This window comes from Euleptes europaea, chromosome 7, assembly GCF_029931775.1.
Source record: "Euleptes europaea isolate rEulEur1 chromosome 7, rEulEur1.hap1, whole genome shotgun sequence".
Lineage (NCBI taxonomy): Eukaryota > Metazoa > Chordata > Lepidosauria > Squamata > Sphaerodactylidae > Euleptes > Euleptes europaea.
Window position 1 is genome coordinate 26,349,738 of NC_079318.1, and position 109,315 is coordinate 26,459,052.

General features: G+C 42.7%; 3 protein-coding genes across 4 annotated transcripts; 1 reads left to right on the forward strand and 2 right to left on the reverse strand.

Moving 5' to 3' along the window:
- Positions 1 to 641: 641 nt before the first annotated feature.
- TBCE (tubulin folding cofactor E) lies at positions 642 to 33,409 on the forward strand. Its single transcript, XM_056852363.1, has 16 exons — positions 642 to 772; positions 7,989 to 8,073; positions 11,740 to 11,931; positions 12,671 to 12,759; positions 13,906 to 14,005; positions 14,787 to 14,889; positions 16,673 to 16,749; positions 19,206 to 19,301; positions 22,241 to 22,305; positions 22,384 to 22,448; positions 24,818 to 24,970; positions 27,143 to 27,296; positions 29,674 to 29,742; positions 30,545 to 30,604; positions 32,966 to 33,057; positions 33,317 to 33,409. The coding sequence occupies exons 1-16, from the start codon at positions 673 to 675 to the stop codon at positions 33,407 to 33,409; spliced, it is 1,593 nt and encodes a 530-aa protein (XP_056708341.1). The 5' UTR covers positions 642 to 672.
- A 2,074-nt stretch (positions 33,410 to 35,483) lies between these two features.
- B3GALNT2 (beta-1,3-N-acetylgalactosaminyltransferase 2) lies at positions 35,484 to 73,360 on the reverse strand. Of its 2 annotated transcripts, none has more exons than XM_056852671.1 (12): positions 73,210 to 73,360; positions 64,850 to 64,997; positions 63,628 to 63,728; positions 63,024 to 63,217; positions 61,735 to 61,830; positions 53,934 to 54,044; positions 49,757 to 49,835; positions 48,121 to 48,301; positions 45,478 to 45,603; positions 40,254 to 40,413; positions 38,613 to 38,669; positions 35,484 to 35,721 (listed from the first exon to the last, which is right to left on the reverse strand). In XM_056852671.1, exons 1-12 carry the CDS (start codon positions 73,319 to 73,321, stop codon positions 35,587 to 35,589), a joined length of 1,500 nt encoding a protein of 499 aa, XP_056708649.1. In that variant the 5' UTR covers positions 73,322 to 73,360; the 3' UTR covers positions 35,484 to 35,586. The 2 variants fall into 2 exon arrangements, with proteins under 2 accessions (XP_056708649.1, XP_056708648.1); XM_056852670.1 differs by having other exon boundaries at positions 48,121 to 48,304.
- Positions 73,361 to 92,163: 18,803 nt separating this feature from the next.
- Positions 92,164 to 96,800, reverse strand: GNG4 (G protein subunit gamma 4). Its single transcript, XM_056853057.1, has 2 exons — positions 96,693 to 96,800; positions 92,164 to 92,412 (listed from the first exon to the last, which is right to left on the reverse strand). Exons 1-2 carry the CDS (start codon positions 96,789 to 96,791, stop codon positions 92,284 to 92,286), a joined length of 228 nt encoding a protein of 75 aa, XP_056709035.1. The 5' UTR covers positions 96,792 to 96,800; the 3' UTR covers positions 92,164 to 92,283.
- Positions 96,801 to 109,315: the final 12,515 nt, after the last annotated feature.

A 109,315-nucleotide genomic window follows, 5' to 3' on the forward strand; every position in this document is an offset into this window, starting at 1 on the left:
CTGGAGTGACTTGAGAATTCCTTGAATTACCCCTCATCTCACAAACAAGGTTGTGTGTTAGTTCAAGGCATATTTCCATCTGTTCCTTCAAAACAGTGACCAGATATTTTTCAAAATACATGATATGGTTTAGAGGGCTAATTAAAACCCACTCTACTGTAAGAGTAAACTGCTTAACTTTCTAAGTGTATTCATTATTTTAAATACATCCCTTTTGGCTGAATGCATCATGTGTTTGGGGGAAATGCTGATTTTCTATTTAATTAAAAAACATATTGGATAATTTACCCTTTCAGTATTTATTCCTTGTTTGCTTTCCTTTGTTCTAAGTAATTGACTACTTCTGGGTGAAAAGTATTGAGAAAGCAAATTGTTTGAGGGTGAGGCTTATATAGTTTACCCACAGAATACTGCCTTCAGTTCTAAATATTAATGTTTGGCACAATTCCTTGTACTTTGAGTACTAGAGTAACAACAAATTTAAGCATGCAGTGTGTGTTGTATGTCTTTTAAAATACCAAAGTATAATGGAATTTCCTGCTTATCAGTTTGTTCAGGGTATTTAAGAAGCTTGGTTTTGTCTATAACTCTCACACATTTTCATAGTAATGTAAAACTGTTGCTTTTTACTCCTTAGGTCCTTGAAGTGCTTTGAACTCCTGTTTTCTCACAATGACCGGCAGCATTCCTCCTGATGCAGTGGGTCGGAGAATCCTCTGTAATGGAGAATATGGAACAGTTCTCTATGTTGGCAATGTTCCTCCTACAGCAGGTACAAAAAGGCATTCTTTTTCATTGCATACCATTGGTGGCTAGAGGTGGAAGTGATAGCTTAAGCTTAAGCTGTGAACTTGAACCTCTCTTTCTAGCCGTCTCCCTTGTCAAGGTTTTGCTGTCAAAGGGTCAGTTCTCACTTTACATTTTGGACTTGGGTATGGATACTGACCGCAAAAGTGAGCTTCAAAGAGGCTGTCTGCATTCTGATGCACTTTTGAAAAGTAGCTCTGAATGTATGGCTTTTCTTCTTGGTAGAGATATATTTTCAGTGGTCCACATGAATAATCTCTAAAGCAGACAAAGCTATGCTGCATCTCATCAGTAGATAGTTAACTTCTTGGTGGGGGGAGATAGGTATCATCTTTGAGAATCTAGTATATGAATTAAGACAAGCAGTTGCTCCCACATCTTAGTAGAAGTACATTGAGAAGGAAAACTTAAAATAGTTGTTGAAGTCTGGCTTATTATGAGTGAGCTGATTAATTTCTGTTTTTGCAATTGTTCAGCCCTTGGTTTGCATAGGAAGCTATTGTGGTGGTCTTTGTTTCAAGCTGCTTTATTTTTTTTAATTATTATTATTTTGCCATCAAGTCACAGCTGATTTATGGAGACCCCCCTAGGGTTTTAAATGCAAGAGATGTTCTGAGGTGGTTTGCCTGCATCTGTGTCGCTGCCCTGGACTTCCTTGGTGGTTTCCCATCCAAATACTAACTAGGGTCAACCCTGCTTAGCTTCTGAGATCTGATGAAATCAGGCTAGCCTGCGCTGTCCAGCTCAGGGAAAACTGCTTATGCATTTTGTAAAATCCTATTTCCCTGCTAATTGTGGGATAACACTCCATCTCCGGACCTAGAAACTAGAGACTTAAATTTCACACCCTACAAACTTCTTTTGTTTTTTGTTTTTCCCTCTAGACTTTCATTTTTATAATTGAGGCCTTTGGGACCACATAGTGCTCAATGAGGGCAATGCTTGGACTCAGGGGTGCCACCCAGCATTCACTTGGCCTATAATGAGGGGATTATAGGCTTGAAGGAACCACACAGTAGGCTTGATGAAAACAACTAGGAAAGAGGTTTATTTCAGTGGTGTGTGTAGCTCGGGTGTTTCTTTGTCTTCCTTTTTTCTTAGTCTTCTCAGTATTACAGTAACAAAGTTACCTGAGAGCTAGAGCCTGAGAAAGTGTAACAGTTACAAAGCAAGTTTTTTTCTCTGACTGATTCAGATTTATCAGATGGATCAGAAAGGCTTCTGACTTTTTTGACAGGAGCAGCATCCAAACCCTATCTTCAAAATGTTTGAAGCCCCTAATGGACTCCCTGCCTAACCAGCTGATCTCCTTTCTTTCACCAATATCTAACAACCCTCAACGGTCAGATGGCCAGCAGTTAAACTACAAAACTACTCCTTTTTCTTTTTCTTTTCAGCATTCCTATCAATCATTTGAAATTGATTGGCCAAGGCTTCTGGAGGGCGGGATTTGAAACTGACCATCACAAATAGTGCTTTACATTTATATAAACAAACATTTGAGAACAGGATTACTGCTGAAATTGCTTTAGCTTTTAGTTATATGCTGTAGGACATCTTGTTATTTTTTTATTTCTGATGGGTTGTCATATCTTGAATTTGGATAAATATCCCTTCCTCAGTATGCTCGGGGCTCAGAGATTTCTGCCCATTAGGGCCTCTGAGTCAGCAGCTGCAAATAAACTGTTTTCTTGAAATATCGATCTCAGGTCTCTCTAGGTTCATGGGGGGAGAGAGACCTGAGATCGATATTTAAAGAAAACAGTTTATTTGCAGCTGCTGACTCAGAGGCCCTAATGGGCAGAAATCTCTGAGCCCCGATCATACTGAGGAAGGGATATTTATCCAAATTCAAGATATGACAGCCCATCAACATTCAGGGTAGCGTTGATAACACTCCAGACATAGAGGCGGCGCAGTACAGTTCAGTTCTATCCAGTTCTTGTTATGGTTTACTGTAACCCTCCGTGACTCTTGCCCCAGTTACTAGCTCACAGACACACAGGGAGATTCTGCCCAGCAACAAGCTATTTCCTGGCTGTCCTAATACATTTCAATACATTTGCAGAAAGGGAAAGAAATTATTACAAATTGCTAAATCAGTGGATCTTCCATAGTCAGGGGAAGTCTACCTGCTGTCACATTTCCAAGTAGAAAACATGGTCAGCGGTGTTTGTGTATGTGTTAAGTGCCGTCAAGTCGCTTCCGATTCATGGTGACCCTATGAATCAATGTCTTTCAAAATGTCAGCCTTGCTCAGATCTTGCAAATTGAGGGCTGTGGCTTCCTTTATTGAGTCCATCCATCTCTTGTTGGGTCTTCGTCTTTTCCTGCTGCCCTCAACTTTTCCTAGCATGACTGTCTTTTTCAGTGACTCTTGTCTTCTCATAATGTGACCAAAATACGATAGCTTCAGTTTAGTCAGCAGTAGGGATAAATAAATGTCATTGTAGATGGATTCTTTGTTTTCTTCAGTACCATTTTACATTCAGTCTTGGAATTACAACATATTGGTGCCCACTTGAAAGCACAAACTTGTTGGGTCTGAATCCCTTGGAGAGCAGCAGGTGCCTGATGAAGCAGAAATTGCAAGCGAAAGTAATCTGTATACTAATCTTCAACAGCCAATTCTAGTGCTGAATCTGCAGCTGTAGTGCTTACTCTGGGCTGAGATAGTTTACTCAGTGCTTGACAAATGTTCAAACCCGAGAGATCTGCAGTAGGGGGATTTTTCTTCCATGATGTGTGGGGAGGCACTAAAATGTGCATTTGCCAATGTCACATTTAATTTAGGAACCTGCCCAGCAACTTTGACCATTAAAAAAAAGTTGGAGCAAGAAAGGGTAAGGTAAATTTTGACCACTGAAGAAACAGAGAGGCTACTTTAACTCAACAAACTTCCTATTTAAGTTTGGATTCAGTTAAATTTATTCAGGGTTGCAGGGTAGGTTTTGGGGAGATTTAAATAAGGTCTGTTTGTTGTTAGTTTCTTTACATAATCCTGCTGAGACTGTTAAAGGATGAATAGGAATTGGTCACAAAGATCTAGAAACCCATCAAGCATGTACCTTTCAGGCAGCTTTCTATGTCCCCATACGTGCCCTTCCAATCACTGGAAAGTAGATGCAGAAGATCAACCAGATTTAAGAGCTGAGCATTCAGTTGTGTAATATGTGTGAGACTAAAATCAAGAGGCATGTGTGACTGAAGTAGTAGTGTTGGAGTTGTGTACATGTGAGACATGGGGTGTAGCTCCATGTGTGAAGTGCCAAGTATATATGATATTGCGGTGCACCACTGGATGGAAGGGTATAGGAACTGAAGAGTGAAAAACAGTGAGTACCTTTGGCTCTGAACACAGTGGACTGGGAGCTCAGTATCTGAGCTTTGGGTGGCCGTTGTAAAGACCTCTTTATAAAGGGAGTTTGGGATGCGTTGGGATTATTGGGAGAATTATAGATCAGGCTTAAGAGAAATATTAGTGTTTTAATGTGAAGAGGTAAATACCTGGGGTGGGGGGAATGGGGGAGGTCCCCCGGGTGGGATAAAAACAGGTTTGTTCTGAATTTTCCCAATAGCAAAAATTGGGAAATTTCTGAAAAAATTATTTTGGTGTGACTATCCTGCTTTTAAAGACATTTTTAAATTTAAGACACCATAAGCATTAGATAATCCTTCTCATGCCATACTGGAGACACATATAACATGTTTTCAAAGTTATATATGTTGTTAAAATGCAAATAACTTTGGTAACACTTTATTTACAACATTTGTGTGCCACCTTTCTACCTAATTCAAGGTCCCCAAGGCAGCAAACATTGCAAGAAAGCATTAAAAAGCACTTAAAATACAAATATATTAAAAGAGTTGATATGTTGAAATCAGTGCTTTCGGTAGTAAAACACTTAACTAGAAAGCTAAATATGTTGGTAGTCCTATTGTGACTATATGAGAGTGTTCCTGTCCGAATAGTACACTTGGTTTTTTTTAACCACAGAACATGTTGTCTAATTTCAACTTCTGTTTTTTTCTACCTTGCAAATGCCAAAAATTAAGATGTAGGTGCTAAAGTAGCCTAGGGGCCAGTAGCTTGGAGCAGTTTCCCAAGTATTGGATATAGTCATAATTTTGGAAATCTTGTGGAAAGCTAAGGCATTTATACTTCTAAATTCCATACATATGCCAAATAGTACAATTTCATATGCTAAGTTACATATTATTCATTTCATATTGTTCAAGCAGTAAAATAAATTTAGGTTTGATAGGGAAGTACTGCCTATATTTCAGTTTTTCTCCCAAATTTTATTTTGATTGTGAAAAATGTTTTCAGTCTTTAAATTTTACATCTCTGTACTTCATGGATAAAATGTGGGCAGGAAACGAGAAAGAAAGAGATGAAGGAGGTTCATGTTTTTCTAGATTTTTCTTCTGAAGTTTAAAGTCGAGAAGTTTGCCTCAGCTGAAGCAGAGCATGTACCCAAGCCAGAGCCACTATTTTCAGGAAGGGAGTGTGAAGAACTGAGTCAGACAGAGGTGATGAGAGATTATGTTTTAGACCGCTTGAGGAAATTAAAAACTAAGAAGTCTCTGAATCCTGATAGCGTACACCCAAGTGCTCTTAGAGGAACTCAGATGTAAGATTGTTGGTCCGCTAACCAGTATATGTAACTTGTCACTAAAAGCAGCCACTGTATTAAAAGACTGGAGAGTACCAAATGTTACACCAATTTTAAAAAAGGGGTTCAAAGGGGAACCAGGAAATTACAGGCCAGTTAGCCTGGTGTCAGTCCCAGGCAAATTAGTAGAAACTGTAATCAAAGATAGAATTATTAGGCACATAGTGGAAGAAAGCCTGCTGAGGGAAAATCAGCATGGCTTCTGCAAAGGGAAGTCCTGCCTCAGTTTGAGAGCATAAACATGTAGATAATGGTGACATGCTAGACAAGGGTGGGTCCTTCTGTGGATTAAAAATTGGTCAAACGATAGTAAGCAGAGAGTAGGAATAAATAGACAGTTCTTTCAGTGTAAGGGAATAACCAGTGGGGTCTCATAAGGATCAGTATTAAGGTAGTGTTGTTTAAGCTGCCCAGAAATTAATTGGAACTGGGGGTGAACGCTATAGTGGCCAAGTTTGCAGATGATACAATATTATTCAGGAGGGTGAAAACCAAGGCCAACTATGAATAGCTCCAGGAGGATCTGCACAAATTTGTTAATTGGCAACAATGTGGCAAATGAAGTTTAGTATTGATAAATGTAAGGGTATGCACATTGGAACAAAAAATCCCAACTTCAAGTATAGGCTGATGGGGTCTGAACTTGTTGAGACTGAGAGGGAAAGAGACCTTGGGGTTGTAGTAGATAGCTCAATGAAAGTGTCAGCCCAGTGTGTCATCGCATTGAAAAAGTCAAACTCTATGTTAGGGATTATTAGGAAAAAGATTGAAAACAGAACGACTGATATTATAATGCTCCTGAATAAATCTATGGTGCAGCCTCATTTGGAATACTTTGTGCAGTTCTGGTCACCATATTTCAACAGGACACCACAATGCTGGGAAAAGTACAAAAGAGGGCAACCAAGATGATTGAGGTGTTGGTGAACCTTCCCTATGAGGAAAGGCTGAAGAATCTGGGACTTCTCAGTTTAGAAAAGAGACAACTAAGGGGAAATATGATGGAGGTCTGTTAACCTATGTACAGGGTAGAGAGAGTTGACAGAAAACTTTTTCTCACTCTTCCCAAATACTAGAACTTGGGAGCATCCAATGACGTTGATGGGCAGTAGATTCAGGACAGACAAAAGGAAATACTTCTTAATGCGATGAGTGACTAAAATGTGGAATTCACTGCCAGTGAATGTAGTCGTGGCCACAGGCATAGACAGCTTTAAAAGGGGATTAGACAGATTCATGGAGGGATAGATCTATCTGCAGCTACTAGATACGGTGACTAAAGGAACCTCCACATTCAGAGGCAGTCAACCTCTGAATAGCAGTGCCAGGAGGCAACATCAGGGGAAGGCCTCAGGCTCTGTGCCCTGTTGTTGGACTTTCAGAGTAACTGTTTGGCCGCTGTGTAAGTCAGGATCCTGGACTAAATGGTCTGATCCAGCAGGGCACTACTTATATTCTTTTTATGCTTGAAGTATCAAAGTTCTGCAAACTCTGATTAGACAGTTTGAAGCTAGAAATTAATATTGAGTCACTGGCCTCAGATTGTCCACCGCTTATGATGCCAGGTCTTTTAGGCCACAATATACAAAGCACTTTTTGCTGATGTCAATGGCTTCTTCACTTATGCAAGTGATCTATGAATTGCTTCATTTAAACAACTAAAATAGTTTCTTCTTTAAATATTTGGTTATAGTTATTTTTTAAATACATTTCTCCATTTAGTGGTTAACTTGCAAACTGGGTATGTTTGAGAATTGTTCCTTTTGTTTATTCTAACTTTGGTCAGAAACTTTGATATCCTACAGCAGCATTTCAGTTGTTGTTTTTAAAAAACTTCCAACAATCATTCACAAAATAAGTTGGTATTTGTCTCACCAAACAAAAGTTTAAAAATCTCATTAAAACTCAAACAAATACTTGAACCACGCATGAAGATAACAACTCCAGATGCTGCAGGGTGCATGCCCAGCTCCTCTACATTGTGCAGTATTGAGAGTAACTCGGTGCGCTGGAGATGTGTTTGGAAGAACTACTTATATGATTTATGTTTAATACAGATGGTTATGAAGACTTCCCGCTTCATTCTTCTCAGCCATCCCCTTCATTGCATACATCAGTCAACACTACAATTGCATGGCTTGAAATTAATTGCAGGCTTTAGTTGAGGTTGGGGAGGGGCTGTGGCTCAGTTAGTAGAGTATCTGCTTGGCATGCAGGAGGTCCCAGGTTCAATCCCCGGCATCTCCAGTTAAAGGGACTAGGCAAGTAGGTGATATGAAAAACCTCTGCCTGAGACCCTGGAGAGCCGCTGCCAGTCTAAGTAGACAATACTGACTTTGATGGACCGATGGTCTGATTCAGTATAAGGCAGCTTCATGTGTTCAAGACATCTCATGAAAGTTGTAACTTTTCGTATAGTGTTCGTATAGAGTTCAAAATCTGTGAAACAGTAAACCTTTTACTCCGAATCTTGTATTCCTAAGTCAATTTTTATACTTCTAATAGGAATTTGGCTTGGCATAGAATGGGACAACCATCAAAGAGGAAAACATAATGGTACCCATGAAGGAGTACAGTATTTCAAATGCAGGTGAGTTAATATTGAAACATTTAGTATCATTTGAGCATATTAATGAAAGGAGTGGGCATAGGGAGAGAAAGATGAATGGTTTAGCACAATTTTTATTGGATTATGTCTTGTACTGCATGCAAAGTTTCTAAATTTAATTATGAACAAACTAAATTTTAATTTGCCTTTCTGCCCATTGTATTTAGGGCTTTTTTATAGCAAACTCAGAATTTCAGACATTTTATTGTTTAATATTGACATTGTTGCAGCCCTCCTCTGAAACTCTCTGAGGTTTTTGCTTGAGTACCCTAAACTGTAGTGTTGAGGATCAGTGATGTTTGTTTAAGCGTAATCACACATGTGTGTCCGATTCCTCCCCTGGAAAATATATTTGATGCTCTCACTTGAACATGAAGCATGCAGTTGATCTCAGTCATCATATTGTCACAGAAATAATAACTCTCCCAACAGAAAATATTATAAAATGCTGAAGTGCTTGAAGAAGAGAGGAAAGACTTCTAGCTGCAGCCTTTGACATAATGTCAAGGGCTTTGTCATTTTCATGATGTTCACAGTGCTGATTATTGGGTAGGTTTGGAAAACAAGGTTCCTTGATTCTTGCCGATAAACCACTTACCCTGTTAGGCGAATGGTTGATCCAAATGTTCACTTTCTCATTGTCCCTGAACAGTTCTGTGCTGTAACAATGCTGCGCATTTCTGGAAAAGAGAGCGGAGACTCCTCCCATCCTGTGGAATCTGATAGAATGACAGCTAACTTCCCCTTTGCCTCCTCCCCACCATGAAGGTGGCACATACTTGCTCCCATACTACTGAGAAACAACAGGATAAGACCCCTTGCTTCTTTGAAGTAGATCATCAGGTGCTTAGTTCAAATCCTGAAGAGGAAGACCACGCTGCTGATGTATATTGGAATTATGGCTCCTGGATGGGGAAAGCTGGGTTGTTTTTTTACTGTTTGTTGTTGTTTTGTAGCAAGTCATCGCAAGTAATTTCTGGAGAAGGGAAACATTCATTTTCTAAATAAATAAGTACTTGCCCTCTATAGTCTCACCAACCCATTCTGTTTTCTCTTGAAAGTCCACTCCATTTTACAGTTTTTGTGGTCGTCCATTTGTTCTGATTTCCTGAAACGTATTATGTGGTCACAATATTAGTTATTTTTAACTAGGGCAGATGTTTAGAAAGTCTCTTGCTTTTAAAATGGTTTAGAAGGGAAACTAAATTGCGAATATTGCCCAGTTTGATTAAGTATCTTGTAAAAAGTATTACTTGTACATTAGTAGTAAGATGCTCGCTCATTGGTAAGATGCTCGCTCATTGGTAGGAGTGTGTATAGAAACATTGGCTCTGTTCCCATGTTACAGTGCGTGCACATACAATCTGTGTACAGGGTACACTTGATTGTTCTCTATACATGCATGCATTTAAAGCTGAATGTGTGGTTTAAACCTGGCCACATTTATTGATCCCTAGTTTCATTTGTAAAATGAACAGTCATTGGTTTTTTCTTACATATACACATGTATGTGCAGGCGGTATATGTGTACACATGTGAATAGAGCTAGTATTTCAGCAGCCTCTGTGGGGGACAGTATCATGAAATGACCTCAGTTCTATAGTTACTCCCAGGTATTGAGCGAGTATCCAGTAGGATGTTGTTTTCATTTGATCTTTCTCACATGTATCGTGAAAGCCTCCTATTTCTGTTGCTCTCCTCTGCGTGAGTGCCATTGCCTACAGTTGGTGAGCGCTTTGCCTAAAAAGTGTTACTTTTGGAGTGTACCTCAGCTTCTGAATGGGAATACCAGTTGAATCCATTACTGCTGTAGTATTTGCTAATGGCCCCAGTAGCTACAAGTGAGCCCATCAGTGATCAGGCAGCCTTCATAGAATGTACAGGGGCTGTATACCAGTTGGAGCTAGGAGGTGTAATTATGAAAATAAGTGTGTATAGAGGGAGAGGGTTTGATCTACTGTCTGATGAGGTCGTAAAATATACGCACTTGTCATCTTGTGGCTTTTCACGCAGCAATTTTTGGGGGAGAGGGTCACCTGAAGAGCTTTCTCCACATGCAAGTTCACAGGTTTCCTGAATGCAACCTGTCGCCTTTCCCTGCTTCCCAGCTTTGCAATGGTATCTCTCCTGCTTGGTCCAGAGAATATTTCAAGAAGAGGAGACAGTCTTGCAGATAAGAAAAAACACGCTGCTTTGCTTTAAAGAAAACAATCCTGGGTTGTGCCAGATTATTTTAGGCGTTATTTTTCTAATTCATCCTTCACTGGCCAAATGCCATTATGCCTACACATTACGCATCAAACCTCCTAGTAATGAATTCTGACTGAAAGCCTAGAGATTTCATTATCTGAAGATGAGCTCATAAAACCATACTTTCAGAGTGCAAAGCAAGAAGGGGAAAATATGGCTCAAGAGATCATCTTCAGCTCCTTTTGTAGTAATGAAAGTAATATCACAGCTAGATTGAAGGAGAATTTTGTTCTATCTTAGTGTAAAGAAAAAAATAATGTATATATACTGGAGCACCAGTTGAAACGCTTCATTTCGGTATCCGAGGTTGGACTTTCAGGAATATACACTGAGACAGATCACTGGTCTCTCTAGCCCAGTGTTGAGCTATCATCCTTGCTGTGACACAAGTTTATAACTTAAAGTTTCAAAGTAGGGATAGCCATAGTGTTTCTTTTCTTTTTTTTTAATCTGTTGCTGTTTCAATTTTTTTTTAAAGACCAAAAGAAAATGTGGGAGGGAATATGAGGAAGGCTAATGAGGATCAGCTTGGAAGCTTGCTTTTGTCCGTAGTTTTTCTAGACACATTCCTTGGAGAGCTCTCATATTCCAATCTCTCTATATTCAATTGGGGAGGGGCCATGGCTCAGTGGTAGAGCATCTGCTTGGCATGCAGAAGGTCCCAGGTTCAATCCCCAGCATCTCCAGTTAAAGGGACTAGGCAAGTAGGTGATGTGAAAGACCTCTACCTGAGACCCTGGAAAGCCACTGCCGGTCTGAGTAGACAATACTGCTGGACCCAGGGTCTGATTCTGTATAAGGCAGCTTCATGTGTTCATGTGTTCAATCGATAATGTTCCTTGGTGTGGCTAACCTCTCATGAGATGATGGCAATCAGTCTAACCAAAAGATTAATGTGTAGGAAGGGCGCTCTCATTAAAAAAAACATGGCTGTTAAAGGAAACACAGAATGCTGTGGTAGCATCACATTTCTGAAGTGGGGTGATGAGCTGTGCGGGGTCTTTGCGCAGTATTGCAGGACAGGTAACCAGAGATATTCCCATCTAAGCCCACTAGAATGAGTGTACTGGAGTAACACTGCATAGGGTTGCATCGGGTGTTTGTGAGGGTTGCTGAAAACAGATCTATTGTGGCAGGCGTTAGAGGTACTATTGGTTATTACTTGTCCTAAGAGGAAGACAAAGGTGTGGTGGTCTCAGGTCAATAGGTACTCAAAGGGAAGGGGTAGGAAGGTTTACTGGACATCTAACCTAAGGAGCAGGGCACTGAGAAAATGCCCTGGCCTACCACTTAAGAGGCTTTCTTTTCAAAAAGAACACGGAATTAAGGCCTTTGTAAAATTGCTTTAAAACTGGAAACATTTTGCAAGTTCTTTTTGTTTGTTTTGAAATCTTTCAGGCACCCTACGGGGGGATCCTTCATCCGCCCAAATAAGGCAAATTTTGGTGTAGATTTTCTTTTTGCTGTAAAGAAGCAGTATGGATTGGATGATGATGAACAAGGTACTGAAAATGAGACTAAAGCATTGTTGGTAATAGGAAGGAAGACAGTGGAATGTGTTGGATTTGACTCTATTAAAGAGAAGCAAAAGTAAGTATATATGTTTGTAGTGCATTGATATTTGAGTTTACATCAGTGTATGTGTGACTGTGGAGCTGACCTCTGTATTTTACTATATAGGAATACACTTTATTTAAACACTTTTTTTGTAAAAAAAAAACAAAAAACCAGTAGCTTCTTACAATAAAATTTAAATGACAACATACAGTCAAATCAAAATTACAACCATTAAAGCCAGATGACATATTAGTGAGCAAGACCAAACTACTGCATCAGCAAAAAAAAAAAAAAAAAACACCTCAAAATCCAGTGTTGATTTGAGCCCCAGCTGACTCAAACCACAACCCTGCTGAAACAAGATAATCTTCACTAGTCTTTTGAAAGCTAAAAATGTATAATCCCAGCGTTGCTCCCTGTTGCAGGCAGTTCCCAGGGCCTTAGTGTGGCCTTCAATAAGGTCCTATTGTACTTAGCCACCTTCCAAAGCTCCGGAGGTGGTGGAACATGGAGCAGGACCTTTTCTGATTATCAAAGTAGCCAATCTCCAAGTGGGTCCTGGAGTTCTCCCAGAATTACAACTGTTCTTCAGACTACAGTACTATTTGTTTCACTATTAAAAAATTGTATACTTTTAGTCCTGCAAAAGCCCTTTTAAGTAAGGGCCTCCCAAAGTATGGATGATTATATTGATTAGTTTTCAGTGCTTTCACATTTTTGTCTCCTTTTCGCTATTACTTTCCTTATCATGATGAGATCCCTCTTTCTGCAGGCAGTTGAATACACTGAATGACATCTCAGTAGATGGATGTGCAGTGAGTCTTGCTGGTCCAGAAGAGGAAATCAGAAAAACATGCCCTAGTATCTTTTTGTAAAAAGATTGCTAGTGTACTTCACACTTACAAGTAGGTTTTTGCTTAGAGTTCTGCTATAAGAATGAAGCATATTTTTACAGTGTTGATTGCAAGCATTGCTTGAAGCTGTTTCATCAGTTGGACATAACTTCGCCTTGTGTTATGTAGTCAGCCCCTTTCTGCATAGAGACAGCTGCCTTAATAATCCCAGGTTTAGCAGCTGTAAAATATCTGCATCTCAGTTCTAGTTAGAAAAATAACAAGGCTTGGGAATGCATTGAAAGATGCTTCCAAATGATATAGAATGCCACCGTTTGGAAGTGGATTTCAGCAGCCTCCGTGGGGGACAGTATCATGTAATGACCTTAGTCAGTTCTACAGTTACTCCCAGTCATTGAGCAAAGTATCCAGTAGGATGGTGTGCTTCTGCAGAAGTGAGTCAAAAGGCCAGGAAAGTTGCTCTTTGTCTGGTGCTCAGAATTTTAACAAAATCCTCAGTCTGTCCTTACTGCTTTGGTCAGAAAGGGTTTGGGACAGAGTGCCGAAATTTAGAAAATTTAAATTCCACCACTCTACTGCAAGCAGTATCCCAAGTGGCACACAGCATCACTTTTTTAGTTTGACTTGCAGCAGAGGTTCAAAAAACTAAACTGAATAAATCAGGTTAGATGACATCTCAGAGAGCAGGTAGAAAATTATGGGGTAGAAACAGGTTGCCAATCTCCAAGTGGGTCCTGGAGTTCTCCCAGAATTACAACTGATCTTCAGACTACAGAGATCCATTCCCCTGGAGGAAATGGCAACTTCAGAGGGTAAACTGTATGGCATCACATTCCCAGTGAGATTCTCTCCCCAGGACCCACCCCCAAATCCACAGGAGTTTCATAACCCTAGGCAGAAAGCACACTAGAATGGTGGAAGCTCTATCTGGGAATGATAGAATGAGTGCACAGAATCTAATCTTTGGACTAGCCTTTACTAACAAGGACTTTGGAGAAAGATCCACGCTTTAAGTTATATCACTTTTCAGGGTGTGGAGAATTGTACGTATGTTTTAATGCTGCTTATTAAAGTTGCAAAATATAAATTTCTAGTCATTCTTTGAGATAAATGTTTCTAGATTCTTGTATTTTCTCTCAATACACACACCCAGACATCAGAGTAATAAATCTATCAAAAAATCTCTTGTCATCATGGATTGAAGTGATAGCTATTGCACGCCAAGCTGAAAATCTAGAAACTGCAAATCTCAGGTATGTGTGACTGTTTCGTAGTATATGTCTTTCCTTTTGCTGCCTCCTCCTGCATGGTGCTAAAAAAAAATATTAAGGTTTTAAAGGAAGTGAGAACTTTTGAAACAACAGGAGTCTGAGCATCTCTTTAATGGGGATGGAGGAGGAGGCTGGGCTGTGGCCCGAAAAGTGGTATTTCCATGCTCTCTGGAAACTCTTGTGCTCTTCCTTTTCTGTCTCAGCTGGAGATACATCCTCCGTTAGCTCTTGGATCATGTGGCCTTTTATTTTTAAAATAGGCTGCACAATGGGTAGCTCCCAAATCTCAACATGCACTAGCCGTATGTGCTGGGCTCACCAGTGTTCAGTGAAGTCTTGGATTTCAGACATGAAGGTTCAGCTTTTAACAGTAGAAGTCAGGTGGTCTACACTGGCTTTACTAGGCCAAAAGCTGAACAAACCTGTCTCAGATGATACGCATTTTAAAAAAGACTTTGAAAAGGGTCCAGTTTTCCAATAACAAAAATCTTGAAGGTTGGAGGGGAAAGTACATGCTGATTTCCCCCGTGTTCAGATTTGAGGTTTGAACACATGGGTGAAAATCACAAAACTAAATGGTTTCAGCTAAGATCACAAAACTAAGATCACTGGTGTGACTGATTGGTTTGCCTTATTACTTTGTGAATGTGCAAATTGTGGGTTTGATCCAAAGTTGTATCAGTGTAGCGGTTTGAGACCACTGAAATGAACCTGTTCTAGTCACTGAAAATTCTGAACTCCTTTTTTTCTATTCTTATCACAGTCAAAACAAAATGAAATTTCCAGCTACTTCACCACCTGCTTCAGGAGCATTTTGTAAACTGAGAGTTCTAGCCCTTAATCAAACAGGTGTAACGTGGGCTGAGGTAATGCACTTTCAAATTCATTAAAAGGGTTTGGTTTTACTGAAACAAAACATTAAAAGATGTATAGAAGACCACACATCCTTGCAAAATAAAGTGTGATGTGATTTATAAGTAACAGTTGCCTACTTCTGTAACACTGTTGTTCCGTGGGCATTTACTTGCATGTAAGTCCTTTCAGAGGCATTGGGTTTTCCTTAGCAACAAATATGTTCAAGGTTGAGCTACATGTTCAACTAAATCACAGAAAAATGTGAAAGCAGATGCACTTGAAATAGTTCAAGGTAGTTAAGAACATAAGAAAAACCATGCTGTATCAGACCAAGGCCCATCAAGTCCAGCGGTTTGTTCACACAGTGGCCAACCAGGTGCCTCTAGGAAGCCCCCAAACAAGACGACTGCAGCAGCACCATCCTGCCTGTGTTCCACAGCACCTAGGATAATAGGCATGCTCCTCTGATCCTGGAGAGAATAGGTTTGCATCATGACTAGTATCCATTTTAACTAGTAGCCATGAATACTCCTCTCCTCCATGAACATGTCCACTCCCGTCTTAAAGACTTCCAAGTTGGCAGCCATCACCATATCCTGGGGCAGGGAGTTCCACAATTTAACTATGTGTTGTTGTTAAACTTCTTTCCATCTGAGGAAAACTCTCTGAAGAATGAGTCCTCTGCATCTGCAACAAATGTTTTAAAATGCTTTCTTTTAATTCAGCAGCTATAAGCTTTAATGTTTTTATATAAAGTGCAAAAAATGTGGATTTCTGAATATATATTAAGCTCTGAAAGAAGTAATAAAACTGGTTCAGGAGTCAACCTATTGGAGGGGATTCTTCCTCTCCACTGAGAAAAGTAAGGACCCCTCCTCCAACTTAAATTCCTTTTCCTCCAGTGGAAAATCTGCTTAAGTCAGGAGGAAGTCTCTTTGGAGAAAAGTTGGATCCACACCATTGCTCAGCATGTACTAGGCTGTCAGCACAGAGGAAGTCCTGATCTTGCCCCCATGGATTATCTGGATTCAGCATAAGTCTTAACCTCCAACCAACTACAAGGAAATAGTTTTATACCAAAGTGCTTGGTAAAATGAGCTCTGCTGTGATTACTGAATCTCCTGACATCATATGGGCCTACAAGACGGAGCTATTCCGCCAGGCTTAGGGTTGAGACCAGCAACAGTTCTCCCTTGAAAATACTGGGTCTCCCTCTTTCTCCCCTCCCCCGCTTCTGAGCCCTTTCCCCATTCTGGGAGGAGGTTAGATCCAACCATCGAGCTGCAGACAGCTATTTCTGTGATTTTAGTGCCATGGGGGGAAGTATTATTCCCCCTGTTTATTGAACTGATTGGGTTGTTTTTAAATGTATTTAAATTATATTTTAATGTTTTATTGGTTTTATTATTCTGGATTTTGTAAGCCACCCTGAGCCTGGCCTTTGGGCTGGGGAGGGCAGGGTAAAAAGTAATAAATAATAGCAACAACAATAATAGTAATAACAACAACAACTCCTTACCCCTTTTTATGGGGACATCATTTTCTTGCTGAAGGTTAAACACAATATTGGCTAGACTACAGTGCTGGGGCAGCGGTAGCCCAGGAGCAAGTGATTTGCTATAAAACTACAGCAAGACCTTTGGCCCTGAGGTAAAGCTACCCTAATCCATGGGGTGGCAATATCCAAGGTAGCTCTGAGTATTCATGAAGTAAGTAAACCTGCTGCTGTTTTGTTGGGTGTGCCTGTCCAAGATACACGAAGTACAGATGTACTAAATGATGTTTTCCCATTAGGTTCTTTTATGTGCTACAGGGTGGCCGGCTCTTGAAGAACTTCACCTGGCATCCAATGAAATCTCAGTTTTACAAAGGTAGGAAGGGGGACTGTAAAAGCTACAGTTAGTCTTTTTAGATTGTATTTAATAAATATCTTAAACAGCAGTATCAAGCATCACTTGAGTATAATTACTTTATATAGAATGCAAATATTTTTCCATCGTTCATAATGATTAGTGTAAACATTAGTTTTACAGGTGCAGTCCTTATTTGTGTGTGTGTGTTTGTAAATAAAGCAGCCTGCAAATAAGAAAGCTACTCCACTTTTTTAGAATATTGCCGCAGCTGCTTAATTCTTCCACAGGACTTCCCCCTCCACACACACACATACACTAATAACACTTATGTTTGATCAAAGATGATGCACAAGTTTTATTGTTTTAGTTCAGGGCAGGCACAGGCGTTGGGCGCAGAGAGTACCAGCTTCAGGTGAAAGAATCTTGGGTAGATGGCGACAGGAGGAACTTCTGGAGAGCCTCTACTGTATGACTGAAGGTAAGCTGTAGCAGCCCTTTAATGGCTGGCTCTGCTTCCAACAGCAGCAATTGTGTGGCAGCCATTTTGTGACTGTGGCCACCATGCTGTGTCAGAATTTCAAAAGTACCTGCAGGTTCCATAAGGTTGGGGACCTGTGCAATCCCTACACACACACACACAAGTAAATAGTCACTTCTGGGTGTTTAGCAAACTATTGTCTGCCCCTACATCTGGACCAGCAAACAATGCTGTGCTTGAACAGCAAACCAGGATTCCAAACCCTGTTTTTTCCCCAGTCCTGATTTGCAAGTGTACCCCAAACCATAGTTTGCAGCTTGGCTGTAATGGCAATTTATAATCTGCTGAAAATCCAGAAATGACCAGTAAGTCCAGGGTCCCCATCCTTATGGAGCCTGCAGGCACTTTTGAAATTCTGACACAGCGTGGTGGGCACAGTCACAAAATGGCTGCCACACAATTGTTGCTGCTGGAGGCGGAGCCAACCATTAAAGGGCTGCTACAGCTTACCTTCAGTCATACAGTGAAGATCCTTGTTCTGTGATGGTACCAAAACAATGTTTGCAGGGCAAAAGCCCTGCCCACTTTATAGAACAATTGGCGGGTGCCATGGCACCCATGGGCACCACATAGGGCACCCCTGCTGTAAGCTCTTAACACATGAGGAGGACTAGCATTACATCTCATCTTTGCCGCAGCTCAGTGGTAGAGCATCTGCTTGGCATGCAGAAGGTCTCAGGTTCAATCCCCGGCATCTCCAGTTAAAGGAGCTAGGCAGGTAGGTGATGTGAAAAACCCCTGCCTGAGACCCTGGAGAGCCTCTGCTGATCTGAGTAGACAATACTGACTTTGACGGACCAAGGGATTCAGTATAAGGCAGCTTCATGTGTTCATATGGCAGTTTTGTATGTTCCTGTCCCCTAGTATCTTTGGAGAAGTACTTCTTGGGGGCAAGTGAGTGTGTTACATTTCATTATTTCACCAAACACAAATTGATGAAGATGGTCCTGGGCACATTGTGATCTGTATTCCCTGCTCTTTGTTACGTTAGACTAAATTACCTACATTACGAGATCCAAATAATACAGGATATAGAAACAGCCATATCAGAAAAGAACCTTGAACCTGGCCTAGGCCAGGAAAGGATGGGATATAAATCTAATTAAAAATAAAATAAATTGCAGGAAATAGCTTGTTTGAAATTCTCGTGTAGTACAGTGTGGCCAAGAGTCAAGAAGACACAAACTAACCTGCTTATAGTCTTCACATTTTATGGTCAATTACGCATGGCTGTTTTTGCATTTGTTTGTCTCTGCCCTATCTCATGCCTTCGAACACATGGGTCAGGGGACAGGAACAAACAAATGAAGGTGCAGTAGCAGCCCCCCCGAAACGCTCCTCTTTCTCCCCCTCTCCCCCCACTCCCGCACCCTTTTCCGCCTCTCCCCTGCACCAGTTGGCGTTGCAGCCCACCTCGCAGCCTGCTGCCCGGAGCCTCACTGTCTGAGAGTTGAAGCAGCGAGGTGGTGCCAACGCCACGCACTTCCAGCCGCCGCTTCGCCGCTTCAACTCTGTGGGGCTGCAGGCTGTGAGGTGGGCTGAAATGCCTGCTGGTGCTGGGGAGAGGTGGAGGAGGGCGCAGGAATGGGGGGAGAGAGAGGCATGGGTGGGGGGGGGGAAGGAGCTGCCGTTGCTGTTCTCGGGGCTGGGCAGTCTCCTGGTGGGGAGTCGACCCGAAAACGCACCAGTGAACTCCCAGTTTCATGCACTCCCCATTAAAAATCTCAATAAGCCAGGACCTGGATAACCCAGAAATGTAGCGATAGGAGATGGGTTGAGCGCGCACATGGGAGAAGGACATGCATTTCAACTTCACGGATTCGCTACATTCCTGGGAGAATAGAGAGACAAAACAGGCATGCGTAATCGACCTATTATAAAGGACTTCATTTTCAGTTAAAACCATATTAAATGAAATCCCTTTTATTCTTCTCAGACCCATTGATGTTCTGCAAACCTTGAAATGGTTAGTCCTTTCAGACAACCAGTTAACTGATGGAAACCAACTTCACCTAATAGCAGATCTCCCCAGGTAGTAACCCAGCACTATTGTAACTTGAAATTGCATTCATTTTTTGCATTCTTTTTTTGCCGGTTCACTAATTAATAGACATTGAATTTGTTTAAGTACAATATTGTTAGGAATATTGAAACTTATATAAGCCCGAAGATGTAGGCGTTTTCGAGATTATGCATAGTTTGTCCTATAAGAATTATCTTTGTGTGGAAAATGTGTGCAAAATGTGTAGGTTGGGGTCTGCAACCTGTGGCTTAGTACAGAACCAAATATTTATTTTTAAAAATATTTCTCTGCTGCCTTTCCCTGCAGTTAGGGTCCCCAAAGCAACAAACATTAAAGCATTTCAACATTAAAACATTTAAGATATTAAAATAGCATTTAAAATGTTTAAATATTTTATATATACCTCAACTCATTAAAAACATAAACACACATAATACGTCCAGGGAGGAGGGACAATAAGTTATTGGGAGTATGCCAGACAAAACAAATCTTCCCCTGCTGGCAAATGACAACAGCGGAGGGAGATTGAAACTCTCTCCTTAAGTTTAAGCTTGGTGCCATGACTGAGAATACCCTTTCTTGGGTTGCCACCTGTCTAGCCTCAGCTGCACCTGAGTTAGGGCCTCCAAAGATGACCTATATGGGAGAAGGAAGTCCATATAGGGCTTTGAAGATCAATGCCAGCACCTTGAATTGAGCCCAGAAGCAAATTTGGAGCCAGTGTAGATGGAAGAAGACTAGAGTGATATGGTCCCTACGATCCACTTCAGTCAGTATTCATGCCACAGCATTCTCTACCAACTGTGGTTTCCGGATAGTTTTCAAGGGCAGCCCAACACACAGCACATTGCAGTAATCTAATATAGATCTTACCAGGACATGCACCACAGTGGGAAGATCTTTTTTTGACCAGGAAGGGCTGCAGCTGGCCCTACTGTCACGTGTTCATCCAACAGGAGCACCCTCAACCTATGAACCTGCTCCTTTAGGGGCAGTGTAACTCCATCCAGAATAGGAGATATCCCAAATCCAGGATCAAACCTTCCCCCCACTAGTAGTACCTCCTTGTTTCAGTTTGTTAGACCTTATCCATCCTAAAACTTCCTCCAGGCACCTCTTCACGGTTGCCACAGCCTCCTTGGGATCCGCTGGAAGCACAAGATAGAGCTGAGTGTCGTCCACATATTGGTGGCAGCTTAGCCCAGATGTCCAGATTGTGAGGACCCCGCCCCCTCCAGCTGAGACCCCTTAGATAGTAGGGCGCCCCTCTTATTTTGCACAGGCTGCAAAAGGGGGTGCCTATTAAAACAACTAAGTGCCAAGAGGATCTGAAGCTTGGGGTACTCTCATAAGGCACCTGGGTTGAGCCATAATATTGGAAATTCCCAGGAATGAAAAGGAAGAGTGTTTCTGCAAGGAAAGAAGAACAGGTGCGATCTCCCCCAGTTCAGTGGTGTAACCATTCTCAATAACAAAAGACTTTTCAACCCTGGAGACATCACCCAAGATCCTGACGTACCCCAGAGGTGTCCACCCAGCTCAAGGACGTTGCTGTTTCATTAACAAACTCCTGGTTCCTCTTCCTCCTCCTTTTAACTCAATCAAGAAGGGCACTCAATTCATAAACTTGCCCTCCACTCTGTTTCAGGACATATGTCGCCCAGACTTTTGTGTCCATGCAGATCTAGCTCTCTTCAACGTAATTAAAGTATGTCAGTCATGTTGCCTCACCCAGGCTCTTTGTGCCCAAGCAGGTTTGGTTCACAGTAGCCTAATCAAGGTATTTCCCCAACCCAAAAAATCTTTGACAGCAGTTAACTTTAAACCAGCCAGTGAGCTTTAAACATTTTACCCTGACACAACCCAAAGTCGGAATGGTCAAACCTCCACCTACCCTGGGGTCATTCTGTCCATAAATGAAGGACCCCCTGACCCAGCAAATGGCTCCTCAGATCTCCAGTCAGGATTTCTGCCGGTCAGAACTCTAGTTTCCTGCTGAGGAACCCCTGCTGCACTCTGGAGGCTTTTCCTCCTTCATTTGCCAGCTCCTTGCTCTGTTTCTTGGACCTCAGCTGCGTCTGCCCCTGGACCTCTCCAGACGTCAAGCCCGGCATTTAAGGTCATATGCCCCTTCCCTAAAACTTCCCAATTTCCTGCCTTCTACCTTTTATAAGTGTGCCCTCTTGTTGGTGTGTGCGCGCATGCAACAATCAGTGTTCAGGCTGCAGAAGCTTTATGGATTATTAATCAACATGCATGATAAACTGTATATTTTAAGTTATGCAAATGTGCTTTCTTATGCTGGTTCTTTGTTGATCTCTTGCTCTGAATTTTGACAGAGTTGGGCTCTTAATGATAAAAGGTTGACCCCTGGTCTAGGTCATCATCTGAATGTGTCTTTTTGCCTCAGGTACATACGTTGGGAAACCTCATTGTTCATAAAATAGCACACTCGCATTATTCATGTCTTATTCCTGCCTTTCTCCAAGGAACATAAGGCAGTAAAAATTACCACCCTTAATCCCACACACAACCCTGTGAGGTAGGTTAGCCCGGGAACGGTAAGGCTGCTCTCATATACACTGTACACCTCTTATGCCAATCAAAATGAATTTGCATCTGTGTCTTGAATGTAAGAGGGGAGAGAACTTGCAGCAGGAAAATTCCTGATACCCCTTTTCTAATAATGCATTTGTGCTCTTCAGTTTTCTTAAATGATCTGAACTTTCCTTGGCTTCCTCATTCAAAGCATATTGAAGAATAGTTCCTTCAAACAGCCCAATTACTGAAAATATTATATTGTATTTTTCTGTTGTACAGTTTTACTTTCCAGAAATGTATTCACAACATTATAATGTTTATTCTTTAATGACGCTGCTGGTTATAGCATATGAAGTGTACATTATTAGTTCATATTTTAACAGCCATATTCTACTTATAAATTTCAGCTTAGAACGACTAATACTTTCAAACAATGGGATTTCCTCCATAAGCTTTCCTGATGTAGGATTTGGTATGTAAATTGAGCACTGTTATATTTTTCTGTATTTTCTTCTTCCCTACGATCTCATCAGTTTCTTCTTTATTGCAGGTAGGAAGACTGCAATGTTTCCTTCTTTAACACATCTTGTAGTAAATGGCAATAGAATAGCAGAAGTGAGTAAAATTTCACAGTTCTCAAATTCATTTCTTGTTTACCGTATATACCCATGTATAAGCCGACCCGCGTATAAGCCGAGGTGCCTAATTTCTCCCCCAAAATGGGGAAAAATTAGGCACCCGCGTATAAGCTGAGGGTCGGCTTATAACCCCTCCCCCCCCAGCAGGCTTACCTGACAGGGCTCTCCAGCGGTGAGGGTCCGGCGGCGGCGCAGCCTGGGGGGGCCTGGGCAGCCTTCCTGCGGCTGCAGGAGGCTGCCCCAGGCCGCTCCCGGCGGGAGGAAGCGGCGACGAGGCCCAGGGGGACCCGGAGAAGCCTTCCTGCGGCTGCAGGAGGCTTCCCATGGCCCCTCCCGGCGGGGGAAAATGGCGGCGCGGCCCGGAGGGACCCAGGGCAGCCTTCCTGCGGCTGCAGGAAGGCTGCCCAAGGCCCTTCCCGGCCGGGAAAAATGGCGGCGGGGGCCTGGGGGACCCAGGGCAGCCTTCCTGCGGCTGCAGGAGGCTGCCCCAGGCCGCTCCCGGTGGCAGGAAGCGGCACGGGCCCGGCGGCGACGGCAGTAAGTTTCCCCCCTCCCTCCCCCCTCCTCCCTCCCTCCGTATTGACCCGCGTATAAGCCGAGGCCGGCTTTTTCAGCCCATTTTTGGGGCTGAAAAACTCGGCTTATACGCGAGTATATACGGTATGCTAAGAATTTGCTTAGTGTTTTTTTTGAGTGTGTAGTCCTGGTGTATTTAGACCAATCTGTCAGGGCAGCAAAGGGTGGTCATTCCCCAAACCAGGCTTGGATCTAGTTGAAATGGATCCAGATAGTCCCATTTTCCAAGGTTCCCCAGAGGTGAACAGCCAGGTGAATCGGCTAGGTTGTCTCAGGTAAAATAAATGCCATTTATGACTAAAAATTTCCTTATCGCCGAATGTGTCCTCTGTATAACCTGATCCAGTTCTGTTTATAGTATCTATAATTTAACATCAGTGACCAAAGACATGAGGGAAAGGACATTCTGGTCTTTGCCACTGGCCAGAGACCTTGGGTCCTTAGGAGGTTGCACCCTCTCTCCCCCTCCCAGGGAAGATCCACTTGGCCCCAACTAGCTATGTCTGTTTGTTTGGATATTTATACCCTGTTTTTGCCCCCCAATGAGGACCCAAAGTGGCTTATAACATCACTCTCTCATCCTCCATTTTATCCTTACAACAGCAATCCTATGAGATAGTAAAGCTGAGAGATGGTGACTGGGAGTAAAAATATCAGGGGACTCTATTTGATTTCTCTGCCATTTTTTCTCCCCAAAGGGACCCAGAACAACTTACAGAAGGGGCAGCCTGCTAGGACGTTTGATCATTGCATGCTGTTGGTTTGGGTTACTGTTTCCAAAACCTGAGAAGCTTCATGCTTTAATCCACATTGCCTGGAGTCGAGAAATAGAAAGAATTCAAATGTCTCCAGAATATATGGCATTCCATAGGTTTTGCATGCATGTGTGAGACCAGGCAAGATTTGACTACTTAGCTTTAATCATAGAGTTGGAAGGGACCACCAGGATCACCTATTCCAACCCCCTGCACAATGCAGGAAATTCACAACTGCCCTCCCCACACACACCCAGAAGATGACCAAGATGCGTTCCCTCTCATCATCTGCTTAAGGTCATAGAACCAGCGTTGCTGACAGATGGCAATCTAGCCTCTGCTTAAAAACTTCCAGGGAAAGAGAGCTTACCACCTCCCAAGGAAGCCTGTTCCACTGAGGAACCCCTCTAACTGTTAGAAAATTCTTCCTAATGTCTAGACGGAAACTCTTTTGATTTAATTTCAACCCTTTGTTTCTGGTCCGACTTTCTCGGGCAACAGAAAACAACTTGGCACCCTCTATGTGACAGCCCTTCAAGTACTTGAAAATGGTTATCATATCCCCTCTCAGGCTTCTCCTCTTCAGGCTAAACATACCCAGCTCCTTCAACCTTTCCTCATATGATTTGGTCTCCAGACCCCTCCCCATCTTTGTTGCCCTCCTCTGGAAACGTTCCAGCTTGTCTACATCTTTCTTAAATTGTGGTGCCCAAAACTGAACACAGTACTCTAGGTGAGGTCTAACCAGAGCAGAGTAAAGCGATACCAGCATTTGCCTTTTTAGCTGCCACATCACACTGTTGACTCATGTGTAATAGAAGGTTTGATTACCATGTCAAAGTATTAAGTAGATTGTTAAATGAATAAAAAATATTACATCTAATTCAGTGTGATAAACTGTAGGCACACTGGTAGGCATTGAGCTGGACTTGTATTCATATGCCATAGAGGGAAATGTTTCTTTTAGCTTAGATGCTGGCTGTTCATCTTTGTCATTTTCCTTTTGTTCTTTCAGTGGTCAGTTATCAATGAACTTGATAAACTACAAAGTCTTCAGTCGCTTCACTGCCGGAATAACCCTTTAATGGATACAGACAAAAACACAGAGACTGTGAAACAACTTATTACTGCCAAAATAGGCCAGTTAAAGTTTTTGAATAAGTCTCAGGTATGTCACTTTGTTTTCCAGTTAACAGCGCTAGGAATGCACAAGGGGCAGTATTTATGAGCATGTCAGACCCAAACACCTGGTGAGCAGTTTTGAGACTTCTGTGGCTTAAATCATTTTTATAAACAACCAAAAGTGTGAGTGAGTTAAAGAGCAAACATTAAAAATAAGATTCTGGCTTTGCGCACAAAAAAATGAGCATTTGCATTGATGAGTTACTTTTGTAGGATGAATTTGCTATATTTGCTTTGCTACTGACATATCTTTTGGCTCAAAATGTTATTTCAGTACTGAAGTTGCATGCCGCCTTCATACAACTGAAAAAAAAATGGAACTCCCTCCTCAGGGATATTTATCTGTCCCCTTCTATCGCTGTTTTCCACCAGCAAGTAAAGACATTCTTTGTTTTGTCTGGCATTCCTTCAATGATACCTCCTTTTGCATTATGTTTCAATTGCTGTGCTTGAGTGTTAAAGATGTACAATTGGGGGCCTGCAAGGACTTGTGGGGAGCATTCCATTTCCCCCTCTCCCATTATTTCCTCTTTCCCTTCCCCAAGAACTTCTGTTCTAGTGCTTCTATTGTTTTGGGGACTTTTAACCTCCCAGTGTTGTTTTTCTACAAACCTGGGTTGTTTTCACATTTGTAGAAACATCTGTCATGCCTGTTCATGGCTCCAGTCTCTGGATTTAAGTATCCAGAAATTTGGCTATGTTGAGAATTTGATTTTAGCTTTGGTTTTAACTAGATGTATTTTATAATTGTTTTTAATTGTTAACCACCTTAGTGGCCTTGATGGGGATGAAAGGCAGGATTTAAAGCTAGTTTGTTTTATTTTATGGATTGGATATGTATGTACTAAAATGCCTTTAAAATGCCACACAGTTTTGTGGTTTTCAGTAGTAGTCTGACCATACTTTTCCTTTGTATATTTCAGACTCTTGTAACTCTACATTTCACTATTATGCCATTACGTCTTAGACGTAATAGCATCAGTCAGTTCTGGCAATGAAATTGTTCTTTGTCAGCAGTTGTTATAACCAGTCCTGGCCACTTTTTTCCTGTTGTACTTAAAATGTTGTAACTTATTTTAAGATAATGGTGCTAAACCATGACAGATAGTTACACTGTCATGTTTCTTTGAGAAGCCAGGCTGTGCAATCAGCATTAGGGTCCAAAGATTATGTGAGCTGTGCCCAAGGGCTTGAACATGTACAGTGGAATCTTTGTCCTTGAGCAGCAGACTCCCACCCCTTTGGAAGTTTCCTCAGACTTGGAAGCAGCTGGCCAGATGCTATGAGAGGCTACAGTTTGGGGAGACGCATTTGGATGTGCTAAACTAGAAGCATGGTTCTCTGGACCACAGCACGTGACACCCTGCACCATCTTTGCAGCAGTGTTACACTGAAGTTTCAGTCAGGCTACTGCTAATGTTTAGAAGAAGGAGTTGGTTTTTATATGCCAACTTTCTCTACCACCCAAGGGAGAATCAAACCGGCTTACAATCACCTTCCCCTCCCCGCAACAGACACCCTGTGAGGTAGGTGGGGCTGAGAGAGTGTGGCTAGCCCAAGGTCACCCAGCTGGCTTCATGTGTTAGGAGTGGGGAAACAAATCCAGTTCACCAGATTAGCCCCCGCCGCTCATGTGGGGGAGTGGGGAATCAAACCCGGTTCTCCAGATCAGAGTCCACCACCTCATACCACCACTCTTAACCGCTACACCATGCTGGTTTAGGATTGTGGAATGGAATAACATAGGGTGTTCTGGCATCTGGAAAGTTAAATCTGGAAGTATTTTGAAGAGGAAGCCAGGCTGAGAAAGGTGTGGAAGGAGACGGGATCTGTATGCCTGTGGTTAGAGCTAGGAGGAGGTCTGTCCCTAAACTTAAGAAGCCAGGACTGTGAATTAAATGTGCTGTCAGACTTTAAGTACGGATTGAACTGTTTGGGAGTTTCTGGTTGTCAGTTGTACCCTGGCTTGCTGGGCTCTTCTATTAAGTAACCGGGAACAGTTCGATCCATCATTACAAAAGATTTCAAATTGGCAGAAGTGTATTACCTCAAAAAGTGGCGTTAGGATGAAAAGCATTTCTGCTTTTATATAACTGGTTCAACTATTCTGATAATGCAGTACAGAAGTAATATATGTTTTGTCCTTGTTTCACTGTAGATCTTTCCTGAAGAAAGGAAGGGAGCAGAACTTGACTACAGGAAAAAGTTTGGAATCGATTGGCTAAAGGCTGGTGGTCATCAGGACCCAAACAAAAACAGACCAAGTGAGGAATTTCTTGCTGCCCACCCCAGGTTCCAGTTACTCTGTGATAGTAAGTATAGTGATGATAGAAGTTCAAGGGGGGAGTTCGTTTGATGCAATGACTGTTTCATTAATGCACAAGCTTTTGTGGGCTAGAGTCCCTGTTCATCTCCTCACAAAGGCTTCTGCTGCCACAAGACTCTTTGTGCTTGCCAATGGAAAGAAAACTTTTCTTTAACATTTTATCTGGAGGTTTCCTGCTACCTGCATGTCTGAGCAGTGTGTTTCTTTTAGACTTTTGAGGCCCCTTTCTTATACTTGCCTTGCAGTTAGTTTCTGTGTGCGTGTAAAGTGCCTTCAAGTCGCAGCCGACTTATGGCGACCCCTTTTGGGGTTTTCATGGCAAGAGACTAACAGAGGTGGTTTGCCAGTGCCTTCCTCTGCACAGCAACCCTGGTTGTCCTTGGTGGGCTCCCTTCCAAATACTAACCAGGGCTGACCCTGCTTAGCTTCTGAGATCTGACAAGATCAGGCTAGCCTGGGCCATCCAGGTCAGGACAGTTAGTTTCTAGGGATGTGAAATTTGGAAATATTCAGAGGCGTTGAATAATGCTGTATTTGAAATCTGTAGTTCTGGATATTTGGAATAATTCCTAATATTCAGAGTTCTGTTGACTGCTATAAGCAGGCTAGGGTGCTTGCAAGAGGAGGAAAGTGAAACCTACTCCTCAGAAAGCTTGGCTTGGCTTCTTGAGAAAGGGGACTGAAACGTTTCACAGGGTTGTGGGGATAGAGAGCTGTGTCTTGACTGGTGTTGCCATTGTCTTGCCAAGGGAGAGGGGGATTGGGATGTCTGTCTGCGCTTATGAAATCCTGAAGCAAGCACTGACACCAGAAGGTACTTTCACATTGGTCCTTTTCAGCTGCAAGTCAGGCATAGCCGCTTACATAATTCCCCTGCAGTCCCCTGACCATTTGCTCTGCATGATGAAACAGTCCTCTCTGTGTCACTTACTAAGCACCACGTTAGATTCAATTTCTACCCTTTAGTGTGTATTAGAAATTAAATAATTAACAGCACTGTAGATTAATGGGGACTTTTTAAAATTAAGTTTAGGCCTCTTTCAGGGTATATCAGACATAAGGATAAGGTTTGTTAGCTAGATGTAGATAATAGATTTTGTTATGTGTGTGAGATTTTTATTTATTTTGTGGCCTGTGTTCTGCTGTAGCAGAATCAGATAACTGTTTTGAGGGGGGAAGAGTACCAGCAGAATAAAATGTGGATATGGTAGAGGAAATTGACACATGGGGAAGGCTGCAGGAATACTGCTGGCTTCCCTTGGGTGCTCTTTGAGAAAGAGAGAACGGCACCCTCAAGTCCACCTGCTTCAGTCCGCTGCCCCTTCCAGCTGCCCGTTCCCTTCTTCCAGTCGCTACTCCAGGACTGTGCCCGGTGCTGTTGAGGTAGTTCCAACCTGTCCGCCTCTGTCTGTCTGCTGCTCCAGTCTACCTGCCAGCGCCGCCCAAAGTATTTGGCCACTCCCCAGCATTGGCCCTATTTTGCTGCACCGTTCTGTGCCCAGTGCAGCCCTGGTAGCATTTGCACTGTGCAGCATTCATGGGCGGGTTGCAGTCATTTCATAATGCCTGGCACTGCTGCCTAACAATAGCAGCTGTTGCTGTGTGCACTTGCCACATCTTCTCAACTCTTTGAAGCTGGCATAGGCACTGGGAAAGGGTCAGAGTGCTAATGGAAGCCTTGTGAAAAGTGGCATGCCTTTTTGTGTTTTTCTTTAAGTGGGAAATGGCCCGCCTGGGGTAATTTGGGTGAGCCAAGGGGGAGGGGAGGCACTGCATGCCGTTTTGAGAGTGAGAGAATGGGGGGAAGCATTGGTGTGCCCTTTTGAGAGAGAGTGGGGAGCGTTGGCGCACCCATTTAAGAGAGAGAGTGTGGCAGGCCATTTTGAGAGAAAGAGAAGTATCGGGACCCATTGAGAGAGAAATGGGGGGAGGGGAGGGGGGGAGCCTCAGGGTGCCATTGAGGGGGAGGGAGGGCTCAGGGTGCCCACCCATCTCTGTACGTTTTTGCAGGTCTCCACTTGTATTTATCTAATGTTCCTGTAACCTGCAAGTCACCTTCCTGATTCCCTATCGTTCTATACAGCAGACACTGGAAAATGGATGCTGCAAATGTGCTGTATCTGTTGTTTCCCTGTGACACAAAACTCATTTTTCCCCATTTTAGTTTTGCATCCATTTATGGGTATTGTGCCTGCACCAACTAGAATTCTTGGGGAAGCTTAAAGTTCTACAAGAGGCAAATCCCCTTCCTTTTAGCGAACTCACACCTTGGATTGTTACCGTGTTTTGTGTAAAACTAATCTATCTTTTGCTGATTTTTTTTGTGTAAAACTAATCTATTTTTTGCTGATTTTTTCCTTAAGAGTATGGTGCCCCTGAAGACGGAGAGCTGAAAAAAGAACAGCCCTTTTCCCTGAAACAACAACTGCTGTGTAAGACATGACATTGTACTAGCTGTTTAAGTACATGTGAATTTTATAGACTAATGAAATACTATATAAGGAGCGGACTTCAGGGCAGGTTAAATCTCTTTCATGGTCTGCATCAGACCATACAATAGGTGGTTCATTTTGTTGCTGTATGTCTTCTGCAGACCTCAGGATCTGCAAGGGTTGGGAGATTCATATTCTTGTAATTCTGTATGAAAAGTGATACAGCCATTAGGAGTCTATGTTGCATCTATAACTCAGTAAACCTGAAGGGCTGTAGATTCAGGACGGACAAAAGGAAGTACTTTACACAGTGAGTGATTAAAATGTGGAATTCGGTGCCAGAGGATGTAGGGATGACCACAGGCATAGATCATTTTATAAGGGAGCTCCAGAGGAACTGGTTGGCCAATATAAGACAGGATGCTGGGCTGGATGGACCACTGGTTTGATCCAGCAGGGCTCTTCTTATGTTCTTAATCATCTTTCTCAAAACAAGAAAAATTTTTGAACTGTTGAGTTGACTGTGCTAACTTGGGCAAGCAAGTTGGCAGACAGTCTCTTCTGTTTGGTAACGTACTTCACATCGTGACTCCTGCTTTCTGCCTTAAGGCAGAGGGGTATGACTTGGTTGTGTCGGCAACATGTGCATCACTGTTCTTCAAGTAGTTTTCAGGGCTGCTAATACTCAGAACGCATACCATGTAAACCAGGTTTGTGTCGAAACACCCCTGTAAAGAACTGAGAGGGGAAATTGTTAAATGTGAAAAATTTAGGTAAATCAAACGTTACTTTTTTTCTTCAGCTTTGACTATTAAGTGTCCTGACAAACCTGACCAGAAGCCCATAGACAAGAAACTACCAGGTAAGCATGGGAATCTGTATTGTAGTTCCAAGATTGTAAAGATATTTTGTGATCTAAGGATTCACTGAATCTCCTTCACATGAGTAGTAGCAAAGGTGAAGCTGTAGAGGCCAGACAGCCTTCATCTAATAAAACAGTTCTTGTTGCCTTGTGCTTGTTGAAAATCACTCTTTCTGGAGTCTGAGCAGCCAGCCTTGTGTGCTAAAATTCTGATGTTTTCCTGTCTGTTCGAAGGCATTGTAATTATCCTGTGCCTTCAGATTGTAATGCAAGAAGCATCTCTGAAAGATTGTTGGTTTGAACCACAGAACTAGAACATACTTTTCAGACATTAAAATCCTATTGCAGAAGCACTTCAAATAGACTGTTTCTGCATTACCTGGGATGTGCCTAGCAGTCAGCCAAAGGTGTTATACTAAAGTAGCATATGCTTCACAGTGCTTAAACTAAAGCTAAGGCCCTTTACTAGTAAGGTACAATCAATGGTTGTGTGTGTGTGTAAAGTGCCATCAAGTCGCAGCTGACTTATGGCAACCCCTTTTGGGGTTTTCATGGCAAGAGACTAACAGAGGTGGTTTGCCAGTGCCTTCCTCTGCATAGCAACCCTGCTATTCCTTGGTGGTCCCCCATCCAAATACTAACTAGGGCTGACCCTGCTTAGCTTCTGAGATCTGACGAGATCGGGCTGTACCACGCTGCCTTCCCTCCTACAATCAACGATTAGGTGCTTGCATATATGTATAAAACATGTTTTCCATATTTCTAAGTATATGTGGTGAACCTACCCCATATAGGTGCACACATGATGGGATCACTTCCATCTACTTTCAGTCACAGGCAGAAGATGACTGCATGATGAAAACAAAACATATAAACATGATTTGCATAGCAATCATCAGCCCCATGGTGAAGATTTTTTTTAAAAAGGTAAAAGTCCCCTGTGCAAGCACCAGGTCATTCCTGACCCATGGGCTGACGTCACATCCCGACGTTTACTAGGCAGACTTTGTTTACGGGGTGGTTTGCCAGTGCCTTCCCCAGTCATCTTCCCTTTACCCCCCAGCAAGCTGGGTACTCATTTTACCGACCTCAGAAGGATGGAAGGCTGAGTCAACCTTGAGCCGGCTACCTGAAACCAACTTCCGCCGGGATCGAACTCAGGCCGTGAGCAGAGCTTGGACTGCAGTACTGCAGCTTACTACTTTGCGCCACGGGGCTCCTATGGTGATGATTAGTCTATGAAATATACATTTAAGCTCTTGTAAAACACCTAATTTTTATTGTAGTTGTTAAGCCTTGTTCTGGGCTGTATCACTTCAAGCTGAGGCTCACATGATAGATAGTATTCTCCTCCATACGAGTAGATTCCTTCTGCAAAAATGTTAGCTAGTTAGAAACCTTCTCACTGAAATGCTAGTTCTGTGAAAATTGGGCCTCTGCCAAATGATGTTGGCAAGGTGGTATGAAGTGTCTGTGAATGTAATTTTGCTGTTAATGCACTGGTTTTAAAATAGACTAATATTTGTAAGATGCTTACAACATTTTGCTAGTAAGGCCTTTTAAGTGTTTATAGTTTAATCTTGTGAGGAAAGATGCCAGCATGAAGACAAAACATTAGCGTACCCTGTGTTAATGCAACAATACATGTACCTTTCAATAAGGCAGACGTTTGAATACGGTATTTTAAAAAGTATTTATTCTAAAATAAAAATCACATTTATCACAAGTTGCATAAAATGATACAGCTTTTCCAAAAAGTTTATAGAAAAATATTTACTTAAGTACATTTTGTGACCATAGAGGAATAACTCACTATTGGCTGTGCCATCAGATAAAGCTTTAAAAGAAATGGGGGAAATTAGCCAAAACAGCCAATATTTTGCATTGTTAGAATCTGATTTTGTTTAAAGTAATTTGTTCATTCAAGTCTTACTATAAAAATACCTTCCTGTTCATATGTATTGGTTCAGAATACATTAAGTGCATTAAGCTATGGCAAATCTGTTGGGAACTAATTAGCATCCACAACTTGGTGATCAAGACGTGAAGTCCCAGAATGACACATTTTCGGTAGAGGGAAGGGCCTTTACTCCTACTGTCAAAGTACAAAAGAGCAAATGCCACAAATCAAATCCTGAAGGTCACTTAGGTCAGTATGTATATATGAACTGGAAATCCTCCAATTTGGCTTATAAAGGCTTAAAATTTTGTCAAGGTAGTTAACAATGTCAAACTGAGATGATGCTAGTCGTTGCTTCCTCAGAGTTGCAAATCTACTGTCACTGTTGTCTGCTAGAACTTAAGTTGCCGCGGTGTAAATGCATCAAATGGATAATTTTAATTAATTGTTTTCCTGTACAGATTCTATGACTATTCAGAGGGTCAAAGGGTTGCTGTATCGTCTACTGAGAATTCCAGGTTCGGAACTGAAACTATCCTATGAAAGTTCTAAAGTAAGCTTAAGTTCAGTAATGCAACAATACATGAAATCAGACTTAATTCAGAATAATACAACTTGTCACACTGCTAAAATTCAACACTGAACTCTAACACACTATTGAATGAAATTTCTTTCGAATGGAGAGCAGTCATACTATAATTCTGGGACCCGTTCAGCTCTGAGTAGAGGTGGCTTGGCCCCAAATACTTAATCTTTTATAAAGGTATGCCGGATTGAAACACATGAACCTAATGACACTTTTCTTATCCTAGATGAAGGGCAAGGAATTTGAACTGGACAACGACCTCAAGCCCTTGCAGTTTTACTCTATTGAAAATGAAGACTGCATTTTAGTACGCTGGTAGCAGTTTTTGAAGAGTAGTTTTTGAAGAGTAACCACAGGCCGCTTGCAAAACCTCTACAATTAAATGTGCATATGTTGAGTTTTAACTGTATATATTTGGAAGAACCTTGATTCTTTTTTTAAAACGATGGAAAGCAGCTTGCTAAATAAACTACTGGTTCCTCTACTTTGTGGTGTTGAATGTCTTTTGAGAATACTTCCATACTATATTGTTGGAAATAGGAAATGCTTTAAGCAGTCTATAGTGAAAAACAAGTAATCCACGTCTGTGCTCTTTTCCTAATTAACATATTAGAGTCTATCAGTAGGAATGTGATGTACTGGTGTTTTTTAAGTCTATTGTCTTGTGTTAAAGGACAAGCTTTGCTCCTTACTTCAGTAAAAGGGAGGTACAGTGTTCAACCCACAGAAAATTAGACGAGGTATTCTCATTCCCCATCCATATTTGTTACAAGCATGGAATGCCTGCTGAGTGTAAGAATATTCATGGATTGCTCCTATGCCCAGCATTGGATGGGAATGTTTAGTTCCTTAGCTCCATTATGGTACTTCGAGACAGGAAGAGGCAGAATCACTGCAGGATACAAACCTTCCCTCACTGCCAACTACATGAAGGGGTCTATAGCTGGAAGTTCAGAGACCCTGCCTCTTTCCTGTCCCCTAACTCTAACCCACAGGATTAAAAACATCTCTCGGTATCGCTTTAACAAGCCACCCCTTTGAGTAATCTTTCATCTCTGCTCTATAAAGAAGCACCTGGGCATGGAACTTCAGGCCTAATCACAAGGTTCTTACACTACTAGAACACCCGTGTTCCTGAATTTAGCTTCAAGTTCTTTTTAGCTTCCTTGTTCTTTTTACACCCTACTTTGTAAGAGTTCGAGTTGATCTACATTTGTACCCACTATTGCCAATTGATTTCTCAATAAAGGAAATTGCTTTAGTTATGCATTTGGCTTTAAGTCTACTGTAGCAGCAGTTCTCAAACACTAGCAATCTGAGAGCACCCCTTCCCCCCAATTCATCAGCACACACCAGACAATTCCTTTTCGAAACATGTGCCGTAAGCCACTTACAATCCTTAGCAAAATACAGTGAGCCCCTCACCGGCTGCACTTTAAAAGCAAGGTTAAGAAAAAAATCTTTTTTGTCTAGCTGTGGTCTACAAGGTCAGCTCTTAGAGGGCAGCTGATTCTCTATGGCCACAACTCAAAAAGCCCCGACCCAAGTTCTAATCAATCTAACCCATGGGTTGGAAGAGACTTAGAGACACCAAGTAACTTCTTTACTGGCTAATTTCTAGATACTGACTGACTGAGCAGGGGTGGGGTGGGGAACTTGGAAACGCTTTCAAGAGTTGTTCGTAGAAACAGAGAAGCATCACGTACAATCTGTACACCCAGTAATCAATTCAAAACCACCATTGACTTATCTAGGGATGCAAAATGACATTTCTATCTTTCTAATGAAATCCTTAGTAACAGAATATAAAATGAAATCCATTTTAATTTTATTTCAGCATTAATTGATGATGACTGCAATGAGGTTTTTTTTCCTCCTTGGCACACAGTCATCCAATTACATTTCATAAGGATGAACTGTTAGTTCCCAGCATATTTTCTAGTTGGTGCTTCAAGACAAAGTAGAAGCCAGGAGACTCTGTCAGTTCCCTCCCTTCAAAACAGGGGAAGCCTTTATGTCCTTCCCACAAATCCCTAGAAAACAGACAGAACTCTATTTTCACACTAGCTGGATGGCCTGAGAAATGCTCATCCTTTTTCCTTACAATGGACTTGTAGCTCCCCAGGGGGTTTCTGGGCCCCAGTTTGAGAAACACTGTACTGTAATTGACAATAGAGAAATACCCCTTTAAAAAAAACTAAAGGGATGCGCAAACGTTGCAATAAGGGCCAGTTTACATGAGAAATTAACTATCTGAAGGATAAATATGAGTAGTTTGCCACTTGCAATGAATGCACACATCTCAACACCAATAACCATATGGAGGAATAACTGATACTGACAGACACTTCTGCGTTCATCACAAGTGTCAATCTACAAGTGTATGGAGATTTCTCTGTGAGAAGCGGCCTTATGAGATTTCCCCTATCGCATAACTGAAAACTTCTGTACTGTTAGACACTGTTCAGATGAAGCTGTTGCTGTTTTGTCAAGTCTTCAACTGTCTTCACATTTACAGGGATCTCCACAAAGTTCTTTTATTCTCCATAGATCTGTAAGTTCCTGGGGAGAATACTGAGGAGATGATAGCATACCACTCTCACATGTCTTCTCACATAACCACAAATTGTCCTGTTTAAGAGAGAGTAATTTCAGTGTTTCCTTAATAGGAAAGAGAATGTCTGCCCCAAAGATAAACCTTAGCAAGTATCTTTTTGTCAAGTCACTGTTACTAATACCAATACCCTGAGGACACTGACTTGTTTCTGTTTGTTCTCTTTACCAGACAGTATAATTTCCATTCCATGTATAGTTGATAGCATCAGAAATAAATTCTTGGGATTTTAGGGGCCAGGAAAAACTAGTTTAGAACAGAATACTGCAAACTTTGAGAAAAGGGGAAACAGCAGCAAGTGATAGATGTATGTTTTAGGGGCTGGTGGGTCTCTCTACTAATTACTATAATCCTTACCTATAAAATTAATAAATATGGAACTAATTTAGAGTACATGTAATGTTAAGTACTGGTTTAAGATATGTAGTGAGTTATGAAAAAAATCTACTTAATATCATGAAAGCCAAAGAAAATGTAATGGCTTGTTTAAGAAATGATTATGCAGTTTAAAAATGTCAGATTGTCACATTAATTTCTTATGGTTTGGATAAAATATTAAGAGCTCTTTAATGTAAAGAACAAATTAGCCAGTAGGCCATACATCAGTCACCACCTGACCAGAGAAAACCTTTTGGCCAAGATCTTTTGTGATTACTAATTGCATCAGTTGCCCTCAAACCACTGAGATTATTGAGGAGCAGTGTCTAATGTGACAATGAATTACTCAGGGCAATTTAACAGGAAAAAATAAGATAAACCATCACAGTCAAGCACAGTAAAATAAAAAGTAGCACAAAAACCAAAAAAATAACTAAAAGCACCATATCGTTCATGAGGGAAGTCATAACTAAATGTTAAATAAGTTCCCCTTGCTGAGAGCACCCTCTTTAATAAATAGGTCTTAACCTCATTTGAGAACTGGACAAGAGAAGGGTGAGAGCAAATTTCTTTAGGGAAAGTATTCCCTATGGGAGATGCCACCATTGATTCTGATCAGAAAACATGGATTGGATTCGTTAGAATTAGGAGATTTTATAACAGTAACCCCACTGGCTTCTAGGAAACGTACTTCTGTAAGTGAATCCTAGGAACATAACTATCATCTTAGAAAGACATGGCGTCACTCCTGAATGATAGGGCAAAGAGGGTGGGAAATTAGAAGGCAATATTAACTGAGCTATTCTACTTTTGAAACAAAGATACCCTGTCCATTGTTTTGGGAGATAAATCTCTGTTTTTAGTGCAGGAATGAAGTGTATTCTCTGTTTTAATACAGGAGGAAAAAACCAAATCTGTAACTGGTTTAGACTAATGATGTCTAGTGTCTTATAAGATAGCAACAATCCAATTATAGGTGAACTCCACAACAAAATTAAGCAAATGACTCAGCGACACAATTAGCTAAGTTTTCATCATATATTTATAGAAGAAAGAATTAACCCCCCACTCAGTTGGGTAAGTAGTTTGCATTGATTAATCACACTTTCTCAATTTGTTTATGCTGGGAGTTTTTCAGTTTATCTATGCATATTTTATTTCACAGTCACATTTTGCAGAGTTCTACAATTACTAAAACACATTTGTTTATTAATCTCTGAACAAGCAAGGCCTGTCAAAAATCTCTAGAAGAATAGGAGGCTATTTTCCTGCTAAAATTGATGTCGGCTGTTTCTAGCACATTTTCCCCCTTTCACAAGTGCTTCACAAATTTTCAGTAACGCTAAACAACCACCTTATAAACTGGACCCATAATTATAAGGAGCTGAGGCTTGAAGATAGCGACTAACCTTAGGCCCTGTAAACTGAATTTTCCAGCACATAATCTTAACCTCTATGCTTGTTATGGTCTCTAGGAATCATGTGTCACTTTGAAAAATGCTTTTGAAACCTGTTTATGGCAACGAAGGGAATGTCACTGGGCAGTTTTTTCAGTAAAGCTTGCTCCTGATCAGTAGAGATAAGGCAGCTTGGCTTGCTTCAAACTCTTCAGAGAGTAGATACTTCAAAATGAGATGTTTTCAGATATTTGCCATCTTTTGGAGCAGTGGACTTTTGATCTGGAGAACCGAGTTTGATTCCCCACTCCTCCACATGAGAGGCGGATGCTAATCTAGTGAATCGGGTTGGTTTCCCCACTCTTATACATGAAGCCAGCTAGGTGACCTTGGGCCAGTCACAGCTCTCTTAGAACTCTCTCAGCCCTGCCTACCTCACAGGGTCTCTGTTCTGGAGAGGGGAAAGGAAGGTGATTGTAAGCTGGTTTGATTCTCCCTTAAGTGGTAGAGAAAGTCGGCATATAAAAACCAACTCTTCTTCTAGGGTTAAGTGGTCTTTATTTTTCTGAACAAAAATGTAATAAATATACCGTCTCCTCTTCCTCTAATACCATCAATTTTCTTAGCGTAAACAAGTATTTTTGTCAAAACAAGTCTACTTCAAAGATAAACTTTTAACCAGGCACAAACTTTAATTGATAGCTCAAGCAAATTATTCCAGGAGCCAGAAGCTAGCTAGTCTCCTATAAGGGGCTGATGCACTAGCAGAGTAGAATTTAAAAAATAAAGTTCCCATTTTCATAGCACACACTTGGTCTGAATCTTCAGTTTCAAAAATAGCTTGCCACAAAGCATGGGGGACTGCTGTTTCAGGAAAGGCCAAAGCTCCACATGAGCTTATGAGACTAGTTTCACGGTTCTTTGGATACTAGACTTAAATATTAAAATAGCCTTCCTTCTAACAGTGTAGTAAATTGCAAGTTTTCCCATACTTCCCTGAAGAGCTCTGGAAAGGATATGTATTGCTATTTTGGCATCGCATACACTTGTTTAAATGTAATTATTCAATCTGTGCAGGGATATATCAATCATAAAAATTATTTAGTTAGTTGATATCCCTACTAAAAACATACCTGATATCGTTTCGGCCCAATTGCTGCCATCCAAATACCCATACTCACATCTTCCCCCTATGTGTTACAAAAAAAATGTTTAGAACATCTCAAGGCTGAAAACCAAAACTAAAATTTGCTGCCTAATGCAGATGCTTTGACTAATTTTTGTGCACTCTTATTTACAGCGTTTCTGTAAAGTCTAGCTGCCCTAACATCTGTATTTTAGGGAATGGAACGGGTATCATTCTGTTTAGACATCATGTGATGGCTTATTTTAGCTGTGGTTTGCGAAACCAGGATTTGGCGATCCTGCCTTGCTGTGACAAGTCCTGCTTTCAGAGTCTTCTCACTCTTCTGCTCCTCTTGTAAACAACGAGGCTTCTATCCCAGCCTGCTCAAAAGAAAGTTTTCCCAGGTACCCAACTGACTTTCTACGCGCATCAGTTATGGCATAACTATAGATCTTTACCCCGCTCCAGGTTGAGTGGACATTAGTCCTCTCTCACCCCAAATCAGAAAACATCCCAATTAAACTGAACCACACACCCAAGAGTCCAACAGAGCATTCCTCCCGCTTCAGTTTCATCTCACAAGTGACAGCCTAATTCAACTTACTTTGCCACAGATGCTTCCATTGCCATGCCAGTGTTAGCGAAGCAGGCCCTGAGGTGGGGTGATCCCCAGACACTCTCAGCAGTGGCATGGGTGAAGAGGCACCCATTCCACTCAAGGTGCACCTGAAGCCTTGAATTCCAGTGGCAGTGGTACACGTGATGGTAGGGAGGCACATGCCACTCTGCCCTACCATAGGCTGGTGGAACCAGCCTTGCACCCCGGGGTCTACAAATCAGCTGGGTGAGAGGAAGTGTGTGTGATCCACCTCCCCACTAGACAAGCCCCACTAGCCACCATTTGAGGGCAATAAGGAAAGGAAAGCTTCCTTTGATTACAACATATACGGATGGAGTATGCCACTGTTCTACACCTGTAAGACAGCAATCTTAAGCAGGTCTAATTAGAAGCATACTCAGTTTGGTTCAATGGGGATTACTCCCAGGAAAGTTAAGATTGCACTGTAAGGGAGGGAGTGAAGGACATGGACAAAGGAGAGAGCTTTATGCAGATCAGGTAGTTTGAAAAGCAGAAAACCCAGGATTCCCTGTTCATAGTCACATTTAACAGCCATAGTTAAGTGTGGCTAATAAGCCAGATCCTCGCTTTAGAGAACTAAATTAACTATGGTTACTGAGACAGCAGAGTTTACATAATCTACTAGCTATAGTTAGCATAATTAAAGCATGGCTTCATGTGATATATGTACAAAGCCTACAAGAAACTTTAAAGCCAGGAAAGGCTACACTGTAATGCTGTGAATATTACCACGTGCAGTCCAGTTGAATCAAGAGCGTTCCTTCAACAGCTACAAGCATTTTCGCATTTACTTCAAGTAAAGCAGTCAACATTTAGGCAAACTGAAATCTGGGAACTTTGGGGTGACCTGTCTCCAAAAAAGTAACACACTTTGGGGTGACCTGTCTCCAAAAAAGTAACACCTGGCCCCAGTTCTAGCATGCTGGCTTTCTATATATGCAACCCTAATTTTTTCTTTAATCAGACATCCCATTTCCCTCCATTCTCTTATCAACATACTTACAGTACCTGATATATCTTTAGTCTCTCTGAATTGCTTGCAAGCCATTCTACAATGTCTTTGGAGATAACATAACCAGACCCACAAGCAAAGGCTGGGTATGCAGGGCTTGGATACTCCAGTTCTTGCCACTTCCCTGTCCGATCAACTGCCCAATTTAACCTGAAACTTAAGACCAAAATCATCAAATGGAAGTTCTCTGGAGTTAGGATATTAGTAAATAATTCTCTATTTGTGCAACTTAAGGCTCTTTCAAACATATTCTCTTTCTGTCAGTGGCTTGACTGATGGGATCAAATTAAGAGTGGTAGACCGGAATTTGTACCAGGTTGTGCATTTCCAAGGCAGAAAGGGCGCGCCCTCATTCAACAGTTTTCCTACCCTTCTGATAATGCAGAGAAATAGACTGATAATTCAGACAGTGCCTTTTAAATTTTTTGGCCTAATTCTTCTCCCTGTTCCTTTTCCCCCCGCCTACAAATAACAGAAGAGCAAATAGGAAAGAGGTGATCTATTTCCTCCTCCACTTCTTGCCATTTGTTTTTAGGGTCTTCCCAACAGAGAGGTGCTTCTCCCCACTCTGATATTTTTGTAGCCGTGTGAAAGGGCTCGCCTGAACTGGCTGCCGAGAGCCACCAGCAAAAGCAATTCTAGAAACAGTAGAATGACTAAATCCAGATATACTGTATCTCTATGGAGGCTCTGGGCGAACTTTCCCACCATTTAAAGCCCGGCTTCTCCATTGAGATACATTGCGAAGATCACACTAAAGCATCTGAACACAGCCACTTTGCCAGTGCTTTTCAATGGAGGAGGATAGGGGCAACCCCTTCCAGACCCCATAACTCCGGACCCCCTGTCCCAATCTTTACTAAACTTGGGGGTTCTTGCATGGAGATTCCCTTCTAGCTACCCTGAAAATTTGGGACCTCTATCTGCTAAAATGCCCCCCAGGAGCTGCGGAAAGACGTTCCCAAAAAAGCCAAATTTTTATCCGGCTTTTTCAGGAATGGCAAATTTGGTTTTGCCAACCTCCCGGATTTTGTGGACTCAGTAAACCCAAACCCAAATTTTACCAAGTTTGCATTTATTAAAACTTTATTCAATTTATTATTGCATTTGGTTTTTACCGAATCAACAGCCCTACATTAAAGTAAATATGTTTTTCTTTTTGCCTCCTCGACCCAACCTACAAGTGAGTGAGTCAGACTACAACCAATTTAGGGGCAGGGAAAAATCTATACTTAAAACATCCTCCATTAGGAGTGCCGAGGATCCAACGAGATTATCAACATAAATCTCAAGGGGCATATCTAATGTAACTGGCTACAGATACATGCTTTCAAAAGCCAAAACAAAGTTATTTATTCAAGTTGCTTTCCCATTCTATCCCAAGAGCAGTTTGTTCTCATTTAAGCAAAGAGAAGGCAGCTTGCCCAAGGCCACCTAAAGCTAAGCAAGTGGGTCTTTCTCACTCCATTCTATTCAGTTTCCTACACTGTTTATATCACAGAATGCCATGCTCCTATTTCTATCATAAGCTTTCGCATTTGGTTGACCAAGCAAAAAAATAAAGCCAATAAAGCAAAATGCAAAGCATGAATCCTATACTTTTGCTCCACTGGCACCAACACATTCCTTTGGCACAAAGCACTTTGATGGTGCAGAAGAGTCTTGTGCTTGGAGAAAGTGTTTTGTCTTGCAGGACCACACCAGTGGAGCAAAAGAATAGGATCCAATCCATGGAATAAAACATTCAAAAGCAATCCTCTGAACAATGGTGGAAAGAGACACATACCCTGGAAAGTGTGCTGTAAAAATACTTATTTCGTAATTAAGCGGAGTTATTCACTGGCTTTTATACTGCCAATATATATACTGCTTTTATATCCACACTGTTGGAGGAGGCAGAAGTTTCAGGTATATAATTAAAAGCTGCTGGAAAAGTTCTGAGGGAAGCTGGACGTTTCTACTAAAGCTATACCACCTTTCTGATTTTTTTTAATTAAAAAGTAACCACCCAGTTTCTCTTTCAATTTTCCTTACTCCAAAATCTCTCTCAGGGGTATTCTTCACGGACATTTGCTGCTGTTTCGATGCTGATTTGCATCGGAGTCAAATTTTGGTTATTCACTGCAGATCCGTGGTTTCCCCCCCTTAGCCAAATAAGCAGGGTTAAAAGTGAGGCAATCCAAACCACTTTTGAAACGATCTTTCCTGTGAACACGTGTTTTCTTGCGCGGATGCCCATGAAAAAATGTTTGCTTCGCTCCCCAGGACGTCTCCTTTCTCCTCCCCCAAGAACGGTGATTGGCTGGGGGAGTTTTGCGCTCGGACAAGAATACCGCCCCTTTGGCTGCCTGCCTGCCTGCCTAGAATCCTGGCACTTCTCTCCCTCCGTCCCCGCACGCCTTCCCCGCCCCTCGCCCGGGATGGGTCTTGGAGCTGGGCCCACACCTCCAAGCCCAGGGGGACGTTGGACGGATGGCTCCAGGGGGAGGCTGGCAGGGCCATGCCATGTGCTCCTCGCGCGCTGGGGGTGGTGGTGGTGGCAGCTCAGTCTAGGGCAGTGGGGGGGATCTTCAAGAGAAGGGGCTGTTGGCCCTTCTGCCCCAAAGGGGAGGGGGATTTTTGAGAAATCGGATGGGGAAAATGTGCATCCTGAGAGTGGAAAACCCAAGTCAAAACTCCCATCACTTTTCTGAAGAGGGGCGGCCAGCCTCCTCTTATCTCCCTCCTCTCTCTCGATGCACTGTGGCCGGATCATGGTCAGCGCGCAATCCAGGGGCCTTCTTTCCTCTCCCCCCCTCGCCATGCACACTGGCTGGATCAGGGCTGGCAAGCAAGCTAGGAGCCCTCCTGTCTCTCACGATGCAATGTGGCCGGATCATGGCCAGCGCGCAATCCAGGGGCCTTTCCTCCCCCCCCCCTCGCCATGCACACTGGCTGGATCGGGGCTGGCATGCAAGCTAGGAGCCCTCCTGTCTCTCACGATGCAATGTGGCCGGATCATGGCCAGCGCGCAATCCAGGGGCTTTCTTTCCTCTCCCCCCACTCGCCATGCACCCTGGCTGGATCGGGGCTGGCATGCAAGCTAGGAGCCCTCCTGTCTCTCACGATGCAATGTGGCCGGATCATGGCCAGCGCGCAATCCAGGGGCCTTCTTTCCTCTTCCCCCCCTCGCCATGCACACTGGCTGGATCGGGGCTGGCATGCAAGCTAGGAGACCTCCTGTCTCTCACGATGCAATGTGGCCGGATCATGGTCAGCGCGCAATCCAGGGGCCTTCTTTCCTCTCCCCCCCCCTCACCATGCACACTGGCTGGATCGGGGCTGGCATGCAAGCTAGGAGCCCTCCTGTCTCTAACGATGCACTGTGGCCGGATCATGGTCAGCGCGCAATCCAAGGGCCTTCTTTCCTCTCCCCCCCTCGCCATGCACACTGGCTGGATCAGGGCTGGCAAGCAAGCTAGGAGCCCTCCTGTCTCTCACGATGCAATGTGGCCGGATCATGGCCAGCGCGCAATCCAGGGGCCTTTCCTCCCCCCCCCTCGCCATGCACACTGGCTGGATCGGGGCTGGCATGCAAGCTAGGAGCCCTCCTGTCTCTCACGATGTAATGTGGCCGGATCATGGCCAGCGCGCAATCCAGGGGCTTTCTTTCCTCTCCCCCCACTCGCCATGCACCCTGGCTGGATCGGGGCTGGCATGCAAGCTAGGAGCCCTCCTGTCTCTCACGATGCAATGTGGCCGGATCATGGCCAGCGCGCAATCCAGGGGCCTTCTTTCCTCTTCCCCCCCTCGCCATGCACACTGGCTGGATCGGGGCTGGCATGCAAGCTAGGAGCCCTCCTGTCTCTCACGATGCAATGTGGCCGGATCATGGCCAGCGCGCAATCCAGGGTCCTTCTTTCCTCTCCCCCCCCCCTCACCATGCACACTGGCTGGATCGGGGCTGGCATGCAAGCTAGGAGCCCTCCTGTCTCTCACGATGCAATGTGGCCGGATCATGGCCAGCGCGCAATCCAGGGGCCTTCCTCCCCCCCTCGCCATGCACACTGGCTGGATCGGGGCTGGCACGCAAGCTAGGAGCCCTCCTGTCTTTCACGATGCAATGTGGCTGGATCATGGCCAGCGCGCAATCCAGGGGCCTTCCTTCCTCTCCCCCCACCCCCCATTCCCACTTTCAGCTAAACACTTCTCTGGGCACATGGATTCCCTGCCCCCCCCCCAATCCTGTCTATCATTAAAGGGCAATGGGTTCCACACCTATAGAAAATAGAGGGAAGCTTTGAGGAAAGCGCTGCCTCCCCCCCCCCCCCACAATTTGGAATCTGACTGTTCCCAAAGCAGAACAGAGCGAGGGTGGAAGAAAAATGGAGCAGACCAGAGGGACTGGTGCTTGTTTTTTGCGCTGGGGCTGGTGAACCGCACGAGGTATTCTGCTGGGCGGAGTTGGGGCAGAGCTGGGGGCAGGCATAAACAATGAGCCTGTTAGAAGGGGAGGGCTCCTGCAAAAGGGACAGACCAAACCGTTGTCAAATACAGCGTGCTTTGTTCCCATGAAAAACCAAAACTACAGATAATTGATAGGGATAAATCGCGGCCATGAAAAAAACATTTAAATCGTGTGTTTTTTTAGTCCGTGGCAAAACAGAAGCAAAATCTACCGTGAAGAATGCCCCTCACACACAGAGCACTTCCCCATACAAGATCACAATTTCTACCAGCCATAATTGAGAAGGCCTGGTGGGGAAATGCAATAAGTCACAAGGCAGACCTCCTAAGATAGTCAAGGAAGAGGGTAATGGAGAAAGACACTAGCACATGTTGTTTTGTGTGTGTGTGTTAAATTTTGTTCCTCCTCTTCAAATATTAAATTTCTGTGCAGCATGAACCCAGCAGTTAACTCCTAATTCATGCCGTGTAAGAGCTTGTCTTTAGCTCTGCTATTAGGTCCTTACAGTGCAAATCAAAAGAGTTACCTGAAATTGTTTTCAGCAATCACATTGCTACAGAAGTCCCTAAGATACTGCTTCTGTGACTGTAAAGTTCAAGCTACCAAACACAGAACACTGATATATATATATTTTGGCAAGAAGTGTTTGTATGTTAAAAATGTCCCTTTCCCCCACAGTCTATTTTATTGTAAGCTCCTGGGGCACAGGGACCAATCTGGTTTTGCTTGTGAAATTAAGGATAAATAACAATAATACCAAAAATAGCTCTTACTTTCCCCACCAAGTATTTGGTCTGCCCAAGTTTTTAAGCTTTATTCTGTTGAACACAGCCTCTAAATCTATGTAGCAGTCATCATCTGTTTTCAGCAACACGTTGAAGCTTGCTGATTCTACTGTCCTGCAGCCAAACCAAAAAAGAAAAAGAAAAGTGGAAGAACAATGAAATCCCTTTTAACTGACCCTGACACAGTTACACATGTAATTTACATATTAAATTACTGCACTATAATCTATGCGGAGCTGGCCTGGAAGACAGTTTGGAACCTTCAAGCTATTACAAAACTCAACAGCAAGATCATTAACTGACCCTTGCTGTAATGAATGCATCATGCTAGTGGTATAAAAGCTACACTGACTACTGATTTGTTTCTGGGCTCTGCTTAAGGTGCTGGTTTTGCCCTTCCAGTTGCTTAAACACTTGGGCCCAAAGTGCCTCCATCCACATCAAAAGGCTGAGCTCCAGAGAGGAGCCTTCCTGTAAGAACCAATCTTATCTGAAGTAAAGTTAGTCGGGACCTGTAGGGAGGCCTTTTCAATTGCTACCTCCAAAGCATCAGAACTATCCCCATAAGCTTTCCAGACTAAGTTAAAGACATTTTTTCTGTCTTGGAAGGCCTTAGATAGAGAGTGTGGGATAGCGTCCGTTGTTTTAGCTTACGCAACGTTTTTACTTGTAAATATTTTAAACTAATGTTAAAAATAAAAAGTTATTATTCAATTTTTTGGGGTTTTATTGTTAGCTGCCGTGGAATCCTTTTTTGGCCAAAAGATGGCACCCAGAAGCACTAATCAATCAGACAGACAAAGTGACAGGCATTTATAATTCCTTGAACAGATGGAAGAATGTTGGCAGATGCAAGTTTTTAGTTCCCTGTAGCATCTCTGTGTAAGCCACACTGGCTGAAAGTACAAGACCACACACAGCCTAACAGGAAGGTCAACATTCTTTGTATTTCTTTTCTGGTACATAACAGAATTCTATTTTTAAAAGGCACTAGGGGGCAGCTACTCAACCTAATCACAACCTTCCCCCTCCTCCAAGTACAGTTTCAGACAGTTGCCATTAATAATGTTCTCAGGCTTAGTTCAGACACCACATGAGACCACGGCTTAATCAAGCTCTCTATGGTTAATGTACTCTTGTCTGCATGTGGGACTATTGTACATTGGGGTCCGTCAAACCTGGATCTTAACTTAGTTCATTAGCCACGGCCAGTCTTAACCATGATGTCACATGATGTGTGAGCAACGACATCCTGGCTAAATTCTTGTTTACCATGGGACAGAGTAGTCAGGAAATAAGGCAAGATTACAGATTAGCAGTTGTTGAGGCTAACCAGGATTTGAGTGGCCGTCTATGAGCCCAATCCTGGTTTTACAGACTAACCATAAAATAAACTATGTTTTGTGTGATGTCATAACTAAGCCTCCATGTGTCTTAGTGTTAAAAGGATTAAAACATTGGGGAAGGACCGTGGCTCAGAGGTAGAGTATCTGCTTGGCATGCAGAAGGTCCCAGGTTCAATCCCCGGCTACTCCACTTAAAGGGACTAGGCAAGCAGGTGATGTGAAAGACCTCTGCCTGAGACCCTGGAAAGCTGCTGCCAGTCTGACTAGACAATACAGACTTTGATGGACTGAGGGTCTGATTCAGTATAAGGCAGCTTCATGTGTTCATGTATGTGTTCAACATGGGTGGCCAGCTTGCATCGCTGACACCACAAGTAGCAAGGAAACAACAGTTTGACAAGAGCTAGGGCCAAAGCAAGAGGGAATCAAGCTATGACACAAATGAGACATGTATTCCTCCACTGCACTGTCTTACTCTCCAATTCAGTAGATCAGAGATGCATACGTACTGTAGTTGTACACGAAACTAGCTAATATTTGAATGTGGCTTGTGACACGTGTCAGAAAGTTGACCATCACTGCACTGAAATCACTATGGTGATTTTCAGTAACTGGCTAAAACATTATTATTACAAATATAGAAACCAGGCTGGGTGTGTCATGAGTCCTGTCCTGGTCCCCCTGATGTTCATCTCTAGGCAGTCAAAGCTCCAGAGAAAGATGGATAGGGTATTGCCTCCAAAAGGAATCAGCTGATTGGCTTGGCACCAGCCAGAGTAGGAGCAGATGCTGAAAAGTTTAAATGGGACTGAATGTGTACCCCAGCACTTGAGATGCACAGGGCATAGCACAGAGCTACCAAGAGCACAAAAAAAAGGTTAAAGAAAAAACAAACATAAAACATTTTTTAAAAGTTCCCAGAACAATACAACCCTGAGACTGCACGTGCACTGCACATGCTACTCTTTATTAATGATATTACAAATTAATACCCTACCGGTATTACCTTAACACCCAGTTACATTTCACGTGACACTCAAGACAGCAAGGGAGGGACTAATCTGAGGGAATAACTGTATTTTCTCCAAGGTATAAAATGTGCATCCATTTCTGGGAAATGTGACGGGGCCAACACAAAGAAGTGCCACCAGGCAGGAAGACATACAAACTGGGCACACAAAAGTAACAAAGAATGCACATTAATTGAGCTAAAGCCCATCACTGTAGAGAGGCCCGCAGTCATTTCAAGCCACAGGCAAAGTCTCAACAATCTTTCCCAACCTACCATCGATAGAAGTTTAATAATTTAGCTGGAACATTTCTGTATGTGTCAACAACGTCAACGAAAACAATATCATCGTACGCGCTGCTTTCGTCCTTCAATAAGGCATCTTCCTCTTCAAGCTTATTTACATGATGCACAATCCTTTCAGGGCGACTCTGCAAGCTTTGTAGAAGGGCCTCCCCTTCTGAAAGGGAGGCAGAAGATGCTAAGAAATTTTTATCGCAGGTATGTACAGCATCCACATGTAAATTATAGACAGGCCACATTTTCTAATATTTCCCCACACACCAGCAAGAATGCAACTAGAGTGTTCTTGAGGAAATCCAGGTATAGTTTTCAAAGGCGGGCATATAGGAAAGCATCAATGTAACTAAGACAACATCCAAGCATTGAATCAGAGCCAAAGATCCTTTTCCACTGATGGAAGGCGTTTCCACCAGTGGAAGGGGAGATGATTTTCATCTATTTCCTTCCTCCCATTGGAGACCCACACGTTGTCCCTCAGAAGAAGAATTTTAGGAAGTGAAGAAGGGAGAAGGGAAAGTTCTGTTCCATCAGCAGAGCTCTAAGAATGGTATTTTGGAACAAAGCCCTTATCTCTGCTCGAGGTGTTTTTTTTTCTTTTTTAAAAAGCTCATTGCTAGGGCTAGTGTCACAGATGGACAGTTCAGGCACACAGCAAATCCCAGTATCTCAAGAGGTGCCTGCCACCAACTCCTGAACCACCATCTCTGAATAGAAGCACCCACCGCCACCACATTCTCCTTCTCTCTAGGCAGCTGTGAGGATTACCCCGCATGGACCACTCCCCCATCCTCAGCATGCACCTGTGGCGGCTGGTTTTCTATGCCGAGACAGTAATTGCTCAGCCACATGAGTGGGTAGCATCAGCAGCCACTGGCCCTCTCCCTCTGCACAGCAGTGGGGTTTAGGCTGAGAGAAAGCAGCATATCTCTCCACCCCTCTCCCAGAGGAAGAGCACAAATACCAGCAGTTGTGTGTTCCTCTTTTTGGCTAACTATCACAGGCAATATGGTGGCAAGAAGATGCAGCAGCAACCACCACTAAGCCTCCTGTTATGTGAAATTGGTCAGGAGAAGGTGGAAGAACTGCCGCCGCCACCTATGAGGCAGAATTTTGCCTGTCCTGCACATTACTTTGCAACGCTGATCATCTATTCTTAAGTAAAAGGAATAAAACAGGGCTCTGCAAATTTGATATGTGAAATTGTCAAGGATACCACCTTACTTTGCTACAGAGAGCAATAATTTCTTCCATATATTAGAATATAACCCCCCCCCCAAAGCCTGTATTGATGCTTCCTCAGATGCTAAGTTCTGACAAACCTCAAAGCACCCCTGAGAGCTGGGGCTCCGATTGACCTCCCAGAGCAGGTTGCAACTTGTCAGCGACGTTAAAACAATTCCTAGGCAGATGTTAAAATCCCATAATACATAAACTTGTACCAATAGAGTATTCCAAACAGAATGGAATGTGCACGCCCACTTGGCTACAGAATACTACATATAATCTGATAACTGCTTGGGCTCAGCTATCTGTGCTCAATGGAGGGAAGAAGCATCAGCCAAAATAATTTTTAATGGATTACATCTTTACAGAATATTTGAATACTCACCTTGAATTGTGTAAATAAAACCACCTGTGATCCCCTCCACACCTTGTGTAAATTCATGTGGCAATGATCCTTCCCCTGCCTGTTTCACAGAGTGATTAATAATATGAGAATTAGTTCAATTTTTCCTATTCACATTGCTATAAAACAGTACTAAACCAGTTTGGAACTGTTTTAACTGTCAAGAACACTGAAATGTTTAAGGCTGCAAGTTCCCCAAGAATTCCTTTTTTGGCCATCCCTAATCCCTTCACAGAACTAGAATTCCCAGCACTCCTTGGTAGAAAACAATAATGTTCAATAGTCATGAATAGATTAACCTGGTCACTTCTTTAACATACAAAGATGCAGTTCAGTATTTCTTTAAAAAACCAAATTCCTTATTAAAACTAAACAATTTAGATTCTTCATGGATGCTTCAAGGGATTTCTCTGGCCAACTCATTAAAATTAGCAATGACCAAGCAACACAAACCCCTTAGGAGGTTTTGTGTTCCATTCCAATATTCCTCATGAGACTAAATAAACAGACTTGAAAACAAAACCAGGATAGTGATGACGGCAGAAAATGGGTTTAAGCTCCAAAACCATAACATTCAAAGGCTTCGATATAAACGTCACTCATGAAACAGCACTTATTTATTCGAATTAGTTCTTCGGTATTTAACAGTAAAATCACTTAAGCTACCGTCAGAAAATAAAGGTGGGGACAGGCCACAGGCTTAGCAGAATGAATCAGTAAGAGCATGTTGGTAACATCAGCTCACCACCGATACTGCAAGGTGATGTTTCACAGGGCTTTTCACCACCGATACTGCAAGGTGATGTTTCACAGGGCTTTTGAACAGTACAGAACTGGGCGGTGGGACATCACTGAAGCAACCATGAAGCCAAAGCACTGCTGCAAACTTACACCAATAGTATTTGATTCAGAATAAAATTGCAATTGACATGCAACGTAAGAGTATGTATTCCCCAGATCTGCACTGCATTAGTATACCTCAATAACCCTTTTTGGTGGGAGGAAAAGTGAGATGTGACTATTTTAGTAAGTGACAATTGCCACTACTGAGATATACCTTTTACACCCAGGAACTCTGCTACACTGCTACTACCACCCTCTTTGCATGAGTTCTCTCATTAATTTGAACGTGAGTATGATGAAGGTAAAGACAGATGTCCCCTACCCAAGGGACTGCAAAGGTCCCATCTGAGGGGTTCTGAATGCCATTTGAAATCCACACATGGAGCAAATAAACCAGGGTGCTTTTCAGTTTTCATGCTAGTCCACTTGTGTAAGGGTTTGTAGAATCCATCTTAGGTTCTTTGCCTTCAGGTGGTGATCCATCTGACCAAGACGCAATGACTCACAGTAGTTTGTGAACCATTAAACTGATGCCTTAAAAAGACAATTACGTCATGGCTGCAATCTGTCCATTTCCCAGAAGTAAATTTAATCCATGACCTTTGCAACTCACAAAGGGTGCGGAGACCTTTATTCACAGCAAGAGAAGATGAACCATTTTGTGTTGTCAATGGAATACTTCCCTTTTCATGTAGCATTCAAAGTCAAGATTCCTAAGGTGAGTTCAAGCTTATCGTGAACTAAGTGGACTTGAGTTCAAGCTTATCATGAACTAAGTGGACTTGCAGCATAAAAGATAAAAACCCTATTCACTTCTTCAAAAGTGCGAAAGCTCAATGGGTTAGATTCAGTGATGCATAAATGGAAAAAGAAATCTACTTAGCATAGTTCCGCTTGCTGATATCTTGTGCAACATCCCCCGCTCCCATCCTAGTTTGCTCATATACACAATGACATGCACACACAAGATCTTGCACAACAATCTCCTCCGTCTCCCATATTGCAGCCATTTTGAGAAGCAAGAACCTGCTAGGTTCACTTCATGAAATCCCAGGATTGATTGCACAAGGGGAAATGCAAGTGGGGACACCATAAGTTTGACTAAATGCAAGTGCATACCACAGTCTTTTTCTTGTGTTTCCCTGTGTGCAAAAAGCTCTAGTGCAAGTGAAAATTTGGCACTGGATCCAATCCCCCCAACCTCCACACATTTTCTTGTTTTGTAACCAGAGTACTCTCCAAAAGGCAGGGCTCCTGACTTTAAACATCAGGCTAATGTCCTTCACCTGAACATGGAGGGAATAGTAGATGCACTGTTGCCCCCCTTATGCATTGAGCCTTTTTGACGATATGAGCAGGATAAATAAAAATAATGTGAAATTAAGGACTTGGAACACTGTGACATCATGACACTGGTAAATTCTACTGGACTTTACGGTGGGAGATTAAAGAAGCTACATTTGCTGCTGACATTTTGGCATCAGCCTAATGTTTAACATAATGTCTAATTTGGCTCCAAGTTAGCAACCCACAGCAATCAATACTTATATCGCTGTTTGTGGATCCCAAAGGGAATCATGTCCTGCACTGAGGGTGGAAATCCAGCTACTATACAACTGAAATGAAAGGTTATAAATAAAACTGTGTAACAGCTTTCCTAGGGAGATGTGAAAAACCAATTGCGAGAGATTATCCTCTTACTCTTTTCCCTCCAACAGAGTTTTAAAGGAACAGTCAAGCATGGAGAATCTTTTGGAACATTAACTTGATATACTGACAGGAAAAGCACTGGTCCATCCATACAACATACTATTCAGTCACCAGAAGTAATAACAGGAAGTGAATGAGGAAGAACAAAATGACATGACACCCACTACATGAATTTCACACATGGCTGCATTTCTGTCGTTCTGAAATTTACCTTTTAATATTCAACCATGCAACAAAATCTAACATATTTTGTTCAGGGAATAATTTACAATATACAAAAAAGCAAACATTTGTTCCTTTTTTATATTTTATTAAATGTTATATATCTATATTAGTTTCCTCTTTACCACTCCTCAGTAATAATTTTGTATGTTATGAATTTATGAAGCGGCTTTATACCACATCAGACCATTAACCCCCTTAGACCAGCATGGATCACTCTGACCAGCAGAGACATGGCCCCTACCTTTAGTGATAATCTTGTTAATCTATACATTTTTTAGAATTCAGTAACGGACACGGTACTCAAGGTATAAACACACGTAGGAACATTTTTCCCTAGCACGTTTGAATTTTGTTGTAATAATTCAAAACAATTTGTTCTAGGTAAACCTGTGACCTAGAGTCTTACGCTAGGAACACAACACAATTTAAAAATAACCTCAGAAGCTTGACTAGTAAGATGTCACTCAACGTTAGGAACATTAGCATTTCATCTCTGGAGACTATTTTTAAAATTGTGGATTGATATAATTTTACAGCACTGGAAACATTTAAAATTCTCAGGGAGACGGGAGATGGTCCAAAGGAAACATTCTGGTTTGCTATCATGTGACAGTAATAATATTTATGGAACTCTTAATAACTGTGTGCCATACAAAAACAAAATACTGATGATGATGAATCAGTTCCATGGGCTTAAAATCTAAAAAAGATAATGCAGGGAGGTAAAGGGGGAAAGCACAGAAAAGGAAAGCAAGAGAAGAAGATGCAGAAGCCAAAAGTCAAAAGTTTAAGAAGACAGGCACATTTCAACATATTTTTTAAAAGTTGTAAGGAAAAAAAGAGGTGGAACACTGGGACAGTGTTATTGTAATATAGCTGATACTGTGGAACACTGAGCTCCACAGAAAAGGTACAAAAAAAGAAAAAAGACAAGACTTGAAAAGAAGAAAAATATCTGAGGCACAGCCTAAGGGAAAGCAGAGTGGAGACAATAAAGGAGCAAATAAGGGGAAGAGAGAGGAGGCCAAAATGTAAAGATATTTAGAAGTGTAAAGCAGAAGCTTATACCAAATATAATAGGAAACTAGAAAGTGAGAATAACAAAGGAAAAATGTGAACAAATTGAGACACAGAAAAGCAAACGAGTAGCCAAGTTAAGAAGGGCAAAGAGACTGAACCAAGAAGGAAACTGAAGTACTCAAGCTAGGAAAGGAAAAGAGAATAGAGAAAAGAGAGTGGATTTTTAAAAAATTCGTAGCCATAAGTTTTGGAAATAACTTGAATACAATACAAAAATATTTGATAAGAATTTAAGAACCATTTAAAAGGTTTACCAAAATGCTGTCATTATAAAAAGCAGATATGGTAATAAAGGACCAACCGTAGTGATTCTGAAAACACCTCCGCCATCATTCACCATCACTTTATGAAGATTTCTAGACACGAGGCCTTGAAGATCCTGGCTTTCCCACACAATAGTGCCTTCAAAACTCTGCCAAAACAATCCACCACTTAGTGTTAACAACATATCAATATATGCACATACACACCAACACACTAACTATACAAATGGATTTTTCGAGTCTGTTAAGGCTCTCTGGAGGACTGAATAAAACACAAGCATTACAGTCTCGTTCTAATGTACAAAGCCGTACCTAAGCCAACGGCTTCTTGAACCATAAATACTGTATTTTATGTACAGGGAAATCAGTTAGGGATAACCAGACACTTACAGTACATTCCTGAGGTGGGGGGCTGAAAGTGCTCTGGAGGTGGCATGACCTCGCCTGCCAGAGTAAGTGGCCTCTTACCATGGAATAAGGCTCTTATGCTGGTGGCAGGGGCAGTTCCGTCGGTGCCTGGGCACCACGGAGCTGCATGCCGCTCCAACAAAGCAGTCTCTGTGGGACCTAAATCCCGGAAGAGAAATGCGGCACTGGCATATGGGGGGGGGGGCATTCCCAGGGGTGGAACTGACGGTAGTCAGCATCCAAAGCCCCTCAAGCCTGGGAAAGCCCCCCTCCGCAACAGCAGTGCTGAACCAGCATTTTACACTGTTAAAAAAGACATTTTGAAGCCTTGCGGGAGCTGGGAAACCTCTTCAGAAGCACTGCGGCAGCGCCTTGGTTATGCCATCCCCGGCCGCCACAAGGCTCAGGAATGAGCTGTTAGTAACAGATCATTCCAATGAAATCCCCGAAATAGTTTTTTACCTGCCAGGACAATGGAATAAAGCATCTGTGAGTCATGTAATATGTGCTATCAGTATCAAAGCTCAACAGAAACCTCAAAAAACCAGTCCCTCATTGTCGTTACCATCTTTTTTTTCTGCTAGTTTATGTTTGAAGCCTCATTCATTGTTGGTCAATTTTACATTTGCAACCTGTTGCAGTGTACATTTTTACACGTATGTGGCATAAACGGAACCAGGGAACCTTTTTGTTTTATAAAACATTATTTAAAAGTAATTACCTTTGATAAGCTTTAAAAAGAAGCCACTTATGATCATATCACATGGACCACAGCACTAGTTACGTGTTTAAGGGTGAAAACTAATATTACGAAGGAATAAAGAGGTTCCCAAGACCATGTTTTCCTCAGAATATTAATGCAAAAACAGGGGCGGCAATTGCAGGAGATCGTATGAGCAGAAAAGGACATTTAAGCCTTCCCCTACCACGCCCCCCCAGCAGATTGTAGAGATTGTTTTTCGCTCTCAGAGGAGTTGTATACCAGAAATGAAAAATGACCACAGGCAGAAAGTAGCGGGTGCAGGAGGAGTTAAGCACTGTATCTGCCAAATCTTTCCTCGAAGTGCCCTTCTGGACCCGCATTCTCCCTTATCACCACAAACAGTGGACTGGAACCTCATGTCTGCCAAAACAATATATAGCTCCACCTTCAGAAAGTACAGTGAAACAAATGAGAATTAAAATGGTTCAGTAACATGTAGTAGAAAGGAAGTCAAATTACTGGACTGCAATAGTCTCTTCCAGAAAGCCCTGGTCAGACTGTTTGAGCACACTTTGCTTTAATTCCCACCCCCCCGGCGCGCATTTTATAGCTCCTTGCAAGTTTAGGCAGCTCACACGATTTTTTAGCTTTCTAATGTACTTTTGCTGACGCTCCTCTCATTTATCACTTACTCCCCCTCATTGATACTGGGAGAAAAATAACGAACAGTAGACTCAAGCCTCAGTTTCTTCTCCAGTCTTTACCTGGGAGAAGACCTTTCAAAGGTCTCAAGAGCCTGCTGGGTAGAGGAGGGGGGGGGGGGAAGGATGTAGGAAAGATCCGTAACTGAAAGTGCCCATCACTTGTGCTTTGTAGGCTCTAACCATACTTTGTTCCTAGGACTCTAGCCCAGTGGTTCCCAAACTTTTCGGGCCACTGCCCCCTTGGTTCCACAAACTCAACCCCAGCCAACCCTATCCAACAACACAGTTGAAGGGGCCCACCTCTAGCACCCCCTTGCTGCCCCCTTGCCTCTTAGTGCCCCCCTAGGTAATCCCACCACCCTCCAGGGGGTGGTACTGCCCACTTTGGGAACCACTGCTCTAGCCCAAAGAACAAATGGCATCTTGTATCAGCAGAAGGAAAGTTCTTGAAGGATAAATATACACATATAACTTTCAGAAATACACAAACTGAGTACTGAACTTTTGGCGTAAAAACAGGAGCATCATCTCTTATCTGCCTTTTCATCTATGAAATTCTAGAGAGTATATTATTAATATGTTGCACAGTTATTTAGACAATTTGATTTCACGCTGGGTTTTTCCATCTGTTAAGGAACAGAAAGGGGGAAAGGCACTGGGGAAACTTCAAATGTTTTGGAGCAGCTTCATTAATTTATATTTCTTTCCTTTCCTTTTATCCCTTAGAAGCTCCTTGATCAATTGATCTTGAGCAGCATATATCTAGTGTTGGAGGGATATAAGGACAGAAACAAATCTTGCCACTGACAATGTAGCCTTGGGGTCCCTATCACTTAGTAAAAAAGGCATTACGTCAGTCACAGAGGCATTGGATTTGTATATTAAAAGGGGGGAAATATAGTGCGATCGAATTTATATTTCTAGCATGCATTGAAATGCAGAATCCTTTTTTTGCCTACAGAAATATGTAAGCAAGTTAACAATGACATTGGCTTTCAGCTAATATATTTTTTTGTAAGCTGTGCCGATGAAAATCTCAGGGCTAAAACTACAGAAAGGCAAACGTTTGCAGCACATCTGAGACAACATCATCTGGTTTCTCCATATTTAAATGCCACCCTCATAGCCTTTGCACTGATGAACACGACTGAGCAGGTGTATTGACAAAAGCAGCTTTCTTTAAAATGTCAAACGGTACTGTGCCTATTGTTATTCTGACTCTCTCATTAATACACAAACAATAGACATGGTTGAGTCAGGGACAAATAAATATTGTTTTAAAACTTGCCTCCATTTCTTTGACTGTTTATTTTGGCTGCAGTTTCTCTTATCCTTAATCAGTTTGAAGCTTTCTAAAGCAGTATTAATTTGGCCTGACAACTGGTTGTTATGAAGTTATTTCTTTTCCTCCGTCGCTCTCCTTAAGAATATCAAAAGGACAGGTGCACTTCAATCAAGAAGACAGATGACATCTACCCACTCACTCCATTTATACAGTATGTTATTTTCCCCCTATTTAATACAGAGTTCCAGGCAGTCTCTAGGCACAGAGAAGCAATCCCCAAGGTTTATAGCTAATAATATGAAGCCTTAATTGCAACAGGAACTGAACAGGCTAAATATGATCTTCCCCCTCCCACAGCTGCAGGAGGCCGGCTGCCACATTCTACAGATTCCTAGCATTCCTATTAAGACCTCACTGAAGTTGCCTGGGCACAGTTAGTGATTGTCAGATCACTAACTTAAAAAAAAAAGTCGTATTATTTCTCAGATTAACTCTAGCAAACATAAGGCCACCTCACCCATTACACAGAGGCAAATGTATGTCACCACATGAAAGGAAGCCCATAAGAGAGCCACAGCCAATCTAGGGGCGAAAACGCATGGTCGCTTTAGCCTCCTTTATTCCCTGTTTCAGCCAGGATTCAGCCAGGATCGAACGCATGCATTTTCGCCAAACGTGCGTTCGATCCTGGCTAAATCCTGGCTGAAACAGGGAATAAAGGAGGCTAAAGCGACCGTGCGTTTTCGCCCTAGGTTTGTACACCAAATACGCCTATAAGATAAATTCAATTGCCACGTGGATATATTAAAGTTTAAAGCTATATATAAGATGGTATATGTGTAGCTATAAAAATGCCACGTGTCAAAGATTAAAATCCTCCAAGTAATTCTAAAAACTTATGAACAACTTTCTACAAAAGTACTTGCACCATGCCAGTGTCTGACCCTGGTGGATAAATTCCACACACCCCAGAGATGACTCTATGATAATAGACAGAATGTGCACTGATCCATTAATCCATCCTAGTTGTTTTGCTATAAGTGGGGAAGGATTCAGTCTTTCTGTTTCCTATTCATGTGTGAAGCTGCTGGCCCTAGGCACTTTCCTATGAGAGTGGTAAAGGTAAAGGTCCCCTGTGCAAGCACCGGGTCATTCCTGACCCATGGGGTGACGTCACATCCCGACGTTTTCTAGGCAGACTTTGTTTGCGGGGTGGTTTGCCAGTGCCTTCCCCAGTCATCTTCCCTTTACCCCCCAGCACGCTGGGTACTCATTTTACCGACCTCGGAAGGATGGAAGGCTGAGTCAACCTTGAGCCGGCTACCTGAAACTGACTTCCGTCGGGATCGTGAGCAGAGCTTGGACTGCAGTACTGCACCTTACCACTCTGCGCCATGGGGAGGGCAAATTGTAGACACTCAGTCTGTTTCTCTCTCATCCGTCTGCCACTCTCTTGTCTCTGTTTCCCTTCCCCAGATCTTTCTGTGCCCCAGGCCTCCTCTCTTTACTCTTTCCTTAGCCCCACAGAGATAATTACCTCCTGGACTGCAAAACACTGAAGGGTATGGAATCTCCGGTGTCTTAGTAGGGGTATGCATTTCCATATGCCAAACCGGAAAAAAACCCTGAAAAATACCTTTTGGACATTTTTTTTTGGGGGGGGGGGAAGGGATCTACCGAAAAAATGGCAGCATTTAAAGGGAGCGGAAAAGCAGATCCCTGAATAATGCCAAATGTATTCAGCAATATTTGGGGCCACTTTGGCCCCGCAACCATTTTTTAAACCCCCTCCCTCTCCCATTCCCTCCCTCACTTATCTGATGCTGGCTAGCATCGCCGCAGGTTCTGAAGTACTAGACTTTGGAGTGGGGGGCAACGCTAAACTGTGCCATTTTTTTGTGTAGCGTTGCCACCCGCTCTGAAGTCCAGGACTTCGGAACCTACTGCAATACTAAACTGAAGGCTGTGCTGGCTCCCGGTTGGGAGGCAACGCAATCTTCAGTTCCTCCCCGAAAAAAAGGACAGGAGGCAGCATGATCTTCAGCCCCTCCACGCAAGCCAAGCTCCATGTGGTGCTTGACTGGGGTGGTGAGGAAAAACTGAAGATCACACTGCCTCCCAACTAGGAGACAGCACAATCTTCAGGTTTTCCTCGCCGCCCCAGCCAAGCTCCGCATGGAGCAAGGCTGGCAAGGCTGGACTGAAGATCACGCGGAGTCCTGGCCAGGAGACAACACAATCATCAGTTTTCGTCCCCACCGCAGCCAAATTCTACATGCAGAACAGAGGGCTGGGGTTGCTCTGAGCCCAGACTTTAGCTCTGCACCCTGTATTTTTCAGGTTCGGGTTTATTAACCCAAGAACTTTCAATTTTTCAAGGAAAGTTGAATTTAGTATTCGGCTTTTCCCAGATTTTTCAAAAATGCCCAGTCTAATAAACAGAAACCTGAAAAATACCAGGAAAAAATTGGTCTCTAGTTCGTACCACACTTGAGGGAGAGATAAGTAATATTTTTAAAGTAGCGTGTGAAACTCTCCTGGAAGAATGAGGAAGAAAATAAATGACCGAGTCATTTCCCTAACTCACTGTCTTGTGCCTGGTTTTGCCCAATGAACTATCATTTTATGCCTGGTTCCGGTTTAGCAGATCTTGGGGTTCTATTTGAGAACAAAACAGATCTCAGAAGTCTGAAGTCTGTATACCACCAGCGTACACCTAAACTGCTGCTTTAAACAAAATCAGAATAATTATTTTCCTTTTATTAACACAGTTAGTATATGTGCCAATTAACCCAGAAATTATCTTATTGTTATGTGTAATATTGTGCTGGGATGCTACGTTAAAGCTGGTGAGTAGAAAATAACAGTTGGCTAAGCAGCCCAGCCACAATCTGTGAATCCCTGCTTTTAAAATACCTTTTCAATAGAAGCTCAAGGCAGTAACCACAAACCCAAACAATTAAATCATTCTTAAAACCAGTGTTCTCAGCTCCCCTGTTCCACTCTGGAAAATCTGCTACATAGACAAGCTATTTCACTATATTTCTTCCAGAGTCTTAAAACAGCAGTTGTCCAGAAACAGAAGAATACATAGATAGGGTTCTGTAAAACCAAGACTCAGATTACTGGTATAAACATTTATTTAGCACTCAACATGAAACTGGACTAACAACTCAAAAATATTCCTTAACTCTAGAATGTTGCCATCTGCTGCCTTCTCCCTGCCTCCCATCCAAAGAAGTCCAAACAGTTGTTAAACCACTATAGCACAGCAGGCCTCCTTTCTCAGACTGATCAGAAAACCTTTAAATCACCCATTTACAACAATGTTTTTAGGTCAATACTTAACGGTAATCTGTAAAGCAGTTTGTCCTCAACACAAAGAATTAACAGGTAAATGAAGAGTAGGTTTTTACACTCCGCTTTTCTCTACCTTAAGGGGTCTCAAAGCAGCTTGCAACCACATTCCCTTTCTCTCCCCACAACAGGCACCTTGTCTGGTAGGTGGGGGCTGAGAGAGTTCTGAGAGAACTGTGACTGGCCCAAGGAAAAGCCAGCAGGTTTCATGTTGAGGAGTGGGGAATCCAACCAGGTTCTCCAGATTAGAGTTTGCCGCTCTTACCACTACACTGGCTCTCCTGTAATCTGCTTTTCCCAAAAACCACGACACACATTTAAAATAACTTTTGTTTTAATGAACACCTTTTCTATATTATTTGCCTTCCTCCTTACACAATGTAGGAATACACTAGTGCGGTTCTCTTAGCTAAGTTACACACATCCCTTATTGTCCCATTAGTGATAAAATAATTCGCAATCTGGACATCCAATTGTTAACTCATTGCTAAATTCCTATATGACACTAACAAGTGGGAATCAACATGAAATACATGTGTGCAATAAGGCTTGATGCTAGTTTCTTCTACAAAGCAACCTTTACACACTGGGAAGCTAAGAGCAATCAGCACAGCATACAAGAAACCCATACAGAGTTTACATTCATTATTACTTAGAAGCGGTTAATGTGCGATGTGTACCTAATACTCTAAAATTTTCTATAAATTTCAGAATTTGGCTTTCATTACACTTTGCTTGTACACATCTCTATTCAATGAACAATTACTTCCATGAAATTATTCCAGGAGATATAATGGCATTTTCTTGTTTCATTTGTTACCATGCTAGCCATGACAGAGGCTAATGTTCAAATTTTATAGACAGAAAAAATGGTCTAAGAAATTGTCTTTGGCTGATCTGGGATTTGAATCCAGATTTCAGCCCAAGACTCTATCTGCTCCCCACTGTTTGAACCATGAAACAGACTTTAACCCAGAACATTCTGGAATATAGTGAGTCACTAATTCCTCCTGTTTACATCCTTTGAGCAAAAGCTGCCTTACCAATATAAAACTGATCTCTCCACATGAAGACTTAGGAGATAGTTCTCATGAATGCTAGTTCTCATGAATGCTATTTCCCCCTGTCATTAAATCATTATGATTGTAAGGAGATTTCATTTACTTACAGGAGAACAAATTAAATCACAGATCTTAATGCTGCAAAAATAAATGGATACTAATGCCTGGTATGTGTGACATCGCAAAACATGTTTGAAGCCAACCATGATTCAATAACTTTTGAAAAAGACTGAACAAACTTGAACACATTGGGGGGGGGGCCTCAAAACCCATTGATAAGTATCTGCCTTGTCTGTGCCCCAGGTTAGACACTACACATACCTCAGGCAGAATGAACTGTTCTACAGGCTTGTACCAAAGTCTGTTCACTTGTACTCCACAACTAGGAGGACTAAAACGAGCACTGAAGAGTGCCTCCTACAAAACAAAAAAACAAATTAGTAAGGCACGTTTATTATTAATACTATATATCCTTACTGTAGTTTACAACAGAAAAAGAGAGAAAATCCAAGACTTGGAAGCAGGGAAACATTTCTGAGCTTCCCTGACCAAGCGCCTCAACTCAATTAAGTCAGAGTATAGATAAAGATCCTTTATCTGGAAGCCCTTAGTATGAGTCATGAGGGCTAGGGGAGGGCTTACATACCACTGACTCGACCTATGCTGTAGTTCAGTGGGACAGAGCTTCACCAAGTTTGGTCAAGTTTGGTCAGACAGCCTAAGGAATTCTTAACTCCCTTGATCTCAAAGCTGAAGAGTTTCCCTGAGCTGTGCCCTCCGAGACTACAAAATCCCCTATACCGTAAAAAAAAAAAAAAAAAAGAGAGAGAGAGAGAGAGAGAGAGAGAGAGAGAGAGAGAGAGAGAGAGAGAGAGAGAGAGAGAGAGAGAGTGTGTGTGTGTGTGTGTGTGTGTGTGTGTGTGTGTGTCTGAGTTTTGTTCATATTTTAATATTCAGAGTTTGAATAAAAGACAAAAATTCCAAGGGGAGAGTTGAAAGCACCCTAAAAAATGAGGACACTGTTCAAGGATTTAAAAACAAAGCCGTTCCAGCTAAACTATACTGAAAACCCAAGAGTTGGTTTGGCACGTTTATATCTTTTTGGGTGGCCTAGTAAGAAAAGAACGTGTTCCTTTTTCCTGTGCCATGAGCTGCTGCTTGTTTTTGTTTTTTTGGCAGAAGAGATCATGATTGAATCATCTCCCTCAACGTACTGCAACATTTAAAAAGGTAAAAGTCCCCTGTGCAAGCACCGGGTCATTCCTGACCCATGGGGTTGACGTCACATCCCAACATTTCCTAGGCAGACTTTGTTTACGGGTGGTTTGCCAGTGTCTTCCCCAGTCATCTCCCCTTTACCCCCAGCAATTAGGAGCCTCTGAAATGATCATACTGCATACAGATTTCCACACATCACAACAAAACTACCGGATTATATCTAATTGCCTTTAAGAAAACTAAACTGCTAAAAGATTGAACATTACAAAACCCATAATGCATGTTCACTCTTCAAAGAGACCTTCTGTCTCCCCCCCCCACCAATTAACTTCGTCTGGTTTAAGGCGGCTATGGATTTGGTTCATTCTGTTACAATAACTGTAGCATCATACCTCCTGTTCTGCCTGGTACAGTTTCACTGTGATGTTTCTCTGGAATCCTATATCCTTAGCATCGTAGAAAACCCCAAGACTTGTGATAACTATCGGGTAAAGGACTTTGAAATGAACACTGACAATTTTGTCTTCCGAAAGCACCGAAGTATCATCCTCTGGCAAAGTGAATGCTTCAATTTCTTGATTCAAGACTATTAAAAAAAGAGCACAACACAAGCCCATCTAAAGTGGGAAGAAAGGGATCAAGATCCAGTCACACTGGAATACTCTTTATTACACAAGGCATAGAAAGTCTCCATATTAATTACCATCACTGACAAGTTCAGGAGATAATACAATAAGAAGCAGTTTAAATTTTAATCCTTAATAAATTTACCTGAAAGTAAGAGGGTTTGGTAAAACTGCAGACTATTTCCTGGCTCAGTATAACACAAAGAAATAGTCCGTCACATGCCTTTCAATTTTTTTTTTTATCATAATAGCCTCTAAGTGGGCAGAAAATTGTGATAGTTACAAGTTTTCAAGGCTTACTGTATGGAATATACTTATGACAAATCACCAGTTATCCAATACAATTTTTTTTAAACCCTGACATTCATACCTGGGTTGGTGATATTCAGAAGTTTGCATGAATAAGGATCTTCTCGATCTTCCACTGGCACATCACATCCACGTGAACCAATTATGAACTTCACAAGGACACTAAAATGTCATCATTAAGAAGACTTACTGATTTCCATATCACCATCTTCAGAATACTAATTATGAGGGCAAATATCTTGTTTCCCCACATACTAGGATGTATTCATAAGATCCCACAATATACCTAAGATCACTGATATAATACACTTCAGTTTTGTCCTTTAGAAAAGGCTTTTCTCCGCATAATAAAAAATTAACAATTATACGTTAAACTGAGATGGATTGATCCAATAAAGGAAGCCATGGCCCATGGTTTGCAAGACCTGAGCAAGGCTGTTAACGATAGGATGTTTTTGGAGGTCATTAATTCACAGGGTCAGAAGCGACTTGACAGCACTTAACATACACATATAATTTAAACGGTCAATAAAAATAGCAGACAAACTTATTTTACACACTAGTCTCATTTTAGTATCAATTTTCTTCTTTAAGATTAATGCACATTTTAATATGCAATAGAAAGAAAGAAAGAAAGAAAGAAAGAAAGAAAGAAAGAAAGAAAGAAAGAAAGAAAGAAAGAAAGAAAGAAAGAAAGAAAGAAAGAAAGAAAGAAAGAAAGAAAGAAAGAAAGAAAGAAAGAACCATCAATCAGATGAATAATTTTGGTTAGGATATTTCATGTTCAAAGACTGAGAAGTAGGCATCAGAACTTTCTATAACTTATCAATTTACTTATCAGTATATCCAATAGCAAACTATTACTGTCTGAATGATGAAAGCAGTTAAACCAAATCGCCCACAGACAAGGCAGAGGTCTCTGAATACTCCCTACGTATGCAGGAAAAAATGGGGGGAAACCCTTTAAAAATGGGGGGAAACCCCTCAGTAATCCTGAGAAGTGAAAATGATCTAGAAGGGACCACATATTTAGAGCATCTGAAGGGGGGAGGGGGGATTTGCATGTTCAAGTCCCAGGAAGTTTACAAAATTCTGGAAGGCAAGACTTGATGGGTGGATTTTCAACGTGCACCCCCATCCTGGAATTCCTCAATTTGTTTGTAAGGATTGTAAGATATTTTTAACTAATACCAACTAAATCAGGCAATCATCTCATATGTGTAAGCAGTGGTATTAGGCTTGGGGCTTCATGAGAGAGGGAGCAAGTAAGTACTGGGTATTACCGTTGATTTAATCCTGGATGTTGCTTCAAATGCCTGAACCAAGTGCTTCTTATAACGTTACGCAACTCTTCATTGTGTCTTGCAGACAGTACCCCTACAACGACATCATAATGCTTCGGTTTCCAGTGAGGAAAGAAAGCCAGTAGACCTGGGAAGTATATAATGGATAATGCCTTACCAGAAAAGCATCCAAACATATGCTGCTACAAATCTAAAGGCCAGACTTTACAAATACACAAGCAGTAAAGAAAAAAGGTTTAAAAAAACAGCATTGGGTCAGGGTTTTTTTAAAGATAGAAACTGCTTTTGTAGGATTGACTCCTATGGAAAGCTCCCTGACCCAAGGAAAAGTCCCTCTATTAGGGGAACAGATTCACAGACTTTGATCCATTATTATTTTTTCCAATGTTGTGTCACTTTAAAGAAGAACAAATTTATTGTCACCTTAAGGTGGAACTAATTTATTGAACCGTAAGTTTTTGGGAGCAGATGAATCAGATTAAGTGGGCTGTAGCCTAAAAAAAGCTTACGCTTCAAGAAATCTGTTCTCTTTAAGGCAATTCAAAACTCCTTTTTCCTTCTCTGCAACAGGCGAACATAGGGCCAAGCTAGATGTGACAGCATCTTTGTGTCCACCGTGGGGATGCCATCACCATTTTGAAATGATTTAAAAGTGTCACATGGGTCCAATCCTAATCAGGCCCATAGCGCCCCATACCTTTTCAAGTGTCGAAAAAGGCAGCTCCCTCACAAGGGGAAGAAGAGCACCTCAACCCACCACACTGTAGACCCAACCCCTTATGGCATTTTGAAGTCATTTTAAAATGGTGGAGGCATCCTCACGGTAGACCCGAGGCTGCCGTTTGGCCCATAGTTATCAGACTGGAATTTGCATACATATGTAGGCTCTTTAGTCAGATGGGCACGCCAAATGACTTCTTATAAGGTAAACAATCCCAGTCTATTTCAAAAGAAAAACAAAATTTTAAAAGGAGAGTATTCTCTAGATTTGGAGTCAATAAGGCAATAAGGACTTCAGATAAGTAATTTTGCATATTTGCAAACTGAAAGATTTGACATGCAAGCAGCTGGAGTTCCACGAACAGGAAAAATCCCATGCATCTCCCTGTTTGCTGTATTGCCATACATATTGACAATTTCCCCCTGTTATTTATTAATTTACAATATTAGCACTTCTTGTTACAACAAAAAGTTTTCAAAGCCGTTTACATAGTTAAATTAGACAACAATTAAATCATCCTAAAACACTGATGGGTATAGTTTACATATGATTCAAAGAATATCATACTGAGAAGGAAGTCTATAAAATGAGGAGCCCAAACATTCATTTAATCTACTGACAAGCTTCTGCCCTCTTAAAGTTTCAAGAGCTGGTAAACCACAGTTTTTCCCGGATTTTTGCTATTTATGTGGGTTTTCAACTATAATGGCAAAAAGCTTCACTAAAAATAAATGTACAATAAGTTATTAAAGTCCCATTTTTAAAATTAGGATGCTCTTTAAAAGTGAAACCTGATAAATGTGGCAAGAATCCCAAAGCCAATAAGGGAAAGCAGATAGTATGTATTCCTGACCTATTTCCAATCAGTTATTCTATAATGGAAAGACTTAAGACTTATATTTAGCATTGGCATGGGATCAGTTTCATCTCACTCTGCTTAATTTGAGAATCAATCCAAAAAAATTAAGACGGCAAATCAACTAATTGCTAAGACAATTTGGAACAACTACTGCACGTAAAACAGAAGAGGTAGTTTCAGAAATCTAATTTTATAATGTCCCAAAAGATCTACAAATTTACAATTCATGTGCCAGATATAATGTCTTAGGCTATGTTCCGTAGTGCCATTTTCCTGTCTGTGAACAAAGAAGGAAACAAATATGTTACTATGATTTCATGTTTACCTTCTGGCTGACTTGAATGTGAAACAAAACTATATCCATATTCTACTAATATATTTATTTGCATGAGATGCATGCAAGACATTGTTGTGACATATAGCTTCAAGCACTAATTCCAACATTCACAATATTATCATACATGCTTTCATTAATTATGAAAATATATCTGTGAGACCTATCTCCTTAGAGTTAGCTAAAATTATAATACATCAGAAGATTGATACTGGAATTGCAAAACTTCTAAAGCAACCTTTTTCCATACAGGGTGGACATACGAGTGGGCTAAAAGATTCTATCTAGAAAATGGCAGTAGCTTTTCGAGAGCAAGAAATGGGAATTTAAATTCCGTTTACTCCAGAGATTATGCTTCCGAATTTTGTTCCAGTGATCTCTAACAGACTGCAGGTTAGCACCTTAAATTTTATTAACAGAGGTATGACAGTTATTTTCCAAGTTATGAAAGCAAGATACTCTTCCAAAGAAACAAGAATGGTTAAATAGAAGGTGTATATCCTAATCAGACTTACTGCACTACAAAAAGATGTAGACAGATTAAACATATTATGGTATTCAGTTATTCATGGGGTGCATTAAGTTAGGGTAGAGGCATGAATGTGAATGCTGTCTGCTAAGGTGTTCTGAGAACATTAAGGTCCACATGGTTAAGATATTTTGAAAAAGCATCATGTTGAGTGATAAACATGTCTTCTAGTAAATAATTTTGGCTCTATATTTTCTTCTTCTTTTATATATGTAAGTTGTTTAACCCAAACAAAATGTATTTCAAAAGTATTACCATACGTGTTTTTAGAAAAGCTTTTTAAATAATGAGTTCTTCTTCCCAAGGAAGACAATCCTATCTCCAAAGCACACACAGTAAAACATAATGTTCTTAATTAGAAAGGTACAAATATCACAAGCATGGTTGAGATAAGGGTTGGAAAAAGTTCTTATTCAAGAACCAAGGAAAATTTCTCTTGGAGTTGGCTAGGTAGACGGAAGCTCCTTTAATATTCCAGGCCTGGTTGCTACAGATGCATATAATAAAAAGGTTTTCTCAAAATCTAGTTGGTTTGCAAAATCACTTCCTCTCTTACTTTTTTTTTAAGCTTTGTTATAATAAAACATGATCTTAATATTTCTTTTCATGGTATAAATATTACTGAAAACTCTGTATTAACCATTATAAGTAGTCTGTAAGGGCTACCAGTTCTCACTGAGAAACCAAGTAAACGTAATGGTAGTCCCCTGTGCAAGCACCGGGTCATTATTGACCCATGGGGTGATGTCACATCCCGATGTTTACTAGGCAGACTACGTTTACGGGGTGGTTTGCAATTGCCTTCCCCAGTAGTCTACGCTTTACCCCCAGCAAGCTGGGTACTCATTTTACCGACCTCGGAAGAACGAAGGCTGAGTCAACCTTGAGCCGGCTACCTGAAACCAACTTCCGTCGGAATTGAACTCAGGTTGTGAGCAGAACTTTTGACTGCAATATTGCAGCTTACCACTCTGCACAATGGGGTGCATTATTTCATTAAAAAGTAAATAAGTTTAAATTATCTCCTGAACTATTTTTAATATTACCTGTGCTACTCAGCAGCACTGTCTGACTTTGCTACCTTATTTTATTGTTTTAAATCACATTTGCCTCAAGTGTTACTACTCAAAGACCCAGGTATACATCAGACTGATTTCTGAGGGCAGCTCCATACACTGTGTCTTGAAAACACGCAATTTTGTATGCAGAAAAGGCATAAGGAGGTCCTTGTGGGACATACTTACCTCACAAACAGTTTAAAACAGGTGTTAAGTAATACAAAGTTTGTTCCAATGTACACGGTACTAAATATGTACGTGCTTAAATCACAGCATATACAGCAGTCAAGAAAGATATACACATTTCCCTTTCAAAGTAGAACTAACTACTGTTGAATCCACCTCCCACTAATGTCTACATGAAGTCATAAAAGTGGACCAAACTTAAGAGATGTCAGGCCAGCTACTGGCATTCCCAGGAGCATTAAGGGCAGGGGTAGAAATGACATTGTGTGGTGTCATGTTCCACCAAAACCCAAGATGTGAAAACAATCTTTTCTCCCATTGGTCTAGAGAGCAAGAGTGGGAAGGCAGGCCCACCAGCGGGAGCATTCCAGCCATAGGCAGGCATACAGCAACCCTAGCAAACTAGATGCAACATTAGAACAGACACACTCACCACATTATTGCTCTAATCTAAATTGGGGACCTTCCACAATATGGCCTCAAAATAAGTGAGAGATCCATTGACAGATCAAGAAATCATATCCCAATTACTCTCTAACTCTCTTGATAGAAATCTTATCTTACACTTTTATTTTAGCGTTTAGATCCATTAAGACCTTGCTCCCAATTATTGGTCTGGGTTTGATTATCTGAGTATACGAAAGCCAGAAGTACACAAAGCATAACCCTTTTCAGAGTCCAGTTCTCATACAATATTACCAGACAATGTCTCAAGGTTAATGTGGGTTAGCAGCGTCTTGGCTGGAGAGTGTTTGCCTGTATATTTTAGGGGGCTCTCATGGGAAATCTGGGTTACTGGTTCAATTATATCACATGGTTTTCTAATGAAAGTAGAATTGGTTCAAGATAAATAGATCTGATGACTTTTCCTTCTATCAAAATGCAGCTACATACTCTTAATCAGTTAAACCTTCCCCTGTTCAACATTAATTAAAGCTCTGCCATACACAGTTCTACTAAAACATAGCAAGCTATCTAACTATTAATTTTTTCATAATATACTCCAGGGTACCACTGGCCTAAGTAGTTAACTGGGACCTAGAGTAGCTGCAGCTGATGCAGGCAAGTAATATCTGAAGACTAGCTTGTCAGACATTAAGATAAATTCCAAAAGGCACTCAGAACAACTGAAAAGCAGTGTGGTTCACATCTCTTACAACTTCCCAGCAGAAATGGAAGATGTAAGCATACCATTGTCCTATCCTATCTATTCTGACTGGCAGCGGCTCTCCAAGGCCTCAGAACAAGTTAGACTTATCATGACTGCAGAATGACAACAATATGACAGATTTCATACAGAAAAATGTAATCAAAAGTTAATAGAGAAAAGGGGGATATCCTTGAACTAGTGACCATTAAAATTACTGCGCAATGGAAAAATAACAATAGAGCATAACTGCATTCCTGTTTCCATAAATCTAAAAAAAAACCTTACCCAAAATTTTGGAAAATATGAGACAGGCAAATAGACTTAGGTTACCAGAACTTTCCCCATGGCTAGAAGGCAGACCTCCTCCTGTAGCCACATTTCCCCAATATACCTGCATAGTCTGTCCCTTGATGATAACTCCCCAAGGTTATATCCATGTTAGTCCGCTGCAGCACAAACAGTAGAGACATCCTGAAAGCAAGATTTTTTTTCCTCCCAGCATAAGCTTTCATTTCTACCTTCCATTTTCCTCAAGGAGACCCTTCTCAGGTTTCTGCCCACTGCTGGTTGAAATCATACCTGTACAAACTGTTTTCATAGCCTTTGTCCTACCTGAAGGACAAGTTTAGACGAGCCTTAAAGCATCAACAGAGTATAAATTAAACATTTTTTCACCCCAGCTCTTGCCTGTATGAGATCACTTGCAGTAGACACCTTAAAATCAAACACGTCAATGTTCAAGAATCCTACCAACATTCTGAGAATTATTTGCAAGTGTTTCCCCCCCTATCCTAATTGACTATGCTTAAAAAGACGATACTTTCAAATGTAACCAATGTCTCAGCTGCTCAACAGAAAATGTGTTTGTTAGTGCTTTTCTTATTATTTGGATAGCTTTGTTATCACCAGTAGCCACAGGGAAACCCCCACCCACCCACCCCAAGCATTCTGGCCTACAATGCTACAAGGATTGAAAACAAATTCTAGGGAAAGAAAGCCCTGATTATATCACAAATCTTATCAGCTTTAGCTGCTTTGTACTTATGTTGCTTGGAACGTAAGGACTGTGGTTCTTATAAAGGCTGTTATTAACCGGCCACTTCTTCCTCCCCAGTCCAGACAAAGGTCAAACAAGGCACACATAACAACATATGAACATGTTATGCTGTCAGGCCATTGGTCTACCAAGGTCAGTACTGCCTACTGTGTCTTCTGACTACTCTACTCTGACTGTCATCAGCCCTGTTCATAAACAACAGTGAATGCACTGCACATACAATCTGAGCACACTTAATTTTTCTTTACAGTGCACTGAGTAATTCTCATGCTACAATCAACACAACGCACAACTGAACATGTGATTTAAACCCCATGTTTATCCAGGCACAGGTCCCCAGCTTCATTTGTAAAGTAAGCACACTTTGGCTCTTCCATATGAACAGAGGTATATGCAGTCACTGACTTGTGAACAGAACAATGGCTCTCCTGGATCTTTCACTTCACCTACTACCTGGTCACTTTAACTGGACATACCAAGGGTCGCCATGAGTCGGAAGCGACTTGACGGCACTTAACACACACACACACCAAGGAATGAGCCTGCACACAAAACAGACGCTCTAATGCTGAGCCAACCACCCTCCCGCAAAAAATCCCAACAGCTTTAAGGTTGCAAGCCCACTTACTTGAAAAGATCTCTTGTTGAGCTCAGGCCTTGCCTCTCAATATGTTTTGATCCCATTCCCTCAATATGTTTTAATCCCATTCCCTTTTCCTACTAGCCAGGTAGAAGTAATCTGTTTCCCTTCCTCCCATACTGCTCTTGGCTGCTGCTCCATACCTTATTTTGCAGCCCTCTCGCTCTCCCCCTCCCCCCAACTTCCCTTCATGTCCTTGGGGGAAAGATGCCAATCAATCTCCTAAACCAGGGGTTCTCAACAAGGGGGGAATTCCCCCGGGGGTTAAGGTTGTGGGGGGATTTGGACCACTATTCAGCAAAGTGTAATGGTCTAGATTATGTGCACTCTGTAAAATTTTAGTGTTTTTTTTTAGTTAGACTATCTTGGGAAGGGGGGAATTATATTCTGAACAATGGGGAAAGGGGGAAATGGAGTAAAAAAGGTTGAGAACCACTGCCCTAAATCCTTCCCCCCCCCCTTGAGCCTCAATCACCTGCGCTGAGCTTCTGACTGAACCCCCCACCCCAGCTTCTCCACAATGAGAGGGAGTAACCATGCTGGGGGTTAGTTGTGACCGTCCCATGCACGCTTGTTTTCTTTTGGGTGACTGCATGTGTGCGTGGGGGGGGGATATTCAGACATCCCCTTCTCCCTCACTCACTATGCAGCAGCGCTGCCAGCTCAGCCTCTTGGTTCTCCCCACTCCAGCAGCGTTTACCCCCACCCAAAAAAGCATAAAGGAGAAAGAAGTAACCCAGCCTCCTCTACTCCTTTGCTCTTTTTCGGTCACATCCCAGCCCCAGTGCGAATTGCTACGGGTGGCATCTCCTCTCCCCGAGGTGCCTGCCGCTCACCCCACATACCTGCTTCTTGCCTCCACACATGAACACATGAAGCTGCCTTATCCTGAATCAAACCCTGGGTCCATCGAAGTCAGTATTGTCTACTCAGACCGGCAGCGGCTCTCCAGGGCCTCAGGTGGAGGTCTTTCCCATCCCCTACTCGCCTAGTCCCTTTAACTGGAGGTGCCGGGGACTGAACCTGGGACCTTCTGCGTGCCAAGCAGGTACTCTACCACTGAGCCATGGCCCCTCTTCATGGCTCTCCAGGGTCTCGGGCAGAGGTCTTTCCCATCCCCTACTCCCTTTAACTGGCGGTGCCGGGGATTGAACCTGGGACCTTGCGTGCCAAGCAGGTACTCTACCACTCTTCATGGCTCTCCAGGGTCTTGGGCAGAGGTCTTTCCCATCCCCTAGTCCCTTTAACTGGAGGTGCCGGGACAGAACCTGGGACCTTCTGCGTGCCAAGCAGAGGCTCTACCACTGAGCCACGGCCCCTCTCCATGGCCCTCCAGGGTCTCGGGCAGAGGTCTTTCCCATCCCTTACTCGCCTAGTCCCTTTAACTGGAGGTGCCGGGGACTGAACCTGGGACCTTCTGAGTGCCAAGCAGGTACTCTACCACTGAGCCATGGCCCCTCTTCATGGTTATCCAGGGTCTCGGGCAGAGGTCTTTCCCATCCCCTACTCCCTTTAACTGGCGGTGCCGGGGATTGAACCTGGGACCTTGCGTGCCAAGCAGGTACTCTACCACTCTTCATGGCTCTCCAGGGTCTCGGGCAGAGGTCTTTCCCATCCCCTAGTCCCTTTAACTGGAGGTGCCGGGACAGAACCTGGGACCTTCTGCGTGCCAAGCAGGTACTCTACCCCTGAGCCACGGCCCCTCCATCGCCAAACGCGCGGCGGGGAGGACCAGGGTGCCATGCCCTCCCTCCTCCCCCCCCCTCCGCCAGATGCGCCCCCCTCCCCTCCGCCTCCTTCCCTACCTGCCGGGTGCTGCTTCCCGGGGCCGCCGGCCGGGCAGCTGAGCAGCAGCAGCCAGAGGTGCAGCACGACCCCGACCGCACACGGGCACAGAAGCACCAGCCAATTGCGCATTGGCCGCCGGCGGCCCCTTCCCAGCCGTGGCGGCCTCTCCTCCTCCTCCTCCCCAGGGACGGAGCGGCCAGGAGGGACAACGACGGCTCCCCCGGTTCGCGGCAGCGTCTCTTCCCCAGCCGCCCCCTACTCCACTCCCCTTCCCTTCCGACGGGCGGGTGAGCCAGCGCCGGAGTCCCGCCCCGGGCACGGGAAGCGTGCGCGCAAAGCCCAGCGCCTGCCTACAAGCCCCACAATGCCTGCCTGGGAAAGGGAGCCGCCTCCCCAGCTGCCCGGAGAGACTCTTTCTTGGGCGTGCTTCAACCTTACGGAGCCTGCTGGGGAGAGGACCGGGGGGGGGGGGCCTTCCCCTTAGTTTGCTGCACGGGAGTGGGGGGGGGGGGCACGCGCCCTTCCCAGGAAAGGAAGGACAGTTTGGCGAAGGCCTTGTGCTCCATGAGCAACAAAAAAGCCGACGCTCTTTTCATCGGGAATTTTTCTTCTTCTAACAGTTAAGCCGCCATGCAGAGTTTTGAGGAATCAGATGGGGAAAATGTGCATCTATAGAGCGACAAATCCAATGCCAAACCTTCCATGAATAAATGGCCATTTATTCATGGAAGGTTTGGCATTGGATTTGTCGCTCTATAGATGCACATTTTCCCCATCTGATTCCTCAAAACTCTGCATGGCGGCTTATCGTTGAGTTTTGAGAATATGGATGGGGGGGGGGGAAAGTGCATCTGAAGAGTGGCAAATCCAATGCAAAACCTTCCATGAATAAATGCTGTTAGAGCGGTTCCTCAGTGGAACAGGCTTCCTCGGGAGGTGGTGGGAGCTCTCCTTCCCTGGAGGTTTTTAAGAAGAGGTTCGATGGCCATCTGTCAGCCACGCTGGTTCCGTGACCTTAGGCAGATGATGAGATGGTGGCCGTCTTCTGGTCACTAGGGGTGTGGGGGCGGGGGAGGTAGTTGTGCATTTCCTGCATTGGGCAGGGGGGTTGGACTTGATGGCCCTGGTGGTCCCTTCCAACCCTATGATCCTATCTCTCACCCCTACCCTCGCTGCAGAATTTATAATAGTATGGCTGGTCACCTGTTTAGCCGTTTATGCCTGGGGGGTTCCGCCTTGGGTTTGCCGCTCTCTAGATGCCCATTTTCCCCATCCACATTCTCAAAACTCAACGATAAGCCCCCTGTGCAGAGTTTGGAGAATTGGGATGGGGAAAATGGGCATCTAGAGAGCGGCAAACCCAAGGCGGAACCTCCCAGGCATAAATGGGCAGTATTAGCAATAGAAACCCGAGACCATTGTTTCAAGAAACAGTTATTTATTTGGAGCAGCTGCGACCCAGAGGCCCTACTGGGCAGAAATCTCTGGGTCCCGATCATACAGAGGAAGGGATATTGATCCAAATTCAAGAGATGACAGCCCATCAACATTTAGGGCATATCTGATTGTATTACAGAGAGGCGGCAGTGTAGGAACCGTTTCACCCAGTTCTTGTCATGGTTCACTGTCACCCTCCGTGACTCTTGCCCCAATTGCTAGCACACAGACACACAGAGATATTCTGCCCAGCAACAAGCTATGCCCTTGCTGTCCTAATACATCTCAGTACGTTTACAGAAAGGAAAAAAAGATTATTACAAATGGCTAAATTAGTGGATCTCCCATAGTCAGGGGAAGTCTACCTTGCGGTCTCAAAACATCGTTTTTGCAGGGGACATATGAGTGCAGCCCCCCCCCCCACCTGTTGTCGCTTGCCATTGCTGAGGTAAATCCCTGGCCACTTGTGCACGGGAGGTTTTGCCTGGGGTTTGCCGCTCTCCAGGTGCACATTTTCCCCATCCGAATGCTCCAAACTTAAAAATAAGTTTTGAGAATTGGGAAGGGGGAAATGCAGAGTTTTGGGAAGGGGGAAATGCAGAGTTTTGAGAATTGGGAAGGGGGAAATGCGCGTCTGGAGAGCGGCAACCCCCAGGCAAAACCTCCCGTGCGCCAAGGGCCCCGGAGGCTCCCCTGCTCCGGGTTGTAGTACTTCCCAGGCTCGCGGACGTGTGGAACGAGCAGCGCGTGGGTGGGCGAGACGGTGGGTGGGCGAGACGGTGGGTGGGCCCCTCCCGGGCAGCGCTCTGGAGAGGCAGGCGCCGCCAGTCGGGGGTCGCTTGGTGAAGTGGCGATGGGTGCCCACGTAGTCACAACGCTTACCAGCGGGACGGGGGTGGGCGGGCGAGGAAGGGAACGCGCGGCGTCTTCAGACGGTCAGCCCGGTTGGTAAAGACGCGCGAGCGTCGCCACGAGTGGCTGTCGGGACTGTTGCGGCAGAACTCAGGAGCTGGGTTCTGTTATGTATGTATGTTGACAGTAGGCAGGAGAAACTCCGCCGAGCTTGGGGTTCTCCGAGGCTCCTAAAACTGTATGCGCCATTGGTCACTAGGGGTCGTTTCCACCCTCCAATCACGGACCGGGGGGAGTGGCCGCAGGTAGCCAGAGGGGCATATAAGCGGGGGTCAATCCACTGTATTGCAGTTCGGTTCTTGTTCTCAATAAAGTGGTTGTTGTTGGAACTCTGTCTCTGACCTCGTGTGTCCTCCCCCCACGTGGACTTAACAAGTTCCCCTGGAGAAAATCACAGTTTCGGAGGGCAGACTGTATGGTATACCATACAGAAAATCACAGTTTTGGAGGGGAAATGAAAGTCCCTTCCAGACACTACCCCCAAACCTGCAGGAATTTCCCAAGCCAGACTTGGGAAACCCTGCTGTATTGCAAGGTAGATTCCTGGATGATCCTAGGAGGTGGATTATGTTGTGTAAAGCCTCAATCATGGCCTGAACTTTCATGAGCCCTCTGGAAGCCAAAGAATACAACTGTTGACATGGGAGTGGCCAGGACCCAGAAGAACCTCACTACTTTCTCATGAGCTTAATGCTTTGATTGACCATAGAATTATCTTAATTTCTCAGCATTGATATCAAACATGGAGTCTCAGACAGCATATGGCCTGCGAAGTCATGGAGGTGACCCAAAAATATGTTCCCTAACCCAGAGCTACCAGTGGGGTTACACAACTTTCATTTTAAAAGTCCCCTTTCGTTGCAGAGATATAAGGGGAAAGCAGATTTCTGCAACGAATTGAGCTAGAGAATTACTTTTTAAATGAAAACTGGGAATGGAGAGAGCCTGCTATACCTATTGTTATAAAGTAATATTGATATGATATTCAGTTGCTGAATTAAAATAACTGAAAAAGCTTGAGGGAGCGCAACCAGGGGACCAGGACCAGGGCAAGAAACCTGCCCTGGGAAAGCCCTATTTCTGTTGTGATGTATCAGCTGAGGTGGCAGTAGCAATGGGGAAACCACATGCCTGTGTGCGTGTGGAAAACACCCTTGTCAATGTGATCATTAACTTTTAAAAAGCTGTTTACATTTCAATTTTGGGAGAGCGAGTTAATTGGCTGTTATTGGTATTTTTAGGGTGTCTTGTAGGGCCAATGTAAGCCTTTTGCTGCCTCAGGCTAAAATTAATTTTACCAGCCTCTTTCTAGTTATGTTGAACATGATGGCAGTGGGAAACTGGTGGTCCAGAGTTACGCCCCTCTAAGCTAATTGAATGTAGTGGTTTTGGATGGATGTAATATTGTTTAGCATTAGTTTCCTCCTTAACAATAAACAAGAGTCTTATAGCACCTGGTTATTTTTGCTGGAACAGACTATCCCAGCTACTCCCCACCCCCACCCCCAGAATTATTAGCATAGGAAACCCTCCTCAACAATTTTCTTCCTCGCAGTCCCTTTTCCCTATTCCAAAGGAAAGAAATATAATTTTCCTTTCTTTGCTATAATTTTCCTTTGATATAATTTTCCTTTCTTTGCAAATAGTGCAGGTCGCTACTTGTCTCCACGCAGCTGCCTCTATCTGGATCTCGCTCTTCGGAAGGTAAATATAATTCCCCCTGGGTACCTTCAAGTCCTTGTGACCAGCCCTTCAAACCTTTACTTTCTGAGTTCTGTGTGTATTGGGAATTTTGTGTGTATGTGCAAACTAATTAGACGATTTTAATAAAACCCTTAAAATTCACAAAATGCTTCTTTATTGGGAACCTTTCCCACTGGTGTGTTCATCTGGCGTAGAAATTGGTTTGAAGATCCCCACACCAACCTCTTGCAAAGTGAAAGCTTTACCGGTCTCCAGCTAATTTCCCCCAATAAAAGGAGACCCCTCTGCTTGGCGTAACATCTTGTGAGAATAAAGTGGAGGAGAGGCAAACAATACAAGCTGGTTTGGGTTCCCAGTGTGGAGAAAGTCAGGAGTGAATGAATTAATAGGGATGGGCAGCCCGTTCCTGAAGGTGGGGTAGTTAGTCGACCGCCAGGAGGGGGGCAGCTGCGCCGCCTCCTCAGAGGCTTCCCAGCTGAAGAAAAAAGTTTAAAAGGCATTTAAAAACCCTGTGAATCTCCTCCAAGGAGTCTGTGCCACTTATCATGGCGCAAAGTGGCACGGACGCCAGCATGGGTCACACCAACTCCTATGGCGCTTCGCTCCCCCCCTCTTCAGGATTGCATGGTTAATTCATTTATCTGGATATAAGATGGCATCCTTAGCCTTTAAAAGAAAAAACAAGGGGCAAGTGTCCACAAGGTGACGTCCCAATCATTGCAACAAGCCCTTCCAATTCAAGCCACCATATTAGGCTCAGTTGCTTGGGAATAAGACCCCGAAACTCAGCGAGACTTTGCTTCTCAGATTAGCATAAACTGAGCTGTATTAATTGCTTCTCTGTCTTTCCCATCCTCCTCTGTTCTTACCTAGGCCTGCACTTTAGCAATAACGTGTGCCTCCTCCACCTGTTAAACAAAAGGAGGCAAACATGTTTCGCTCTCCAAGCAGATGTCTACTCCTTTTAGGCCACCATGAGCACACAAGATCGTCACTGTTATTATTTGATTTATTTATATTTTTTAAAAATATTATTTTTAGTGAAACATAAACAACTTCACATTTATTTATCATGTTTATAAATCGTTTGCTCTTCAAAAATAGCGAGTGAGCAACACAATATGTAAACCGAAATGCAATATAGTACAATAAAAACAAAGGAACAAAAATACCGTTCGAAAAACGAATGCTTCTTTCTTGCACTGAAATCCAGAGTGCTTGCTTCTTTAAGATTGTTTAAACTTATTTTAATTTAAAACATGTGAATTAACTATGAACCACTTTAAGTTAATTTGGCAAATCAAAAAATGGGCCAAAACATAACTGAAAATGAATGAATTTTCATATTATTATTTTCTGTGCCTCTGATTTCTGAAGAAGAATAGCTGGACAGATTACATCCACTTGTGAACACCATTAAGGTACCGAATTATAGTACCGGTAATATGGAACTTGCTTCCCCTGGGAGAAGACAGTGAAGACAGAATGGCATGATACCATTTGTCTAGAAATGCAAGACTAGTCTTGGACATTTTGACATTGATTGTAAATATTAAAATGCTATTACCACTATTATATGCTGATATTCAAATCAGCTTTGCTGATCAAGTGGGTGTCAATACAACAATCCCAACCACCGCAGGCTCTTCAGAGGCCACTGTTTGTTTGGGCCTTACTTTCTGAGGAATCCCAGCAATAGTTTTACCGAACTCTTTTCTGGGCAAAGTGATAGAGTGATGTTTCATCCATGGGCTGATCCCATCCAGCTTTATTCCCCCCCCCCTTAAATATCAGATCCAGCCATCTTGGGGTCTCTCCCAATGCCTGTCAACTGTGACATGGAGGACAAGAGCAAATCCACTGAACTAAATCTAGACCGGATAGGCTAAATATCCTAACTCTCCTAAAGTCACCAGATGTGGACAGTCATCTTATTATTGATGCTCCATTAGCTAGTCACGCAGCCAGTCCGGATATGCAATTGGACCTAGACTGTTCTTGAATGTACAAATAACAGCAGTAACCAAGGCTGCATTTTACTGCTTCCATCTGATTCAGTAACTGCAGCTTTATCTTCAGAGACAGTGGCTGTTACCGCACTAGGTATTCCCAGTGATGTATTAAGAGTTTAAAACGTTATAAAAAATACTGTTCACACTTCCTATGTATTCCCACCGATGTATTAAGAGTCTGAAACTGTTATAAAAAATACTGTTTGCACTTTGTTTGGCCCCTTTAGCTGTGAAGATGTTTTCCAACCATTTTTTAGCCGTAGTATCCAAAAACCCTTTTAAAGCGATGTTTTTTATAACATTTCCAAACTCTTGATACATCGCTGGGAATACCTAGTGCGGTAACAGCCAGTATTTGTCAACGCCAGGTTTTGGTTGTTGTTTTTTTACTGCATTCTGGGGCTACACTTACACAGCGTTCAGAAAGTGCAGTTGGGTGTGAAATATATTAGCCGGTGAAGTAGGGTTGCCAACATCCAAGTAATATTAGGAATTGCTTCCTCAGTAGGGTTGCCAACCACCAGGTACTAGCTGGAGATCTCCCACTATTACAACTGATCTCCAGGCAACAGAGAGCAGTTCCCCTGGAGAAAATGGCTGCTTTGGCAATTGGACACTATGGCAATGAAGTCCTATCCAAACCCCCACCTTCCTCAGGCTCCACCCCTAAAATCTCCAGGTAGTTTCCATCCTGGAGCTGGCAACCCTACAGTGAAGGAAGGATGCCATGCAAATATAATTCCTTTTTTTTTCGTGGATTATACCGGCTCCCAGTTACCTTCTGGGCACAAAGCAATGTACCGGTTTTACTTTTAAGGCCCTAAATAACACTAGTTTAAAAGAGGTAACAAGTGGGACTTCATCTTTTAAGCTGCATCCATGTTCTCCAGTTCCCTGTCATTGTCACTGTGAACGCAGCAGCAGTTGCGCTGGCAATCGAGGGTCCACGTGGGAGTTTTGTGCACACTTTCCTCTGTCAGCCACCATTTCCCCTGCAATCGCCTCCTCTACCCAAGGGCTTTTTGGAGCTTACTTTTAGTTGGTAGTTGATATTGCGCTATAGCACAATAATAACAGTTTATTGCCATATGGCAATCAATTGTTATAATACAATTGCTGATTATTATTTTTAAACCCACCCTCCAGTGGTATAGGTGTGAGTGTATGGAATGGCAGCTGCAGGGGCTGAGACAAGGAAAACAGCACCATGGGACCTTCTAAACGACACACCGTCCTGTCCAGATAGGGTTGCCAGGTCCCTCTTCACCATCGGTGGGGGGTTTTGGGGCAGAGCCTGAGGAGGGTGGGTTTTGGGGAGGGGAGGGACTTCAATGCCATAGAGTCCAATTGCCAAAGCAGCCATTTTCTCCAGGTGAACTGGTCTTGTCCAGATGGCTTGCTAATGCACTTGGATGGCATTCTTTCCACAGAAAGATCATACCAAAACAAGCCTATGAAAGAACATGCAAGAGCCAGGGAATGCCTGAAAAGTGGACAATTAGAGGATGATGCTCTAAAAAAAAAGACTCCTTAGGCTGGAGGAAGGCTCCTTGGAGGATGGATGAATCTAACCTTATAATACGATGAGACGTGTACTAGTGATTTGTGTTTATTGTAAGCTGCTTTTAATATGATAAGAAATGACATAACATAATCTTAGCAATTTGTAATCTGGAAATCAAATGTGAGGGAAACTGCTGGCTTTAAGGCACTGGGAAGAGTGGACAATGCCTTGGAGGCAACTTTAGGGAAAGGTCAATAGGGGGGCAGATGGAGCTTCAGGCCCGAGCTTTGATGACAGAGAGGTGTCAGTAATAGGGAAAAGGTGGAAGGCTTAGATTTAAGAAATGAATATGGAAAGGATGCTTGTGTAACCTAGAGGTTGCATGCATGCATATGAATAATGAAATTAGGGTAAAAAGTCTGTGATGTTTGGGATGAGCAAACTTTGGCATTTGCTTGAGTAGGATCTATTGGGAGAGAAAATAATAAAAGCCCACTTTGCCATTTTGTGATGCACCATCCAACCCAAGCAGTGTAGTTTTTTAATTAAAAAATGTCTCAATTGACAGATTGACTAGTTTGCAATGTCAAATCCTTCCATGTAATGGAGTGCACACTTAGATGATCCTATGGAGAAAGGCTAGCATGAGCCAAGCTTTACACATGATAAACTGGCAGCCATCTCTTTGATCACAACGACGCTAGCCCACAGTATCATAGCAAAAAATATTGTATTATTATTTGCTTTATTGAATCATGTTACAGCTACATGTCTTTAATATTGTTTGTTTTATATTAGGCACATCTTTGGTATGTTTAAGAATTGTGCACCCGTAATAGGTGTGGGGAGCCTGCATGGTATAGTGGTTAAGAGCAGCGGGTTTGATTCCCCGCTCCTCCACATGAAGCCTGCTGGATGATCTTGGGCCAGTCACAGTTCTCACAAAACTCTCTCAGCCCATGCAGAGGCAGGCAATGGCAAACCACCTCTGAACATCTGTTGCCTTGAAAACCCTACGGGATCACCATAAGTCAGCTGTGATTTGATGGCGCGCACACACGCACACACACACACACACACACACATACACAATAAGTATGGACCCCAGGAAAGAAAGTTGTGGAAGAGGGTTTTGCACGTGCCTACTGGCCTTTTTGTACATCCCAACCACACAGTGCAATGTGAAATTGGATTGAACTTGTTACAGTCTTACATCTTACAGCACATGATCTATGATATTGAGTTGTACATATGCAGAATTATTCACTATAAAACTAAAACTACACATACAAACAACTAAACTACTATATAACAAAAGGTTTAGTTACTTTTAAGAAGAAAAGAAAGCCTGGAAATATTAAACCAAAGGCTTATGTTTCTGAAAACTACTGATAAATGGGTCAGAGGCTCCTCCACCCTTTTAGTGGAGGAGAGCAGAGCCCTTTTCATATATTTTTAACTATAGAAGGTCTTCCTACGCTTCCAATGACATCATAAATGGAGATGCTCTCCATCCTCCCCACTACAAGGTTATTCAATGCTAACTAATGCAATATAAGCAATGTAATTGTGTTTTTTTATTTAAACATGTAACCATGATACTATCGATTCATAAATGAATGTAATGAATGCATATTGTGCTGGAGATGAGAATGGTGTTAAAATTGAGTATATAAAGTTATCACAGAGCTCAAAAACTGATTGTTTATAGTTTAGTAAAGTAGACTAAAAGGAAAGGAAGCCCATATTAGACAATGGAGAAGGACTCCTCAGTCCAATGGAGGAGGACTCCTCAGCCCAATTTTTGGTCTGAATCAGCATTATCGAGGGGTTTGAAACAGTATAAATACAGGCACAAAAAGGCTAGAATTTCAGACCTCATTCAGAGTGACTCAGAAGAAAGGTGTGTTGGTATGTATGGCTTTGAATTATTATTGTAGAATGTGAATTAGATACTTTATACTAAATCAGACATTTGACTGTTTTAATTTTAAGTTGGATTTTAAAACTGAATAGTATGTAAGACTTGCTTGCTTTATTGCATACATTGTAACATGCATTGTCACTGCATACATTGTAACTGAATGTAAAGACTTTGAAACTTGCATTTACACATATATACACATTTTTACTGTAAGTACATCAATAAAAAGACTTGCTTTTTAAAAGTAGGTAAAGTTGTTGAGTTCTGCTTAGTAGGTGACTGGCTGAATAAGATAACATATCACTTCTCAGGAAGTGGTCCATTCTAAGAGCCTATCACTTCAACATCACGACCCGCTTCAAACTGAATTATTCTCTTTGCTTCTGTCTGATCTGCATACACAGTTCTGCTTCCAGGCAGTTTCCTCCTTGGTGAATCAGCAAATAATTGAGAATGTGGTTCTTGTCCCCCTGGCTTTTTTTAATGTAATAATAGCTAGAGGCTCTTGGGCTGCATCTGACCCCCTGAAAGCTGTGACTGGACACTGGAATGATCATCCCAGAAACAAAAGAATGGTGTGCAGAAATACTATGTGTATTAATGGTATTTAGTAGCAGGGTGTTTGGGATAAGAGCAGGAAAGCAGAGATCTATCTGCCACCCCCACTCTTTTCTCAGAATAGTTGTCCGATAAAGCAAGTTGCTGACCAAGGTATGAAAGATGAACCGAAATACTGTAGTATTCTATAGAAGATTGGGGGGGGGGAGTGCTTTATTCTGGCAAACAAAAATTGCAGTCAAACTTCTTGCTTCATTAGAATAAATTCAAAACACCTTTTATTAGAACCAAAACAAAATGTTACAAAACAGTGAGCAAGTTTTCAGGTTCTCTAGATTGGTCCATCAGGCTGGATATCAAACAAAAGAGAAACAAAGAAGGGGGAAAGGGAAGGAAATGACGTTTGGTATGATGGAGAAAATGTCCATTCGGCCCCCAACTTCAGGAATGGGCTGTCAGTCGACTGGGTATACAACAAGCCCAGCACGCACTTCTGTAGTTGGTTCCCTCTATGTTTTTCTTCTTCTGCCTTTAACAACTCATTTATTTAAGTAGACTGAAAAATCCCATCAGTGCCTAGGCTAAATTGTTTAAATGAAAAGTGCTCATATGTGAATGTTGTTAATGTAGATAATACAATTACACACAGTGTTAACCTTGCACTTACAGTTGGCCAGTGTTTTAGAAGTCTGCTTCCTGTGTGTTGTTAAAAATAGCACACCATGCAGAAATTAGCGCATGAAGTTCAACTGTCCCTCTATACCTGGAAAACCCTCTCCTGCATTCTGGGCCAATGTCAAAGGTATAGGAAAACAGGAACAGTAAGTTGACAACCTTACTATAAATTACGGTAATAATTGCTAAGGTTTAGGGTTGTCAACCTCCAGGTGGTGGCTGGAGATCTCCCACTATTACAACTGATCTCCAGGTGATAGAAATCAGTTCCCCTGTTCAAACCCCACCCTCCTCAGGCTCCACCCCCAAAATCTCCAGGTATTTCCCAACCTGGAGCTGGCAACCCTACTAAGATTGCAGGACTGTAATGAAAGTGGAAGCAGGAGATTATTCTTCAGCACCAAACTGGGATTGGCTCATCATAGGGTTTTCAAGGTAAAGGTTGGTCAGAAGTGGTTTACCATTGCCTTCTCTGCAGTACTAACCAGGGTTAGCTGTAGTGGCACTGCTGTTGTCTAAACTAAACTAAACTAAACTAAACTCAGTTGACTAAACTGAGGCTGTCATACTTTGGACACATTATGAGAAGACACTGGAAAAGACAATCATGCTTGGAAAAGTTGAAGGCAGCAGAAAAAGAGGAAGACTCAACAAGAGTAAGGCTGTTAAGGATAGGACACTTTGGAGGACATTGATTCATAGGGTCGCCATGAGTCGGAAGCGACTTGATGGCACTTAACACACACAACCAAACTGGGATATGGAATTACCCCCTCTGCAAAATGTCACTGCCTACTCCCTAACTAACAGGCACAGCTTTTTGTGGGGGTGGGGGGGAAGCAATAGTTATGGAGTAGGCAGAGAGGAATTTTGGTGAGGAAACATGTAATTCCAGAAGGATAGCCATGTGAGTATGTTGCAGCAAAAATAAAGAAGTGTCTTGCTGCTTTATGTGGGCTTTTTGAAGTTTGAGCCCACTTCAATACATGCATGAAGTGAATTTTCAGTACAGACACACATATACATTTAGAAGGGGGAAATTGTGAACTCTGGTCAGACGGCCATGAAGCAGGTCTAATCTGTACAATTTCTATGCAAAATTCAAACATATGCAAGATAAGTATAATGACCATTCACAGTAGCTGAAATCACTAATAGCACAATCTACTTCATTATGTTAAGCAATTGATTTGATATCAGAAGTAACACACAGTGTTATATGTTAAGCTCTGATAACTCACCCTGAGCCTGGGATCAGACAGGATAAAATCAAAATGAATAGCTGCTCCATTTCTGTTCCCTGAACTACAGTCTTTTCAACCAGTAACGTTTTGCACAGAGTTATTTTCATACTGCAGCTCAAGCAGTTGAAAAACCATGCTGTATTTAGCTACTGTTTTACTGAATACTCAATTTGGATAGGTTTTTACAAGAAAACAATCAAGCCTTCCACCTTGAATACTTAATTTGGATAGGTTTTCACAAGAAACAATCAAGCCTTCCACCTTGTCTTGAAGTATTCATCATTGTATTACTTCATCCAGCAGGTGGCAGCAATAAATCAGCCTAACAAACATATGAAAAACATGGGTTTAGGATTAATACAGTTACCCTGGAAGGGTTGCTTGATTGGTGACATTTCCCCATATAATAGTAGAATCATAGAATCATAGAGTTGGAAGGGACCACCAGGGTCATCAAGTATAACCCCCTGCACAATGCAGGGAATTCACAACTACCCTCCCCACCCCCATACCCCAAGTGACTAGAAGATGGCCAAGATGCCCTCCCTCTCATCATCTGCCTAAGGTCACAGAATCAGCATTGCTGACAGATGGCCATCTAACCTCTTCTTAAAAACCTCCATGGAAGGAGAGATTACCACCTCCCAAGGAAGCCTGTTCCACTGAGGAACCGCTCTGTTAGAAAATTCTTCCTAATGTCTAGACGAAAACTCTTTTGATTTAATTTCAACCCGTTGGTTCTGGTCCGGCCTTCTTGGGCAACAGAAAACAACTCAGCACCATCCTCTATATGACAGCCCCTCAAATACTTGAACATGGTTATCATATCCCCTTTCAGTCTTCTCCTCTTCAGGCTCCTCTTCTTCCTACATGGAGATTAGTATATAATCTCCATATAGGAAGAAATACATAAACGTGACTTTGCCATGGAATCTTGCTTGGTGATCTTCAGCCAGTTACAGACACACAGCCTAACCTACTTCAGAGGGTTGTTACAAAGATACTATAGAAGAGAATGATGTAACCAGTGTTGGGTCCACATTGTGGAGAAAGGCAAGGTATAAATGTAATAAATGAACACAGCTGAAAATGAGGAGCAGATAAAAAGTAGGCTGGTTGGTGTCTGGGAAGGAGAGAAGGAAGCAGGGAAAGGTGAAAATATGGGAGATGCTAAGAGGAGGGAAAGGTGAAATATTGTGGTTTAAGGGTACAGGGGAAACTGAATTTCCCCTCACAAATCTTTGTGGGTTCCCCGGCGCACAACTGGACCTGGCCCAGCAGCTGACGCTACACAACTCAGCCAGACTTTTCCCAGGGAGAGGGAATGAGGGAAAATTGAAGGTGGAGGTAGAGGTCGAATAGAGGTAGGTTGGCTGGTGGGTGGGAAAGCAAACAGGAGGCAGGAAATGGCAAGAGGCTATAGGGGCTTTCAGGAAAGGGAAAGAGGAAATAGTGGTGGAGGGAAAAATGAAATGTCTCCTACATGTCCTTGCATACCCCCTGCTTGTATACCTTAGTCGGGATCCTGGAAAATGAAATGTTCTGGATCATGTGTACTGGATGCTACACAGACTCTATTCTCAATAAACACTTGAAAGTTCAGGGTGTGGCCTGCCTCTGCAATTCCACTTCCCCATCTATATGTTAATTTGTACCTACATTTAGAGTGTCTGTGGTGTGTAATGGAAGATTTCTAGTCCAGTACAATTACTGACTCCTCTCCATGACAAATTAGAGCGAGCAGCTGAAGTACGCAAGAGGAGGAGACTGCAAAAGAAGCCTTGGCCTCTGTATGCCTGGTCCCCTCACTTTCAGTATTCAGCAGGCAGCTGAAGAGATTTATTTAGGGATGCATTTGACTAATTTAGTTTTTGTTTATTGGCAGTCCTAATTGAGATTTTAAATTGTGGTCATTTAGATGTATATATAAATGGATTGACCTAATGGATGTATACTTCATGCATCTGATGAAGTGAGCTCTGACTCCTGAAAGCTTATGGCGGAATAAATTCTGTTAGCCTCTAAGGGGGGGGGGGAGGAGTCACTGGACTCGCGTTTTATTTTTCAGTTAAATATACATTGTTCAACCTATAAAACTATCTCCCAATAGGTTACTAAACCTTGCTAGCATATGATTCTTCATTTTTTTTACTTTAGGTTTTCATTTAATATTTTAAAAATATTATTTGGTTTAACATATTTTGAGAAATATTAAATTGTTTACATTTTCATTTAACCTAACAATTTTTAATGTTTGAAAAATGGGGGTGTGGGTGACCAGAATAAAGCAGTATGGCCGACATTTTTCATGTTCTCTCTCTGTTAGACCTATATCAATGGGAAAAGAAAAAATAAACATGTTGCCATGGTGACTGGAGCAGGCCTTGTTAAAATTAACAAATCAATTATGATGTAGAAAGGGTTCCCTAGTGGAGCTTATTACAAAGGAAGCAACTAATTGTTTTTCTTGCTTTCAGAAAAGCCTATTAAAAATATTTGCTGCATCAGCTAAACTACCTTTTAAAATGTAAGTCAAGATGCACCAAGCACATCACAGATGTAGAGTGAGGATATATTTTATCTCTAAGGCTCTGGGAACTGAAATAACCTCATCTGTACAGTTTGCCTTGAATTTCATATTTAAAATTCAATGCCTGACACAGAAGCTAACATTTAATTAAAAGGCAGTGAGGGTAATTTTACTAGTGTCCAAGGTTGGGAAAAGCCATATGATGAAAGATTATTCTTTTGTGGTTGCTAGCCCCCCCCCCCCCTACATAGCTGCCTGTAGTCAAGCTAAGCTTCATTCTCATCCCTCCCCCTTCTCAACTGCATACTGGGAGCAAGACACTGTCTATATCGGCTCCTGAGGCAGTTTTGCATGTGTGAACGCTCCATTGATTAGACAATGGGAAAGATAGAAGAGGTATTTGCCTACTAAGTGTATCAAGTTTTCTACCTTGTTTAGTCTATAGATTTCCAACCAGAGTTCTGTGAAATTTTTCTGCCTCCTTTCTCTGGACCTCCACCACGGGGTGGAGCTAGCAACCCTGTTTATACCGTACATCATACTGTATAAGTATGGACATTTTTCTAAGGGTGTTTGCCTATTCCCGTGTTGGCGAACCTATGGCATGCGTGCCACTTCCGGCACGCATTGCCCTCTCTGCCGGCACGCATGGTTCCTCCCAGCTGCTGGCCTTTCCGGCTCTGCCCCGCCCCGGATGGGGGAGGCTGTAGGCAGGCGGCCGCCCAGCTGGGCCGCGAGGGCTTTGAACTGCTCGGTTCAAAGCCAGCCCCTTTCCTGGACTCCCCGCCGAATTTTTCTGCCCTGGCCTCGGTCCCAATCCCCCCCTGCCCGGAGCCGAGGGGGGGCGGAGAACCCCCCCCACCCCGCGGCCTCCCGCACCACTCCCGAGCCTGGCCGTGGGGGGAGAAATCCCTGTGGTGGGGTGCGCGCATCGGGGCCTCCCGCTGCTCCTTCCCCGGCTGTTGAGCCAGGCCTTCTCGCCTCTTGCCGCCTGGAAGAGGGGAGCCCATCGCCGCTTCCGCTCGCTGACTCTGTCCCGCCTCCTTTGGCATCTGGCGCCCCCCCGGAGGGTGTTTCGCCCCACCACCGTTCTCACTCCCGCCGGCCAGCGGGGGCCAGCTGGCCCCCGCGGCCCTCTGGAGGGGCCCACACGGAGGAGTGGGGCGCGTACGCACACACGTGTGTCTGGGGGGGCTGGACTCCCGGCCCGCCAGAAGCCCCCCCCTCTTCGGTTGGGCCAGTTCAGGGGCGTCTGCCCTTCTTGCCTTTGGGGAACCTGCGGGGGAAAGGTAGGTTGTGGGGGTCGGCTCCTGCCTGGGGGTGGTGTCGTCGGCGCTTGACCCCCCTCCCCCTCCCGGCCAGGTGCCCGACCGCGGAGGTTTGTCATCGGGCGGAGGGAAGGATGGGTGGGAGGGGCTTTTATCCTGACGTCCAGACCCCTTTTCTCCCCCTGCGTGTGGTGGCTAGCCCCCGCCGGTGACTGGGAAGTCCCAAGGTGGCCCGGGGAGGCCTGGGCTCGGGACAGGGGTTATTGGCCATTTGTGAATGGGAGGTTTTTGCCTTGGATTTGCCACTCAGATGCACATTTTCCCCATCCAGATTCTCAAAACTCTGCATGGGGAGTTATTGGCCATTTATGAATGGGAGATTTTGCCTTGGATTTGCCACTCAGATGCACAACTCAACAATAAGCCCCCCTGCAGTTTTGAGAATGCATATGGGGAAAATGTACAGTGTTTGTCAGTCATTGTCATGATTTAATTTTATGGATGCCTTACTTACTTTTTTCCCTCCTCAGAGGCCATGTCTACCCACTGGCTTTCTTGGCAGTAGACCTGGACTCTGAGGAGGGGAAAAAAGTCCCCCTTCAGAGGCCAGGTCTACCAATTGGCTTCTATGGGCCTCCGGAGGTCAGGTCTACTGCCAAGAAAGCCAATGGGTAGACCTGGCCTCCCAATGGGACTCTAGGCGGGGAAGGGGAAATGGCAGGGACTTACAATTTAATTTTTATCAATAAATAAGATCATTATTAAGTATGATATCAAGTTTTATTTAGTGTGCCTACCTATATAGTTTAAGTTTAAGAAATTTGGCTCTCAAAAGAAATCTCAATCATTGTACTGTTGATATTTGGCTCTGTTGACTAATGAGTTTGCCGACCACTGGCCTAGGGCTGTGCCGTGTTGCCGTGGTGCGCATTGGCACTCAGAGATAAATAAGTGGGTTTTGGGTTGCAGTTTGGGCACTCGGTCTCTAAAAGGTTCGCCATCACTGGCCTATTCCATTCATCCTGTTCTTTAGTGCGACTTATTTCCCAGTAATACATTTATGGTTGGAGTTCGGGTCGCCAATCTCTAGGTACTAGCTGGAGATCTCCTGCTAGTACAACTGATCTCCAGTCGATAGAGATCGGTTCATAGGCTTACCAGGTCCTGTTGGTCCATGGGTGGAAGGTTTTTTGGAGTGTGTGGTGCGCCCTCGCGCCTGGCACGATGCCCCCGTGCGTCTATATCACTTCCAGTTTACTCGGAAGTGATGCAGACACTCTATCAATCTCGGACGAAACTCTATGGAAACCATAGAGTTTCAGCCAAAATTGCTAGAGCGTCCACGCCGGCCCTCAGCTGGTCGTCAGGCAGCCCGGTGGATTGGCGGTATTTTACCCGCCGCCACCAGGCACTTGGCAACCCTATCTGTTCACCTGGAAAATGGCCGTTTTGGCAATTGGACTTTATGGCACTGAAGTTCCTCCCCTCCCCAAACCATGTCCTCCTCGGGCTCCGCTCCAAAAACCTCCTACCGGTGGTGAAGAGGGACCTGGCAACACTAGTCTGAGTGCAAGTCTAGTGTTATGTCCCCTGAATTATAGTGTCTCTCGCTGGTTAGTAAGAAGTTATACCATACACTGTAACACACTTTTCCTATCATCAGTTCCAAGGCCTTGTATTGTATGGTACATTCAAAATATGCCAACTTAATATTTGGGCATATTTGGATACATTTGCCTTCTTGGTTGCCTGTAAGAACAAACAGGGGTCTTCTGGCACTTTAAAGATCCACGTTTTATTCCAGCATTAGCTGGAAATATTCAGATACAATGAATGGATTCTCACTATGTAGGCATTTAATATAAGGTATGAATAAAGTAAAGCTGCCAAGGGGCATTGAAATGCACAAAGTATGGGTTGAAATGTAATTATGAAAATTCATATCTTTTCAAGAAAAAGAGACCATTTATGAATTATTCTAAGTTGATTATCACCTGTAAGAGGTAGGGCATCCCAAGTTTTGCTAAGATAATAAACAGTTGTAGTGAGTAAGAAATTTGCTTATGGGGGAAAGAGGTATTGCAAAATCACTTAACAAATCCCAAATCTTTGTTGAGGGAAGGGAGGGTGTGAAACCTCTTAATGAATTTCAGTTCAGTAGTTGCAGGTTTAGCTTGTCATAAGACACTAATATTAACTAGTTAAGTAGTGGGGAATGAGGCTGAGGAAGTAAGATTCTGCCCAAATCATACCATGGCGCTGGTGGGACGTGACCCCAAGTCTGCAAAGGCAAGAATCACAAATCAAAATCCTCTTTATTAAATTAATATCAAAAGCATAAAAACATGAATGAGGAGAAAAAGACTTAGGTAACACAGTAACACTGTTGGGCACATAGCATGAGGCAAATTAAAGGTGGTTGTCCAAAAGGGAAAATCACATTAATCCTTTTGCCCTTATTTAGAGGACATAAGGAAATGTTTAACATAAGACAGTAACATAGAAAACACAATTAATTAATGCATGCAGAACTGTAATAACAGCATGCAGTGACCAACCTGGGGTAAAAGCCATTATTAAAGGCATGTCCAGGTGGATACCTACCTGCACTATTGGGTTTATGTTTTATAATGCTAAACTGTAAGACTCAGTACTTGTAAAAAATATGTGGAAGTCGAAGTAACAATTTGCCAATTGTACTTGCTACACACACAGACTCTACTAATCTTCTAGTATGTCATTCTGACCCATGGGTTAAGAGCAACACAATTTTTAGTGTGGCTTGTAGGATTTTTGTTGTGCTCATCATCTAGAATTGCTTTTGATGCAATCAAAAACAAAGGTTGAGCAATCTAGCAGATTAATCCCTAAAATGGAGAGGTAAAACTAGATTCTGAAAAGCTCCAGCATTTTCATTGGTATCACCAAGCACAATGTTACTTGCTGAACTCGCCTTTCTTAAACTAAAAGTAACACTTAAAAAAAAAAACTGAGAGTTGGTATTGCTCATCTCGATAACTGTTGCTCTCACAAACACACACACAAAACTGGCTAACTGTCATACATCGGAGATGAAACAGAGGTCCTTCATTACAAAAAAAACTGTCATCAACAGAAATACTTAGTATAGATAATTGATAGAAAAATTTACATTATCTTAGACAGTCATGTAAAATACTTACAGTAACTTCAAATGGTACTGTTTTCTTAAAAAGTCACTACTGAACTAAATTATTGTGTAACTCAGATGAGGTCTTCAGGAAAAGCATGCACCATCAGTCACATTTTCACAAAGGACATTTTTTTTTTCATTTTAAGGGAATTCAAAGAATAGTACACAACAGCTTCTTCTCCCTGAAGGGATTTTCAGACGCAGGCACTGGTATAATAAGTGGATCTTCTCCCATATGGGCATCACAGTATTCCAGCAAATCAGCAGCAGCCTTGGATACCTACAAGAGTTTCAAAAACCAAAAATATAAACAGAACTACAAACCTGAACATCAGCACTAAAGTCACAGTGGCTGTAGAAATATTCAAGCACTCTGAACGTTTCCATAAAGTGAAAACGCACGTCAAGCACATTTGACTTAAACCTGAAGAAGCTGTAGGGGATGAATGAGAGAGCACAACTTGATTCGCATATTTATATTGATTATCATGTATATTATTTTGTTGTGAGCTGCCCTAAGCTTGGCTATAGCCAGGAAAGGGCAGGGTATAAATCAAATAAAAATAAATAAAATAAACACATACTTTTGGTAACTAAGCAAAATTATCTGTTAGCCAGTGGCATTCTAATCTTACATCTAGGGCTTATGAAAGGTGTCCCCAAAACAGCACTTGGTGGGAGGGGAGGGGGTTCAAAACACAGTATAGGTTACTTAGTGATATGAAAAAAACAACGGTGTAAATCTGCTTTCTTGCTAATGCTTCCATCACCTGCTTTTCTTCAAGAAATCTCCATTAAAATCTCAAGTAGTGAAAAGAAAATGAAGGTAAAAGGATGACCGTTACTTAAAAGACATACAAAATTTATCTTGTTCTCTTTGTCTTGTAAGATGGGCAAGATGGGCATTGGTATCTAGCAGCTCCATAATTCTCCATTAACTGGAAGCTGATACTCATTTCCTCTTCCCCACTCATTTTTTATATACCGTATATATTTATTAGCACAGTCCCCACCTCCTGCTCAGGATGAAAGGAGTATCCAGAGGCCTAAGTTATCAAACAATTGTGATTTAAGAGAGAATTAGCAGCCTGTAGAACAATTGTGGAATTTTACCCTTACATTTCAAAGTAAAGGAGATGATTAAAAACAGCCCAAGTTAGAACATAATCCTGTTAGATACACTATAATTATAACATTCACTGACAAGAGAAAACGCTGCAATTACTACAGTCACCTTCCAAGACAAGACAAGCATAATTACTATTCTTGCAATGACATCCACTCTGCTTTTGCTTTGTGTCTAAAATGAGCACAGCCACAAACATCTTACTAACGCCACTGTTGATCTCACAACACTATTTTAGAAATAGTTAACAATACTCTCTGTCTCTTCTCTTTAAAAGATTGAGAGAGAACAATAGCTAAGGCACATAATTGTTCATGATCTGACACTTGTAGAAAAATCAGGGTTTCTCCATTGGAAGGCAGCAACACAGTTTTGATATCCCATGGGCTATCACTTATAATGCAAATTATTTATACCGCTCACATGTCAGGCCTGGTTATAGGACTGAAACAGACTTGGTTGCCCTAGTGGGTGACCTGCACTGGGAGATGGACAGAGGGCATGTAACCCTGCTGATGTTCCTGGACCTCACAGTGACTTTCATCGTGGTATCCTTCTGGACTGCCTTTCAGGGCTGAGACTGGGGAGGGGGCACCATTTTGTGGTGGCTTTAATTCTACCTGGAAGGTAGGTTTCAGAAAGTTGTGCTGAGGGATTGCTGCTCCACTCCTTGGCCTATGGGATCCTGAAAGGTTCCATCTTGTCCCCCACGGAACTGCTGGGTGAAGTCTATATGGAGCTGCTGGGTGAAGTCATCCAGAACTTGGGCCGGTTGTCACCAATATGGGGATGATATTCAGTTCTGTCTTGCACTAACACCTGAGCCAAAGTAGGCTGTGGGATTCTTCAACTAGTGCCTGGAGGCAGTTTTGGGATGGATGAGAACTAGTAAACTGAAGCTTAACCTTGACAGGATAGAAGTGCTTCTAGTAAGTGGAAGGACTGACCCAGGAACTGAGGTGTCTCCTATTTTGGATGGGGTTACACTCCCCCTAAAGGAACAGGTTCACGACTTGTGGTGCTGTGGGTCTCCTGTTGGATAAGCAGACAGCAGTGATAGCCAGGAATGCCTTTCACCAGTTTCAGCTGACGAGCCAGCCACAGTCTTTCCTGAATAAAGATCTTGCAACTATGGTTCATGCCCTAGATTAGATTACTGTAAGGTGCTCTACATGGGACTGCCCTTGAAGAGTGTTTGGAAGCTACAATTGGTACAGAATGCTATGGCAAGAAAGTTGATTCGAGAAGGTTGTGGAGGGCATATCACTCCAGTATTGTTTCATCTACACTGGTCCCCAAAGATGCTGGTATTGACCTTTAAAGTTCTATCTGGTTTGGGACTAGCATAGCTAAAGGGCCTATCCAACCATTATCTTTGGGGGCCCTGCTTCATGTACCTGTCATTTAAGGCGAGATGGGTGGACAACCTGAAAGATAGCCCTTTTGGCTGTGGTATTTTAACAGTTCAGTTCCTCAAGGGCCCTAATTGGGTGGAAAGGGGGAGGAAATGTTTTAAATAAATACATACATAAACAGATTCACTATTTCACACTAACGTCTTTCCTACAAGAAAACTTTTGCACCGGTATTTAGCACTATTTTTTGGGATTACAGTTATTACTCTTCTTTTTAAAACTCTGCTATTTTTAACAGAGTATACAGTATTGTGAATTACAGTATGAATTCATTTTGCATATATTTCAATTTTTCCTCCAAGAATCTCCGAGTGGCCAGGAGAGTTTCCTTCCATTCTGTAGGGTTGCCAGGTGCCCGGTGGTGACAGGTAAAATCCCGCCAATCCACCAGGTTGCCCGCTGGCCAGCTCCACGCACATCGCTTCCGGGCAGACGCTCTGGCAACCTCGGCTGAAACTCTATGGAAACCATAGAGTTTTGGCCGGGATCGCTAGAGCGTCCGTGTCGCTTCCGGGTAGACCCGGAAGTGACATAGGTGCGTCGCGTGGTGTGCGCACGCATGCTGCACCAGGCGCGTGCGCACACTGTGCACGTCCGCCACAGCCCCGCAAAGCTCCTGCCGGTGGAGCTGCAGGGCCTGGCAAGCCTAAGGTTAGGCAAGGTATCAAGTTACGAAACTGAATATGTCTCCACCCTTTCCTTGCGTCTTCACCATGGTCCCTTGTGATCAGCTTAAACCTCCTTGCTATTTGGTCCGCTCCGTCTCTGTGGATCTTTAGCAAAGGTATCATTTCCAAGGGACATGGGCAGGCTGTTTCTCAAAAGAGATGTATTTCTGACAGAGGACCTTCTGAAGCTACATCATTTCTCCTTATGTTTTATACAGCAGGTTTTCCCCCCAGAGCTTGTTGTAAACATCTCTTTGTCCCGATGCAACTCAGTAGAAGGACTTACTCCTATGTTTGTGTACTTATGTATGAGGACCTGTATTTTTGTGTGTGAGAGACATAAAGCATGAAGTGTGTGTGTTCTGGCATGCCATTCTGTATATTTAAAATTGTCCATATGGTCCCAGCTATTTCACTTGTTTGTTAATCTGAATTTCTAAGCATTCAAAAACACAACTGGGGTAACAATACGGCTCAAAGCAAAAGTACAGATCTCTCAAGTAATATCTGCTTAGATCTGGCCTTAAGATTTTCATCGAATATATGTTTGTAGGGGTGCTTTTTGAGATATTTCAGCACTGTAATAGTTTCTGTTTCTGAAATAAGCTGCCAGAGAAAAAATTACAGTGCCACCTTAAGCAAGACTTCTTAAAATCCTACTCAGCTCTATTCAGTGTGGCTTTTACCCAGCAAAGTGTTCTTAGAATTGTACTTGAAGTGTGAACTTGTGTGTGTGCACGTATGCACACATGGACATCTATTAACCTTGCTGCTGGACAATCATGAACTTGATTTAATTTCCAGTTATAAACAAAGAGCTCTTTGTGTGGCAAGCTGAAAATCTAAAAAGATGTGCATCAAGGCTTTGAAAGAACTTCAGACACCATATTCAATGCAGCAAAAATAAACTGTACTTTAAAAAGAAGGCATCACAATCTGACACTTAATAAGTCTGCTGACTCCTCTGGGAATGGAAGTAGTCTACCCCATTCCTGAGGAAAGAGAGGAGATGGTCTTTATCAACAGACAGATGCGACCCCAATGCTTGTCAAGAAATATAGGCATAATCTTAATCCTCCTCAAGTCAATGCCCAAACCACCACTGACTTAAAACATAAGTGCTATAAAATATGAGCAACATATCCGGAAAGAAAAGGAAAGAAAATACCAGGAAAGAAAATACCAAGACCACGGTTACACAGCCCGGATAAACTACAAGAACCAACATATCCTTTGTTTTTAGTTAAACATTTCTGCAGTAAATAATAAATACCACCATGAAATAATATAGGTAGGTAAAATTTATTCTGTATGTATTGTATGTAAAACTTTATCACGATTTTCAGTTTACCTTTATCCTGTCCAAGTATGCCTCCATTTTTAGTTGTTCCACTGCTTTTCTTGCTTGAGATATACTTGTCGTACTGTTATTTGACATTGCCTCCTTCATTCTGTTTTTCCTGTAACAGTCAAAACTGAAGCATTAGAAAAAATTGTTTTTCCTAATGAAAATACCTGAAAGCATATATGTCATTCCTTTCTGGCCACAATGCCTTCCCTTTTCTAGCATTTTGTTTCAAGAGGGGAGCCATGTTGGGTCTGCTGTAGAAGAGCTAAATTTAAAACCAGAGGCACCTTAGAGACCAAAAAGATTCTTGAGGTATACATTTTTGCGAGTCAAAGCTCCCGTAGTCAAATTTTGCTGAGATTTCAAAGTATGACGGATTACGTCCAAATTCTTTCTTCTTCGAAGTTTTTCTCAGTACATCCAATATCCAGTGTTAGTTTAAAAGCAACACACCATTTTCATCTTCTAATTCAGGGGTGGGGAACCTCCGGCCCGCAGGCCAGATACGGCCCGCGAGATCATTTTGTCTGGCCCCCGGCCCACCTGCCAAGGCTGGGAGCTCCACGGAGCTAGCTGTCGCTAGCCAGGCCCTCATCTCAGCACTTCGGGCTTCACTGGGAAGCCAAAGTGCCTGCGCACAAAGCTGAAGGTCCCCTGCCAGCCCTCCCCGTGCTCCATGCCCCCGGCCTGCGCGCTGCCGCGCTGCCACCGGAGGGTCCCCCCCAGCCCTCCCCGTGTATGTGTGTGTGTGCGAGATCCCCGCGCTGCTGGTGAGTGCGTGTGTGTGTGTGTGTGTGTGTGTGGGAGAAGCCTCCCATCCTCTCTTTCCTTCCTTCCTTCCTTCCTTCCTTCCTTCCTTTCTTTCTTTCCTTACTTTCTTCCTCCCTTCCTTCCCTTCCCTCTTTCTTTCTTTCTTTCTTTCTTTCTTTCTTTCTTTCTTTCTTTCTTTCTTTCTTTCTTTCTTTCTTTCTTTCTTTCTTTCTCTCTCTCTCTCTCTCTCTCTCTCTCTCTCTCTCTCTCTCTCTTTCTTTCTTTCTTTCTTTCTCTCCAGGTGGTGGCTGGAGATCTTGCAACCCTAGCCTCTTTCTCCCCCTCCCCCTCCATGCCTGGTATGGCCCCCGAACACTGTTATAAATGTGAAAATGGCCCTTGGCAGGAAAAAGGTTCCCCACCCCTGTTCTAAATGTTCATTAATAGCTGCATTACATTGTCACCTATAAGCGGCTGCCACTTCTATGTGCCAGAATGGGCCATATGATTGGTTTTATCTCAGAGCAGGTATTACGTAGTATTGGAGGCGCCTGCTAAGGCAAATTTGTACTGATGGGCTACGCATACATTTCCCCAATAAAGCAAACAGTGTCTCTCGGGGGATGTTTCAGGTCAGAAAAACAGCATGGGTTAGACGGAAGGTCTAAGCCCCCTCTATCCATAGCCCCAATCCAAATCAGGCCCCTGTGTGCTCCCAGCAAATGACTGGTTTAACAGGTTCCAGGGTGGGCCTGGAAACAGGGTGGGCTCTTTAAGTTTGTTAAAAGGAGAATCACCTCATCCAGAAAGGGCAGCACAATTCCTCCCAGAACACCAGCCTTAACAACAATCATCACCTTAGTCCCATCTGCATCCAGCCTCAACATATTCTCCCTCAGCCACTCAACCATGACATCCATGAACAGGCCTAGCACAGAGGCGGAAGCTACCGTAGGCTTATTTAAAGAGATATAAACCTGAATATCATCAGCATCTCATTCATTCGTCTTACATAAACATTGAACGAGACGGTAGACCCCCACAGAATACATCCAGCAGTGACTGTCTGAACCCCTGTGAAAGTGGCGTTCCCTTAATGCTCAAAGTACACTCCAAATGCGTCTGCAAAATTGCATGTCCACCATACTGAAAGCTGCTGATATCTATCAGAATTAAAAAGGAAATATTCCCTTTATCCATCTGCAGATGGATATTGTCCATAAGGGCAATCCGTCTCTATACCAGAGAAAGGCGAAAAACAAGACATGAAAGGATCTATCCTACCTTATCTCCTTGGAATCAAGGTGGTGAACAATGCCAGCAACCATTTTGCAAGGTCACAAAACTATAATAGTTTATTTAACAAAAACAATACATAAATCGAAACCAACAAATTAAAATGTAAAGGCCCTCCACATGGAACACAGAAGAATTAAAAAGACATATGAATCATCCAGGAAACTCGGGAGTTGCTTTGCCACCACATAATAATTTCCTCTAGAAAAGGTCACTTAAAATGGCCTATAATTGACCAGATCCAGTGAAGGCTTCTTTAGCAGTGGACAAACAACCACTTTCTACAAAGAATTGGAAAAGTGTTGGTTAGGGAAGTTGTTTTGTCTGTGATCTTTCCAAAAAGGTCATTCATACCAAGTCTGGGAAAGATTTCAGCAAAGCAGGGAAAAACCTGGAAAGAGGAAGATTATGGGATGATCCCATGTGCATGCTCCCCCTCTCAGAAAACCCCACACCCCAATTTGGATGATAAACAAAACCTTTATTTGGAACCAACCCTGGACATAGGGTTGCCGAGCTCCAGGTACTAGCTGGAGATCTCCTGCTATTACAATGGATCCCCAGCCGATAGAGAGCAGTTCACCTGGAGAAAATGGCCGCTTTCCCAAACCTCGTCCTCCTCAGGCTCCGCCCCCAAAACCTCCCACAAGTGGTGAAGAAGTATCTGGCAACCCTACCTGGACACCTCTATTACTGGATCAATTACTAAACAGGACACACAGTGGATCTGACAGATTTTATCAGCAAAGAATTGTGCAAAAAATGAGAAATTTCTGCTATATAAATATGTCTCTGATATAATGTGTCTGAATTTAAGGGTTTTGGGGTTATAATTTATTACTTATCTACAACTGCTTATAATGGGCTTCCAAATTAACCAGTGCAAGGTTGTTCATGACTGATGAAGATTCATGCACCAAAACAGGAACTGAACTGCCACCCTTTCCTTTGTTGTGTGCTACTGTCTAGCTTGTAAACCATTTTACAGAATTGCCACATTGAAATTGTATGTAACATCTGCATTGAAACTGTTATATTTGGCTTGTAAAACTTTTGGTAATTTCTATTTGTTGCCATTTCGACTTGTGGATATATTATGATATAACCTTGTATTAATGTAATCATTGTATTTAAAAAAAAAATTCTATTACATTTTGCAATTTTTGAATTATATAGGTACCTTTTGGTATTTGGATGTTTCTATAATCATTTTCAGGCCTCTGGTACTTTGTACCCCTTGTTCTTTTCGTTCAGAGGTTTCCTACCCTATTTTCTGTTTTCTTACAGTGGATCTGACAGATTTTATCAGCAAAGAATTGTGGGTGGGGGGGGGAAATGAGAAATCCAGTTCAGAAAAAAATTCCACACTATGTTCAGTACATTTTAAAAGGATGTGTTTCCTCTTCCAAATGCAGCCACTGTGTATGTGTGTTTGTGTGAGGAATGGATTCGTTAACGCTTTCTTTTCCCTTCTCTTATCCAGTTGAAATAACCAGCCCTGATTCCCTATTACTACTTATGGGTCCTCATATATTTTGCCCAGCAGGCATAGAAGTCACTTGCAGGGTTGTATCTTTTTTTTAAAGCAGGAAACAGCATGGGAGTAAAGTAGGAAAAAGCTCTTCTCTCCCCTCGCTACTTTCCTCTCCAAAGGAATCCCCTGCATTTGGGGGGGGGCGGAGAGAGATGTCTTTGCAAATGTAGAGGAACTGGCAGTATGACAGTTCAGTGTTATCTGTTGCCAAACGTATTTCAGCTATGGGCTCTGACTTCTCAAACAGATGGTTCATGCACCTGATCAAGCTGCATATACATTTTATTCCTTGTGCATTCATGTTCCAAGTCAATATTAACAGAACAGAGCACAAAACGAGCAACACATGGGAGTGGATCCTACCATGCAATAGCGGAACAGAAATTTTACTTAACAATGTTCCGTTTGGACAACACATTCTATAAGAGATCAAGTACTGGTTTTTTTATTTCCGATCAGTGTATAAAAATCAAGAAGAAGAAGAGTTGGATTTTATATGCCGGGAGAATCAAACCGGCTTACAATCATCTTGTCTTCCCCTCCCCACAACAGACACCCTGTGAGGTGGGTGGGGCTGAGAGAGCGTGACTTGCCCAAGGTCACCCAGCTAGCTTCCTGTGTAGGAGTGGGGAAACAAACCCAGTTCACCAGATTAGCCTCTGCCGCTCATGTGGAGGAGTGGGGAATCAAACCTGGTTCTCCAGATCAGACTCCATCGCTCCAAACCACCGCTCTTAACCACTACATCACATTGGCTCTCAAGAGCAAAATACTGTTTGATGAAGTCATTACAGTCCAAATTTGGATGTGTAATATGATTTGATCAAAGAAGCTCACTATTGGTGTGCAGGTGTGCTAAAACGTACCTTGCACTTTGTTTTACACAAGCAGAAATACAAGATAGGATAGGTTAAGTTGACAGTGCCAGGGCTACTTGCAATGACTATCTTGCGTTTCCGTTTGTCCAAGTAGAAATGGTCCGCGGGATCCAACCCATGGACAACCACACATTATCTCATTGTATATCAGCAGTTGAATCCACATAGGAAGCCAGTTGTGAGTAGCTATGCAATGAAACCAACCATACCACACAGAAATATGGGGGTCATGAGGATGAATGCTAGTGAATATGACCATCCTCTGCAGGTGAAGTCACTCCACAGTGAGACAAAACGACAGCAGAAGGCCGTGTCTTGCATGCATCCACTTCCTGTGAGGAAGCTATGGGCATGCAACATGATGCTGAAGAACAGCCAGGCTTGGAAACAGCCATTCACCTGGTGGTCTGCAGCAAGTCAGGGTCTCCTCCTGGTAACAAGAGAAGAACCTTTTGAAGGTTCCACCTTGAGTCTTTTTTTTTTTTTTGAGGAAGATGGACTATGAATGCTGTAAACAGAAGTTACCGTATATACTCGCGTATAAGCTGAGTTTTTCAGCCCAAAAAAAAAGGGCTGAAAAAGCTGAACTCGGCTTATACGGGGTCAATACGGTAGGGGAGGGGAGGGAGGAGGGAACTTACCGCCGCTGCCTTTCCCCGGCCGGGAGTGGCCTCCAGAGGCCCCCTGCAGCTGCAGGGAGGCCGCTCAGCCGCCCCCGCCGCCTTCTCCCAGCCGGGAGTGGCCTCCAGAGGCCCCCTGCGGCTGCAGGGAGGCCGCCCCGCCGCCCCCGCGCCACTTCCCGCCACCAGGAGCGGCCGGGGGGGCCTCCTGCAGCTGCAGGAAGGCCGCCCCCGCCAGATCTGCCGCTTCCCGCCGCCAGGAGCCCGGTCAGGTAAGCCTGTGGGGGGGGGGAGGGGTTATAAGCCGACCCTCGGCTTATACGCAGGTGCCTAATTTCCCCCCATTTTTGGGGAGAAATTAGGCAACTCGGCTTATACGCGGGTCGGCTTATACACGGGTATATACGGTAAGATGGATTTTGATTTTATTTTAAAATAATTACCTTTACTTTTTTTATTTATATCCCACCTTTCTCCCAAACGGGGACCCAAAGTGGCTGACATCATTCTCCTCTCCTCCATTTTATCCTCACAACCCTGTGAGGTAGGTTAGGCTGAGAGCATGTGGCTAGCCCAAGGTCTCCCAGCAAGCCTCCATGGCACAAGTGGAGATTTGAACCAGGGTCTCCCAGATCCTAGTCCAACCCTTTAACCACCACACCTTGCTGGCTCTCTTATAAGCCAATATGTCTGAACGATTAAAAAACACGGGCTAGCAGTTTTTGTGGATTTATCTGCAAGTATAGTAAAGAGAAAGAGCTACATTGTTACTCTCTGCCACATTTCTGTATGTATGGGAGATTTAGCTGCAAAGCCCTCCACTACTTTAAGTACTGCCTTGCCAGATTGGGCAAGGTGTTTATGGGAGTCTGGCATTCTGTTTCAAACAGGGAGTCAGTAAGATGCCACTGGAATCACACCAGAAATTGTCGTCAGCATCCAGATATGCTGCCTCTAATCACGAAGGCGCCATTTATCTTGTTATGGTTAATCTCTATGGATGGATGTGTCTCCCGTGAATTTGTCTAATCCTTTAAAAAAAAATCTAAGCAAACAGTCATCAAGGTATACGTGAATGCATTGTAAGAAGAAATTTTATTTTGGTCTGTCCTGAATCTTCCTCCCAATCAATTTCACTACGAATCCAAGTTCCACTGTAGTGTGTGACAGTAAAGAAAAAATTCTAGATATTTATTCCATGCCATTCCTGTCTCAAAGACACTTTGCTTCAACAGTGATTCTCAGCCCTACCCATGCTGATACCATTTTGCCTTGAGTAGTATGCAGCTAGTATGCCAGGTAAAACAGAAACTGACCATACAGAGTATATGTTTACAACCAAGGCCAACAAAATTAAAAAATCACACAATTTTACATTTCCACAGATTAAGGAAGTACATTAAGGGAACGTAGCTTCACTGCTACTGCACAGTATTTTGCAACCTGGGTGGTGATTGGTGAGCTGTCTGCCAGAAGAAACCTTTTGGTCCATTCACCCTCATCACCAGAGCCCATTTCCCTAATCAAAGGGTCAATAATACTGAAGCAGGCTGACTTGTAAGAGGGGACATCTAAAAAATACATGCTGAGTGGTTTCCAATCTTTCTTCACTAAGAGTTCTATGTAATCACAGGGAACATCAGTATTTTTCAGATTTGTTGTGCATTGTTGGAATATAGGAGCCTTGCAAGAAGTTAAGAGTCCACCTAGTCCAGCACCCATTTCCAACAGTGGTCGGGTAGATACTTCCAAGAAGTCCAAAATACAGGGCATGAAAGCAATAGCCAACCTCCATGGTTTGCTTTCTGACAACTGATATTCAGTTGCATAACACTTCCAAATATTAAGGTATCAAACAGGAAGAGGCTACAAGCTGACACACAAATTGAAACATAATATAGACAAGGTGGAAGTGCTGGTGCTTAGAAGTAAGACTGGCTTGGGATTTGGTCCACAGCCTGTTCTGTATGGCATTACACTCCCCCTGCAGGAGCAGGTTCACAGTCTGGGATTGTTCCTGAACATGGTTCCTGTTTCTTGTGGTGCAGGTCTCCAGTAGTGCATCTTACCTGTGGATTTGTGTTTATGTGTTTTGTTTTTAATGTATGCATTTTTACTCTTCTATTGTTTGCTGACCCTGACCTGGATGGCCCAGGCTAGCCTTATCTCATCAGACCTTAGAAGCTAAGCAGGGTTGGCCCTGGTTAGTACTTGGATGGGAGACCACCAAGGAAGACCAGGGTTGCTATACAGAAGGCGGCAATGGCAAACCGCCTGTTAGTCTCTTGCCTTCAAAACCACACTGGGTTGCTATAAGCTGGCTTCAACTTGAAGGCATTTTACACACTGATTGTTTGCTGCCTTGGGGACCCTAAGTTGGGTGGAAAGATGGCTTTAAAATATTTTAAAGAAATAAATAAAACCTCATACTGTTTCATCAATTTCTACTGTTTTTGAGATAAACTGATCTGGTCATAGCCACGCATGGCTTGGCAAAACCCAGGTTAGATCACTGTAATACATTCTATGGGGAGGGGGCTGTTTCTGAAGATAGTTCAGAAATTTCATTTGGTTCAGTATGCACTGGCAAGTGTTTTTTCCTCCTTCTGTATCAGTCTGTCCATGAGCTGAGGCCATTATCTAGTGCCCTGCTCTTGGATGAGGCTGGAACAGGATATTTAGAATGGTAGCCCCAGTCTGTAGAATTCTCTGCCCCAGGAAGTCTACCTTGCCCCCCACTGTGGGCCTTTCATATATATGCTAGTAAAATCATTTTTTTTAATTTCAGCAAGCCTTTGATGGCTTTAGATTCTGGTTTTTAGGCATTGCTATTGGGACATGATCCCTGCTTTTCTTGGATTTACTGAATACATATTTCATTAGTACTGTTTTCTAAATCAGTTTGCTTTTCTATTATTTGATTTCTGATTTGCTTTTTTATGCTTATTTCATGTGGTTTTGTTTTTAGTTTTACAGCTGGTTGTTTTGGTTATTTGCCTATATGAATGTTTTCATTCCTATTATTAGCACTTTTGAATGCTACATTAGATTAATAGAAAGACAGGATATAACTTCTTTAAAATAAACAAACAAATAAATATTTACCAGGGCTAATAAGCATCCATGAATTTGTCTAATCCCCCTTTAAAACCTCATCACAACTTTTAACACATAATTCCATAAATGAATTAGACATTTTTTGAATGCGTATGTTATTTTATCGGCCCTGAACCCACTGCCAATTAATTTCACTGGGTAAACAAAATCAAAATCAAAAACCTTTAATGGCATAAAAAAGAGCATTTTAAGATAGTACATTACTTATCAAGTTCAATATAATACAACAGTAGAGTACCACTATAAGCACCAAAAAACACAAGCAATTGGTATAACAATTACTTGTCAATACTAAAATCAATAGCTAAAATCTTTGCCAAATATTCGGCAACTGCTTCTGTAGAGTTGGGGGACTTATCTGCCAGTAAAAGTTGGATAGTCCTATTCGTTGGGCCAGGGAGATTCATGATGATTGGATCTATAACACTGGGTAAACATGACTTCTAGTATAACAGGAGGGGGGATCCATCCACTTACAAATCATTGATAATTGTATAAGCTCCTAACATAGATCCCCTTCTCTTTTTTCCATAAAGTAAAAATCCCTGAACGCCTTAGCCTTTTCTTACAAGGAATGTTCTCCAATCCTTTGATTGATTTATGTAACTATAAGGATCCACAGTGGCTTACAAAAATACCTAATTTAAACAAACAATTAATTAAGAAAAAAAACAAAAAATCACATCCTGGACAGGTTCTCATCATTTCTACACTATTTTCCAGTTCTACAAAATCTTTTCTGAGGCTGGGGTGAGCACAACTCACCAGAATATTCCCAAGGCAGCCACAGCATCTATTTATATAGATTGCTTTTAATCCCTTTCCTAACGATCCCCAATGTGGAATTTGTCCTTTTGTTATTATAACTGTTGCACATCAGCTGATGTTTTCATTGACCTGAACATTACAGCCAGATTAGACCCTACCAAGAGTGCTGGCATTTTTTCCCCCTGTGCCATTGTGTATCCCTTATACCTCATCACTTACACTAAATATCATTTGCCATTTTGTTGCCCACTTATTCAGTTTGGATAAGTCGTTCTGGAGATCTTTGTAGTCAGTTGGGGTTGTCACCATCCTGAACAGTTTGTCACCATTTACAATCTTGGCTACCTCAATGTTCTTACACCTCACTCCACATCGTGTATGAATAAAGAGATGCACTGAACTTTGGAAGAGTGGGATATAAATATTATAAAATAAATAATAAATAAAAGACAGAGATCTTTGGGTAATATACTCCACTGAGACATATAGCCATTTATTCCGGCTCTTCACTTCCAGTTCTTAACCAGTTAATGATCCGTAAGAGTAACAGTCCTCTTATCCTGCCAAATTAACTCAAGAGCAAAGGAAAGTCAGAAGCTTTTTTGGAAATTCAAATAGCGCATCTATTCAATCATCTCCATTTACAGATGTCAGAGAATTCTAAACAGCTGGTAAGGCAAAAGCCATGCTGATGCTTCCTCAAACCGTTTTTGTTTTATATGTTTAATGTAACAGTTTATCTGGGGCAGAGGTTAGCCTAAGAGGCTTGTAATAGCCTGCCTACCCCTTTTTAAAATTAGTGTTAATTATCTTCCAATCCTTCAGTAAGAAGGCATATTTTATTTCATTTATTTACTTACAATATGTATATTATGTCCTTCAACAAATGTTCTCAAACCAGTTTAGACTAAAATATCATTTACATAAGTTAAAAATAAATTAACACTTCTTAAACACCAAACCATGTTTATTTATTTAAAACATTTATTAGCCACCTTTCTTCTTTACGCAGTTCAAGGCAGCACATAGATAAAATACATTAAAAACATAAAATCTAAAATCACAATTCAAGACTGCCAGTAAACTTAACCATATGCAGTCCTAAATAAAACTGTCTTCAACTGCTTCCCATTCTCCTGAACACTGAAAGTTAGGGGGCAAAGCGCACTTCCTTGAGGAGGTTGCTCCATAATCATGGGGCTGCCACTGAAAAGTCCCTCTCTTGTGTACCCACCAAATGAGCTTTTTTGATTGATGGGACAGTCAGGAGGGCCTCTCCCTTTGATCTTAATTCCCGGGCATGAACATATGGAAGACGATCCTGCAAATACCCCGGTCCCAAGCCATGTAGGTCTTTAAAGGTCAAAACCAACACTTTGAATTGGGCTCTGGAGTGGATTGGCAGCCAGTGTAATTGCGGTAATATTGCAGTCACATGCTCTCGATAGCTGGCCCCAACCAGCAGTCTAGAAGATCAATATTTCACATGTGAGCTCTGTCAGTAGACCTGGATAGATGACATCGGGACCTGGTAATATATAAGAAGCTAATTTTAATTTGCCAATTAACCCTGAAGTCTCATCTTGTCACCTCTATTTGACTTATCTTCAAATGCCTTCGCTGTGGGGGAAAATGATTCAGCATGAATATCTGCCCAACATCTTCTGCAGCGAGGATTTATACAAAGAATTAATTCTGTTTCCCTATCTTCCCATTCACCTTCAGTAATCTCCTCTCATCTTTGCTAACAGTCCCCTGCCTGATATCCAGCTTCTTAAAGATTTAAAGAAATGTTTGTTCTGTATTTGTTCTGTTTTGTATTTAAAGAAATGTTTGTTCTATTAATTTTAGCAATTTGCTCCTTAAATTCCTTTTATTCGTCTCTTATCATCACCTTATTTTTGTGTGTCCCCCCTTGAATTTGTGCTTTTCATTTTCCTCATTTCAGAAAGACTTCCACTTTTTTTTAAAAAAAGAAAACCTCCCAGCTCTCTGACTTCATTGACTTTACTCATTAACCACACCTGTTGACATCAAGTCTCTATTTTGTTGGCGCCTTTCTTTCTCCACCATTTTGGTACCAAGACCAGCTCTTCTTTACCAGTTACATGAGGGCCTGAAAAACGTGTTTTGGGCTGTCTCCAAGCCAAATGCTGAAGACCAGTAGATAAGGGGCAGGATTTAATATATAACCACCTTAATTTCATCATGTTCAACAGAAGACAAGTAGTTTCACAGAGAAATAATTTCTTCCCCTTTACATAGTCCCAAATCCATTAATCGGGGCCTCTGGGAAATTAGGGTGCACTTGAACACAAGACTTCTGTTCATCCTATTGCATTAACATTTCTGCTCAGAAAAACCCAGGTTCACATCAGCATTTTTGACTAAAGAGTTTTTTCTTCACACTGCTATCTAACACATCTTGTCCCCATCCTAAGACTTCCCCTTCTTTCATGTTTGGAAATATTCTCCGCACTTACGAACCTCCTCCTTTACCTTCTGCCAATCAGAGAGCACACTAGTTATCTGAAAGACGTCTCCTCCTACATGTTCCCATGCACCAATTACGGTCTTCAGACTGCCACCTTCTGGCACATAGGGTGACCTGCCAAGCACTGACCAGAGCCCTGGTCTTTTCCATCGCGGACCCCACTTTGTGGAATGGCTTCTCTGAAGAGGGATGGAAAAGTCCTTGTTGGGGATCTTCAGGAGGCGCTACAAGTCTTGTTTACTTTTGTCAGGGCTTTTGGTGGGTTATGAACCGCAGGCATCTTTGGGAGGGGAAGTAGTTCTGTTTTTTAAATTTATTTGGTTTTAATTTGTAATGTTTTAATTATTTCTTGTAAGCTGCCTTGAGCAGGAAAAGTGGGACATACATATTTTAATTAACAAACAGTTCATCTGGATTTCCTTCCATTCTTTCAAGTCCAGAGAAAAAATAATCTTGTTTTTTATCCAAGTCCAAAAACTATAACTGAGGGCAGAATCTATCCCAAATGTCACCCTTATGTAGTCCTACAAGATGTTAATGGTACATGAACAGAGCTAGTGTGGAGTAGTGTTTAAGAGTGGCGGTTTGGAGCAGTGGACTCTGATCTGGAGAACCGGGTTTGATTCCCTACTCCTACACATGAGCGGTGCAGGCTAATCTGGTGAACTGGATTTGTTTCCCCACTCCTACACACGAAGCCAGCTGGGTGACCTTGGGCTAGTCACAGTCTCTCAGCCTCACCTACCTCACAGGGTGTCTGTTGTGGGGAGGGGAAGGTGATTGTAAGCCGGTTTGATTCTTCCTTAAATGGTAGAGACAGTTGGCATATAAAAACCAACTTCTTCTTCTTCTTTACTTCTCTTCCTTTCTAGATCTGTTTGGATTACCACTTGGGTCACCGCCTTGGATGCTGACAGAGCAGATTCTGGATCTGCTCCAACCTCCCATGTTCATGCAGTGGTTTAAGCCCCGTCCATTGCTATATCATAGGGATCTTGCCTTCCCCTTGGATTTACCCTTTTGGATTATTGACCACCCGGTTATGAGACTCTGCCTGAGGATTTTTATCCCTTCTTGAGGATTTGAACATGCTCAGCTAGATAGCTATAACTCCTTGCTTCACCCTCTTGCTCTTTTTGGTGTTTTACTACTTCTTCTTGAGTGATATA

Coding starts and splice junctions, on each gene's coding strand:
- TBCE (XM_056852363.1), top strand. CDS start 673: ATGACCGGCAGCATTCCTCCTGATGCAGTGGGTCGGAGAATCCTCTGT. Junction 14,006..14,786: donor CTAGAAACTGCAAATCTCAG/GTATGTGTGACT, acceptor TTCTTATCACAG/TCAAAACAAAATGAAATTTC. Junction 22,449..24,817: donor ATGGCAATAGAATAGCAGAA/GTGAGTAAAATT, acceptor TTGTTCTTTCAG/TGGTCAGTTATCAATGAACT.
- B3GALNT2 (XM_056852670.1), bottom strand. CDS start 73,321: ATGCGCAATTGGCTGGTGCTTCTGTGCCCGTGTGCGGTCGGGGTCGTG. Junction 49,836..53,933: donor GTGTTTTCAGAATCACTACG/GTTGGTCCTTTA, acceptor TCTGTGAAACAG/GCAGGGGAAGGATCATTGCC. Junction 48,305..49,756: donor TTTTATTTACACAATTCAAG/GTGAGTATTCAA, acceptor CCTCCCTTTCAG/AAGGGGAGGCCCTTCTACAA.
- GNG4 (XM_056853057.1), bottom strand. CDS start 96,791: ATGAAGGAGGCAATGTCAAATAACAGTACGACAAGTATATCTCAAGCA. Junction 92,413..96,692: donor CATACTTGGACAGGATAAAG/GTAAACTGAAAA, acceptor AAACTCTTGTAG/GTATCCAAGGCTGCTGCTGA.